Source organism: Onychomys torridus, chromosome 17, assembly GCF_903995425.1.
Source record: "Onychomys torridus chromosome 17, mOncTor1.1, whole genome shotgun sequence".
Taxonomy (NCBI): domain Eukaryota; kingdom Metazoa; phylum Chordata; class Mammalia; order Rodentia; family Cricetidae; genus Onychomys; species Onychomys torridus.
In genome coordinates this window covers 30,551,961-30,696,139 of record NC_050459.1, presented here as the reverse complement: position 1 = coordinate 30,696,139, position 144,179 = coordinate 30,551,961, and the positions used below count along the sequence as shown (strand labels likewise).

At 43.1% G+C, this 144,179-nt stretch overlaps 1 protein-coding gene across 6 annotated transcripts; it reads right to left on the bottom strand.

Moving 5' to 3' along the window:
* Positions 1 to 41,781: 41,781 nt before the first annotated feature.
* Trmt9b (tRNA methyltransferase 9B (putative)) lies at positions 41,782 to 102,538 on the bottom strand. Of its 6 annotated transcripts, XM_036166475.1 has the most exons (7): positions 102,279 to 102,538; positions 101,771 to 102,022; positions 71,432 to 71,634; positions 60,407 to 60,472; positions 59,823 to 59,977; positions 52,088 to 52,261; positions 41,782 to 46,016 (listed from the first exon to the last, which is right to left on the bottom strand). In XM_036166475.1, the coding sequence occupies exons 4-7, from the start codon at positions 60,412 to 60,414 to the stop codon at positions 45,001 to 45,003; spliced, it is 1,353 nt and encodes a 450-aa protein (XP_036022368.1). In that variant the 5' UTR covers positions 60,415 to 60,472; positions 71,432 to 71,634; positions 101,771 to 102,022; positions 102,279 to 102,538; the 3' UTR covers positions 41,782 to 45,000. The 6 variants fall into 6 exon arrangements, with proteins under 6 accessions (XP_036022368.1, XP_036022369.1, XP_036022372.1 ...); XM_036166476.1 differs by lacking the exon at positions 102,279 to 102,538 and having other exon boundaries at positions 101,597 to 102,089; XM_036166479.1 differs by lacking the exons at positions 60,407 to 60,472; positions 102,279 to 102,538 and adding an exon at positions 69,775 to 69,859 and having other exon boundaries at positions 101,771 to 102,089.
* Positions 102,539 to 144,179: the final 41,641 nt, after the last annotated feature.

The window sequence follows — 144,179 nt, the reverse complement described above, 5'->3', positions numbered from 1 at the left end:
TTGAACTTGTAGTCATATTAGGTGTGTTTTCAAGATCAAACAGATATATTTTAGATAGACAGGTCATCTTCAAACCCTTCAGAGATCTACAGAATATGGCATTTAAAATGTTTTAATAACTTAAGAATTTTTCTTTTTTGCTATGACTATGAGACATGACGGCTCCTGGCAGTACCAATCTACTTCAGAGAAAATATGGGCATTGAAGAAACTGCATATGGAGTTAACTTTCATTGTGGCAAAAGTTAGCCACTGGACAACAAAGTATCCTCTAATCAACTGCTGATAAACAGGACAGACAGGACATGAAACCAAGGACTACCAATTCTTGCCAAAACAAGTGTGGTTGTGGCTTTAACAAAAGGCATCTTCTGAAGCCAGGACAATATGGCACCATCCCTGAAGTGAGTGACCTTTGCAATCTGTAAAAGGTACCGTGCCCTTTTCTTCGAAGGCAGCTGAATAGGGAGTGGGCCAATGGCTTCTGATGTGCAATGGAACAGCAGATGAAACAGTTATTCTTGAAGAATAACTAAGCTCACCCCTCTCAATAGTAGACTGGCATTTAATAGAGGGATGTGGAGAAGAACAGGATGCTGAGATGAAGCCACATATACACAGCCAAGAAAAATGGACAGCTGAATTGAAGAAACATCAATAATTTCCAGAATTTAAAATCCTGAATCATGACATGACACTAATGGAATTCAGGTGTTTCTGGTACATGGACTGCTCTCACCAAATGTGAGGTCAAACTGTTGACCTTGTATACATCCTAGCTCACAAAAGAGTACGCTAAGCCTATAGGCTGAAGATGATGCCCCAACACTGGAGAAACCTCAGGTGACTGTCCAGGCAGCTGGCTGTTTCTGTCAACTCACATTTTTTTTTGGAAGCTGCTTGCATGCACTTCCTGTTTTTATTTTTTATTAGGTAGTATTATTTCCTCCTTGGGTCTCTGAGGGAGTTGAAGATCAGTTAGTTATAGTTATAATTATCATTGTTAAGGATTTCAGAAAAACTCACTAAGAGCTGTAAGTATATAAATTTGAAAGATGTTATAAGACAGTTGCGTTAGCAATATAAGTTAGGATAAAAAGTGAATCAGGTACATTTTGGACTTACCAAAATAGGATAGATAATGGAATTATTTTCTCTGAATTTGTCAAATGCAAATGGACTAGACATTGTTTAGGTATTTATTGTTTATATATATGGTACATATAATTATTGTACTTTGTATATAGTTTTTCTTATATTAGTTATAACTTTTTCTTTTTTTTCTTTTTATTAAAATAGAAAAGGGGAAATATAGTGATATTTTATTTGTATTGAAATGTGATTTTATTTATATGTTAATAAAGTTGCCTTGAGATCAGAGCAAGCCAGAGCAGAAACTGAGTGGTAGTGGTGCACGCCTTTAATCCCAGCACTTGGGAGGCAGAGCTAGGTAGATCTCTGTGTGTTCAAGGACACAGCCAGCATGGTAGACACACGCCTTTAATCTCAATAGCAACCATAGAAGACCTGGAGGTCTGTACAAACAGGCAGTGACGAGGAGGTCATGTGGCTGGGTTTACAACCAATGAGAAAACAGAACAGAAAATCTATAAAAAAGATAGGACACAGAGAGGTAGCTCTCTTGTGGAAAGGAAAGACAGCAGAAGCAGTGAAGGGTAAGGTTTTTCTGCTCTTGCTCTGACCTTGTGGTTTTTAACTCTGCAATTGGTTCTGTGTTTCTTATTCAACAAGCGGGTTACATCTACAGGCAATGGTATGTCTCTGCATAGTAGGCTCTCAATGGCATTAATACAACAAATGGGTGAACAAATAAATACCCTTCACCAGCCAGAAACATTTAATAAAGCACTTGATGTATATCAGCTCAGGTTTTCTCAAGTGTCTGTTGCTTGATGTTCAGATTTGAGTTTTGCCATTTCATTTCTCACTCCACCTCACCACTGATGCAGGCTACACACTCCCCGTTGACCCAGAAATTCAATTCCAGTGCTTTATTCCAAGGATATAATTGCACAGTTGGCAAAGATGTGGCTAATGGCAATGGTTATTTCTTTTGTTCATGTTGGTAGGTCTGTTAGAAGCATAAAATTCCCCCTCACAAAAGGCAATTGGTTCAAATAAGCAATAATCAAACACAACTTTATATAGCCACCAAAGTATTACTACAGAAATCTATTCATTGATATAAAGTGATGTCATTTGTTGTTGGTAGAAGAAGTAACAGAAAGACATACAATTTGTATTTAGTTGTGGTAAAGTACTTGACACTAATGTTACCTTTTTATAAAAAAAAAAGAAAAGAAAAAGATTATTTTTATGTGCATTGGTGTTTTGCCTGCATGTATGTCTGTGTGAGGATGTCAGAAGTCCTGGGACTGTATTGACTGTTTTGATCTGCCATGTGAGTGGGAATTGAACCTGGGTCCTCTAGAAGAGCAGCCAGTGCTCTTAACCCCTGAGCCATCTCTCCAGTCCCTAAAATTTATCTTTCTATTTAGTTACGATTGCCTTCTATTTTGCGTTGTTGAGACAGGCTCTTGCTGTGAAGCTCAGGATGGCCTTGGACTCACAAAACACCTGTGCCAGCCTTCTGAGATCTGGGATGACAGCTCTGCATCTCCACACTTGATAAGACTGACTCTCATAATCCATAACCCATCCTTAGTGTGGTGGAACAGTTTTGGAAAGATTAGAAGGTATTGTTAGGATTCTGCTGCTCCTCCAGCTGCATGACTACACATGCACAGTTCAGTAGCCAAACAAGGGGTCTTATGCCTTATGTCGTGAATGCACAGTGTGGTCACGCAATCTGCGCATGCATGGTGTAGCTCTCTAAGCCCACATGCACATGTGTAGAGAAATCCTTAAAAAGCTGGTCACAGACTCCTCCCTTCTCTCTTCTGTCCCCCCCCCCCCCAATAAAGCTCTGATACTGGGTTTTGTCATGCCTCATGACCTTCCTCGTAAGGTAACAAGCGCCATATTTAAAACCAACAGGTGTAGCCTTGTTGGAGTGGGTGTGGCCTTCTTGGAAGAGATGTGTCCCGAGTGGGGGAGGGTTGGGGGGTGGGCTTTGAGGTTTCAAAAGTCTACGCCAGTCCCAGTCTTGCTCTCTCTGCCTGTAACTAGCAGATCTAATGTACGTACGTTCTCAGCTCCTGCTCCAGCATCATGCCTGCCTGCTTGTTGCCAGGCTCTCCACCATGATGACCGTGGACTCACCCTCTGAAACTGTGGGCAAGCCCCCTGATTAAACGCTCTCTTCTGTAAGTTGCAGTGGTCATGGTGTCTCCTCACAGAAATAGAACGATGACTAAGATGCTTGGTGCACGGTTCAGTGGTACGACGTGTAGCCGCCATCTCCCATGTAGCCCGTCTCCCGAGTTCTTTTCTTCTTGCAGCACAGAATTTCCAGACCCACCAAATTCCTTTCACTCTTGCTCCAGCCCCTAACTACCACCATTCGTACATTGGTTTTCATAAGGGTTATTTGGTTAGGTATCTCACATGAGTGAAATCAAGCTGTTCTCACCATTTTGCGGCTGGCTTATTTCACTTACCAACTCATTTCGAGTTTCACTGCGGGTGTAACAAAGCCCACGGTCTTCTCCCTTCTTAAGAGGGAATAATATTCTAATGTGTGTGTATGTGAATGAGATTATGTGTACATTAAATTTTATGAATTTATTATGTTTAGCCACCATCCTTTGACGGACATTAGATAGTTGCTTTTTCATTTTTGTCAGCATGAATAATGCCTATGTGGACATGAGTATACTCACATCTCTTGAAGTCATTGTCTTCAGTCCCTTGCTTAGCTGGATAGTAATTCTATTTTTAAACTGTTTGTTTGTTTGCTTGCTTGCTTGTTTTTGTTTTCCAAGACAGGGTTTCTCTGTGTATCCTTGGCTTTCCTAGAACTCTCTCTGTGGATCAGGTTGGCTTCAAACTCAGAGACCACCTACCTCTGCCTCCCAAGTCCTGGGATTAAAGGTGTGTGCCACCACCACCTGGCTTAAATTTTTGGAGGACTATCTTGCTTAAAAAACGGCCTCCTGATTCTGCCCAATGACACCATAATATCATGTTTCTCTCAGGTCTTTGGCTTTCCCTTTTCAGTCTGCTTTGTGACTTGACACGCTGTTCTCCAGCCACCTTACTCTACTACCAGGGTTCTTTGTACCACAGTGACTTTTCTTGAATCTTTTCTCCTGTGAATTCATCCATTTCTACAGTTTTACCTCTCATCTGCAGGCTAATTATTCCCAGCTAGTGAGCACACCTGTTTGGAAAGCCTGTCTTACACTGTTTGTTCCCTGTTTGGTCTTCTCTCTTTGCCTTTCCCTTTCTGACCCGTCTCTCTGTCTTGGCACATCAGCTATTTCTGGGTTCCATCAATAGTCTCTCTGATTTCCAGGAAGATTTGTCCTGTGACGGTTTCAAACACGGTTTTGAAAGCTGGAGGTGTGCAAGGTTGGTAAACTTACAACTTCCTCTTGGTGGGTCCCTTCAGGTTGGCCGTATCACCCTTCTGAAAGCCACAGATCCCAAGAGATTGCCGTCCCTTTATCCCCTCCTTTCCTCTCTCCAACCCCCACTTCTTTCTCTTTCCTCCGATCTTTACCGCTGCCTGTAGACATGGCTCTGCACTGATACTGCCATCTAAGAACCAGTGTCGCCGAGCTTCTCTTACGCTCTGCTCACATTATTGTAAATAACCCATTTCTTAGACTTTCCCACGAGGACCCTGACCTAACGTCTCCCCTTTCGACACTCAGTCATCACAAACATTGCAGCCTAGCCTAGGACTTCAGGTTTGCCTAGCACCTTCCTCCTGCTTTTTTTTTTTTTTTTCATTTATTAATTGTTTTTGCAAATACACCGTGTGACCGGACCAGATGGGCCCAGGGTCAAGATGACTTCTCCGTCTTAATTGTCCTCACCCTCACTGTGCTTCACGTTATCTGACACTAAGTCTATAAATTGAGTTCTACAGAGATAAACACTTCTATTCCTTGGGCTCTTAGATTACATATTACTATCTCAAAACACCTTTCTCTCCAGGCTCATTCTAGCTGCTGCCCCAGTTTTGTTTGCCTCTTAGGGAAGGAGAACATTGACCGATCTCCCTCAGGAAGTATGCATTTTTACTTAACTGTTTTGTTCTTTGGGTGGAAAGAATGACTCTGGAAAGATTAGAGATAACGCGTGTGCCTTCTCAGGCTCTTCCAGTTTGGAGAGCAGCTTTTACCAGCTAATCCAACACAGCGGACTTAAGCTTCAGAGTCTCCGATCTGCATCTGTACTTTCTTTAAAACCTTTCAGGAAACAAGCCATAGAGACTTAATCCCCCCTCTGCGTTGGTAGAAATAGACGGCTTGACCTCACAGGTTTCATACAAGGCCGTTTATTTTTTAACAAAGCAATCTCACAAGGATACAAATTAATACTTCAGAGCTTTATTCCCAACAGATGACACCAAAAGAGGAAAGAAGAAAAACAAACAAAAAACTGTAACAACTTCTTTAATTCTCATTTTCTTGATCATTTCTAATTGGGATACTTCATAGCAGAGTATTATCATCTCCTTTTAGCGGGACCTACCTCACCCAGTATTTTCTTGACTTTGCTTTACATCAACTCTCTTTTGCGTCAGTACCAGAAAGGCTCACGTACTCATCCAAATGAGCAATATAATGCTCTTTCTTCCTACTGCTTACTGAGCCACACTGGAGTGTGATGTCCATTCTGCAGTACCAGAAGGTTGAGGTTAGGAGCTGCACCATCCCATTCTGCACCTTGTGGCCCTGGTTATGCTGCGTGTGTCATGGTGGAATCTTACCATGAGCCCAATTCGATTGTCTATAAAAAGGAAAGCTGTAATCCTAGACTATGCATTCATTTCCAATCCCCACATACAGAAGCAGATCTAGGAAGGTGGAATATAGATATGTAAATTGCCAATTTCACACTTTGGTTACTTGGTTCAGTCGGTTGCAAGTTTAGGAAAGAAAAGAAGCATACAAAAACCTAAAACGAAAGAATAAATGCTGCCTTTTGTATGAAATCTTCACCTTGGATGATAGAAAAAAAAGTAGAAGTAGACTCGTCTGCAAGAACTGAACAGAGTGTTTCCCTACTTTCTGCTGAAGGGGCTGTTTGAATGAAACACCCATCACTGGTGATGATGGACTCTGAGCTGAGGAACCATCACTAGGTGAAGGGTCTCTAAATTGGTTATATTTGCTTGAAAACTTAGGATGGGACCACACACAGGCAATCAATGTCTTGCACGCTGACATGTTTTAAGGATACAGGAGACCATATGGGAATGAGGGAAGGATATAAAGGACATGACTGATCCATTCCAGGAACATTAATAATGCTATGGCTAATCCATGAGGTTGGATGTCTCAGCTGGTCTTCAGTCTATGTCCCCCAAGAAGCAGTCTCTAATACCAGTGAAGGAATGTATTTGATATCAAGAGTGAGGGCAAGCAGGCAAAGAGCAAAAGCTTCCTTCTTCCATGTCCTGCTACCAGGCATGGCCCAGATTAAAATAACTTAGAGACAGTCCTGAATATAAAATTTCTACACAGACCAGGAACTGTGGCTGAGTACCTGGCTATCCTGGAATTGGCTACATAGACCAGACTGGTCTTGAATTCTCAGAGATCCTTCTCTCTCTGGCTCTGAAATGGTGGGATTAAAGGCATGTATCACTATGTCTGGCTTTTTTATATTTATTTATGGGGTGAGTGTGAGTGTTTGTTTGTAAGTCTATGTGTGTGAGTGTGTCTGCATGTGGTGATATTTTGTTTGTGTTCTAACAAATAAAGCTTGCCTGAAGATCAGAGTGTAGAGTTAAGCTACTAGTTAGTCATAAAGGCCAGGCAGAGGTGGCACACACCTTTAACCCCAGCACTCAGGAGGCAGAGGTAGCTGGATCTCTGTGAATTCAAGGCCACCCTGGGCTACACAAGACTGATCCACTCTAAAAGAGAAAACGGAGCCAGGCAGTGGTGGTACACACCTTTGATCCCAGCATTTTAGGATCTCATGCCTTTAATCCCAGCACTAGGGAGTGGAGATAGGAAGTGATATGACTGGGCAGAGAAAGGAATATAAGGAGGGAGGAGACAGGAACTCACTCTCTTTCAGGCTGAGGAGTTGGCGAGGTAAGAGGTGATGGCTATGGCTTGCTCCTTTGTCTCTCTGATCATTCAGCATTTACCCTGATATCTAGCTCCAGGTTTTTATTATTACGACCAATTAGGATTTGTGCTACATCCTATGTGCTTGCATGCACATGCATACAGCCCCTGTGTGGAGGACTTGGCGCTCTCTTTCCATAACATGGATTCTAAGTAATGAACTCAGGTTGTCAGGCTTGGTGGCAGGAAACTTTCCCCACCAAAGCCACCTCATAGGAGTGACAATTTTAAAGCTTCAGAAGCTAAAAATCAAACTTAATTCTTAGGCATGATGGCACACACCTATATATAACACTAGCACTTGAGCGGAGAGGCAGAAGGATTACAAATTAAAGGGCAACCTGGCCTGCCTTAAAACAAGAAGCAAAACAATGGAATTCGTATTTGCTGCCCCTATCCTCCTCACGGCCCTGTCTAAATAGGGAGAGACCTAAGCACGCGTCCCTCAAGTGACCCACAGCGCTGTCCCCACCGTGTTGTTGAGGGTTTGTCAGATCCGCTTAAGCATCCCAGGCACTCATGCTTTCTATTCTGGTTTAGCTGCGGAGGACTTCCGCTTCTGCTGAAGCGGCTGCTTAGATAAGCAGTACAAGTGCATGCTGGGAGTTCCTGAGCAAGCTCGCTGGATGCTTCCTTCTTTGGTTGTCCAAAGTCAAAGGAAACTGACCACAATGCACAGCCTCAGCCTTTTAATTTTTTTTAACCTAATGTTATCAGTGCTTGCTATCCTTTACTGAGGTCCTGGATGGACAGTTAGAAAACAGGGATTTTTTTTTTTTTTTTTTTTTTTTTTGTCTAAAAATAATTGGGCTGATATTACATAATCAAAGTCATACAAGGACTAGTATCTCACCCCCTTTGTTTCTCTGTGACTTTTGTAAATCTGGGGGGAAATGGGAAAATACTTGAACAGTGAGAGATGGAGCCCCCAGGCCTGCCTTGCGCTCATTCATGCCTGTGATTTTAACCAGATGGTGTTAAATGGGTCTTTCTGAGGCAGGCCTGTTTCCTTCTCCTACATCTATCCCTGTAAGGTCCACTAGGAATGGTGAGGCCCACGTTTAACATGGAAATTGTTCAAGCCAAGAAGCTGAGCAGACAGAGACAGAAGGCAAGTTTCACGTCTTTGCAGAGAGCCAAGGTGAACAGAAGGTTGGCACTGAAGTGGGGACCCAGTAAAGAACTGGATGAAAAGGCATTTCTGAAGAACGGCCTAGAGAACCTGGACACCTCTCCTACTGCCTTCTGGCTTCTTCACGGTGCCTGGTGTGGTGATATTGTATTCCCCAAAAATATATCATGCACCCTAATAAATTTATCTGGGGTCAGAGAATAGAACAGCCACTAGATAGACACAGAGGCCAGAAAATGGTGCCACACATGCTTTTAATCCTAGCATTCTGAAGGCAGAGATCTATCTGGATTGCTGTGAGTTCAAGGTCACACTGGAAACAGCTAGGCATGGTGACAAGAGTCTTTAATACCAGGAAGTGATGGCAGAAAGGAATATAAGGTGTGAAAACCAGGAATTAGCTGGTTAAGCTTTTAGGCTTTTGAGCAGCACAGTTCAGGTGAGAGGCATCCAGTCTGAGGAAACAGGATCACCTGAGGAATTGGCAAGGTGAGGAAGCTGTGGCTTGTTCTGCTTCTCTGATCTTCCAGCATTCACCCCAATACCTGGCTTCAGGTTTGATTTTATTAATAAGAACTTTTAAGGTTCGTGCTACAGCCTGGTGGTTTCCCAGCCTCCTGCTGACCCACCTCCAGAATGTTCCAGTCAGGACGAGTGTTCTTGCCTTGCCTACAGCACATATGTGTCGTGTTGTGCCAGGATAGGAGGTAAGAAGAACTACACTTCTCCCTTGTCTTTCTGGCCCTCCTCTTCATTAATACAATGTGTTGTCTTTTTGATCTGTTCCCCACTCAAAGAGAAATGCTGCTACAGCCTAGGAGACTTCTAAATAGAATATATATAGATACAGAGATAGATAGAGAGATATAGATAGATATAGGTATGTGATAGAAAAACATGACTGGGGCTGGCGACTTGGCTCTCTGGGTAAAGGTGCTTGGGACCAAGTCTGAGGACCCCGCCTTGTCTTCTCTTCAACTCCTCCTGCTCCCTCTCAAATTCATGACATTATTATTATTATTATTATTATTATTATTATTGATGTGTATACACACATATAATACATACATACAACCTGCTAAGCCCATTTGTAGGTGTTTAAAGATGACTGCTTGGTGACTTGTCCTTGGAGAGGTCTAATTCTCTCTCTCTTAGCAGCAGTTAATTGACTGTAGCCCTTCATCTAGTGCGGGGCCCTTGTGAGACTTCCCCCAGTCACACTGGCATGTCAACTTGATGGTGTTAGGCAGGTCTTGTTTAGACAGTCATGCTGTTGGGATTTCATGGGTGCAGCTCTCTGTCACACATAGAAAACAGTGTAGACTTTTAAAGGAGATTTTCTAGCAACCAGATGTAAGGTATTGTCCTCCCAGACAAGGCACTACCATCTTCATGAGATCTGTGGTACCTATTTGAGCGGGTCCATTGTGATCAGACAGGTTGTTGACATTCCCTAGGACAATGAGAGGGTGGGAAGCGTCATTGGGCCCTTGCAGGATATTACAGTCACTTCCCCCTGCCCTTTGTATGCAATTTATTTTGCGTATTGGACTTGGTTTCATGGTCTGAGGGAGGTGCTAGAGTACAGGGGCTGGGGGTGATGGGGGAGATGGCTTCGTTTATGCAGCTATTGGGGGCAGTCATCATCCATTGGGGTCCAGCCCTTCCTGTGTTCCTGCCTCAGGACCACCCACTGTCTTAGTTAGGATTTCTATCACTGTGAAAAGACATCATGACCACAGCAGCTCTTATAAGGAAAACATTTCATTGAGGGGGCTTGCTTAGAGTTTTAGAGGTTCAGTCCATTATCATCATGGTGGGGAGCATGGTGGCATGCAGGCAGATATGGTGCTAGAGTAGTAGCTGAGAGTCCTACATCTTGCAGGCAACAGGAAGTTGACTGAGACACTGGGTGGTATCCTGAGCATAGGAAACCTCAAAGACTGCAGTGACACAGTTCCTCCAACAAGACCATCCTCACTCCAACAAAGTCACATCTCCTAATAGTGCCACTTCCTATGAGATTATGAGGGCCAATTACATTCAAACTACCACACCCACACATCCGCTTAAGGATCTGGAAAGATCTTTAAGGCAGCCTAATTAACTCAGTTTCCCCATGGTGAACTATGGCAGAAACAAGCATCAGTTAAGAGGAAGGAGTAAACTCCTCCTAGGGAGAAAATACTCACAACACTTACTTGTACCTAAAAACAACCAAGTCGAGGAGCTCATATTGTGTGCCGACTCTGTGTTGATGGACAGACTCACTCTTGGGGATTTACTGTGTTAACACAAAGTATATTTTAAGAGCTGATGCCGGGTGGTGGTGTCGCACGCCTTTAATCCCAGCACTCGGGAGGCAGGCAGGCGGATCTTTGTGAGTTCGAGGCCAGCCTGGTCTACAGAGTGAGATCCAGGAAAGGCACAAAGCTACACAGAGAAACCCTGTGCCAAAAAACAAATAAAAAGAGTTGATTATATGGGGAGAGAAGGCTGAGGGATGGCTGGATGCGAGCATCAGGATAGCAGGGGACTTTTTACATTGGAAGCTGAATACACTTGATCTGTCTGAAGCACATTTTGCAGAAAGCTGCAAGCTCTCCGGCATGTACCTTCCAAAGACTTCCCTGGAGTGACTAAGGGAGCAATGACTCATGGGGGAGACCTAGTGAAAGCCACTGGGGTCATAGCATTTAGCTCCCCAGGAAGTATGTGAAGCCCACAAAATCACCATGGGGCTTCAGTGAGGAACGGAAGACGGAACCAAAGGAAAGAGACCACCGCAAAGGCAAGAGAAGGCTGAATGTAAGGACCATTCCTAAATGTAAGGACCACTCATCATGAAGAAAGAGACCAGCTTCAGTAGCAAATACCAACAGGGCTGTGGGTGTGCCTCCAGGTAGAGCATGTCCCTAGCAAGGGCAAGTTCATAGGTTTAATCCCTGGTGCCGAAGGGGGGAAAAAGCCTGGTATAGTGGCATCTGACTATAATAATCCCTGCACTCAGGAAGATGTGGAGTTGGAGGCCAGCCTGGGCTACATAGAGACCAAATATCAAACAAAATAAAACAACCAGAATGTAAAGGAAGAAACAAAAGCCATCAAAATAGCCTGGAAGATGGCATCTTACTGCAAAGGATACATTCTCTGCCAAAAAAATCATTTTGCTGAGGTAAAGAGGGGATTAAAAATAAGCCATAAATTATTTCTAAAGAATCTTTCCTTTTTTTTCTAAACAGGGTCTCAACGTGGCTTTGGTTGTCCTGGAACTCTTTGTGTAGATCTAGCTGGCCTCAAACTCAGACCCACCTACCTCTGCCTCTTGAGTGCTGGTATTAAAGGCATGGACTACCATGTCTAGCTAGAGAAAGTTTTTTGAGTAAGTGGCAGTGTGTGTGTGTGTGTGTGTGTGTGTGTGTGTGTGTGTGTGTGTGTTTCTGTTATTACTGACCTTTCTTATGTTTGTCAGGTTGGGTCTAGAGCTATGGGTTAGGTGAATCCTTGTCCATATGAAAAATATTAGTGTATCCTATTACAAGTGCCCCTGTCATAACTCTACACAGAAGGGATAGTCAGTGTCCAAATAGCATCATATGTTGCCGCCAGAGCAATGAGTACTTCCCACACATATAACCCCATCTCTACCTTTCTCTCTTTCTACCTCCAGCCTCAAGCAGAGCATGCAGCAGTTAGGAGCAGAGTTCAAAAAAGGTGGTGAGGGACATCTGGGGAGAATTTGATACCTAAAACCCATGTGAATAAGGGTGGACATGGATAGACCTGTGGCCCCAGCACTGATGAGGCAGAGGAGGCAAGCTGCTGCCTGAGGCTTGATGGTCAGCCAGCCTCACATACTTGGTGAGCTCCAGGTCAGCAGGAGACCTTGTCTCAAAATCAAGGTAAGCTTCACCTAAAAGAGATGCCTGAGCTTGTCCTGTGGCCTCCACAGTCGTGCGCTTGTACACTCATGAGTACCTGCCTGCATGTGCACATGCACACAAGGAAGAAAAGTGGAAAGCCTTTGTCAGTGAAAATGAATTCACAGGGCCAGTGAAATGGCTCATTACATAAGGGTGCTTGCTGCCAAGCACGATGACCTGATTTCAACCCCCAGGACACACATAGTTGTGGTGATATATTGTGTCCCCCAATATATTGTGCATCCTAATAAACTTATCTGGGGTCAGAGGACAGAATAGCCACTAGATAGACATAGAGGCCAGAAAATGGTGGCATACACACCTTTAATCCTATCACTTGGGAGGCAGAGATCCCTCCGGATCTCTGAGTTCAAAGCTACACTGGAAACAGCCAGGCATGGTGACTCACACTTTTAATCCCAGGAAGTGATGGCAGGAAGCAGAAAGGTATATAAGGCGAGAAAATCAGAAACTAGAGCTGGTTAAGCTTTTAGGCTTTTAGCAGCAGTTCAGCTGAGACCCATTCTGGATGAGGACACAGAGGCTGCCAGTTTGAGGAAACAGGATCAGCGGAGAAGTTGGCAAGACCATCTAGAATTTTATCTACACGCAGTAGAAAGAGAATGGACTCTACAAATTGTCCTTTGACCTCCACATGTACACTGTAACATGTGCATGCTTCCCTACACACAATAAAATAATGTAATTAAAAAATAACTTATTAATTCTCTGCTTTAGAGTATATGTTCAATTACTATCCTGTGTGACCGTTTGGGAATTACATGGCCAAACTACTATGCCCAATGCTTCCATTGACCCCTGAAGAGTGCTTGTTTCCATGAGGAAAACACTTGACAGTTAAATATTGTGTCAAATGAAGTACGGTTTGGTTTTTATGGATGGAACACTTTTTGAGGATGGAAGAGACTATTGTCCATTCACAAGAAAAGTGAGCTCGTCACCTTCACTATAAGGTCAGATGGTACCAGTGGACAAAGATAAAACTTGAACTTGGGAGAATATTAGAAGGCATGGGAGGCAACAGCTCACCTGTTCAATGTAGAGTTTGACTCCAAACACCCACACTGGGTGGCTAGCTCACAATGGCTCCAGGGGATCCAGTGCCCTCCTGTGACCTCTGTAGGCATGCGCACACACATATTATGTACACATACAATCTCTTTTAAAAGCTTTTTAAAAGCACAAAAAAACTTAGCCCACAAGCCGGGTGGTGGTGGCAGCAGCGGCGGCGCACACCTGTAATCCCAGCACTCCGGAGGCAGAGGCAGGCAGGTCTCTGTGAGTTTGAGGCCAGCCTGATCTACAGAGCTAGTCCAGGACAGGCTCCAAAGCTACAGAGAAACCCTGTCTTGAAAAACAAAACAAAACAAAACAAAAACAAACAAACAAACAAAAACTTAGCCCGCAAGAGTGACCCTGGCCACCCTGATGGGGATTCCTTTGAAAGATCACACAGCGTGACATGCCATTTCCTAGACATGATGCAGACATTGCAGTCTTGGAACCAGAGCATCAACCATTGCTGAGATGAGAGCCTCACATGATTGGGCCCCCTAGGGAGAACCCTGAGGCAGCACATGAGGAGTACTTGAGCAGCTCATAGGCCTGAGGTGACCATTAACCATTGCTGAGAGACCGATACCTATGCTGTAGGACATAGAAGGTTCTCAACCTTCCTAATGCTGCAGCCCTTCAATACAACCCCTCACGCTGTGGTGACCCCACAACTATAAAATTATTTTCATTGCTACCTCGTAACTGTAATTTCGTGACCATTATGTAATATAAATATCTGATATGCAACCCCCAAATGGGTCGCGACCCACAGGTTGAGAATCGCTGCTGTAGACACTCCTCTAATCCTATAAATAACCTCTCTTAAGCCCGTTAGTTCTCCAAGCTAGACTTGGATGGAATTGTTTATTTGTTCAGTCACTGGGACCTTATCTATGGTGAATAGACATTTATTCACCTCTCCCTAGGAAAAGTTAATGGGACATTTAGTAAAATATATTAAAGATTGGAAAGTGTATGTAGCTTGACGAACCACTGTTTTCTGAAGGTTATGAAGTCATGCATGGCGAGGATACTCTTGAAGCCAAGACAGATCAGTGGATTTCCGTTTGGTAGCCGAGTTTCAAAACTCTACTGGTAAGTTTGCAGATTCTGTGCTGAAATTAACATTTTTTTTTTTTTTTAAACAACTGCTACTTGTTGAGCCTGGGTATAGCATTTTAAAAAAGCATACTTATTTTAAGAAGCTATTTATTCGCAGAGGAGCTGAATTTTCTTCATATGCTTCTTCTGAAACAAGACATTACAACAGATGGAGTACCCAGAGCGGCTGTGAGAATCCAGCTACTTCCTGTTAAGCTGCTCACTGCAAAGATGTGTCAATTGCAAATAATATCACTCCTCATGCTGCAGTTTTGGTTCAGAATGCTATTTTTTTTACAAAGTTATTGATGTAACATGCAATGTGTCATTATTTTTCAGGAAAATATTTTTAATGTATGTGTCTATGTGAATGCCTGCTATGTGTGTGGGTATGCCCAAGGTGACCAAAAGAAAGCAGAAGATCCCATGGACCCGGAGCTACAGGAGGTTGTGAGCCATTCCTTCTGGGTGCTGGGAACTGAACGCTGGTCCCCTGGAAGAGCAGCAATGGCCTTAACCACAGAGCCATCTCTCCCGCCCCTACTGTTACTTTAAAAGGGATAAATAGGGGGCTGGAGAGATGGCTTAGTGGTTAAGAGCACCACCTGCTCCACCAGAGGACCCAGGTTCAATTCCCAGCAACCACATGGTAGCTCTGACACCCTCACACAGACACACATGCATACACCAATGCACATAAAATAAAGATAAGTTGTTTAAAAAAAAAAGAGGGAGGAAGGAAGGAAGGATGGAAGGAAGGAAGGAAGGAAGGAAGGAAGGAAGGAAGAAAAAAGAGAGGAAGAAGGAAAAAACCAAAAGTGTGCAGTGTGTATGGGGTTTGTACTTTCTGAGGGTTCAGGCACCCTCTGGGGTCTTGCAGTGGAGTCTATCTTCTGTGAATAAAAGGAGCTGGAACACTTTATCACTAATCTACCTTAAAAAGCTCTTTGAAATCTTTAGAAGTTTTTGTTGTCTTTGCTTGATGAAACAAGGTCTCAAATAACCTTGCTGACTTTCAACTTTTTATGAAGTATAAGATGACCTTGAATTCCTGATCCCCCTGCCTCTACTACACCTCCAGGTTATAGGTCTGATCTTTGTCATTTTCATTTTTAAGAATCCGGTGAGTTCTGAGATGGATGTGTGTGTGTGTCTCCCTTGGTCTTAAGAGACCTCCACACCGTCCCCAAGGCAAATGAGGCGCTTCGTTCTTTTTTTTCTTCTTTTCTTGAGGCCAAGCCCATAGCATTGAGACAAAAGAGAAAATTAAACTGGAAGAAATAACCAAGGGTTTATGGAGTCCCTTAGTGCCATGGGCCATCGACACTCACCCCCTTTCTGAAAAGGAAAGTATTCTGTGAGGCAATAGTTAATCCGTCCCATTTTGATGTAAGAGGCTCAAAACAGTTGGGCCCCTTGTCCTATCCCAAGGCTTATATTGTATGTAGGGTTGGCTATTAGGACAGGTTTATCACTTCTCCTCAGATCAAGACCAAAATGTATTGGATGATAATTAGAACCATTAAGAGCAGTTGAGATTAAATGTGGCTTTGACTGGAGTTATCTGAACAACTGCCTCAAGAGGCGGTTTCCCTGAACTGCAAGACAATGATGCCACAGTTACCAAACTTCTTGCCCAGTCAGCAGGCCCCCCTTTAAACATCTCAGGGTCAGTCCTCTTCTTTAATAAAAGATCGTTGACTTCTGTCTCTTTACCCGCCGTGTGATTTTGTCCTGACATTCTTTGTGGATCTGGGGCAGGTTGTTAAACATGGGCCAACAGCTGGAGTCAGGCTCCCTCTGTGAATGCCAGCCGGGCTCCTTTCCGGCTTACCGTTTGATATGTTATCTGGGGCAGCAGTGGCTGGGCACCGCCAACGTTTCGGATGGCTTCCTTCAATTTCCTGTATCGTTACAATGGTGGATGTGTGTGCCCACGAGCATGTGCGTGTGTGTGCAGAGGAGAGCGGAGGGCCAGGGGAGGCTTCTGCAATGCATTTCCTTAGACTCTGCTAAGGGTTTTTAGCTAGACATACGCATGATGGAAAAAGCAAAAGTTAGCCACAGTGAGGGTTCCTCACAAGGCTGTCACTAATCACTCCAAACTGGATTTCGTCAAGTTATTTCATCTTCGGGGCTGTTCTATTCCTGTATAAGGCTCCTTCCGGCTCAGAATCTCTGGCTTCTGTTCAAAGGTTCATTTTCTGCTCCCTACGGTTTGCTGTTCTGAAACACTTGGTTCCCCCCCTTTATGATCTGACACCGTGCATTCATGTGTTCTTAGCCTTCTTATTTCCTTTAGTTAATTCTGTATTATCCTCTTGCATTTCCGTGCTAGGAAACCGTCTCCTCCTTGAGCCTTTATTATCCAGGCCCCATTGTCTCTACACAAATATTACCCATGGCAGGCTTTATCTGCAAAGAGGGTCCACAATGTGTTTGCTTCCTGTTTTCTTCCTGGAGCTTCTAGAGTTTGGAGATTGGGTTTCGCCCTGACAAAGGTGGACCCAGAGTCGCTGAACTAGCAGTCCCTTCTCTAACTCTGTTTCGTTCTTATTAAATTCAATTCGTTTTAAATATGCACAGCGGCATATTTAATTCACCCGTGTCTGTCTCTGAGGACGGACATTTAAAATGGAGCCAGGGTAGGGAACTTGTTTTACAGTCTTGGGTTGTCCCATGCTGATGGCTTCCTCGGGTCCTCCATAAGCGGGTTTAGCGCCATCTAGCGGTGCGGCAGCTGAAGCTTTGCTGACTGATTGACGGGTCTTAAAAATTGGCTGGCTGAATCAGGCAAAAATACTGGAAGCCGTGCACCTCACCCACAGGGTCGAATTTGTTACTGAACACAACAGTTTTCGTAAGCTACAGCACCCCTGGACCACGAAAAGTGATGGTTTCTGACTGTTGTGTTTGAGGTAGGACTCATGTTTAATTTGTAAGTTTTCATTGTGATTTTTGTGTTTTTGTTTTTTTGTATAAGATGTCTGTTGGTAATTTATGCATCTTTGTAAGAGCAACTGTGTAAGCCAGTTGTTTACTTTTCTAATCAGCCTCTATTTTTCTTCTTCTTTTCGGTGTAAATATTTCCAAGAAACCTTCCAAAACTTTACAAAAACTTCTGCCTGAGAGTTTCTGATATCAGCTGTTCATCCTTTAGGAATGCATGGCTTTCCAAACTCCAGAAGTCAATGTTCACAGGCATAGACATGCTGGGTCATTGCCACATATTGGGTGTTATGATGTTTTTGATAGGGCTTTTGGTTTGGTGATATTTAAGTTTTTATTTAATATTTAAAAAAAAATTCTGGCTCACAAAACTCCACAAGTTAAATACCATAATAATTTACTCAGTGGCTGCAAATTGGAAAAGGAGATAATAGAGAAAATAAATGAGACATAGGCTAATGGCATTAAATTAGTCAGAGCACCATTAGCAGTGTGGAGTGCCCTTACGGTTGGTCACAATTCACCAACCAAAGTGGAAGGTATTCAAGCTACAGGGGAGGACATAACTGCCCATCTGTTGTGTGCTCAGAAGGCTGCTGACAAGTGTTAGAGATGTTTGTTATTATTATTATTACATTTTTGGTCTGGAGTGATAGCTTTGTTGGTAAATTGCCTGCCATCCAAAGATAAGGACCTGAGTTCAGTTCTCCAAGATGCACGGCATTAAAAGCCATGTGTGGTGGCCTGTACTTTAAAAGCCATTTGTGGTGTCCTGTGCATTAAAAGCCATGTGTGGTGGCCCATGCATTGAAAATCTTAGTGCCGGAGAAGCAGAAGCAGGAAGATCTCCAGGGGTCACTGGCCAGCCTAGACTGCTTGGCAAGCTTCAGGTCAATGACAGACCTTGTCTCAAAAAACACAGTGTACAGTGACTGAGGAATGACACCCGAGGTTATGTTTTGACCTCCACATATACACACCTGCACACAGGTACAGCTGCATACACATGTCACTTGTCCCAGAGAAACATGTACACACACGGAGAGAAAAAAAATTATGTCAGTCAGAGATCCACCCAGAAGTGATCTTAATTGAACAGAGTGGAGCTGGTTCTTTCTTACAACTGTACACCGTGGGCTCAGTTGTAAGAAGTGGGAGCCCCAGGATCATCCCTATATCCCAGTGCTAATGAAAAGATGGTTGGTGAAAGGGTGAGGGAAGGTCACCTGGACACAAGCCTACCATAGTGTCAGATTGTTTGGATTGGTTAGTTTATTTGATCCTTTCTTGTAGAAGCTGAGCCACCTTTCCACATTGTACCCCATGTTCATTAATTTTAAATGGGACAAGACTTTGAGGTCGTATAATGTGGAGGACACAGGCCCGAATAAGGTTAAATGGACTTTGTTGCTTGGGTGTAAGACTTCTGGGAACCTTTCTCTTGTTAGTGTGAGCATAGATGTATAAATGTATGCTTATGAGTGTATTGATTATATGTATATATGTGCATCATGTGTCTGCCTGATGCCCACAGTGGTCAGAGATGGTATCCGATCCCCCAGAACTGGAGTTATAGGTGATTCTGTGCTCCCATGTAGATGCTGGGAAGCAAACTTAGGTCCTCTACATGAGCAGTAAGTATTCTTAAATCTTTAGCTGTTTCTCCAGCCCCATGTACACTCTTTATTTAACATATAATTCACTGTACAAATACTGTGCATGTCTGTATGAAATAATTCAAAGATCCCATAGCTTGGGATAAAGCAAAACAATGTAACATTTCTCCAACCATGAGGAAGCAACCAGCCTCAGCTAGGGCACATTCAACAGAGTGTAGTGTGTGTTAAATTCCAGAACATTCTAGCAGCATCACCTTGCTTCTGTGGCTCAGCACAAAGTGGTTCTGATGTAGTGGAAATGCTCTCTAGGTGTCCCATAGTGATGGAAGTCCCATCCATACTCACATAGAGCACCAGCAAGGCCAGTAGCTGTCATTTCCTTAAGCTCTGGGGAGGGGGTTGTGCTCTAGAGGTGCCATATTCCTCTCAGCCTTCCATTCTAGTTACCCACTAGGTTCCTTAAGCTTAACACTCGCCAATGTGGGGGTTTGAAAGAACATGGTCCTCAAAGGGAGTGGCACTTGCTGGAGGAAGTGTGTCACTGTGGAGGCAGGCTTTGAGGTCTCATATATGCTCAAGATACTGACCAGTGTTTTAGTCTACTTCCTGTTGCCTGCAAGATGTGGAACTCTCAGCTACCTCTCTGGCACCATGTCAGCCTGCACACCACTGTGTCTCACCATAATGATAATGGATGGAATCTCTGCTACTGTAAGCCGCCACCTCCATTAAATGTTTTGCTTTATAAGAGTTGCTATGGTTATGGTGTTTCTTCACAGCAATAGAAACCCTAAGACAGACGTCATTGTTTCAGATTCGTGACTAACCCCATAATGACTTGATATCTACATGAATTTTGCTTTACCATAGAAATAAGTCATGATATTTTAGGGAAGTTTTAAAAGTCTGTTAAGAATTCCTAGACTGGCTGGGCACAGTAACTCTAGTGCTCAGGAAGCAAGGGGGGGCAATCCTGAGTTTCAGGTGAGCCTGGCTACATACTGAGTTCTAGGTTATCTTGTGGTACATAGCAAGATTCTGACATTCAAAAACAAAAGCAGGGGCTGTGGCTTGGTGGGAGAGTACTTGTCTACCATGTCCAAGGCCCTGGGATGGATCCCCAGAAACACACACACACACACACACACACACACACACACACACACACACACACCACACATCACACATCCCCACATACAACCCTCCACACACACCCCTAAGCTGCTAAATTCTGATTCACACAGTCTTGCTATTTTAACAACATATTTTCTGTGTATGGGATACTTCATTACCTTGACTGATCATCCACGAAGCCCTGTGGAGACAAATGCAATAGATGCATATAAACATTTTCAATTTATAGCCGAGAGGCTGGGATTGGCTAAGTACCCTTCATTTCCCTCACCACAACTTCAGGAATCTCTGAACACCTCCCAGTGGGGCCCTCAGTGACCTTCCACTCAGCACTGCATCAGATCCTGACTCAGCACTGCTGACCTTCCACTACTACCCTCTGGTTGCCGCTCATGGATGACACACTGGAACAAGCTCCCGGGTTGAATTCTGTCAAAAGTTCACAGTGTCCGGCATGAGCTCCATAGCCCAACCCTGCCAAAGTCTATGTTAAAAGACACAAAGTGAAAGAAGCTTCAGTAAACATTTTTGTACACTTTGACTTTTAATTACGGCCAACAGAAAAGTAGACTACAGGAAAAGATGGTAATGGAATTGGGTTAGAGTTAGAAGGTACCAGGTTTTCTTGGTTTTCTGTTTGATGAGTCACTGAGAGAGATGGACCATTTTCATTAGTTTGAAATTCCCTAAGTTGGCGTGAGGTGGTGGTGCATGCCTTTAATCCTAGCACTTGGGAGTCTGAGGACAGCCTGGTCTATAAAGTGAGTTCCGGGACAGCCAGGGCTACACAGAGAAACCCTGTCTTAAAACAAACCAAACCCAAACAAACCAAACCAAACCAAAAACTCCCAAAGCTGCAAGATGTGTGTGTGTGTGTGTGTGTGTGTGTGTGTGTGTGTGTGTAGGAGGTGTGTGTATATGTATGAATTGCAATAAAAGCTCATGAATACATTTAGTACCCATTTGAAGCTAAGAAAACCAAGGCCTAGGGAAAGCTAGAGATTTTTCCATGTTGATGGGTCCAGTTTGCTTTAGGTTCCTGTGATAAATGCTGTGATGATGAAAAGCCACTTTGGGAGCACAGCTTTATTTTAGTTGATAGGTTAGAATCCCTAACACAGGAAAGCTGCAGCGGGGACCCAAGGCAGGAGTGTGAAGCAGTAACCATGGAGCAACATTGTTACAGGAAGTCATCAGTAGTCCAAGGATGGCTGTCTCACAGTGGAGAGGGTGAGAACCCTGAGGTTGTTCAGTTCAGTCCACAAGGTTGGATTTCTTCAGTCCCAGTCTGGCACCAAAGGCTTGGAGGACTCCTGGAGAGCTGCTGGTCTTCTGTCTGTGTTGGAACCCTGAAGAAGTAGGTCCTAACAGCCATGAAGGAATGCCATAGCAAGAGGACAGACTTGCCAGGGAGAGGAAGGGCAAGGAGACACAAAGCAAAGGTTCCTCCTTCCATGTCCGTGCTGTGGGATGTCTTTCTGTACGCTGTGAATATATGGTGCTCTGACTGGTTGATAAATAAAATGCTGATTGGTCAGTAGCCAGACAGGAAGTATGGGGGGGGGGTGAGCAGACAAGGAGAATTCTGGGAAGAGGAAGAGCTGACTGAGTCAGGAGTCACTAGCCAGACAGAGAGGAAGCAAGATGACAAGGCAGAACTAAGGAAAGGTACCAAGCCACATGACTAAACATAAATAAGAATTATGGAGGGTTGGGGATTTAGCTCAGTGGTAGAGAGCTTGCCTAGCAAGCGCAAGGCCCTGGGTTCGATCCTCAGCTCAAAAAAAAAAAAAGAATTATAGGATAAATTAAGTAAGAGCTAGTCAGTAACAAGCCTGAGCTAATGGCTAAGCAGTTATAATTAATATAAGCTTCTGAGTGATTATTTTATAAGTAGGCTTCAGGACTATGGGAGCCTGGTGGGACCAGAGAAACCTTCCAACTATGTGTCCATTTATGTGGGCTGCCACCAAAAGGGACTGCCCATATTTAGAGTGTGTGTTCCTGCTTCAGAAAGAAAGTAAATCCCCCAGGAGTCTCCAACAACTTGCATTTTGTTTTAATTGACTCTAGAAGCAGTGAAGCTGACAAGATTAGCCACCGCATACACGTTGCTGGGAGTAGAAATTATGCTTCCCAAGCTCATGGGACATCAAATGACCTCTCCTACAAACCAGCAGTGCTGGATTTCAGTGGATTCTTTTATACAGTATGTTGATTAATCATTGTCTCCGAATCATGGTTAATCTGGTGGGATCAACAGCCATTGTTTCCCTTCTCAGGGTATGCCGGAATACTGTTGATAACTGAAGATCACAGCGTAAGGGACAGTACCAGCATCCACACCACTCATGGTTCTCTTCCATCCAGCTTCTAATCCTGGGTCACTACTGTACTCCCCTGGCTCCAAGATGACCCCCAATAGTCCAGACTTCTAGATTCACACTCTTATCTACTACCCCTAGATCTCATCAGTATTTTTCTGTGAGACAAACAGACCACAGTGGAGTTGACAAAACATCTCCTCTAAGACTAGGTCAAAAAAGACACCAGTTTCTACCGTGATTACTCTTGGCTGCCTTACCATGGAGGCAATTGACTGTAATGTTATGAAAACATAGGGACAATCTATGCAGAGATCTCTTTGGTGAGGCCCAAGTCTGCCAGTCATGGCAATGAATGATCTTTGGAGCAGATATTCCAGCCCCAATGAGAGTCCCAATGGCACTTTGCACTCCAGAAGTCAGATACACCCAGCAGAGCCCAGCTCTCCTGACCCACCAAAACTGAGATAATAAATGTGCTTTTCCTTAAATCATTGATTTATGGGTCAGCAACATGGCAATAGACAATTAGGCTGGAGAGATGACTTAATGGGTAGAGCCCTTGCTGTGCAAGTGTGAGGATCCAAGTTCACATCCCCAGAACCTATGCAAAGCAGGGCACATTATGTCTTATCTGGAATGCCAGTGTACCTATAGGTGGAAGTTGAAGACAGAGCTCAAAGGCTGGCTAGACTAGCCTGCAGAGCAATGAAGGGCAAAGAGGCTGTCTCAAAGCAAGATAGAGGGCAAGGACAGAGAGCTGAGATAATAGGTAAGTGATAGTCGACAGATAGACATTTCAGATGGCAGTGTCTCTAGTACACTGAACTCTGACAGAGAAGATCGCCTTGAGGCTGTGTCCTTGGGAACTATACCCAAGGAAACTCACTTGCATAGGGCCTGGCTTAGCATGACATCTGTGCTTGGATCTGAGGCCTACAAGCTTGAGGCTTTGGGAAGTGCTGGGAAGGATAGTGGAATTGTATATCTGGGAGGAACAGGAATACTTTGTGCCCAGAAGATGGGACCTGTAATGGTTTAATGCTGTGGTTCTCATCCTTTCTAATGCTGGGACCCTGTCATACAGTTCTTCGTGCTGTGGTGACCCCCAGCCATAAAATGATTTCATTGCTACTTTATAACTGTACTTTTGCTACTGTTATTAATCAGAATGTAAATATCTGATATACAGGATCTCTGATATGTGACACCCATGAAAGGGTCATTGGACACCCAAAGGAGTCACAACCCACAGGCTAACCACTGGTTTAAAATCATGTTCACAGATTATATGTTGGCGGATTCAAAAGACAGAACCCAACTCCTTTCCACCTGTGTGTGGCTGGTCTTCATGACTCCCATGGAACAGCTGTGACAGTGTGTGGCTTTAGAGACAAAGTCATGGAGTGATTGTGTCTCCAGTATACTCTGCCTCTTCGATGGTGGCTTTGTGCAGGCTGGGAGCCATCTCCGCGGGAAGCTCACATGGGATGGAGCTGAGGCTCCAGGCAACAGCCCTCCCATACCCTCAGTCAAGCCTTCAGGACCTTTGACTTCAGCTTACCTCTTTACCTCACCCTGGAGAGAAGGGCCAAAATGGAACCCCCAAGCTAAGACACTTTCACAATCCTAATCCTCAGAAATGGTTGCAAAAATAAATGATTATAGTTGTAAGTTGCTATGTTTGGGGTCAATTTTTTCAGATAGCAACAAATTAGTAATGTCACTTCACTAAAAATCCACTCTCAATATGGTCACATGTGGGTTTGTTTGCCTTTCTTAGTTCTTGCTCTTTAGTGTCCCACAGCCACCTAGAAAGTCCTTTTCCCTTTAATTATTAATCTTTTCATGGTATACATTTATTTATTCAATCACTATATCTATCAAAGGGAACTTTGGTATAAACAGAACATTAAAATGTTATTTATGTTATTTATTTATTTATTTTTTTTCAAGACAGGGTTTCTCTGTGTAACCCTGGTTGTCTTGGAACTCACTCTGTAGACCAGGCTGGCCTCAAACTCAGCAATGTGGCTGCCTCTGCCTCCCAAGTGCAGGGATCAAAGGTGTGTGCCACCATCACCTGGCTTCAAATGTTTTCTTATGTATGTACTTCCTGAACAGCCATTGTGTGATTCTTTGGGGGCATTCAGAGGACACAAATGTGACTGGGTATGTGCTACTTTTTTCCTCATGGGGTTTAACTTATTTAAGGGGTACAAAATAGTTAGGAAACACTAATATCTTATATATTAAAGTGAAAATGATTTATATCCACATAGTCTATCTCTATATTTTTACTCTCCTCTTTTAAACTTAACTTATCATCTGGAATCTCTCCTAAATTTTAAGAACATTTCATAAATGTGTTAGATGTGTATATAGCGGTATGTACACACATGCACACACATACAAGAGCATGCACTCACATATCCATGCACAAGTACAAATATCAAAATATACTCCTGGATTCACAATTAGCACACCCATATATGCATAATCAAACTGGGACGCAGGACTCTATCTAGCCCGCTGCCTAAGGAGCTGTTTCTCTGACTCACTTTATATGAATTCTGTCAGTATTTGGCTCTGGTTTCTTCCACTTAAACCATACTTGTGAGATTTACTCTTAATAGTAAATGTGGCAGCAAGCTGTCACCGCTCTGTTACATTAAACTATCTGAATGCTTTTCAGTTTACTTTTCTGTCTGACCTTTGGTGAATGTTTAAATTATGTCCACGTATGGGCTATGGTGAAAAGTGCTAAGAACACGCACGTGTGTACTTTCTGGTATGAGGACTCGTTCCTGCTCTACATTAGGAATGTAACTGTGTACTGCAAAAGAATGTTTTAGCATAGCTTTGTCCTTTCCTGTCTCTGCTGTCCTCTTACTTTGAAAGGCACCTTATGGGGGAGCTGTACATCACGACATCCTGCCCTTCCTATGCAGCCAGCAGCATGTAACACTGTAATTCTTCTTACTTGAGACATTCTTGGCTAGGACCTAATCTTTATAGTGGATGGATGGAAACAGTATCACACTAAGAGAGCCAAGCCAGTATTACGTATATTGCGCACTTAAATATTTATACATCATAAACATTGGTCGACCAACGACAAACAATGGCTATCTAAGCATACACAGGATGTATGAGATAGCCCTTGGCTTTCAGCTTAAGCCTTACATTCCACCCTCAAATGCTGCAGAGCCATCTGCTCAGGAAACCGGCTTCTCCTGGGAATCAGTGCCTTTAGGGAGTGGAGGGCATTGCTGGGGCAGGCGGGGGTAGGGGGGGGGGGGGGGGGGGGGCAGGGGTGCTGGATTCTTTTCTCCAGGCTGATGGGAAATGCCTTCCCTGGGGATCACTCTCTCAACACTTCCTGTTTCTTGGTTCTTCTTTTCAATGCTTTTCCTCTTGCCTCATGCCTCAGGCTCTGGCTTTTCTCCCTTGATCTCTGGGGTTCACAGGCTCTGTGGCTGCGGCTGTGGCTCGTACTTGGGGTTGAGCTATGGATGATGGAACAGTGCTGAGCACTGCAGAGAAGGAAAGGAATAGGAAACAACTTCCTCTCCGGCTCAGTGAGGCACAGCCATAAGACACATGTTCTTTCTTACCGTCAATATTTACAGCTTCTCTGATGCAGGCTACAAGGGGGCATCTTTCTGCATTTACATTGCCGGCTAGAATGTGCTTCTTCATAGTCTTATTTGCGTTTCATCAAGGCCTCCTGAACCGAGTGCAGGATGTGTCTGTCTGTGTCTGTGTGTGTAGGATGGAGCAGCAAGTGGGGAAGTGGCCACCACACAGATAAATAATTGCAGCATTGTGTGTTGGATATGCTTTACACTTCCTGGAAGGAATAAAGACATTCTAAACACACACTTGTACCCCCTCCCTTTGGCTAACAGGCTATTGAAACAATGGACCCCAAGAAATTGGAATTTCCCCAGGAATCTCACGCTGGGAGAAGGAAAAAGCTGTAGCCTGGTGCCAGCCAGAGGAGGAAATTGTCCGCTGGAAAGAGATTTCACACAGTGTTGACAGCCTAAAGGAGAAACTGAAGGCTAAATATCGACGGGTGAATGATGGCCAGGACCACACCTCAGCAGAGGCTGCTTAGTCTTGCACACTTCTTGCCAGTTGTTATCACCCACAAGGACGTCTTAGGGGAATGTCACTCAGCCTCTTTGTTCCTCTTCCCAATATGACCATATTGAATGAACACTCTTTCCCTGTTTTTCATCATTGCTTTGGCTCTTTAATTGGCCCATTGAAGATGAACAGCCTAGCCCCACGTGTTAGGCTCCCACCCTAATAACCTAATAACAATGACTGCTCACTGTTTACAAAATGTAGTAACTGAACAAAACTGAGCTTATTAAATTTGCTGTAGGAAGGGCGAACATCCCAATAATGTCTCAAAATAAAACAAAATAAAGCCTTCGGAAAGAAAGAGAAAGAACTTCTAGTATTTATATGCCACAGGGCCAGGACAAGTGGTTTTAAGGTGCATGTTGCAAGGTGGCTTTGGGTCCATATAGCATTTCACCAGGATAGCTTTTGGTGTGTTAGATGTAGTGAAATTAGGGTCCTGAAGCTGTTTTCCATGGACAAAGTCTGAGTCTTGATGTCTAAGCTCTTTGGCTCATGGTTGCTTTTGCCCTAGGGAGCCCAGCTATCCTGGAGCAGGCAGAGAGGCTATTTTTCCTCAGCCTGAGTTTTGTTCGAGGAAAACATGGGAAGTAATGTTTTCTGGTAGGCTAGACAGGGAGAAAAAGGAACCACACTGCAGTGGTGAAAAGAGGCTGGTGGAGTCATAGAGCTGGAGAACATTACTTATCAGCCAAAGTGTGGAAAATTAAGGCCCTCAAAAATGGCTGGGTCAGCATGGCAGGCTGAGCCAGCCACTAATTGTGTAATTGTGCTTTGCTGCACTTTAATGGAGCCTCCATGTCATTAGGCTCATAAAATTGGCTGCTTCCATCATGCACTGAAGCCACCCCATATCCCTAAACCTCATATAAGAACAAAAGGGTAAGTATGTTGGGTTGGGGTTTAAGGTTTCAGGAGTGGAGAAATATTCATCCATTCCTGGAATTCCCTGTTTCAGTCTAATTTATGAACAACTCTCCCTTCTGTTAAAATTTTTTCTCCTAAGAAGAGTTATCCAAAACCTGGAGAGATAGAGAAAGGCTATTTGGAAAAGCTCTTACTCGCTGTGGTGGTTTGAAAGAAAATGGCCCCCATAGGGCATGTGTGTCTTTGTTGGAGTAGGTGTGACTTTGTTGGAGGAAGTGTGTCACTGTGGAGGTGGGCTTCGAGGTTTCACTTATGCCTCAGTTCACTCCCTGTTGCCTGCACAAATTGTAGCACTCTCAGCTCCTCCAGCACCACGCCTTCCTGCACATTGACATGTCCCACCTTGATGATAATGAACTGAACCTCTGAACTGTAAGCCACCCCATTAAATGTTCGCCCTTGTAAGAGTCGCCATGGTCATGGTGTCTTTTCACAGCAATATATGTATATATATATAAACCTCAAGACACTCACCTTATAGGTGTGTACTGTGTCTCTGTAATAAGGCTTCCTCCTAATTCCTTAATGTGGCTTGTTTCTGAGTTCTTTCTCTGTGAGCAACACAAACCTGGAAACACTGCGTAGAGCAAGGACCAAAGAGTTTACTCATTCAAGCAGCAGGTCGTGTGGAAGTTGCCAGAATAAAAATGGAGTCACTGGTGTCAACAAGACAAAAAGTTATGCAGAAAGGGTTCTCATAAGTTTGATGGCTTCATAGTAATAACCCCAAATGGCTTCCCAGGACCACCATTTTGCATAAGGACCACTGAAACCTCATACAAAATGTTGCTTCTGTGGTAACAGCTGCCTAGTGAAGGTCAAGTCAACCTTAGGCTGGCATCATCTTTGTTTTTCAGTGCTTGCGGACAATGATTATGGTATCAAAATACACTATGAAATCTCCCCATTTTGTCTTTAAGAACTTCCTGTCCATCATCTTTCCATAAGCCTAACCATTCTATTCCCAAAAGAGCGTCATTTCTCTTTAGATGATCTCTATTATTTAGGTGAAGACGCTGGAGCTGAGTGATGTTGGAAGCCTGAATGTGAGGTCTTCAGAACGTTTCTCAGACCACAGTGTTGGAGCTTGGTGGTCTGTGCATGGGCAGATTTTGATTTTATGGGTGCTGGCTGGTTTTATGTCAACTTGACACAAGTTATACTCATTAGAGAGGAAGGGGCCTCAGTTGAGAAAATGCTGCCGTAAGATCCAGCTGTAAGGAATTTTCTTAATTAGTGATTGATGTGGGAGGGCCCAGCCCATTGTGGGTGGTGCCATCCTTGGACTGGTGGTCCTGGGTTCTATAAGAAAGCAGGCTGAGCAAGCCATGAGGAGCAAGCCAGTAAACAGCATCCATCCGTGGCCTCTGCATCAGCTTCCTGCTTCCAGATTCCTGCCCTGTTTGAGTTCCTGTTCGAACTTCCTCCACTGAAGAACTGCAATGTGGAAGTGTAAGCCAAATAAACCCTTTCCTCCCCAACTTGCTTTTGGTCATGGTGTTTCATCACAGCAATAGGAAACCCAGAGACACTATGCTTTCCAGGATGCTGGGTAAGGCTGATGCTTACTGGTCATGGACTACACTATGGGTAGTTGGGTCCTAGACAAACAGACAGTTGTGTACAACCTTCCAGTCATGAAATGATCGAGAGACACTCAGGCGATTGTGCGGATGCAGTGTCTGGTGTCTCTTGAGAAGTCTGTGCCGTGAGGTACAGGTAGGGAGAATTGCCAAAGTAGGGAGGCTTCGCAGGTACAGGAGGTAGGCCTTGGTTCTGCAAGCCGGCAACCCTTTGCAGGACTACATATTTAAAAGGTCTCAGATATGGAAGGCCTGCTCTGATGGATTCCAGGTGGACCCTGTTCACTGGTATGTATTAAAAACTCTGAGTCTTTTTGTTGCTGTTCCTGTATGTTTCTCTTTTTATTTCTTATTCTGTTGACTCCATGATCATGCCCATTTATGGAGTCCAGTGTTATATATGCATTAGGTAAGGATCAAAGCAGGGACATGTCCATCACCTTAAACAGCTAAGCAGTCGGCTGCTTGCACCAGCTCTGCCATGCATGCCACTGTAACTAGTGCCGAGGTCCATTTCACAAGGAAAGGAGAGCCTGGGAAAGGATTCTACGGCAGGTTTGTTTCCTCAGTGACTGGCAGCCCAGTGGAAGTGCAATGATAACACTGCGCAGGAGGCCAGAGTCGACAGAGGGCAGAGCTTTGGGGATTTCCTTACCGTGGAATGGTCCCGGGGAAAGACCTTGAAGCTGGGTCTCTGGTGACAGACAGTGCTAGGTTATCACACTGAACTTGAAGTGTTTTCGAGCAGTCTGTGGCCTGCAGGGTCCTTCAGTCTGTGGGCGTCTGGGAGTAGCCTACCTCTGGTAACCCTAGGTCAGGACCCCTAGGAACAACAAAGGTTTAGTACTGAGGATACTAACAAGCTCTCTGTGGCCCTGACCTTTCTCTAATCTACCCCTAACACTTTTATGGAGGTGGATGTCATATCAAAAAATCCCAGCACTTGGAAGGCAGAGCCAGGCAGATCTCTGTGAGTTTGAGGCCAGCCTGGGCTACCAAGTGAGTTCCAGGAAAGGCACAAAGCTACACAGAGAAACCCTGTCTTGAAAAACAAAAAAAAAAAAACAAAACAAAAATGCTTAAGCCGGGCAGTGGTGGCACATGCCTTTAATCCCAGCACTCGGGAGGCAGAGCCAGGTGGATCTCTGTGATTTCAAGGCCTGGGCTACAGAGTGAGTTCCAGGAAAGGAGCAAAGCTACACAGAGAAACCCTGTCTCGAAAAATCCCCCCCCCCAAAAAAATGCTTGTTTCAATTTGAAATTCAGAATTTGAAATTCAGAATTTGATCTGTGGATCCTAAACATGGTTGGTACTTCATTCAGTCTTTGGGTTTGAAATTTGGTTTTCCTTCAGTCAGCCAATACGAATATCTAAAATGTTTCTTTTCCTAACTAGAAAAGAGAAAGTCAAATGTGAACTAACCCCCGGGGATTCTTGTGAGTTCCCTCACATGTTTGGGGAGAACATAACCCATCTGACCATGAACCGGGGTCCTCCACAGCTCTTCTCTTTCTGGAGCTCTGAAAAGAGCAGACCAGGATTCATCCTATTTAATTATCCCACGACTGTGATCATTAATCCAGTTTTATAGGTGCAAAAATTGCACACATGAGGAAATCAAGGCTTGGAGGGTTGAAGCAACCTAGTTAAGACGGGAGTGTTGATAGCAGCAAGAGACAGGTGAAGAATGGAAGGATAAAGGAATTTTAAGATTCCTTATCCATGATGCGCCCAACCAGAAGCAGCTGGGACTTAAGACTCTTGTGGATTTGGGAATATTTACACATACATAACGAGGTCTCTTGGGGATGAGACCTAAGACTAAACACAAAAATCATTTACACTTCATATGTTTATACATTTATACAGTAACTGTATTCATGGAACTTACTTCATGCCCTGTAGCATCATGTCAGAGCTCTGAGTTTCAGATCTGTATTGAGTATTTTAGTTTTCGGATTTTAGGGTTCCTCATGAAACCTGGACTTCCAAGAAACAGCGTTTGTTTTCTTTGCTGCCTCCTAGTTGCAGATTATTGTATTCTCGAGATTCTCACGTCTTACTGTACTCTCGTCCAGCCTCAGGCATTGCTCTTGGAGACAGAGCTGGGAGGATCCATGCTCAGAGAGCTGGGAAGACGGACGCTCGGCTTGAAGTGAGTGTCCGTCCTCCCAGAGAAGGGCTTGAAACCAGAAAAGCAACTGCAGCCAAGGCTTGGTTTTTCCAAGTCCTCACCTCCTGTATTTTTCAGAATATTTCTCCATCCCTGCATTGGACTCCCCAGGGCTAGGCGAGGCAAGTGGCTACTGTCAGGAAGAGGGTAAGGGTGTGGACCCTGTTGAACTCACCCCCAGTGGCACCAAGTTGTCCTCAGTGAATGATCGGCAGGCAGCATAGGCATGAGAGGCCCCGGAGTAGCCAATGAAACAGAACCCCAGTTGCTGTCCCCACAAAGCCCTGGGTCTTGGGAAGACAGAGGATAACATATGCTAGAACAGTGGTTCTCAACCTTCCTAAGGCCGCCATCCTTTAATACAGTTCCTCATGTTGTGGTGACCCCCAACCAGAAAATTATTTTCTTCGCTGCTTCGGAACTGTAATTTTGCTATTGTTATGAATCGTAATGTAAACACCTGTGTTTCTTGATGGTCTGCAGTGACCCCTGTGAGAGGATTGTTCTACCCACAGGGGGTCTTGACACACAAGTTGAGAAGCGCCGCTCTAAAGCTTTCCTGCCAGTGATTTTTTTGTTTTTTTGGTAATGAGGACAAAACTGGCCACACCCCATAAAGGAGCTGTGAGGCAGGTTGCGTGTCTATTACCAAGCTGTTTGTGTAACCACCCTCACAGGGCTGGAACTTAACTCTTAAAATAATTACCACTGTAACGTCTCACTCTATAAATCAGTTATAAACACGGCTACTCCCAAATGATGCCTATAAAATGATCATTTCCCCCAAAGAATGTAAATATCTGTGTTCCTCCCATAGTCTTAGGCGATTCCTTATGAGAGGGCTGTTAGACCCTGAGAGGGTCGCAACCCACAGGTTGAGAACCGCTGTGCTAGAAAAAATAAACACGAGCAGAGGTGACGTAGAGGAAAACATAGCACTGACCCCTCAGTGCTATGTGGGAGTGTGGGGTTGTGTTAGTACAGTGAGGAGGAATGTCCATGGGCACAAATCCTTCTGGGCTACAGCTGGAAGGAGGTGGGGGGGATTGCTTATATTCCAGAGAAAACCATTCTTAGGGGAGAGAATAGAAAGTGCAGACGTCCTAAGGCCTAAAACATTTGAACAATAATGAGGATCCAGCGATACCAGGGCAGAGAAGCGGAGAGGAGTCCAGTTTGAGGGTTAGAGGAGTAGGGTTCTGAACTCGACGGCCCACTTTCTTAGGACAGGCAGCGAGGATAGCCATGATGGTCAGCGTCTCAAGATGGCCCAACCCTTCTTTGACGCTCCCCAGGTGGACAGATCTTTTCTGTGACCCACCGCATGTGTAAGCCACAGGAGCAGATTGTGGGAGAGTAGACCCTTAGCTGGTACTGGGGCGCCGTGGGGAGATACCTGGACACCTCCCAGTGTGATGAGTCTCATGGATTTGATCCAGCTGTCTCTCTCACCATTAACAGTTTTAAGTTATTCAAATCTTCACATTTCAAGGGTTGATGATTTTAAGTAGTTCATTATCACATCATTAGCTAGAGATCAGCCATTTATCTCCTTTGTACATATTAACTTTCCCAAAACATTTGCTTTCATTCCCTACCACAAGTACTGTTCTTTTTTTTTTTTTTTTTTTCCAAGACAGGGTTTCTCTGTGTAGCTTTGCACCTTTCCTGGGACTCAAACTCACAGAGATCCACCTGGCTCTGCCTCCTGAGTGCTGGGATTAAAGGCGTGCGCCACCACCGCCCCGCTGCAAGTACTATTCTTATCTACTCACTAAGTGGCATTCTATCACAGGACTCTGCGGTAGTCCGCATTGAAGACACATTAACCTGCTTCCATAGACTCGTGTTCTTTTAAAAAAATTATTATTTAGCCGGGTGGTGGTGGCGACGTCGGCGGCCTTTAATCCCAGCACTTGGGAGGCAGAGGCAGGAGGATCTCTGTGAGTTCGAGGCCAGCCTGGGCTAGCAAGTGAGTTCCAGGAAAGGCGCAAAGCTACATAGGGAAACCCTGTCTCGAAAAACAAAAAAAAAAAAAAAAAAAAAAAAATTATTTATCTTTATGTGTATTGATCTTTTACCTGTGTGTATGTCTGTGTGAGGGTGTCAGATCCCCTGGAACTAGAGTTAGACTGTTGTGAGCTGCCATGTGGGTGCTGGGTATTGAACCCAGATCCTCTGGAGGAGCAGTCAGTGCTCTTAGCCTCTGAGTCATGTCTCCAGCCCCGACTCTTTTTCTTTTAACAGTGGAGTTTACTTGAATTCCTATCTGGGCGTCTACTTACTCCTTACTCTTAGTGAATACGGATTCACCTTCTGAACAATCAGAGCTTCAAAGCAAGTTTTCAGTTCTCCAGCAGAGGGCAGCCTTTCTCCACATTTCACACCGCCGCTCCCATCACCTCCACTGCTTATTCTTGGTCTTGTCTGGTTTAAAATCATCTTAGTTGTTTCTGTTCTTTCTTCTCATTGGCTCTCTTCATAGGGTCCACTTTCTTTTATCCTCTTGAGTCTTATTTCTACTTCTAAATTTACCATCCCAGGTCCTGCTGGGTCTCCTCAGGCGGGCTGCCCTTGCCTCAACTCCTTCCTCCCTTTCCGCCTGACAGCTGCTCTCTTATCCAACAGAGTGTTTCTGAAGCACCTGTCTGGACCTCTTCAAAGCCTCTCCAGCAATGCAGAAAATAAATGTGTCCCGCAAGCAGGGGAAAGCCTGAATATGTGACCCCAGTGTTCACGATCATGGGAGTCAAGCTGCTACCTGTTTATCAGGGCTTCTTGTCACTCACAAAACAGCCTTCTTACGGGTTTTGTAATAATGACTCAGGACACAGCTGAGTGCCTTCACTGTCGTAGATGTGGCCTAGCCTTTGTGAGCCTCAGCTTTCATTTACACAAAGGTATCAGTGACACCTACTTTCAAGGTTGGTTTTAGAAATAGATGGTACTATAAACATGTCCGGTCTATAGAGCCTCCATAATAAATGGTATCATCATTGTCACCATCAACAAATGACTCCAAGCCTTCCAGATCCCCTTAATGCTGTGGGATAATGCTTTTGTACACTGGCTTAATAAAACGCTGATTGGCCAGTAGCCAGACTAGAAGTATGTGAGTCAAGTACACTAAAGGAATGCTGGGAAGAGGAAGGGCGGAGTTAGGAGTCACCAGCCAGACATGGAGGAGGCAAAATGACGGGCAGAACTGAGAAAAGATACCAAGCCAAGTGGCTAATGTAGATAAGAATTAATGGGTTATTTAAGTGTAAGAGCTAGTCAGTAACAAGCCTGAGCTAGTGGCCAAGCAGTTATATAAATAATATTAAACCTCTGTATGATTATTTTATAAAAGGCTGTGGGACTGTGGGTGGGAGATTTGTCCCAACCACGGGCCACGTGGGACACAGGAAATCTTCCGACTACACCTTAAGAATTGCCCAACCCCCTGCCTTCTGTATACTGACATTGTGTCCCTAAGGGCTAGCCTTTAATTCATTTCTTCTTCTTTTGTAAAATTTCACTTAAAATTATTTACCTTACTTACTTTGTAAGAATGCTTTGTCTGCACATATATATATGCACCACATGAGTGCCTGGTGCTTGGAGAGGGTGTGAGATCCACTGGAGCCAGGGTTAGAGGTGGTTGTCAGCCACTATATGGGTGCTTGGAAGAGAACTTGAGTCCTCTGTAAGAAAACTGTTCTTAACTGCTGAGCCATTTCTCCAGCCCCCAGGCTCATTTTTCCTTCTTTATGATTGCTTGACCCACCACCCTCAAGTGGGCCCTAGTACTATGACTACCTGGTACCATGAACAAGGCAGACAAGCCCCTGCCCAGGTGATAGGCATGCCTTGGGTGATAGAAGACTAAGAGAAGAAAATGTGTGTGGTGAGTTTCAAAAGGAAGTCAACCTGGCACTGGGAAGAATCAGAGAGCAGGATGGTATGTGGTTGGTGTGGTGATATATGGTATATCCTAATAAAGCTTGCCTGAGGATCAGAGGACAGAACCAACCACTAGATTAGACATAGAGGCCAGACAGTGGTAGCCCACACCCTTAATCCTATCATTTGAGAGGCAGAGATCTGTTTGGATCTCTGTGAGTTCAAGGCCACACTGGAAACAAAGCCAGGCAGTGGTGGCACACACCTTTAATCCCAGCACTTGAGATCTCACATCTTTGCTTGTGAAGGACACACACCTTTAATCCCAGGAAGTGATGGCTGGGTGGAGAAAGGTATATAAGGCATAAGGAAACAGGAAATAAAGCAGTTCAGCTGAGACTCTGTTCAGGTGAGGACTCAGAGGCTTTCAGTCTGAGGATTCATGGAAACAGGATCTGCTGAGGAGTTGGCAAGGAGAGGTTGGCTGTGTCTTGCTCTGCTTCTCTGATCTTTCAGCTTTCACAATATCTGGCTCTGTTTTTGTTTTTGTTTTTTTGAGACAGGGTTTCTCTGTAGCTTTGGAGGCTGTCCTGGAACTCGCTTTGTAGACTAGGCTGGCCTCTAACTCACAGAGATCCATCTGCCTCTGCCTCCTGAGTGCTGGGATTACAGGCGTGCGCCACAACCGCCCAGCTGTTTTTTTGTTTTTTGGTTTTTTTTTTTTTTTGTTTTTTTTTTTTAATTAAAAGACCATCTACGACTTCGAACAATAGGTTGGTATTAGATGCCACTCACAACTTACCTGAGAAAGTCACATGAAGGAAGCATGATCAAGTCAGACCAAGCAGGGAATAGGAGAAAATTCCAGAACAAGAGAAGCAACCGCATCTTTTCTATCCCACTAGGTTTTTATTTTTAAAGGTTTATTTTTTATTTATGTGTGTTGGTATGTTTGTGTGCCATGTGCATGCCTGGTGCCCACAAACACCAGAAGAGGGTGTTCTAGAACCCAAGTTACAGATGGTTTTGAGCCACCAAGTGGCTGCTGAAATCAAACTAAGGTCCCCTGGAGTTTCAATCAGTGCTTTTAACCTCCGAGTCATCTCTCCAGCCCCATATCCTGCTAGGGTTTAATTTACCAAGACCAAGAACTAAATTTTGCTCACATTAAGTCTTCAAAGGTTTCTAAAAAGTCCTTTGCCCACAGAATCTGTTTCTAAGTTGTTCAACAAAATGTAAAGAATGGTAGGTTTTAAATCACCATGTTCAATCAATAGGGAGCGGACTTCTGTCTACTCCATGCCTTCTGTACCTTCCTTGAAGCAGCTACATGTCTTTGGCCTAACATAGCAGTGAGAAAGAACTGTAACTTCTCCCTAGATCCCTTCCCTCTGAGGTTGAGGACTTAAGGATGGGTGGGGAAGGATCATTTTCCATCCAGCACCAGCACTCTGCCCATATGGAGCTGTGCAAGTCACTTTAATTCACTGCTTTAGTAAAAGGGCAGTTTGGAATCAGACTCGACACCTACCAACCGGTTTTCATTGTATTGTCTTGTTGTGGAGCTTGGGGTGCAAAACTACATTGCTTACAGTAATACCTCATTGGCATCTGGAGATTATAGCTTTGGGCAATGAGCACCTCCCATACATTGGGATGGGGACAGCCCCCTCACATGCAGCACAAAACCCATGTGGCCCACTGTCCCACTTATAGGCAGTGGTCCCTCTCACCTCATGCTCAGCCATTCTGTAGGAGACTCTACTCAGTTTCCCAAACACCTGTCCTTGATGAGATGCACTTCAACAAGAGGAGCCACCCCAGGGTCAGGTTCCTTCTGCTCATGGGACAGCATGTGGGGGTCTACTCATGTCCCAAAGGGTTCCCTGGTATTGACGTTCTTTAAACCTTCCTTTCCACTGATAAACCCTTCAAGGACTGGCATCTCAACTGAGTGGGGGCAGTTTAGGCCTCAAATACCCTGATTTTCCAGGAGTGGAGTGTGGGGAACCAAGTGGGAAAATTGAAAGTTTGCTTCCAATTTTAACTATCAAGAAAACTTTAAAACCAGAAGGTTTCTCTGGTTCCACCCAGCCCCTCAGTTTGCCTGGCCCCACAGTCCCACAGCTGCTTATAAAATAATCATTTAGAGGCTTAATATTATTTACAAACTGTATGGCATATGGTAGGCTTCTTGCTAGCTAGCTCTTTCATCTTAAATTAACCCATTTCTAATAATCTATGTTTTGCCACATGGCTGTGGCGTTACCAGTCTGCTGACATCTCTCTTTCCTCTCATTTCTTCTCTCTGTATATCTGCTTGGATTTCCTGCCTGCCTCTAAGCTGCCTTGCCATAGGCCAATGCCGCTTTACTTATAAACCAATCAGAGCAACACATATTCACAGCATCCAGAAAGACATCCCACAGCAGACACATGCCTGGTAAATAGATAGTTTTGAAGCTAACTTGATATTTAGTACTTCAGAAATTGAAGATGAACACAAAAAGGAAAAAGTGACAGTTTCTAAAGACCAGAATGACAGGCGTTTTTGACCTGGAAGCCGCCTACCAGATTCTCCTGCTGACACTGAGGGCCAAGCAACACTCTGATGATAGACCCTTCTGAGAGCACAGGCAAGGGGCAGGATGCTAAGGTACCATCTGCTACTGGATTGCATCTCCTAAGAGCTCTATGGAAGCCACAATGGTGCCAGATACAAATCCCTGTCATCACTCTCCTGTGACAGCCTGCAAATGGAGCAGGTCAAAGGTCAAGCATATAAAAAACACAGTCACTTTCGAATGGTCTAGTACATCTTTATTAGTCTTAAAATATGTCTTTTAAAAAGTAGATAGTATTCTTTTTCTTAACCCATTAAAGATACTGTATTATTAGAGAGTTAAGCCAGCTTCCAGACAATGGGAACAAGATTCAAGTACAAACGTCGAGTTTTGTTTAAGTGTAACAAGAATTGAATGAGTGAACTAAATGGTACCCGCCATGACAGACTCAAGAGAAAAAAAAAAAAAGCACAATTCTGCTTATCTAGCACTATTACTAAAGGGCACACAAACATATAAATAATCAAGTACATATCACAAGCATACAAATAAAACCATTTTTAATATTTGTTACAAAAAGAGCGTGGCCATTGTTAGTTAATGCAAATAAAATATCTTTACGAATCAAGATGCGGTTTTACCTCAATTTGTGCTCTAAAACTATTGCTAGTTTCCTCTGGGGGAACAAAGTCAAGATATCTCTGTATTGTAGGAAAAAAGGGCTTTACACTTCTGACACAGATACCTATGTCAACACCAGAGAAGGCACGGAAGCATCTAACAAGTGTCTTCACTGTTCCTGAAGCAACCACAAAAGCCAATTCAGGGAAATGAATTTCTATGGTAGCTGCTAAGTTAATGTTTTCTAAGTGCACAAGAGAACTTTTTCTTGGTCAGTAGTGACAGCCGTCGCTGGAGGTCTAGAAATATGCATATGCACATATATATTTACATACATAGTTAAGACCATCAGAGGAACCTGGCACATAGTCACATACACATTCAGAGTGTCTTGGATCTTCCACTTATATGTGAGTCTTAAATATTGTTAATGTTCTGGATAAACAAACAGGAGAATTTTGAATCTTTACCATACATCAACAGACCATCTAAGCAGAAGTTTCATGATTGGTGTGTAAGAAAAATATCTGTCTTTCACATAGTTTTCCTCCTGGGTGAACATAAGTACATGCATACTTGGTCTAGGAACTTTGATGTCTGGTTGCATATGCTACAGAGAAGTTGCTATGACTCACTTTCTTCCATGAGGAGGTAGTAGCCTTAGATAAACAAATAACTAATGTGGAGAAAATCGGTTGTTTTCATGTGGTTGAGAATAGTTACACTAGAATCAGCTTTATTTTTTTTCTTCAACTCAAGTTGAAAGGAAGACAAAGCATGTATTTGCCAACTGGGCACCCAATTGGATACCAGCTCTCACAAGTGACCCATCAGATTAGCCGGATAGATTACCTGGCAACATAAAGTGACCCACTGTCCATTTATAATCAATTGAAGGAGAACCTTCATAGAGGAGGGACACTCTGTGGGGTAACACAGCAATGAAGCATTTCTATTATTGTGGTCCGTTGTAGGTCTCGGGGTGAACAACATGCTGTACAGCTTAGGGATGGAGATGCAGCTCAGTGGATAGAGTGCTTGCTTAGTATGCATCAGGTCCTGCATTGGATCCCCTGGCCCACATAAACCACCTCAAGTATATAGCAAGGCCAAGGCCAGCCTAAGGTGCACGAGACCCTGTTTAAAAGAGAAGAAAACAAAACCACGGTACACTTCACAGGCTGCATTGTCTGTGTGGCTGCTCCCTTAGGTTTCTGTTTCTCTCTCCTGAAGAAGGCTGTTTGTGCTGGTTTCAGTCCTTGGCTGATGATAGCCCCTCTCCCCCCAAGACAGGGTCTTTCTGGAACTTGCTCTGTAGACCAGACCGGCCTCAATCTCAGAGATCTGCTTACCTCAGCCTCCCAAGCACTGGAATTAAAGGCCTGTGTCACCCACCATATCTGGCTGTGATGAGATCTCTTTTCAAACTCTTACTCCACGTTTGTGTATGACTGAGGCTGTGAGGATGGAGTTCATAGATTCAAAACAAGTTCTGGTTTCTGAGCCAAGACTGGGACCAGAGGACTTGAATAGTCAAGTGGGCCCCCTGGTCCCCTTGCATTCCAGTGGACCGCCCTGCACCAGCCAAATTAGTGCTAGCATTCCTGTATCCGTTTGATGGGATGAGCCTGTTTGTGTGTCTGTCTTTGAGGAAAGCTTAGAGTTACAGCATTTCAAGTCTGAATATATTGGATCCCTTCAAGGGATGGGATAATCACTTGTCATTAAGTAATTTTAATGAGATCATTGTTTAAAATAGCAGATCGCAGAACAGAAAACAGGTGCAGTTGTAGGAAATGAGTCTGAAAAGAAATCACATGGGTTGGCTTACTAGGGGGCTGCATGCCTTCCAAATGAGTTCATAGCTTATCCTACAGGATACATTCTTTTCAGAAACACACTTACAGAGCAATTGTGTTAGAGGGTGGCCATTGGTCTGGAGTCAGCTCAGTTAAATGAAGTCTGAGTGCTTAAGACAGGCATTCTTCATGTTAATTAATATGCATGTGTGATCCTTGCTGCAACCCTTACCCCAGAACAGGGGTTTGAATACTGTTTTACTAAACTAAAAATACAGTATGATCACAGGCATACAGCAAATACAAACAGTGTTCTAGTGGGACACTTGGATTTTAGGTCATTAAGTCTAATATTATGTCAACGCAAGACCCCAGATATGTCATGACTTCTCATCATTTGTATGTGGAGCACTGTACAACCCTGAACAAATGGAGTCAACAAAATCCCTGGGTTAGCCCTCAGTTCTTCACACATAGAGCAGAAAACTAGATACAGACTTTTTAGAAGGTTAGAGGCCCGTAGGAAAGTGATGAGAGTGTTCTGTGATTGAGGACTTTTTTCTAAGTAAAACTGAGATAGATTTATAATTGAGCAAGAGAAAACACAGGGCCAGCGAGAGGGCTCAGGAAGTATGGATGCTTGCCACCAACCATGAAGATCTTCGAGGAATGAACCAGCTCTTACAACTTGTCTCCTGACTCCATCATACCCACACACATGCACACAAAGACATAGACATGCAAGCACAAATGAATCCAAGTAAAAAACTGAAAAGAAAGGCCGGGCGGTGGTGGCACACGCCTTTAATCCCAGCACTCAGGAGGCAGAGGCAGGTGGATGTCTGTGAGTTCGAGGCTAGCCTGGGCTACAGAGTGAGTTCCAGGAAAGGTGCCAAAGCTACACAGAGAAACCTTGTCTCAAACCCCCCCCCCCCGCCCTCATACACAGAAAACAAACAAACAAACAAAACAAAACAAAACAAAGGGGGAGAGAGATGCATAGTCTTTTCTTAACCCGCTTAACGCCTTTGCACAGGGAACCATCATAGTTAACCCTGAACACTCTATTAGCTGCTTAGCAGGAAGCCTGGGACCCAGCAGGTGCACATGTGGGGAACTGTGGTTATAAACCCAGGCTGGAGCCAGAGTTTCTGGGATTGAATCTTAGCTCCACCTTTAACTAAACGTGTGATAGCTCTACTGTCCTTGTAGACTCTGAGGATTGAGCACACTTTTTTTTTCTGCCTTATTGTATCTGCAAAATGGGAACATAAGTGTATTTATCTGAGAGAGCTGTGGAGAGGATTACAAACAAAATAATAAACGTTGGCTACTATAGTTAGCTGCTGTCATTTCCCAATTTTTATGTTCAGAGAAAGGGAGGCTTGGCTTAATCTGTTTTTTTATAATCTAGTTGCAGAGTCAACAGCCACTCCACTTTCCTTCTCTCTCCCAAACTGGGTGTTCAGAGCCCAGTTTTTAAAAAAAGATTAATTTTTATGCTTTAATTCTGTCTGTCTGTCTGCTGGTCTGTCTCTTTCCGTGTGTGTGTGTGTGTGTGTGTGTGTGTGTGTGTGTGTGTGTGTGTGTGTGTGTGTGTTGTGAGTGTGACTGCAGGTGCCCTTGGAGTCCCGAAGAGGCATTTATGAGCTGCCCAACCTGGGTACTAGGAACCAATCTCAGGTCCTCTGCAGGAACAGCAAGCACCCTAAGTCACTAAGCCACACCTCCAGCCCCTCACACCTCATTTTAAGGCATTTCTCCCATACCAGGTACAACTAGAGTTCCATTTTCTGTTCTCCTGGGAGCCTACATATTTGAAAGACCCACCAATGTTCATTTGTCTGGTGGCAAGTAGTATACAAGTACATTCACATTCCTGATTTACATTTGGATACTTTCCCATCTGGCCTGCCTTCCATTTCTGCCAACTCCAGTGAAGGTCAGTTAAACACACAGGCATCTTTGGTATCTAGGATCAGGATGGAGAAGATGGGGAAAACTAGAAACAGGAATGAGTGATGGAGCATACGGGGACGTACAGTAAGAGGGAAGGACCAAATCCACCTGACAGTGTTGTGTACAGCTGGTCTGTAGTTACCACAGCACACCGGTCCAATTTTTTCACTCTGCCAATAAGCAAACGAAACAAAACCATACAACAAAAACCCTCCAAAACCTAATAACCCAGAGAAACTAACCCATCCCTTGGCTTCTGGGAAAATATCACCTTGATTGCATCTTCTGTCTATGTCAAGGCATTTGTCTGTTTACACCAAGTTCCCTTGCAAGCCAGTGAGGCACCACTAGTCTTACCTTTAAGGATTCTCTAAGAACTTCCCTGAACTTTCTCTTCCATGTCAGACAGGGGGACTCTGTGCTGACATCAGGGAGGAACTAGGAAAATATCATCTTGCCTATGAGCAGTGGAGAAGGTTTGCAGATCATGTCAGGCAGATCAGTGGAATCTACACACAAGCTGCTTAAGGCTGATGGACACACACTGTCTCCAGTTAGACTCATTTATGACTTGTGTTTCTCTCTGAGGATGGCCATGAAGATGAGTAAGCTTTTGCACGGTCAAGATATTTACATGAGTTTGCAATGGCTTTTTATCATCAAAAGGCAAAAATTGAATGTAATAGTGCTTTTCACAAGGAACCCCCTCCCCCCCCCCCCCCCAAGAGTGGTACCCACTCACTAGTTTTGCTGAATATACAATATAACATCTGGGTGCATAGAATTCTTGTGCTTTACAGACAAGATTGCTATTATTCATGTTTACAGCTCTGTCAACGTTGCATGAAAATCTCTCTCTCCCAATAACCATTCCAAAGGCCTTTTACTACAAAGTGGCGTGTATGTTTATTTTATGAGCTCGCTCAGACACATTAGCTGGCAAGCCACCCTGTCACGCCCTAATGCACTGAGTTCCATATAATGACCTTTAAGTGGCATGTTCCAACCAGAGAGAGGTGATGTCAAGCTCAGGTGTCTAGCAACAAAGACTAATGAGGGTAATGACATCAGACCTGGGGTGGGGAGGTGACCACAAGTGGTCACCAGTACTAGTTTGGAGTTACCGTTTCTCCCAGGAAGCCACCTGTCCATGCAGTTTAATGTTTTAATTTGAAAAAACGGAAGGCACACTCCCTTAAATTCTGCGTTCTACCTTAACCCCATGTCTATTGTCATTGTTGCCTGTACAAAACATGCATTGAAAAGTGCAAATCCCATGTACCACTTCCACATCATGGGTGAGGCCATCTGACTTTGGAGCATGAAGAGCCTCAGTGATTTCCCCAATACCGCTTTGAAACCATCTTTGAATTTTCTTCCAAAGTGGCTTTGTTCCGTTCAGTTCTAGCAAAATCCCTGAAGAGGGTAAACACCAAATAAATGTGATCCATTACAATTTTTGTTAATATTGTAGTGGAAAAAAAATAAAATGAAGATTGGATTTTAATCCAATATCCATTATTATATTGGTCCAGAAAGTATGATGACTATTGGATTTTCTGCTTATTAAAGGGTGATCTGGAACCGTATTCCTTGGCTAACTTATTTTTTGTTTCTCTCAAGTCTGGTCCCTACTTATGTCATAAACTGTTCCTTGGGGATCCATGACGTAGAATTAAACAGACCTGAGGTTAAATCTAAATAAAAGCAGCAATAGTGCCCAGTCTAATCACTGCTCTATAGAGTACCAGAAATTCAACCTGTAAGTAAGTTTTGATTCTGTCTAGATCATTGGTACAATAAATCTAATGTGGTCACCTTTAAGAGTAAATGCCTGGGCATGCAACAAACCCCAGTTATGTGTCCACCAAGGCTAAATACACAGGACTCTTCAAATCTCCCCTCACAGCCAAAGTAAAACTGGTCTAATTAGACTCTCAGATATCTCAGACAAGCACTTCCTAGTCAAAAACTCTTTGGTTAATTTTGGCACTATCTCAGTAGGATATTTATGCTTCTAATATCTTTGGGGGAAATGCCACCAGAAGACTGATAACATCTCCCACCCATGTAATGGTCTCTGCATACTAACAGTGTTCTTATTCTTTTTCCTCTATCTGTGTGTGCATGGATGCTGATTCTTGGGCATGCATGTCAGCTGCCTGCTCAAAGACAAAGCCACACCCTCTGCTAACAGTGCCTTTAAAAACCTTTGGAGCAACACAGAAGACGGTATTATTTACAATGATCATCCTGAAGGACGTTTGCATGTGATTTAGAAAGTCTGGGCAATACTTGTGTTTCTCTGCACCGTATGAACATCTCTGAAGGCTTGGAGTAGATAGATGCAAAGCCTGAAAACAAGACATCCCCACAGCAAGCCTCAACAAATGCAATCCAGCAGCCAAACAGGTGTCCTTGTTACCTTTCACGCAGATCTAAGTAATGCCCTGAGAACCAGCGTAGTTTATATATATTAAAAAACTCCTTCTAAAAGATATTTAACAGTAGAATATTTAAAAACCAAAAGATAATACTGACACTCAACATATACTTATTATAATATTTTCATCTCTGGGAGCAATAATACCAAGCCTGTACTGAAGTACATTTTCTATTGCTTCCTCAGATCCTTTTATTGATATTTCAGCAGACATTTCCTGTGGTGGATCCAGTAAGCTCCAGGTTCTGTGCTTACTCAACTGCTCAGAGGATCAGGTCAAAGTGTCCAAGAACTATCTCGTACCTGGATTTGAAAACAATGAAACAGGATGCTGATTCAGGTGCCCACATCAACCCCAGTGGACAGATAATGGGCCACCTGACCCAAGTGGTGTAGTTATTCCTCGCTCTCCCTTTTCTCTGCGATGATGCACCAGTTACCATGGTCATTGCCGGCACTCAGAACTTGCAGCTCAGACACACTCTCCTGCAGTAGTCCGGACAGCTCACCTTCCCGGAACACATGGTAGTAGCGCATGAAGGCCCTGGAATCCGGAGCATCCTGCTGCTCCTCTGTGTAGCTTGGGCCTTCTGGTTTGGAATCTGTAGGGTCGAATGCAGAAACTCTCCTTAATATTTTTCTGGCAGAAGGATCAATGACGTTGTCTGCAGCCACACTGTCTCTGGTGTCAGCCATGTCCAGAAAATCGCTGCCCTCCTTCCTCCTGCCCTCTCCTCCCCGGTATCCACTGAAGTTCTCTGAAGTGCCCGGTGCTTCCAGCCAGCCCAAGTGTCTTTGAAAAGATGTGTCTCCAAACACCTCATCTAAATTTGGTTCTTTTGTTGAAACCGTCTCCTGAGGATGTAAGTCTAAGCTGGGGTGTCTGGAAGGCTGACGGGACACAGTGCTATTGGCCCAGCCCTCCGTGATTTTCATGGGTCTGGTTCTTTGAGTTTGCTTCCTCAGGGTTGATTCATCCAAAGACCTGGAGAAAAACCAGGCGCGGAAAGATTTTCCAAAATTGTTATACAATCCATTCGCTTCCTCGCCTTCCTTCGAAACATCTTCACAGCAGGTTCTTGCCATTGCAGGCCCGTCGTCCATGCTGTGGGACCGCTTGGAATCGCACCTGCCCTGAAAACACACTGCGCAGCCGCACGCGGAGCCAGGGCCCTGGTGGCCTTGGCTCATGGGATGCCCACACGGATGCCCCCAGGACTGGTGGGATTCTGAGAGCCGCCGGGAGCAGAGAGCACGGTTCCATGGCACCAGCACATCCTGCTTCTCGAAGTGTCGATTCTTCTGTTCCATCGCCCAAACGTAAATCATCAGTTGGCCTCCAGGAGCTAAGACCCTGGCCATTTCCTTTATTGCTCGAATTCTTCTTTGTCTTGTAGAAAAATGATGTATGACTGAAAAAGAAAAATAGACCAGAAGAACACTTAGAGCTCACCGTGCATGCAGCACATGCACAAACACATAGTGATGTGTTTCCATAGAACAACGATGAAATTCTGACCTATCTCGATAAACTGGAGAAACAACAAGAGTCTGTATACTGAGTGGTTTCGTGTGTCAACTTGACACAAACTAGAAGTCATCAGAGGAAGGAGCCTCAACTAAGGAAATGCCTCCTTGAGATCCAGCTGTAAGGCATTTTCTCATTTAGTGATCAATAGGGGAGGGTACAGCCTGTGGTGGGCGGTGCCATCCCTGGGCTGCTGGTCCTGGGTTCTATAAGAGGGTGGGCTGAGCAAGCCAGGGGGAAGCAAGCCAGTAAGAAGCTCATCCCTCATGGCCTCTGCATCAGCTCCTGCTTCTGGGATCCTGCCCTGTTTGAGTTCCTATCCTGACTTCCCTCCGTGATGAACAGCAATGCTGAAGTGTAAGCCAAATAAACCCTTTCCTCCCCAACTTGCTCTTTGGTCATGGGATTTTGTTGAAGCAATAGAAACCCTAACTAAGACAGTCTGGCTTTCAGAGAGACACCGTTTTTTTTTTTTTTTTTTTTTTTTTTTTTTTTTGTTGTTGTTGTTTTGTTTTTTTGTTTTTGTTTTTGCTTGGACAAATTCTATAGATTTTAAGTTTCTTCAGTTCCAATAAGAAACCTAGAGAGATATCATGTGCAAGCCTGTAGAATTTGGTAACTGGACAAGCAAGTGTAACTGATGTGAGTTACTGAAATATGAAAAGGACATTTAGTGAGGCAGTGTTCTCTGGTGGAGTCTATGAGATAATTCATTGTTTTACTGAATAATTGATATTTCCATAGAAACAAAAGATGAGTAGCATTAATAATTGGTATTAGTAATATTAATAAAACAAATAAAATATAGTAAAGGGTTAAATATTATTTTCTAGCTAGATAATACAAGCTAAATACAAGTTCAAATGCTTATTCAGCTTTTCCTAAAGATAATATAATAATTGTGTATACTTAAAAAATCAATTTGTAAGTTATGGTTTTACTTTTAATCCCTGTAAAGTCAAAGGGGGATTCGAGCATTTTCTAAATAGAATCCACCTTTCACTTACATGTATATGTGACATTGTGGGTGCATATTATTATTAGTAATAATTATGTTGTGCTAGGCAAGTAAGGAACCTGGGAGACAACATGATAGGCAGACACCCTCCCACTGAGCTGCACCCCCAGTTTTATTAGGTATATCTTTACCAGAAAATACATAGAAAGGGCTAGTCTATCAGATCCTGGAGTGGTTTAATCACAGCACTGTGTAAAGAGGAAACATTCTGAGTCTTTGAAACAGGACTTGTTACACAGATCAAGGAGGAGACTGGTTCCAAGCAAAGCTGAGAGACTCCAGCTCTGATGTGGCAGCCCTGGCAGGGAGCAACTGAAACTGTCCCCTGGTGCTCACACCATTTAGCTGCTAGCGATGATTTTACCTGCCACAGAGATGCACTGACTATCTACAGGAAAAGTCTGCTATAGATATAAAAGCTTTCAGAGGGTGATCACTCAACAATGCTATTATTATTATTATTATTATTATTATTATTATTATTATTGTCTGTGTGGTTGGGTGTTTTGCCTGCCTGTGTGTACATACGCCACATTTGTGCAGTGGCCAGGAGGGGGCGTTGGATCATTTGGAACCGGAGTAAGGAACAGTTTTGAGCTGTTATACTGTGTTCCCTGAGACCACAGAACACAGCTTCTGGGGAGAGTGACTACTCACTGCATCGATCGTGTAAAGCCCAAAGAGGGGGCAGGGGAAACATTAAAACAGGACTGTTTCCATGCAATAAATATTTTTTTGTAATAGACTAATAGGTCTCCAGTGTTCCAGGATTCTACCAGGTTTCAAAGGGTGTTGTATTCTACACAAAACCAAGTTTTCAGTCATTTATTGATAAATACAGAATAATTTATTTTTTAATTATAATCTTATCCAGAAAAGTGACTCAATGTTTTATTTATATTTAACAGGTAGTAGGTAACAGCTTTTAAAACAAATGTTTTTAAATTTTTATTTGTGCATATGTATCTGTGAGCAAATGCCATGTGTATCCAGGTGCCTGTGGAGACTAAAGAGGGTGTTGGATCCTCTGGTGCTGGAGTAGGCAGTTGTGACCTGTCCCACCTGGGTTGTGAGAACTGAACCTGGGCCCTCTGCAAGAGTAGTCAGAGTTCTAAACAGCTGAGCTGTCTCTCCAGCCCCAAGCCAAATGTTTTGGAGGAAAAAAGAGGCTTAAGCAAGAAAATTTCTTCACACATGCCAAACGTGCTATGTACACACACACATACATGTTCTGTCAGAAAGCACTGTGAGTGTCACTATAGTAAGATCTGTCTGAAATGTCACTGCTGAGAAACTATGCTGAAATTTTAAAAATTAAAAGAATTTTTTTTTTGCTTGTGAGTCATAACCAGAGCTTAAAGGCAAAAATAGTATTCCGTATATACGCACTCCATATATATACACTCCGTATATGTGCTTAGAGCAGTTTTCCTGTGGAGAGGCTAAAACATAACTTGAATCCCAACTTTTGGATGACAGAACCAAATGGTGACAGCGGATTTCCGTTCACAGCCTGTCACGTCTTATATTTTATGACTTCCTGTTCTTTAACTGTGCCAGTGCGTAGGTCTCACTAAGCGCCCGGAGCTGATGGGTTTAGCAGAACGCAGTTTTTAAAACACTAGTATCGCTGACATTTGAAGCCAGATCATTCCTGTTGTGTGGGAGCCACCCACTAGGTGACAAGAACACACACATCCACCTGTCCCCTGTGAGTCCCCAAAAATGTCACCAGACGTCATTCAGTGTCCCTTTGAGGGTGGAGGCTGGGAGCAATAGAGCCACTGGTACAAAGTGGGTAGTTGATTTACACCAGTGTATGTTGCTAGATTCTTCTAGACTGTTTGCCGAACTGCTCTAAAGGCAGGGGGTGTCCCCCCACCCCCACCCGCAATTCTGCCAGGGAAGTGTGATGGGTGTGTAGCTAAGTCTGACAGTTAGTTGGCTCTCTGTTATTAAGAGACTCCAAAAAGTAAGGCACTAAGGGGGGGGGGGGTAGGGAGATACGTCCTTGCGTCATGGCGAGCAAGAAATGCCAAAATGTGCAATTCAAAATAGGGAATAAGTATTTATGGATGTAAGAGTCTTGAAATTTCCCAGAATGTTTTTCTAAATGTGAAATGTGACTGAAAAGCGACCTTATCACATGACCTCATAGCTGCAGTTCCTAAAAGCATGTTTGGTTTTTTCCATTTAAAGGGGGCATTTTTGTTTGGCTTGTTTATCTCAAGTCAACACCTCTCTGTGTCCTCCAGGTTGACCTCAAACTCGTGATTCTCCTGCCTCAGCCTGCGCAGGACTGGGATTATAGATATGTGCCATGGTGTCCATCGAGGGAGTATTTTCAATAAAAAAGGTAGTAACAGGGTGGGCTAGTACATTTCTGCTACTATAACAGGATGCTGAAGACTAGGTAAATTATAAACAACAGAAATTGATTTGGCTCATGGTTCCAGGGGATGGTCATTCCCAAAACCAATGGGTCAGCATAAGTGAGGGCCTTCTGGCTTCGTCCTGATATGGCTTAGGACACATATGACAAAGAGAACTGAGTGAGATGGGGAGGGGACATGAAGTGGGGTCAGGGGGTGGCAAATCCTGCCAAGCTCATTGTTATGCAGCTATTTCCTATGAATTGAAAACTTCCTCTTGGAGGGAGAGGCAGACTATGAGCCCCTCGCTAAGGTTGTACAGAGTAAGCCATTGCTGAGAGAGGGGTGACTCCAGATGTGGAGTTCCCTGCACAGTGTGAAGCTTTTCACGAGGTAGCACCCATGTTGCGTGGGCTTTTCAGTGATAAGTTCCTTTGAGTCATCAGTGTGTCTGTAAGTAATTCTTCGCCCATGCTCCTGTCGGAAACCTGCCTAAGTGCATTGACTGACCGTGGGATGCTCCTTTGATCTGTACTAGAGTCCTTATCTGGGGTTCACCTCCCCTAGGAAAATGGTATGCACATCTCTCCCCAGCCCTCTGGTTTAGAGGATTTTCTTGTGATAACTAACCCATATGCATCATCAGCTTTCATAGGTTCAGGAGTGCCATGGCAAATTCTAAGGTAAGCTTTGGAAGGGCCACACAGAGTGGCATGCTCCATTTTCTGCATGGGAAAGGCATAGCCTCTAAGCTGAGTACAAAGAAGAGTTCAAGGAGAAATGTGGAGCATTTCACAAAGGCAGGAAAGCTATCGGCACCCTCCCCTGCCCCACAGTAGCTGAGTGGTGCTGGGATAGGCGCCTTGTGGACCTGAGAAACCAACCTGAGCAGAAACAGAGCAAGATCTCCATCTCCTCCTGAATGCTATTTAATTTCCAGTTCTTTAGGAAGGGGACCAAATAAAAAGCTTTCCCCACTAAAGATTCAGAGCACAGCATGGTGTTGTTATGGTCAAAAAGAATCCTTTGTTATATCTGTGTGACTTCAACCAAGGCTATGTCCACAAGGAAGTCATGTTGGGAAGTCTCTAGGTTCAGATGTGGTCCTGCACTACGACAGAAGAGTCCAGCAAGCTTGATATTCAACTTCTACCACTGTCATATGGGGAATCAGAAAAAAAAAAAAAAAAAAAAAAAAAAAAGATGAAGGCAGCAGTCGTCTGCAAGCCTCCTAATGAACTGGCTTGGCTGGTTCTTTGATGTAAGAAATAATAGTCTATTGTTTTAAAACACAGGAATCCAGGATATTTTCTTATAGCAGCCTGCATAGACTAATGCTTACAACAAAGTGCACCTAATAGTTTCAAGAGCAGGAATAAGGCAGCGTAGGGGAGGTTCCCATGGCAACCGTCTTTTACTATTCCTGGCCATTTCCAGGGTTACAGGCACCCAGGCTTGAATTCTCACACTAAACAAAGATATGGTTCCCATCTGAGGATACCTAGCAATCACTCATCTAGTTCAGGAAAGTATAAATTGTATTATTCTGTATTTTTATTTTTAGCATGAATGGTAGTCAGCTTCTATAAGATCACTTTGCTTTGGTAAAGTTTGTTCCATTAACAGGTTAATTTAAAAAATGCAATCTGCTTTGCAAAATATTTTAGTACTATAAAGAACTTAGTAGAGAATCCTTTGTTTTTGTTTTTGTTTTGTTTTGTTTTTTGAGACAAGGTCTTATGATGTAGCATTGGATGTCCTAGGACTCACTATGTACACCAGGCTGGCCTCAAACTCACAGAGATCCACTTGCTTCTGTCTCCCAAATGCTGAGAATAAATGTGTATAGCACCACGCCTGGCTAGTGAATTCCTCTAATACAGGTCTTCCTACACATTCAAGGACAACGAACACAATGGACGTAAAGAGTACTGGATAAAGTGAGCTCATATATGTGTGCATGTTTCAGGCATGGATTTTGTTCTTGTTATTCTGTTTGCTCTGGTGCTGAGTTTACTGGGAAGATAGACTCATCAACAACGTCTAGAATTAGGAACATAAAGACACAATCAAACAGTGCAGTCTGGGTAAGACAGTGCCTGTCTTTTCCAGGAACTTTAGTAGTAGTGAGTGACACACCTGTCGGAGGTGGACGGTGGGTGTTCAATATATTAGTTCTAGAATTTTCTGTTAACAAAGGGCATTTTCAGCAACATGACACCTGAAAATCTACTCTATTTCAGGAGAATCGGGCCAGATCTCAATAAAGCAAAGCATATTTTCAATGAATAAGAGTTCTAACGTTCATGTACACAGTGAAAAAAAGTGTGGGGGGGGAACACATCATCAAAAACAATACAATAATAGCCCAAAGGTTTGAAATTATAACAACATATATGTCATAAATGTAGGCCAGAGTCAAATAAGCCATGCAGTAGAATATATATATTAAAATTAGGTAAAATGCATTGCCTAGACCCTCTACAAAGAATGGACATTGAGTCACATGATTGGCCTGACAGTGGTTTTTCATGGCAAAGTGTGATTGTGGCCTGGCTGCCTTACCTCCTATGGAGATGATAGCATCGAAGCCCTGGTCTCTAAAGGGGAGATTAAGGTTGTCACATACCATGACTTCACCCCCTCTATTCCGGGCAATCTCTACCAGAGGCCCACAGTAGTCACAGCCCAGGGTATGCACTTGGCTATTCACTTTAAGATACTTCCCAGTTCCACAACCTGTAAGAGAAAAAAAAAACCTGTGTTCCATGCTGTCCTTGCTGGAAAAATGCAAATTAATTTGTCCTATAACAGCTAAAGAAAGTTTATATTAAAACGACCAAGACACAACACTTCAGCGAATACTTATATAATTTCATACAGAAGATAGGAGAGTGAGAGTATGAAAAAAAAGAAATAATATGTATGGAATATTCATTTGTTTTGGTTTTTTGAGACAGGGTTTCTCTGTGTAGCTTTGGAGCCTGTCCTAGAACTTGCTCTGTAGACCAGGCTGGCCTTGAACTCACAGAGATCTAACTGCCTCTGCCTCCAGAGTGCTGGGATTGCAGGCATGCGCCACCACCGCCCAGCTGGAATATTTACTGAGGCAGTGCCCACAGGGCCTAATACATCAGCACAACCTAATCACATGAACTAGCCTGTCCCTGGGAAACAGACGCTCCAACATCCAGAAACTGAGTCCGACAGTGGGCAGTCAGTATCTTTACGTTGATGTAAACATTTCACTTAGTGTGTGCACGCTGCATCAAAGGTCTACTCCAATGACTTTTACCAATTTCTGACTGTGTTAAACAAACTACTGCTAATGACTTTTCAATGTCTAGAAATCGCAATTGTAGTTTTAAACATAAGAACTTGACTGAAAAAGAAAGTAGCATCTTTCCACACGCTCTCAGGTTAATGCTAGGTACAGGGCATTTCTGTTAGGTCAGTCTATAGTGCTAACAAAGAGTTTAAAAAAACAGGCCATTTTGGACATCCCTTTCCTAGCGGCAGAGGCCAAAGTACATAGTCCAAAGACTGAGGTCAATCAAATCTTATAGTATGATAGAGAATAACATGAATGACATATTATCTTGAAAAAATAAAAAACACCCCACTTTCTATTATCTAGAAACTGCTACCAAGTTCTTTTTAGAGATTGGGTCTCACTATATTGCCCAGACTGAATTCCTGGGTTCAAAGAGTTTTCCCACTTCTGCCTTCCAAGTAGTTGGCACACTAGACGCACGCTACTGCGCCTGGCTCCTGGCATGATCTTCAGTCTCAAACATGTAATCCAGGTCCATCCCAGAGGTGTTTGAAGACGTCAAGGGAGCTGCATTTTGTATCTACTGACATTTCTTACTTAGAGATTTTTCTGCAGCACAAAAATACCAATCAACATTCAGAATATTAAGTCTGGGGCATCTTTAATAACTCTTCCTTAGTACACTGTTTTCCAAATGACGAGACAAGAAAAACAAAGTGAAGGTTCCCTGGTGCCAGTTGTGGAGGGGAAGTGAAAAAAAAATGCTCTCCAGTGTTATTATTTCAATATAAATGGCTGCGATTAGATTCTCATTTTAGATCTCACAGCCATTGTTCCTAACACTTAGGAATAAAAGTAGCTGCTATTTGAGGGCAGTCACAGAGAAAAATAGAAATCACACTGCATTTCAAAGTTGAAGTCCTGTCTGTGTCAAAGATGACAGGCCCGTTTTTTATAAATATCTTGAAAATTCACTTCTCCCTTTATTGGCTTGCAAAATGCATTTAGAGGCAAGAAAGGGAAAATCTCTTAAAAGATTCTGTTAAGAACATTTATTGTCATAAATCACGTCAGATAGTGGGGGCTATTCAGAAAACCATTGGTAACAAAGAGGCTCAGGTCTTTTCTCTTGGTGACCAGCACTCTGGTACTCTCAACTCTTCCCATCTTCGTTTCGAACAGCATCACTTTGAACAGAACCTCCGAACACAAGGCAATTGCTCATTTCTAAGTGCACACCCTGAGATGCTGGTAAGGGAAGACTGTTCATATAACCAGGAAGTCAAGTCCATTACCAAACCAGGTCTCCCCAGGATCTTAGATGCAGCCTGGACATTCATGATACCATGGCAAACTCCACTCTAACAATTACACTCCCTTGCAAAATCTCCTTAATGATAACAGTGCCCAGGCCTGAAGAGAGATACCAGAGGGTATCTGTATGCTCACATTCTTCTCAGTTTTGTACTCTGTACCTCAAAGTGTCTACAGAGGATAACAGAGCAAGGCTCCAATTCATCAAAATCTTTTGGCTCAAGATGGGTGAATGTTTTCTGAAAACAACAAAAATGATTATTTTTTTCTAAAGTTTGTAGAAAAAAACGACCCACTTTTTGTACTTGGAGTTGAACCCAGGGCCTCACATTCTCTTATCAGAAACAACTACATTTAAAAAGTTAGTTCTTTGTTAACATCTCACCTAAAAGAGTTCTTTTTCTATGTTTTTCTTCTAAAAAAGACAAATAGTATGCACATTTTAAATTCATTTCTTGGGCCAGGGTTGAGGAGAATTGTCATTGGCCAAGCATAGTGCTAGCCATATGGGGATAGTGTTCTTAACTTTTATTGAATCTAATGCAAGAAAGGCCATTAAAGAATTTATTCTGGGGCTGGAGAGATGGCTCAGAGGTTAAAAGCACTGGCTGTTCTTCCAGAGGTCCTGAGTTCAATTCCCAGTAACCACATGGTGGCTCACAACCATCTATAATGAGATCTGGTGCCCTCTTCTGGCCTGCAGGCATATATGCAGGCAGAACACTGCATACATAATAAACAAACAAATAAATAAATAAATAAATAAATAAATATTTAAAAAAGAATTAATGCCAATGAAAGACAAGCATTGAAACTGGGAACCCTGATAGACAAAAGTCAGGAGGAGTCTTAATTATTTAAGAATTTATTTGTGTTATTATGTTCACAAAAATACCATTTTCAGTGCTCTTAGGGCAGGTATTTCTGGAGTTATTTATGAGCAGAATCTTGCTGAAAAAGAATCCAGCTCTGATCTCTCTCTTACTTTATGAACAGATCTGGGTGACAACATCAATCTACGCACTGCCCCCTATGCTGCATGCGATAGACATAAAATGGACCAGTTGATTCTGGGTAAACTGCCGTGACCACATGGGTCGCTTGCCGTACTTCCTGGATACGTCCCAGAGTTTCTGCTGTTGAACCACTGAAACTGGTCATTTATGCTATTCTCTGCATTTCCTTAATCTCTGTTCTTCAGGTTTCTTGCTTGGTATGGGAGCAGATACCTGTAATCTCAGCTGAGACAGGAGGATGGCCGCTTCAGACCATCTGGGCTATATAGTGAGATGTTCTCCCACCCCAACCCCTCTGCTGGATGTTGTAAACACAATTTGATGATGGTCTCTGCTGGATGTTGTAAACTGACTTAACGATGTTTTGCTATCTATCTGCCTCTTCTTTCTAGCTACTTGTTCTTGTACTTTTGCTTTCTCTAGACTTTATAGGCTCATCCATTTAAGCCATGAGTACAGCTATCATATATCACATGTCTGGACCATAGAAAACAAGGGATGAGAAGGCAGTTTTTCCTCTGTCTTCTTCCATGCTGAGGCAAACGTGACCATTTTCTTTCTTCTTGTGGTGTGTGTGTGTGTGTGTGTGTGTGTGTGTGTGTGTGTGTGTGAGAGAGAGAGAGAGAGAGAGAGAGAGAGAGAGAGAGAGAGAGAGAGAGAGAGGGGGGGGGGGGGGTGGGAGGAGATATGCTTTCTATATCCCAGCAACTTGATTTTAATTTTTATTAGGATATATCATACAAAGTGATGGTTGTCATTCAGATACACCATACACTTTGCCCATATTATCCTAACAATTGAATTAGCTATTCCCAGGAGGGAAAAACAACCAAAATAGAAGATGAGTCATGGCTTTCTAATTAAAAAGTTCTATTTATATTTACAGAGCCCAGTGCACTCAGTGATCTACAGAAAACAGCAGACTATGTATCAGAAAAAACAGACTACCTGAAAATTATAGCAATCTCAGTGCCTGTCTTGCTGATATGGCTTCTTTGGCATTCCTGTAAAAGCCTCATGCTTACAACCCCTAGCTGGGAGGCCTGGTTCTGGAGAAAGTGCCCATCTTTCAATTTTCTGCCTCATTACTAACAACTCTTCCCTCTCCGACCAGCCTTCCCATTTGTCAGCTAAATCCAGCACAGTGAAATAGAACTTTCCCGGTCAGAACAACATCATTTCTTCTTTAATTCAATTTTACTTTAAAATATACCCTTCCTTTTCTAATCAAAGCATTGCTGTTTACTGATTTGTTTAAATACAAAAATCACATATGATTCAAATAATCCAAATGGGCAAACACGTATTTCCTATTGATTTAGTGAGTGATTTGTACAGAGGGATTCAGAGACCACCATTCATCCTATAATTAATTTATGGCACCAAAAATACAGGGAAAAATTGTCTGTTAATGTGGTACCTGGATACTATGCAGGTTTTAATTCTGGGCAACATATTCATATAGGTGAATATGCAGTCTATTGAAAGAGACAAAGGACTGATGTGTAATTGTATACTCTACAACCATTTGTGGAATCAAGAAAGGGAAATCCAGCTGCATACATACCCAGAGGCACAAGTTTCTTATAGTCAAACAAAATAGTTCAAGATTGCAGAGTAAGCTGGCAGGAAGGGTCGCCTCTAGTGTGGATGACTTAGTGCCCAAAGACTGGATATGCTGGAATAGTTTCTTTCATTGGATATTCTTGGAACTGAACCCATGTATGTAGATTACTTCCCGAGTATTTTTAGAGCACACCTTAATTCTCCAACTTCATGCAATCATTTGTTCATAGCCTTTCGCCGTTTGTCTTTGGGCCTGTGGGTAGTTTTTTTCTTTTTTATCTTTTGGGTTTTTTTTTTCCTTTTGTCTAATTGAACTTCTGCATCACTTCACCAACACCTCACCATTTGCTTCATGTGTCCAGCCCATCCCTGCTCCAACCTCTGGTCATCACTTCTCTACACTCTGTTTCTGTCAAGTCAACGTTTTTCAGGTCTCACATCCCATTGAGATCATGTAGCCTCTGTCTTTCTTTGTCTGGCTTATTTCATTCAGCAGAACATATTCTGTGTTCACAGATGTCGCAAAGGATAGGATTTGAGGCTTTATACTAACTTTGAAAAATGTTCAGTAGAGTAAGAATTTTTTTTCTTCCATATTCTGGCTGTGGACAGGGTCACAGTGAGAGTCACATTAGCATATTCCTTTAGCATCCCAACAATTTGTTTTTGAATTGTCACTAGCACACATTCACTGTATGTGTGGTTTTCTATTAGAAGTATTGCAGATATATTACTTAGTTTGCTTTTTGATCATTAGACTTTATATAGTCACCTAGATTTTCATCTTAAAACTTTTTAAAATTTTATGGGATCAAAGTTATTAATACAGTCTTTGTGCATTACTGACAGATTCCATATTTGCTGATCATCTATCTGCTAAACTTTATTCATAGCCCTAAAATCGGCCTTTACACCATTGGCATCGTCATCCAGGCATGTACACTATTGGGCAACAAAAAAGTCTCAGTTGTTGCCATTCTCACATTGTTGTCAGTGAAAATCAAAGTGGAGTCATTGGTTCTGGACACTTAAAATGAGTTGCCAGGCCCTTCTGATCCATCCATATAGCAGGCTTATGACAGGCAAAGTTTTGAACTGAACTCTCTGGTTCCCACCCAGGTTCATGTTGACCTCATGACCTGGTGCCAAGTGCAATTTTCTGGGAGGAATCCTACCAGCTTTCTAAATGTCTGTGAAACCACACCTTCCTCTCTCCAACTGCCCAGAGACAAACTGTGGCTAATTCCTTTCTTGTAAACTCTTACGGCATCAGCCGCAAATCCTGGCCAACAGAGGTATAATTGGCAGCCTCCTCATACTTTTAGTTACACCAATGATGCTTTTGTAAGACCTAAGAGCACACCCTCACAGCTACCACAATTTGGTGTCTCCCACATTGTTATCCCAATGAAGCCCAAATAAATAAATTCTTCTCTGCTCTTGACTACCTAGTTTCTATGTGACTTTCTCACAATTTAGTTCATACCGAAGCGTTTGCACTCTGTGTGTGTTTTGGCTTTTTAAAAATGCATCCCTCCTTCCTGAAGCATTCTGTGTTCACTGATAGTTCACAGATAGCTACAGTGTCTCTGGGCAGAATACGTGAGACAATGCATTGTTCAAGCACGAGCATAATGCAATGCATTGAGTGAGAGTTTGATGTTAACAAATCAGAAATATACAGTGAACAAGACATCCTTAAACAGAAATACAAAGAAAGACAGTAAACTGACAAAAATGTGTGCTCAGTATGGATCTGAACCTTTACAGATGTTTTCTCAGGACAGTGAGTTGGTGTTCACCAATCCAGTGTTCACCATACATTTAGAACACACTACAAATAATGACAATCAATTCGTTTCTTTTATAACTTTTTTTTTCTTTTAAAGCATGGATGAAAGAAGTCTGAAGATGTAGAGAAGCCTTTTGTCTTAGGACTACTTTAAAAACAATTTCACTCTCCTTTAATAATTTCATTTTCTTACACTTAAACCTTTGCTTCATTTTTGAGTTTATTTTTAGGTAAGATGTAATAACAGCACCATCTTATTATACAGCTATCCCAAGCCTCCTGAGTGAATCATCCCTTTCCTCCTCACATGTATCAAAGTCTTACACTTTGCATGGACAGTGGACATTAGGAGCCCTGAACTCACTTCATACTCTGAAACCAGATACCTTTCCCCTTTTGGTACTGGGATTTGGACCCAGGGTTCTAAATATGGAGAGCATGCGTGCTACCCCTCAACTACATCCCCAAGCCCAAGACATTGTATTTATTTTTAAAAACTGACATGCTAGAGATCTTTTTTTTTTTTTTTCAGACTTGATTTCAGCATGGTACAAACCTCTTCCCAGACTCTAAACTGCTTATTCCCTCTGTCAAATTCTGTACACACAGCAGTTTGTCCCATCAATATTAAGGGAGATGCCAACCTAGGCTAAGAATGAGTAACTGTAGACCTATGATTCTTCTGGGCACAGCAAACTTGTGGTTCCTGGAGAGGAGAGTTAGTGGGAAGTAGAAATCCAACCACACCTTCAATCTTAGTCTTTAAGTTATGGTTTACCACTTCTCAATTCAGAAAGATGCTGAGCTGAAGCCCTCCAGATATATCAGTGTTTATGGAAGTGCTACCCAATTAAAGATATGCCTTAACAATTCAGTGCTATAAATAAGGGGAGGGACCCAGCAGAATAAAGAAAGGGTTTAAGACTTCATTCATGATCTCATGAGTCTGACTCTTTCATAGACATAGATAGAATGTCTCAAGATGAGCCAAGTATACAAAACATATGTTACAAATGTGGAAGTCTCTGCATTGGAAACCGCTAATGTCACATCATTACCATCCTTATTTATTCCATCTGTGATGGTTGATTTTGATGGAGGATGTGCATAAAAGCTAGAATGGATCACTGCTTTCTCTGAATATAGGTTGGGAGATGTTTCCTGCTTGATGACTTTGATGATAAGAACTTTTGTTATAAAGTGAATATGCTAGAGACTAGCATGCTGCTAACATAATGTTGCATTTCTTGTAAGAATGAAACTGAGATGTGAATGAAAAGGATAGGTACAACTGGGTATGCATCAGACTATGCATGGGAAAACAAAAGTATGGGTTACCAATGTCAGCAATGAGGCTGCCTGGCTTCTGGTCCTGCAGGAATTGGCGGACTCGTGGCCAAGCTTTGTTCTGCAGGTCACTGAAGTAGGGGGCTGTGCTCTCATACACATCATGCACATGCTGCTTCTCCAGCTGGGCAGCTGCAGGATCCATCCTAGGGCCAACACAAGGCAGGCAGGTAAGAGAATGAATCAGACATAGATAAAGGGGGAAGGGGAGCATAGGCTTCCTGACATTGGAAAGTACAACTGCAAAAGTTACGCTGGTCTTTGTGCTTTCATATAGCTGCAATGGAACCTTCACCAGAGCCTCAATATCATCACTATCTCATTAATAAGTGCATAGTGTTCATCTACCCACTTTCAGAAACCAATGGTCTGGGGACAGGTTAATCATAGTAAGTTTCTGCACAGGATCAATTCTTCATTTTGGAAGCATGGCCAACATTAGTACCAAATGGTTTCATTTCAATGAAATTCTATCTAATGCTAGGTAGATTTTTAAATTTTGTAACAGGAAGTTATCACTCCAAACAGGAAGCCATGTGAAGTTGGGGAGATGACTCACTTGATAAAGTACTTACATGGACATGGTTGGATCCTTGCGGCTTGCTAGTCCAGCAGCCTGTCCTGATTGGCAAGGATAGCACCTGAGGAATGACACCTGAGGATGACCTCTGGCTGAGAAACACACACACACACACACACACACACACACACACACACACACACAAACACAGTAGGGTGGGGACACTACATGAATTCTACCCTTTTAATGTCCTTAGATTCCAATAATTTCTCTAGGTTCTTTGATTCTTCTTTTTGAGTAAATAGCTCTTGACCTGAGCTGTTTCAACAGCCTGCAAACAGATTATCTGGCACTTCAATTTATTTATTTGTTTGTTTTGGTATAATAAGCACTTTAATCTACTTAGTTGAAATGCTCATCCCATCATGTTGCTTCCCAGCTTGGGCACCTTCAAAAGTCTCTATAGTGGCCCATTTAAGCTCATCTGGCTCAGGAGACCTTGCAAGTGCCATCCCTGATCTGGCCTCAACTCCCCCCCCCCCCCGCCTCAGATTTATTTATTTATTATATATACAGAAGAGGGCGCCAGATCTCATTACAGATGGTTGTGAGCCACCATGTGGTTGCTGGGAACTGAACTCAGGACCTCTGGAAGAGCAGTTGGTGCTCTTAACCTCAGAGCCATCTCTCCAGCCCTCAACTCCTCTCTTAAGGTTAATTTCTCTCTCTCTTAACCTGTGATAACCAACAGCCCAAAGCCTCCCAGATGTCACACATTCCAGGTCAAACTGGAGCGGAGCAGATCCTGAACCTATCCTAGCACAGCACAGGCATCCCCTCCTCCAGGAAGGATAAGGGCCAATGGGAGGGATGAGAAAAATACAAGAACAGCAGCAAGGTACTTGCTGCTGGGCACCTGCTCTTTTAATTCTACTGTGGTATGAAACTGAGGAATATCTAAGAGAAATGTGTAGGGGTTCAGAGAGTGGCTTTTGTCAAGCAATATGAAAATGTTTTCAATAACTTAGAAGACCATTTGGTCTGTGGGTGCCTCTTAGATTTCTTGTGTCTATTGTGTGCTCCATACAGGTCTGTAATAGTTGTTTGGACAGGCCTCCCTCACTACCTGGAAAGCAGAGGTTTGTCTCACTTAATTCTGAATCCTCAGCACTGGGGACACAGAAGGCCCTCACAACTGAGAAAAGTCCATAAAAGTGGCACTGGTCATGGTGGGGGAGGAATTGTCACCCTGGGGAATGTGGGGAGTGAGGGGACCCAATATCTGTAGTCATGCACATAGCAGTGTGACTAGAGAACATATCGCCCCTGGGTATAGATAGTCTGGGCCCACTGCCACCTCTACATTAGGAAATAAGAAGTACTTGGGTATCTGCCATGTTACTTCTTTGTAAAAAGTAATGCCACTTTTGTATTTTAAAAGTACCTTGTGGGCTGGAGAGATGGCTCAGTGGTTAAGAGCACTGGCTGCTCTTCCAGAGGACCCAGGTTCAATTCCCAGTGCCCATAGGGCAGCTCACAACTGTCTGTGACTCCAGTGCCAGGAGACAGAATGTCCTCTTCTGGCCTCTGCAGGCTCACATGCTGTGCACAGATGTACATGCAGACCAAATATAAACTCACAAAACAAACAAACAAATACATAATACATACATAATAGATAAATTCAAAGTACCCTGTAGGGCTAGGGCGATATTTCAGTGGGTCAAGCACTTACTGAGCAAGCCTGAGGACCTGGGATTGAATTCTAAGAAACCATGTGAAGCTACATAGTAGCACATGTCTGTTAGCTGGGACTCGAATGGCGAGATAGGGGTGAAGACAGGAGAATCCCTGGACGTTCATGGGCTGACCAACTAGCCTGAGCTACAGCATCAAGACAAACAAGGTAAAAGGCAAGGACTGATACCCAGGCTACCTTTGGACTGCCACATGTGTGCTGTGGCCCTTGTGAGTCTGCACTCTCACATCCATCCATGCACACATATACAGATACCTCTGGAGAGAATTTTGAATTATATGAGTATTCTGCTTCTCATATGCTCACCCACCAGTTTCAGTATGCTCTATGGATTCTTCCTTGGAACAGTGATCCCCGTAATTATCACCAAATGAAGACCTTATCCTTCTGCAGTTATGAGGCAGCCTTAGTCTCTGGAGATTTGCACAGAGTCCTTAGGAAGATTCAAGCAAACTCTTGCCACAGGGTAAATCTAAAGAAACTTGTCCCCAAGCTGATCCAGCTTCTTTCTAGATCATTGTCAATTGGGGTTGACAAAGTATTTATAATGGCTTTACCCTTCCATTATAGGGAGCCTTGAATGAGTGGAGTTCTTAGGGAATGTGTATAATTTGACATGGGCAGGTCCATGTCAAGGACCTAAGACCCAGAAGAAAATGGCAAAGCCTCCCCCCTGCTCCCAAGCCTGGATGAGGCTCAGAGGGAAATGGCAAAGCCTTCCTTGAGTCCATGTGTGGATGTTGACAGTGTGTACAGAAGATGTCCACCATAATTTGCTCCTCATGGGTATTTATAGCCTGAACACTGCTTCTCTACAAAGACTTCTACAGAGGTCAGCTAAACCTGCCTCCTCCACAAACACTTGTTAACCTGTAGGCAATAACCCTGCCTCCATGTTCAACCCCATATAGTAAACATACTGAGCTTCCAGGATGCTGTGGTTTCTCCATCCAAGAGCCCAGGGCCACCTGACCCCAGCTATTTCTGTCTGTGTGTCTGTCCACATTTTGTCATTCCTTACTACCCAACTCAGGTCCATCTCTGAGGCTATACAAGGACTCAGCTCTTCACACAGGAGGAATCTCAAAATAATTCATCGTTTTCCTCTGTTCATTGATTTCTTTGTTTACCTGTGCATGTATATTATGTGTGGTATGCGTGCTTGTACTTACATATGTTTGTGTGTGTGAACACACAGGTGTAGAAGCCAGAGGTTGACTCTGGGTGTCTTGTTTGATAGCTCCCCACTTATATTTTGAGGCAGGATCTCTCATAAGCCTAGAGCTTGCTGACCCAGCTAGTCTAGCTAGCCAGTTTGCTCCAGGGATCCCTCACCTTGACCTCCCAAGCACTGAATTACAGGCATACTCGCTCACGTGCACACTGGCATTTACATGGGCGCTGAGGGCCTGAACTCCTCCTATTCTGCTTGCCTGTGCAGCATGCACTTTACCCACTGAGCCCTCTCCCCAGCCCCTTTTAAGTCAAAATCTCCATCTCTGCAACTGGTCTGTTTGAATAACATACCCCTTTTAGGGAATCAACCAGGCCATCTATGTTGAAGAACCTTAGGACAAATGACACTAACAAGTACAATAAAGCAGTTGAAGTGGCCAATGACACAGATTGGATTTCTCCCAATGTGCATTTTAAAAACTGGCTTCAATTCCACCACAAGAACATGGCCCACAGAATCAACTAAGCAGGACAACTAAGCAGGAGAATGAACCAGGGACTCTGGTTGGGTATGGCCTATGTATGGGTCCCCAGCATATACATTATGGCTATTAGGTTGCTGTTCTTGTGGGAGTGGGGGCTATTTTTGACTCTTTTGCCTGCACTTGGGACCCCTTTCCTCCTACTGGGTTGCCTCATCCAGCCTGGATATGAGGGTCATGCCTAGTCTTATTGTAACTTGTTATGCCACGTTTGGTTGCTATCCCTGGGAGGCCTATTCTTTTTTTTTTCCCTAAGGGAAATGGAGGAGGAGGGGAGGGAGGGGAAACTGTGGTCAGGATGTAATGTATGAGAGAAGAAATTTTTTTAAATGGTGAAAGATGAAATACCAAAGTTAAAAAAAAAGGTTCCAATTTAAGTGAACATTGTCTAGTTCCAAATAGCATCCCTTGGAGACCTTTCTCTGAGCTCTCTCCCAAATTGCCTGGCTTCTACCAAAAACAAGTAACCTTGGAGACTGCTGTCTTTAGATGAGTGAGCAGGGTGAATCCATTTTGTTTTTATTGTACCACACGCAGGGTTTAAATGCTGTAGAGTCAATTATTGCTTGTGAACGTGACACTTTTGAAATTCTGTGGGTTTGAGTTTCCTGTATTAATTTCTATCAGAATTTTATGTACACTGAATGAGCAAGTTCCTCCTGGGTTTGGTAGCTGATTAACTCACAGGGCTAGCGAGGCAAACCAGCAGTGAATTCTAGGGGAAGCAAAGAACATGGAAATGTGCTTAGCCAAGCTTCCTGTCCTGTGTGACACCAAATTCCAGACCTGCAAAATATTCCAGATCAAAAGGGTCAGTAGCCAAAAATCTCCATGTTTGCTTCTCCCCTTTGAGACGTAAAGGCTCACTAGCATGCTATGGGCTTCAGAAAAGAATCACAATTTGTTTGTAAAATCATCCATTTTTCAAAACTATTGGACCTATGCTATTCTTCCTTTGTTTCTCAGCTTCCAAGAGAATAATGTTCTGCACAAAGTATTTGGGAGAAATGTTAGGCCAGGGATTTCCACTTCAAGAAAGTCCCTGAAACAAAAAAGTCTTTCTGGTGTAGCTAGAGTTTTCTTGGTCCTGCCTGGCCCATGGTCTGGACAAATCTCTCTCACCTGCCAGTCCTGCAGCTGCTCAGACCCAACCAAGTAAACACACAGAGACTTATATTACTTATAAACTGTATGGCCATGGCAGGCTTCTTGCTAACTGTTCTTATATCTTAAATCACCCATTTCTATTGATCTATGAGTCGCCATGTGGCTCATGGCTTACTGGTATCTTAACATCTTCTCATGGCGGCAGCTGGTAGCATCTCTCTGACCCAGCCTTCCACTTTCCAGAACGCTCTTTTCTGCTTGTCCCGCCTATACTTCCTGCCTGGCTACTGGCCAATCAGCATTTTATTTATACAAAGTGCTATTCACAGCATTCTGGAGTACCCCCTTTCACCCATGTTATTTCAGCGACCCTTGTGACTGCAGGTTCTGTAGAAGAAAGCAGAGTAGTGTTACCATCACTGGTAATCTCTGCTAGGCTGACTGGAGCCAGGGTGAAACCTAGTCTAACAGAGAACGAGATCCTAGGTGGAGCTGGCTCAGCCTTGAGAATTGGAGCCAAAGGACCAGGAGAATCCCAGGAGCACAGGTGGCTTCTGGATTTTGGGAGTCCAGTTTGAACCGCGTACATGTGAACAGAACAAGAGAAAACTGTTCTGCAAAATAAACGTACCTGTAGGGTTTACACAGCATGAGAGACTATGGTGTTTCATAGGGACCGGAGGTTAAAAAGCAGGAAGAAGGGACAGCCTACTCTGTGACCTAGTTCTAGCTTCTCTGTGGGGTCTGGACCGTTGCCTCAGGGCCACTTAATGCCAAGACAATTGTTACTTCACAGTATTGGCCCATCCTGAATTTCTTCAGTTTCCAACATGGAATTTCAAGTGCATTCTAGTTAGCCTTAAGATATTCTTCCATCCGGCCCCATTGTGTTTCCTGCAACTCATCTTCCCTAAGACAGGCAAATTGCTTCTTTTTATGCGATCTGAAGGGAAACCAGAGTATTAAATTGCTCCTTTTTAAATGACAGAACATTTAGAAATGATTGTTTTACTCTTCAAGAAAGGAGTGTTCAGGGATACTAGCAGCTAGTGTTAGTAGTTAAGCATCTATAAAACAACATCACCCCTGTAGAATCTAACAAAATCAAACATGAGCAATAATAACAAAATAACAAATATGATGGCAAAACCAAGCAAAATTCAATGGATGAATTAACTTCACAAGATACCTAACGCAACCAGCTGAAAAGGAATAAAAGTTGACTTTGGCTCACACTGCCATAGACACTTGGCCCAGTTACTGTGGGCTCATGAGTTGAGAACATCATGGCTGGGGACATATGGTTAAACAGAGCCATTCGCCACATGGTAGCCAGGAAGCCAAGGGAAAGAGGTCAAGGAAGGGGCTGGGATAAAGCATATGCTTCATGGGGACACCCCCACTGGCCAAACTTCTCCAACCAGGAACCACCTCCTAAGGTTTCCGCCTCCCTCTTTTGCCATGGGGAGCACCCAAGTACGTGACTTTCGGGGCAGTCTAGATGCAAATGATAGAAACATCAAGGGAAGTAGAGCTGGGCGGTGGTGGCGCACGCCTGTAATCCCAGCACTCGGGAGGCAGAGGCAGGCGGATCTCTGTGAGTTCGAGGCCAGCCTGGTCTACAGAGCTAGTCTAGGACAGCCTCCAAAGCTACAGAGAAACTCTGTCTCGAAAAACAAAACAAAACAAAACAAAAAAGTAGCTGACTCTGTGGGACGAAGGGGATGAAAGCCCAGAAGAGAGTCATAGATGTTTGTTGTTATCTCTTCCCTTGACCACAAACCCTGCCTGCCCTCCACAATGACCCACTTCCCAACCTTAGGTCTCAGAAGCTGTATAACCACAACACTGCTGCTTGCTATTTTTAATAATTCCCACTTTCTCACAAGCCCTGTCACATGTGACTCTTTCCCTTTCTAATTCCAGAAAAATCCCAATCTGAGCTGCCGGCCCCTGGCTTCCACCCATCACCCATGTCCTGCTTATGCTCCAGAGTTCCTTTCTGTGGCAAGCCACAAGAATATGATACAGGGAGTCCAGCTTAATAAGCTATACTTCGACCGACCAAGTTGTTTGCTATTTTTAGTTGTTTTTTTTATTATTTGTTATTACTTATTTATTTGTTGTTATTATTATAGTTGTTTGCTATTGTTGGTTTTGTTGTTGTTTGGTGGTTGCTTTGTGTGTGTGTGTGTGTGTGTGTGTGTGTGCGCGCGCGCACATGTGTAAGAGAGGGGAGGGAGAGAAGGAAAGAAGGAAGAAGGGGACACTCATGACAAGAAAGTAAGGGACTGTTAGGTAGATGTCTAGTTTATGTGTCCTCTAGGCCGAAACATGTTTGGAGAGCCAAAGTCCACGTGGTGCTCATTGGTGAGTCTGGAGAGAAGGGGAGGGAAGAGAATGCATAAGAAGCTATGTGCTGAAACTCCGGACTAATTCAGATTTTCTTCTAAATGCAGTGGGAAGTGGTTTGGAGTTGGTGAGGTGGGAGGGTAATAAGACAGCATTGCCTACTCTAAAACATCATTCTAGGTATATCTCACTTTATGTAGAGTAGCTACTGTTTTGATATGTCCAGTCCTTCTGAGAACGCGAGTCTTGCGCTGCTTGGGATGGACTTTTGATGTAGCTGTGCCCGTGGCCGCTGGGGTGAGCGGGTGAGACAGGCTCAGATGGGTCCTTCTGCAGGCATCTCAGCGTGGCGCTAAACAGGAAGTGGCTTTGCTTCTGACGTCAGAGTTGGAAAGATGAAAAGGTCAAGCTGTTGGCTCCATCTTTCCTGCCATATGGAAAAGACCCGTCTCCAGTAGAGGGAATGAGGTCAGGGAAGGCAAGCAGAGAGAGAGGAGAGGAGAGAGCAGGGGTAGCCAGACGTCCAATTCCAGTCTCTGAGTCTGTGTTCCTGCGGTCCCAGAAACTAACTGGAACCCTCCCAGGGCCGAGTGGAAGCCTCCTCAATTTAAGCTCTTTGAGTTTCTGATCTTATCAGCCGTCCTTAATCCATCGACTTCTGACACCAATGCTTTTCAGTTTGTGCTTTCTTTCATTTGCAGCCTGTATTCCTCAGAGCATGAAAGAGAGGAGAAGAAATACTGGGAAATGAATAGAGCAGGTACCTGGCTGGGGACCAGCCACAGGGATATTAGCAATTCCTGCTCCTTGCAGCAGGGTCCTCATTAAGAAATCATAAGTGTTTGGATTATCTCTGCTGCGGGTGTGATTAAACACTTCACCCTCTCCCGCCCGGCAGAGCCTTGTGACTGTCTGTGGGTGTCAATCATGATCAGAAAAGATGAGGATTACTTCTGAGCAGAGAATCTTTAAGCAGCATGCGAATTGCTGGATCTCTTCCCCATGTCTTTGCAAGGAAAATTTCACTAATTTTGCACATACGAAGGGATCTTCACGGGAGAGCCCATGATGTTTTTAGACAAAGAGCAATAAACATGTGGAGGAATGCAAAGGCCAATGGAACAATGGACCAGGGGAGTCATGTCCAGGGTTGTTACAGAGAGATATGTGAGGGGATGGGAGGGTGCTTGTGGAAGGTAAGGGTTCCTTCAAAATCTTTTGTTTACAAGTCAGGTGGTGGTGGTGGTGGTTAATCCCAGCACTTGGGAGGCAGAGGCAGGCAAATCTCTGTGAGTTGGAGGCCAGCCAGGGCTACAGAGTGAGTTCCAGGACAGGCTCTAAAGCTACACAGAGAAACCCTGTCTCGAAAAACCAAAAACAACAACAACAACAAAAAACCCAAAACAAAACTTTGTTTACACAGGTTTGTTAGAGAACCAGTCATAAGTCTGTGGTAACAGGGCTTCGGTCCAGCCTTGGTAGGCAGAGGACATCCCTTCCAGAACAACTTTGTGTGTTGCTGCATGTAGGAAAAAACAGTCAAATGGGCCTTTCTGAAGTTATAGTGACTTCAATGTGAAATAGACAACATATCAATTTGGCTTGCTTTGAGATGGTACAATCCTAACTCCTTCAGTCTCAAATCTCTCTCTCTCTCTCTCTCTCTCTCTCTCTCTCTCTCTCTTTCTCTGTGTGTGTGTGTGTGTGTGTGTGTATGTGTGTGTGTGTATGTGTGTGTGTATGTGTGTGTGTATGTATGTGTGTGTGTGTGTGTGTATGTGTGTGTGTGTGTGTGTGTGTGTGTGTGTGTGTGTGTGTGTGTTGGTCATGAGGATAGAATTCATGGTCTCACTTATACTAGGCACTCTCATCCATTTTCACTCATACTCACTTATACCCTATCACTGACCTACACAGCACATCCTAAAACATATTTAATAAGGAAATGAATAATGAAACTTGACAATTCAGTGATATTTTTTTTAATTTTTGAATTTTGAAATAGTCTTATCTAGGCATAGCTGACAGGCAATAGCCTGCTCATAATAAAAGAACCACTCTTAGTTAGGGTTTCTATTGCTGTGAAGAGACACCATGACCACGGCAACTCTTATAAAGGAAAACATTTAATTCAGGCTGGCTTACAGTTTCAGAGGTTTAATCCATTATCATCATGGCAGGAAGCATGGCTGTGTGCAGGCAGACATGGTGCTGGAGAAGGAGCTGGAGTTCTGTATCTGGATTGGCAGGCGGAAGGAAGAGATTGCCACACTGGACGTGGCTTGAGCATCTGAGACCTCAAAGCCTGGCTCCTAGTGAGTGACACACTTCCTCCAACAAGGCCACACCTCCTAATAGTGCCACTCCCTATGAGCCTATGGGAGGCATTTTTATTCAAACCACCACAGTACTAATCTGTTAAGTCTTGATATCTATAGCCATAGAGAAAACTACACAGTCAATTAAGATAATGGGCATACTCCTCACCCCAAAGCTCTCTGGTGTCCTTCTGTAGGTCAGTGCTCCCATCTGTCCCCACCATGGGTCATTTTTGTAATGTCAAACTTCTGGGCTGAGAAAAAAAGCCAACAACAACAGCCATAATTTCAAAGGCAAACTCTGGGTATATAAAACTTCCTGAAGGTTACTGGGTAAAAGTACTCAGAAGAGCTGAAAATGCTCCCAGGGACATGGTCTCCCTGCCAGGTCATCAAGGTGGCTGACACTGCCCTTGACCCACAGTGGTCTAAGGAACTCTGGGAAGGCTTAGTTTATCCCCAAGAACACTTCTTTCTCCAATCACAGCTTGGCATTTATGACAATCCTGGCTTGCTGGCTATAATTTATCATTTTCCATCTATGAATTACAAGAAAAAAAAAAGCAGAGTGGAACCTCTATTCTTGCCAAGGCTGGACCAGTTTTCCTACAGTATCTCTCAGCATAGCCACAGCTGGACCAAGCTCCAGCCTGTGCACCTGTCCAGACCATAGCACATGTAGGAGCCACATCATGGAGGGTTTTGACACTGAGTGAGGAATATAAGCTCTATCCCAGAGGCAAGAGACACTATTGAAGGATTTTCAATTTCCAACTATATATGTATCCAACTTAGTATAAACTTAGAATGTGGGCACTGGGACAGGAGATAATGTGATGCACATACACGATAAATACATAAAACATACATAATACATACACCAACCACATTGCCTCAGACAATGCTGAACACAGAGCATCACTGAATCATTACAGAGCAAATGAATAAATGGCTGTGTCTTTGGCTCTGCTAACCAGACAGCAGTACTTTTTACTCTAAGCAAGGAGGCCTGTGGTTGAAGCTGTAAATACTGTTCCTGAGGCCCAGAAAGCCCTCGGAGGAGAGCAGAGTGGAGACTCAGGTCCCTGGATACTGTCTTTGTGTGTACTATTCCTTGTCCATTGAGATAACACATTTTATTGACACCCCCTATGCATACAACTGCCACCTGTCTTAAACTAGCAATAAACACAAATATTATAAATCCCACAGAAGACTCGGTATCTAATAAAAAGGCAGCACCAAATTCTGCTTTAAATTTCCAAGATATTGGAAATATCTAGCTGTAATTCTGGATAAAAGCAAGTTGATCAGAACAATGACATGACTTACTTAGAATAGGTAGCCTTTACTGCACTGTCAAACATACGCTATTTCAAACTACAAAATCTACAATCCTTTGAAAATATGTTTATAGCAGGCCAGGCAGTGGTGGCACCCACCTTTCACTCCAGCACTTGGGAAAGCAGAAGCAGATAGATCTGTGAGTTCAAGGCCAGCCTGGTCTACAGAGCCAGTTCCAGGACAGCCAGGGCAGTTACACAGAGAAACACTGTCTTGAAAAACCAATGTGTGTGTGTGTGTGTGTGTGTGTATGTCTCCAAAAAGCACAACCAAATACCAAATATGTTTGTATTGTTTTTATTCACTCAGTACACTATTTTCAAATGTTCCCCCTCCCCAACTCAGTGCAAAAAATGAAGCTTCAATCTGCTTTCCAGCATATCATCATACACTTGAAACTAGAAGAACTGGCACTCATTAGGTTTAGTGCCCCAAAACCTCTCACAGTATTTGAAGTATAGCAAGTGCACAGAGCTACTAACCTGAATCATCTTGTGATCACAGAGGATTACTTCTTGTCTTGGTAAATCGCGGCAGGCAGTTTCCTTCCTCAGAGAGGGACAAGTGATTCTCACTCTCAGTAGGGAATATACACAAAAGGAGCCGGAGTGACGTCAGTGACTGCCATCCTTTGCCCTTCACAGGCCCCACCAGTCAGTGTGAGTCTCTGATGGGAATCCAGGCCCTACAAGGAAAAAGAAAAACAAACCACTTCACAAGATAAAAATATCAAACCTGCTACTGCCAGATTGACCTCTTGTTCCCAACCACTCAAGGAGATGGGAACTACAAAGAAAAACTAATAGGTGGAATGTGCCAGAATTATCATGGTGGATTGAAAGTCAGTTTTGAAGCTTCCTGTAAAACGGGAAGTGCTTTTACCCAAAATTTTAAGGAGGAGAGTCATCTGTAACCCAGTGGTTTAATTAAATACATGGTACTTGGTACTCCTGTTCTGCTAAAGGAATGTAGCAATAAAATGACTCCTAATGATCTTCTGCTGTGCTCATTGAGATCAGTGCTCTGATCATCAGAGATGCTTCCTCCTGCAGGAGATGGGAACTAACACAGAGACCCACACCTGGACAATACGCATAGAAAGTGAGACCTTGCAACACTCAGTTCTAAACGGGATGTCTTCATCAAATCCTCCCCTCAGGGCTCAGGGAACTCTGCAGAAGAGGTGAGCAAGATTGTAGGAGCCAATGGAGATGGAGGACACCATTGCTTTCCAGATACAACAGGACTGATGCGCATTCCAACTCACAGAGACCGTGGAACAGGTCAAAGCTGGATGGGTTCCCAGCACCAAGAGGTGGAAATGGACACCATCTCCCAGATACCTCCAAGTGGTAACTGGTCACAAAGGAAAAGTTAATTTTCTCAAGAAAGTCTTACCGGGAATACAAACCACACTTAAAGGCAGCCCCATGCCCAGCCATTGATGGCTGACATAAAAATTGATGGCTGACATAAAACCAACTCAATGGAACTTTTGGATGTTTTTGTCTCATCTTGTTCTGTCAGGCATTTTCTACCTTACTGGTTTTTTACTTGTACATTATGGTGTCTGATTTTGTGGGGTTTTTTTTTTTTTTGGTTTGTTTTTTTGAGACAGGGTTTCTCTGTAGCTATGGAGGCTGTCCGCGATCTCACTCTGCAGACCAGGCTGGCCTCGAACTCACAGAGATCCACCTGGCTCTGCCTCCCGAGTGCTGGGATTACAGCCGTGCGCCATCACCACCCGGCAAATGATTTTGTGTTTTTATAGTTTTGTTTGTGTATGTATGTGTGTGTGTGTGTGTGTGTGTGTGTGTGTGTGTATGAGTATGTATGTGTGTGTGTGTGTGTGTGTGTGTGCATGTACGTATTTCTCAGCATTTTTTAAAATTGTTTTGTTTTACTCTATTTTGTTTGTTTGTTTTGCTCTGTTTTGTTTTAATTGCCCATTTGCCTTCTAAAAGAAGAGAGAAAGAAGGCCTGGCGTTTGAAGTTTGGGGAGATTGGGTGGAATTGGGAGGAGGTAGCAGAGGAGTACAGTGATCAGAATGTATGAAAAAAATAGTTTTCAATAAAAATATATACTATTTGAGATAATATTACTAACCGCATTAGGTCCTTCTGGGTCATATTTGTTCACAGTTATCTGCTACTTCATCATTTTGACAAGCACCCTTAGTCAACCAGCATGGTTCATACTTATTTCTTTTATTTTAATAAGGTTCTCAGGAAATTCATCAAAGGCTTTCAACAACTAAGAAAGCAAAAGTGATCTGTACACCAAAAAGCTTAGTTACATAGAGATTATGGGTACAGAATGAGAGTCCAGGAGCAGCTTGGTGTTAAAGAAAGGGTCCACTCTGCAATACATGCTTCTGCCTTCATTACTTATCTATAAACGAGGCCACCAGACTTCAATCTCCATCAGCTGCCATTATCTGTGTTGGGCAGACCCTTGTCCTTGTTCTCCACACATAAAAGGCCACAACATATGCCCCTTGGTCCATGCAGCAATTGGCCGAGTGGGATGCATGTGGCTTCCCCCAACTTTCTATTGCTCTCTGTTCCACCCTATCCTCAGTCTCCATAAGGTACATTATAGCCACAGGGTCTCAAGTGCCATTTGAGCTCATTGAGAAGCTGACTCTGGAAGTGGGATCGGCTCCTCCATTTCAGACTGAAGCATCTGTCTTTAAAGTGTTCTCCAGGATCCATCATCAGGGTACAATCAGCCCCCACCCACAAGAGAACAGCAAAGGCCCTCAAGAGTAAAAGCAGTGCATGTTTGAGAACAGCTTGAAGGTAACTCATTACCCAAAGAGGTTAGCATTATTTCTCCTGTGACCTAAAAATGCCCACAGAGGGAATGAAGCTAGGCATTCAGCCACCGTGAGAAAGCTTGTTCAGGAACTCTAGCTGACTTCCTCAACCTCCCCAGTCAGTTTCTGTTGCATGTCTGTAGGACCCCAATTTGCCCTGAGTCCAGCTATTCTGGTTCTCTCTGCTGGACACTGGGAGCACTTGATCTGATGATGATTTTCTCTGTCTCTAATACTTCCTGTTCTTTTATTTTTGCTTGCTGTACACTTAATAAACTCACTCACTCAAAACTCAAAAGACAAAGAGTGTGTAGGCCATTCTCTAAACTGCATAGAACAGTCCCTATTTAAGGATCTCTGGTCTTTGGCAATGACATTGGAGCTCAAGAGATCTGATGGTCACATCATGCAGGTATCTGATCTGTTATAGTGAGCATCTAAAAAGGACTCCTTAGGAAGTACATGAGAGAGAGAAAGAGAGAAAGAGAGAGAGAGAGAGAGAGAGAGAGAGAGAGAGAGAGAGAGAGAGAGAGAGAGAGAAAGTGAGTTAGTTTGAGATTGCTCTGGTTAAGCACCTGTTTCCGAATTGGTTTACTTAGGAATAACATACATTTGGTTACTGAGACTGTAGGCTATGGCTAAAGTCTCCCTGTTGTGTGATTTGTTTGTGTTCTGACAAATAAAGCTTGCCTCGAGATCAGAGGGCAGAGCTAGCCACTAGTTAAACATAAAGGCCAGGCAGTGGTGGCACACACTTTTAATCCCAGCACTTGGGAGGAGCAAGCAGGAGGATCAGGAATTCAAGGCCACTGTGGGCTAGAGATTGAACTAGTCTAAAAGAGAAACAGAGCTGGGTGGTAGTGGTGCAATCCTTTGATCCCAGCACACTGGAAGCTCATGCCTTTAATCCGAGCACTAGGGAGGATCATGCTTTTGATTCCAGCACATGGGAGACTCACCCCTTTAATCCCAGCACTAGGGAAGTGGAGACAGGGTAGGGGAGTCAGGCTCTTGGGCCCATTCAGTCTGAGGTTTTGTAGAGACAGGATCTCCCCATTCAGTCTGAGGATTTGTAGAGACAGAATCACCCCTTGATCTGAGGATTCATAGAGGTAAGAAGTGACTGTGGCTGCTACTGTGCTTCTCTGATCTTTCAGCTTTCACCCTCCAAATCTGACTCTGGGTTTTTATTGTTAAGACTAATTAGCATGGAGCTTCAGCTCCCCACTTGGATGACCCTTCCTGGGCTGGGCACACATTCTTCCCCTCTAGCTTGATTGTATGTGTGTTTTTTCTTCAGGCATCAGTGGCAAAGCTGTTAGCTCTCTCCAAGGACTGCTGAGGTCTTCAATGTCTAACGAAGTAAGAGGAGTCAGTGGAAAGAGTGGGAAGAGGTGAGAAGGCACAGGTGAATGACCTGGGTTTTGTACATGCTCAATTCATACTCCCCAAGTACCTGTACATAATACCAACTCACTCAGTAGTCCTAAGTTAGGATACAAACCTGACTCTGTCTAAAGTATTTGAAACCTATTATCTCCTCCAGGGTATTACCAGGTAAAATTAAAACATGGTAGGTCTATCTTTAGAAGTCTGAATTCAGATGAGTCCTTGTTCTCCATCAGCCATTTCACATCAAAATGAATACACTATCTCTTCTTCCCCCAGTTTGTTGTGAGATGTTCTGTATGTCAAATGCGTTGCTCTGATTGGTTAATAAATAAAACACTGATTGGCTAGTAGCCAGGCAGGGAGTATAGGCAGGACAAGCAGAGAAGAGAATTTGGGGAAGTGGAAGGCTGAGTGAGGAGAGAGACCTGCCAGCCGCCGCCATGACAAAGGAGATGTAAGGTACCGTTAAGCCACAAGCCACGTGGCAACTTATAGATTAATATAAATGGGTTAATTTAAGATATAAGAAGTAGATAACAAAAAGCCTGCCATGGCCATACAGTTTATAAGTAATATAAGCATCTGAGTGATTATTTTATACGTGAGTTCTGGGACTGCGGGGTGGGGTGGGGTGAGGGGGGTGGGGAGTGGGGGTGGTGGGGTGAGGTGGTGGGGTGGAGGGGGACTTGGCGGGAGATAGAGAGAAAAACTCCAACTACACCAGTTAGTGGGGAGCCACTTTCTAACACAAACCCCTGAAATTTTGGGGGTGTAGCATGTGAGGGAGCTGTACTAGAAGGGGGCCTGTACTTTAAATCAAACAGCAAAGGTAGTTTTAGGGTTAAAGGATTTTCTTTACTGAGTTAAAATCTACACCATCATTTATTGAACAGAAACTAATGAAGTCTTTTCAAGTATTTTCTTTCTGGTACAGATAAAGCACCAAGGATAAAGATTAAACAGATCTTTCTCCCATTCAGAGGGAATGAAAGGGGAGGTGGAGGGTTCAGTCCTGGACAGGGGGTTCTTGTACTAACTGAAGGACAAGTAAAGCAACATGAAGCTTGGGGAAGTAGACTGGATTAGAGATCATGAAAAAAAACAAAACACCACCACCACCAACAACAACAAAAAACCCCAAACATTATCCTAGCACTTGGCAGTTAGGGCCATGGAAATAGTCAGTCAGAGAAGATCACAAAAAGTGAAAAGCAATGAAGTGGTAACACCAGGGCTGCTAACACTCAACCTCTACAAATGTCAGCTGGTCACTTCTACCAGAGTGGTAGTTCAATGTAATTAAAGAAACATAAGGGTGCACTCACTAAGCAAGAGTGGCCCTGGCCACCATGAGAAGAGAAGATGAAGGTGCGCGTAAGGATGCAGCTTCCCACCGTCTAGACTCCAATCCCATAGAGCTCAGCCAAGAGTAATGGCGAAGTACAAAAGGAGAGAGCAAGGTTAGACTGACTGATGGAAAGCAGATAGCAAGGATTGCTTCTGCAGTTTGTGGGGACACACATTCTGTGACTCTTAAATAATGAGACAAGATAAACAGTCTCATTGATATTCAGAACTCTACACCGAAATTCCCTAAGATCCACCAGAGAGATCACAGTGAACATGGAAAGGAAAGAACACAAGAGTTCCATCGGAATGCCTGGGAAGCTGGGCTGCAAAATACACAGCCTGGGAGAATATGGCCCCCTCTATGATTACAATGCCTGCCAGGCATCCCTGCAGAACCAAATAATATGATGAAGGAAAGGGAGCACTAGGAAATGCCTTTTGTTTTTTCCTTAAGGAAAACAGAGCCAACATGTCACCAAGAAAACTCCATTCTTTTCTTCAAAAATTTCAAGGATTCTTTGTCTAAATGGGCTTCCATTTTGTAGTGGAATATTATCCTCACCATCAAAATGAGCAGAACAATGTCCAGGTGGGGAATGTGAACATGTGAAGTTATGGGGGGATGACGTGGGGACACACACACACACACACACACACACACACACACACACACACACACACAACCAAGAGTTCCAACACAAGATCCTTTAACGGGTTGCTCCTCCACAGGGAATGGCTCGGTCTTTTTCATGGTAACTAGATTATAATTCATTCTGATTTCAAAGACTAGAAAATGCCAGAAAAGAACAAGAAAAATCAAACATGGGATTTAAGGGTAATAGAAATAGAGAGACCAGCTCCTCTGAGGCAATCCTTGCTGGTGTCAATTTGACAAAACCAGCTTACCGCCTGTGCAGAGATCAAAGGATCAGATCTCACAACAGCAGCCCACCAGGAGATGATTCTGATGTTCTCAACAGCAATATCAAATGAAATCATTCATCATTCGTCCACTCTGCTGTCAGGATGACCCGTCATGCAGGGCTGGGGAATAGGGAATTGTTCTACAAAGAGATTTTAAATGAAGATCACAGTGCCTAACTAGAAAAAAACAAATGCACAAATAATCTTAATTTTATAGAATGAAATTGAGGGGGGGGGATATGAAGCTGTGTTAGCATTTTTCACAAAGCATATTTCATAATACAATCAACTTCAAAGCAGGCACTCTGGGTTTCTTACTGAGTGCATCAAACTGATGATATACTTGGATCTCAGGAAGAGTCCTTGTGTATACAAAGTACAGAGAACCTGACTGCCAAGGCTCCAATTTTAGGGGTTCCTCCCCCAACTTGCGTCTCTTGTGTATCTCCGCGAGTCCTTCCCCTCAGCCCGAGGTTAGGCATTTCCCCAGCCCAAGAGTTTCTTTTCCTTGTGGATTTTACAGTCCAGGAAAATCTCCAGGGCATATTTGCTTAACCGCGAGAAGCTGATATTTCCCTGAGATCTAGGGCACGAGTTGGGGAGATCACATGGTTGACAGATAGATACAACGCTCACAGCTCAACATTGACTATCACCACAATTGCTCAGATGAAGGGAGAGCTTTACTCCCACAGAAGCTGGGAGACCCTAATTTCAGAAAGGAGCATCCTTTCCTTGTAAACCAAGTAAAGGTTGGCTTTATGAAAAGGTAGTTAAACCATTTTTCATGTTTCTATCTCACTGTGGGCGGACGACAACGTTTTCACGAACCAACCCTGCCATGAAGAACTGACTTTTGGGAAAGAGACAACTGCAATGGTGTCCTAAGCCCTCCGCCCCACCCCCACCCCGCTTTCATTGCTCTGTGCTTTAAGCTCACCCTGGTAGTCCTCTACTGTCAGCACTGGCAAAGTAAAATAAAATAAAATAAAATAAAATAAAATAAAATAAAATAAAATAAAATAAAATAAAATAAAATAAAATAAAATAAAATAAAATAAAATAAAATAAAAATTCCTGTACATTAGCATGCCACAGAAAGGCTGCCATACTCAGTCCAGTTTGGCCATGGACAGCTTCCCTCATGACTGCTATACACACCTGAACTCTGCCACTGCCCCTGGCACTAGATAGGCAGCTGCCCTTGGTTTCAGTTAGGTAAGAACCTTTTACCAGAATGTAAATCAGTGCATGGCTTCTTTTATGGAGAAAATCTTGCTTTTAAAAAGAAGAAGAAGAAAAATAAAGGGACTCATGTACATTTGAATCCAAGCTTCCAGTCTAAGAGTACTATGGCTTCCCTCCTTCACTTATGATCTTCTGAATGTCTTCAAGCTGTTTGTTCGGCGGTTCCCTCTCTGCTTGCAATTTCCTTCCTCCCCTGAATCACTGCAGACACGTAATTGAGGCTTGTCTGGTGCACATTCTCTACGGAGCTCTTTGGTCCTACTGTAAGCACCGTCTCTCACACCACTCTATTACACAGGCGCACTTTGCTACCTGTACTGAAGAAGGCATTCTTTGGTCCTATTGGCTGGCCAACACCAAGCTATAATTTTTCCCAACTGTATTTTCTCTTGGGACAAGCTCACAGTATGCAAAACTGGTGAGATTAGGGGCCATGCCTGTATCCATAATCCCTGAAGCAGGGAGATTTCCCCACTCCCTGTTTACTGGAGGGATGGTTGAGTGGGTTAAATGGCGGTCCTCTGGAAGATGTCCTAATCATAGGGACCTAGAAGAGCTAGTGTATTGGAAACATGAGTTTGCAGATATACTCAAGGGCTTCAAGATGAGATAATTATCCTGACACATCAGTGCCAGGCCTCCGTCCAGAGTCAAATACATGATGGAGGAGATGGAAGGAAAGGGAAAGTGGAAGGCTGTGATGGCAGGGAAGGTGCCACAGTCAGTGAATGTGGAGCCACTAGCAACGGTAGTTCAGGCGAGGATTTCTTCTGGAACCTTCCATGGTGCATGGGATGATATAGGATATTTGGACTTCAGAGCTCTGAAAGAGTAAACATCTATTGTTTTTGGCCGCCCAGTTTGTGGCTATATATTGCAGCAGCCCTAGGAATCAAACAGCATGACCTGGTCCTAGGACCTATGTTCAGCCACTCAAGATTCTTATACTTCTTGCATGGGTTCCAGAGACTGAACTTGAGTCATGTGGCTTGTGAGATCGGGGCTCTTATGGCCTGAAGCCACCTCCCCTGACTATTCTAACTCAATTTTAAAAACTATTCATTTGTTTTAATTTTCCTGTGTGAGTATTTTACCTTCATGTGTCTGTTGTAGCACATGTTATGAAGGGCCTGCAGAAGCCACAAGAGGGCGTCAGATTTGCTGGAACTTGAATTATGGATGGTTGTTAGTGTTCACGTAGTGCTGAGAACCCATGACCTCTGCTAGAACAGCAAATGCTTTAACTGCTGCACCATATCTCCAAGCCCCACTTTTAACTAATTCTTTTTGGTTGTTTTTGTTTTTTTCCAGACAGGGCTTCTCTGTGTAGCCTTGGCTATCTTGGAACCCGCTCTGTAGACCAGTCTGCCTCTGCCTCCTGAGTGCTGGGATTAAAGGCATGCACCACAACTGCCTCGCACTAATTTTTAAAGTATTGGCAGTTGTACTCCACTCAGTGAAATAGGAAGACCCTGAAAAGCATCATTAACAACCCAGAGAGTGAGGTGGAAGCTGCCAGTGTCTAAAAACTAACCTATTCACCACCGTGGTTGTAGGAATTGGGTGTCCACGCTGAATAAACCTTTAAGGGTCAGAGCTACTCTCCCTAGGGAACAGCGTGAAGGACTCAAGGAATTAAGGAGGTGGTAAGGCATTTGAATAGCTTAAGAAGGAGAAGATTAAACTCTAATGACTAAGGTGTTAGCTTGTGCTGTACGCTTGCTTTCCTTAACAACTGAAGTTACACAGGGTTCCAGAAGCTGAACAGTGGCTAGAACCTGGAAATTAATAAGGTACATGAACTCACACCTTGCTAAGTATTTATGTGAAGTTCCAAGATTCGGGGTCAAAACTGGACTCGAGACTTAGGGATGTGTCTCTTCCCTTGCCTGCATCAGGATGACCCTAACTGTGAAGGCTCTCTGCTTCCCACACCAGAGGAGGCTGCTTTCAAACGGGAGAGAAATCAGGCCATCCCGTGTTTCCTCCAATGCTCACTGCCCCCAGACCTGTGGTAATCTCCTGCATGCTTAGAAGGACGATATGAAGTCAAACCCAGAGGTGAACCCAGGATAATTACAGATGATGGATGGAGACCCCGCAACAGCCAGAAGCACCAGTTTGGAGAAGCATCTTGTTTTTCTCATCCACGGCTTCCAGAAGAAAGCAGCACTAGATAAGATCATGTGAATCACTTCCCTAAGCTATTTGCATTTTTTTCATATCTTCTTCCATCCCCCAGAGGGAAGGAGATGAACTCTGCTGTCCCATAGAGCAAGCCACAACCCTACACTGAATCTTCCTGACAACGAAGACGTTCCTCCTGCTTTCTTTCCTTTCTTCTCAATCACCAGTTTTTCTCCTGGCTACTAGATCCTTCCATTAGTATAAAACGTCTTTCAATAGCTCTAGAAAAGGAACTGTTCTTTCATGTGTGAACATAGATCACGGTCTAGTTACGGTCTCTTTCATGGCTGCCTCTGATGGCCACGTCCTTAAAATCAACTGCCCTGGCTTGAAGGCTTTCCTCTCCTCTGCTCTACCCACATCATGCTTATGATCACCAAACACCTGCCAATACCAGGTCTGCAGCCATCATCCAGCAAACTGGGTGGCAAGGAGAAAAATGGAAAGAAAATAAAAAGGTATAAAAGAGGTCAGAAGGGAGAGAAGGGGAAGAGAGAAGGGGAAGGGAGAGCCTGCTCACTGCTCTTTGTTCTTTGTCCCCTTTTAATCAAGAGAATCTATGTGTTCATTTGCTGGATGTACAGTGTCATCTAAAGCTTGCTTCCCTTCGCTCCAACTCCAAATCACTGCTGTCACTGTCCACTGAGCACTCAGTCACAAGCTACAACAACGACTCCTTCATTCTCACCAAAGCCTTCTCACTATTATAGAGGAGGGTTGGTTTGCCAAACTCTAATGTTGGACAGCCAGGACTTGGTGACTTTATGTCCCTGGAAGCGGAATCTGTGGGGATGGTTCTTTTGCTGCTGTTAATAGAGGCTGGGGTAGAGACACAGACATTCCACTAACTTTAACACAAGGAACCCCTCTCTTGGTGGTGATGGCTGCATATTTATGTAACTGTACATAATGCCACTGAAATATGTATTTAGAAATGGTTAAAATAGTAAGTTTTGTGGGTGTTTTGTTTTGTTTTTTGTTTTTGGAGACAGGGTTTCTCTGTGTAACAACTCTGGCTGTCCCAGAACTCACTTTGTAGACCAGACTGTCCTCAAACTCACAGAGATCTGCCTGCTTCTGCCTCTTGAGTGCTGGGATTACAGGCATGTGCCACCATATCTGGCTGTTTTTTTGGCTTTTTTAAAACCCCAATGAAAACAAAACTTTCAGTTACTTCTGCAAGTTCTGTTAGGTAGTGTAGCCACCTGCCTCCGTATGGGAGCCATGTCCACCTAACACACTTGGGACCATATCTATTATCAAATTAACAACTCCTCTCTCTAAACTTGCCCTGTATTCACTCCTTATTTGGAGGGTGGGGCTCTACAAACAACATTTCTTCTTTGCCACGTGACTTTGCCTACAGGGGACGTAGGAGAAGGGACCAGCTCCTTTCTGTTAGCTTCCTGTTCCTGCCAGCATTGCCCAGCAATGGTCCTTCCACACAGCGTCTGGTTCAGGAGCGATTGCTCAGTGTCTAGTTGTTTCCATTCACCCAGATCCAGGTCTTTTATACCCCTGGGAGACACCACACCAGGCAACCAAGACCCTTCCTAAGACATGCAGATCCAGGACACTAGCTCCACCCCCAAACCCCAATCTCAAGCATCAGCACCAGCTTCCAACACAGAAGTTTGGAAAGTGCTCAGAAATTTCTAGCAATATCCATTTTATGTTTCCCCCATTTATTTTCTTGTTTACTATTTTTAATGTGTGTGTGTGTGTGTGTGTGTGTGTGTGTGCGCGTGTGTGTGTGTTCCAGCTTGTCTGTGATGGTCAAAAGGATAACCTGTAAGAGTTAGAGCTCTACTTCCATTATGAGGGTTCTGGGAATTGAACTCAGGTTGTTAAGCTTGGCAGCAAGCACCTTCACCTGCTGAGCCATCTTGTGGCCCAGCCCTATTTCTTAATTTCTATCAGAGGGGCTTCTCCATATTTTTCTTGAGTATAGGACAAGCTGTCCATGAGATGCTCGATCAATTAATAAAATACTTTTAAGTCTCAACCATATGCTAGGTACTTTAATAATCATTATCTTAAGTCCAGAAAAGACACAAGTTTAAAATTTGAAACACTGATATATATTAAGCCTCATGAAAATTCACAGCATTTTGATATGCTGAAAAAAGATGCTACCCACAATCCCCTAGACATAAGTATACATAAGCAGTGCTAGATGGACTCAGTAGGTATTATGTACATGTTTGGGGACACACACACACACACACACACACACACACACACACACACACACAACTGTATATGTAATAATATAATATGTAACAGTATATATACAATAATAATAAGAAAAAGATCATGAATGGAGAGAACATAGGAGCTGGGGGAAGGGAGAGGCAGAATTGTTACAGATGTAAAAGTTTGTAGATGGAGCTCTCAAAATACAATTAAATGTGAGAATAAGGAATTGAAGAGACAATTCTGCAAGAGTCCTTCCTCTTTGGTATTCTCTCTCTCTCTCTCTCTCTCTCTCTCTCTCTCTCTCTCTCTCTCTCTCTCTCTCTCTCTCTCTCTCTCACACACACACACACACACACACACACACACACACACACTCTCTTCCACCTCCTTTTTTTTTTAAAGGCAGTGTTTCATGTGTCCCAAGCTAGCCTGGAACTTCCTAGACAGCTAAGGATGAACTTCCAGTCCTCCTTTATAAGTCTGAGCTAATACATACAGTAGTCTATGAGGTGCTGAGGGTCAAACCAGGGCTTCATGCATGATAGGCAAGCTCTGTCCCCACTGATCTACCTACTTCCCCAGTCCCTAAGCTCTGATTCTTGATGCCAGCCCAAGAGTACCACAAAGCTTTCCAATCCATCACATCCCACAGATCCAGAAGCTAGGAAGCAGTGACACACGGGATAGGGATAGTAAACAGTTAGCTAGTGCAAAGCTCAGAGGTTACGCCTATTTCTATTTCCAAAAGAAGCTGTACTTCTCTTTTTAAATTTTGCATTGCATTTTACTTAAGTGTTTTTGTATGCTTGGGTGTGTGTATGCGTGGGGGCACACTTACGCCACAGCATGCATGTAGAAGTCAGACGAGAACTTTGTGGACTTCTTTGATCGCCAGAGATCTTGGTAGTAGAGAGCCAACTCCAGAAAGTTGTCCTCTGACCTCTGTACGTATACGTACACACAGAAGTAACAAACACAAAATTTAAAACCTTTTAAAAAATACTGTATCTGTACTGAACATCTACATACTTTTTAAAATCCTTATTTCCTAAATAACATAGTAGATTTTTATATAGTATTTGTCTGGTATTAGGAAATACAGTTAATGTAAATGATTTTGGGAGGAGACTCATAGGTTATATAGATACTGTGTCACTCTCCATAAAGGGATCAAGTGTCTGCAGGACAACTTTAGGCACCCTGGAACCAACCCCGAGGTGTGCTGAGTGCAGACTATATATGCATCAGTCTTTTGTGACTTCTAACTTGGGTCCCACAGACCTGCTGCTGCTTATAATCTAGCCAGGCCAAGGCAGGGTGGTTAACGAACAGCATGGCTGCACATATATCCAGTGATTAACTGGCACTGTTAAACAGGAACCGCCTACTGAAAGAGAGGAATGTATACACTTGATGCTCTTGTGAACACTCACAGTGGTGCTTCCTGGGCTGTCTGCTCCAGTGGGAGCAGAAGGACATGAAGGGGGGAGTTCTCCTGGTCATCAGACAGCACCTGGAAACATGGTGGTGCTCAGAGGCCTCCTAACCTGACCGGATTTTATGAACAACATCCGGACCTCAAGTTAGAAAGCCAGAAATGGCTTAATTTTGTGCTTCTTTAGAAGTATCTAGTTCTTGGTGACAAATAAGTCAGGATTGTCAACGTGTCTGTCATTGGACAGCATTTGTTTGGAAGAGAAAAATCCATGTGGGGCATTCCATCTGAAGGGCAAGCCTACAGATTTCTAGACTAAAGGATCGGAATCAGGAAGGTCTGTGGACCTTGTGTCCCTCTGATATTATCCTTTATTAGAAGGACATAACTCAGGACAGTTCCTTACTTCTGCAGACTTCTGTAGAGTCCCTTGACATAGATGTTTTTTTTATAATAGGACTAGTGTTACATTCACTAAACAAATCGTGTATATTGACTTGTAAAAATATATTTCTTATTGTGTGTATGTGTGTGTGTTGTGCTGTGGTGCCCATGTGGAAGCCACGGGACAAGTTGTAGAGATTCAGCTTTTTTCTTCTATCATGTGGGACCTGGGGACTGAGCTCAGGTTGCACAGCTTGGCCAGCAAGCATCTTTATGGGCTAAGCCATCTAATCTACCCACCCACATATGGTCTTTTAAAAAGCAGTTGTGGTTTTAAGGATGCCTAGCCTGTCAATGGTGAAGTTAAACTTTGGCCAATGCTTCCAACCCACTTGCTGAGCTGGGTTCCAGTTCCCCTCGACACATTGATCATCACTTTATTAATCGATGTTCTGAAAACATTACACCACAGCCATCACTCATCTGCTGAGAATATACCATCTGGCGATTGGTGGATTAGTGGTTGTAATTATAGTAGCCAAGTGACTACTTTTAACAGAAAAAGAAAAAAAAATCCTGGAAAATCAGGAGGCGTTGCCGGTTTTAAGAGCTACTTTAATTAGAATGGATGCATTGCTTACACCGCTTTTGTGGGAAAAAGTAAAAAACAATCCAACTGCAGACATCCTAGGATGGTCCAATATTAACAGGAGCGAGATTCTTTTTATGTCATTTTTTTTAACACCAAAAGAATCTCACCACCCTGCTTTTAATGTCCCCGACCCTGCCTGTGGTCTAATAAGGTTGAGCCTTGTGTGGGAGCTGTACAGTGGAACAAGAGTTTGTGAACAGGGACTCGGGGTGGGCAGCTCGTGAATAGACCAGAGGTCCCAAGGCCAACACCCAGCTGTACCATTTATTCCCACTGTGGGACACATGACCCTAAACCTTCTGTGACTTTCTTTTTTTTGCTTTTCCTCCACACTTTATTATTAAACTGATCGAAGACATCACTGAAGATACTCAGAAAGAAAAAAATTCACTCCTCCACCTGATCTGCACACCAAAAGTGAACTGCCCTCTAGGCCTCCACACATTCTTGTCTCTGTTCTTGCAGTGGTTTGATTGAGAATGGTCCCCACAGGCTCATTGTTTGAGCACTTGGTTCCCCATTGGTGGAACTGTTTGGGAAGGCGTGGGAGGTGTGGCCTTGCTGAAGAAGGCTGTCACTCCCATGCCACTCCCAGTTAGGTCTCTGACTCGGAGTTGTAGCTCAGGTTGTGAGTTCTCAACTAGTGCTGTGGCTCCATGTCTGTCTGCCTGCTGCCAGGCTCCCTGCCATCATGGTCACAGCATGTCCTTGCCTTTGTAACTGTAAGGCCCAATAAACTCTTTTTCCATAAGCTGCCTTGTTCACAGAGTTTTATCACAGGAACAGAAAAGTAACTAAGATGGCTCTTGTAAGTCAGAAGGTGTTGGCGTGTACCATCCGCCCGCTGTATTAATTAATCTGGAGTACTTGCTAAATAAATACATGCTGAGTTTGATGTTTAGACCAGTTAAAGTGGAAACTGTCACAATATTTAATGAAGGCAAACAGCTGAAAGGGATCTGTTTCAGTACTGAGGTATTATTTACTTTAATGGCTTTCATAGACAATTTTTAATTTATGCTACATAGTTTTATTGTTTCTAAGCAGCTGATAAATATTTTATTTTTCAACTGGGGACAAATTATGTCAGGGAGTTATAGATTAGTGATGCTCTCTAGGGCCTTACCTGCTGTGAATATAGCCACCTAATAGTATCTACAAGAGTGATCCAAGAGCTTTCACCTTGTGGATTTCGAGAGCTGTACGATGCTTGAGTGTCATAGAAAATGACGTATTACATAGCATACATTCACATCTTCCTGCAAGCGGTACACTGTCTCTAGATCCCCTATATCTAATACAATGCAAATGTTCTGCAAATAATTTGTCAAATTTCATTTTTTAGGGAATAACAGTAAGAAAAAATATGTACATTTGCAGAGGGTTCTCTCCCGGATAGTTTTGGTTCCTTGTTGCTTGTATCTGTGGTTGCAGAACCATGGATAAAGGATGCTTTTTAATCCCTCCGCAGCCTGCCTTGCCATCTGCTGTGACGTCTCACCCTCTGAGTTGTCTCAAGTAGGCTCCTTCACTCTTTAATTTGCTACGTTTTATCTGCTTTGGGCTTAACATTGACCATATCTGTTGGAGTCCTAACTAAAACATGAACCAAAAGACTCACAGGTAACAGAGGATTCGACTTGGGATCGGTGAACTTGGTGGTACCTACCTTGACGGTCTGTAGGGTGTGTTGGCTCTGTCCTGTGATGAGGAGATGAAGATGCTGGGTAAGGCTGGCCACAGCTGTGACCCTGACACGTGACAGCCTTCTGCTCTCCAGCTGGGCTCCCTGCCCCAACCCCACACTCCGGGTTCTCTCTGGTGCATCGACATTGAGCCCTTTGTAACTGGGACTTACAGTTTGCTCCAGCAGCAGCAGCCCACATCTGCTCTGTATGGATGGAAACCTCTGTGGTGCCACGGGGGTGTGACTGTTTACATCATGCAGAGAGGTTTTCAATTCTAAGTAAGTGCCACAATTATGAAAGCCGCACACAAGGAGGACACAGGCCATTTGAAAGGATGCGCCCATTGCAGGCAGCTCGCATTGTATTTTACAAGAGCGTGTTTGACATTTTAAGCCTTCCTGTGACAGCAAATTGTACTTCTCCTAGCAGCGGGAGTTATTAAGTCGGTGCCCAGAATAAACCACGCTGTTTGGGAAAGTTTAATTTTTTTTTTTTTCTTTTCAGTTTCCATGCTGCAGTTTATGACTGGGTTGGTTTCTCTGGAGATAAGCCCAGGTCTAGTTGTAAGATGTTTATTATTTTAGATTTAAAGCCACAGATACCCTTTTTAACCTTCAAAGAAAGTCATTACAATCTGCTTGCTTTTCAAGCATATGAAACGGGGCAAGAGAGTTCTGGTTCTAAATTTAAAATAAGACAAAGCACTCACCCGAAAGCTCCTGAGGCAGGAGAGAAAGGTTTTTCACAAACGGACAGAAAACATCACATAGAACCTAAAACATAATCTCTTTTGTCCTATGCATAATTATTTATTGTCAAGAAAGTGGAATATATGCCATTGACTATAAGGTATACTCAGAGTACTAACTAGGTGAAATGCTGAAGCGTCTTTTCACAAGTAGAGAGACATAGTATTTTTGCAAATTCATTAAAAATAACAGAAAGAGCCTGGGATGACTTGGTACTCTTAAACTTCCATGGAAAGCTCCATGTTCTATGTTGACTATCAGATCTTTGATTTACTTAGTTTTTCAAGACAGGGTTTCTCTGTGCAGCCCTGGCTGTCCTGGAACTTATTCTGTAGACCAAGCTGGCCTTAAACTCACAGAGATCTACCTGCCTCTGCCTCCCGAGTGCTGGGATTAAAGGCGTTTGATCCCATCGCCTGGTTCTGATCTTTGTTTTATGGTCTCCTCAGGTTGTAGGAACTGAGATATTACACAGCTTCACCAGTAGAGAAACTGAGTCAAAAATAGGCCACTGAATGCAAAACTGATACTGATGGTGGGGTGAGGTTCGTGTGTGCCTGCCTGAGAATCCATCAGCACAGAAAATGTGTATCTAGTTCCTAAGGACTAAACATTGGATTCATGAATGCCTTTTTTCATATCCATGCTCCAGTTTATATAAACAGAAAGCAAGAATTATTCATGCACAGCTCTGACTAAGGTAAGTATGGCATCATGTATTCAGTAACTAATGTATCAGTGACAATTACTGACCTTTAATACAATTCATGTCAAGAAACAGCATACAGAACGTTCTCTATCTAAAAGAAATGTTCAATTACTTGTAGCATGAATCTTAGAAGTTCTTATTAGTAAAAATCAAACCCAAAGCCAGGTATTGGGGTGAATGCTGGAAGATCAGAGAAGCAGAACAAGCCATAGCTAACTCACCTCACCAGTTCCTCAGCTGATTATGTTTCCTCAGACTGGAAGCCTCTGTGTCCTCATCCAAATGGGTCTCAGCTGAACTGTGCTGCTCAAAAGCCTAAAAGCTTAACCAGCCAAAAGCTTCTAGTTTCTGGCCCTCAGGCCTTATTTATCTTTCTGCTTTCAGCCATCACTCCCTGGGATTAAAGGCTCACTTTCTGGGATTAAAGGCAAGTGTCACCACGCCTGGCTGTTTCCAATGTGGTCTTGAACTCACAGAAATCCAGAGGGATCTCTGCCTCTGGAATTCTAGGATTAAAGGTGTGAGTGCCACCACTTTCTGGCCTCTGTATCTAGTGGCGGTTCTGTGCCCTGACCCCAGATAAATTTATTAGGGTGCACAATATTTTGGGAAACATAATTCCACCACAATCTTCAATTTCCTATTTGAATGGATAAATCCTAAGACATAGAGCAACAGGAATTCAAAAAGCAAACTTTTAATCAAAGATTGGTTAAAAGCTCAGAAGAAGAAAAGAAACAGTCCACAGATGGCTCAGCAGTGAAGAGCCTGTATCGCTCTTGCAGAGGACCCCGGTTCGATTTTCAGCACTCACAACTGCCTGTAACTCCAGTTTCTGGGGATCCAACACCCTTTTTTTTGCCTCTGAGGGCACTGCACTTACATGCTACATCTACAGACAAGAGGGAACACACGCTATACATAAAAAAGGTTGCAACCTCACAAATAATTGTCCAGATGCTTCTTGCCTAGAGCAGAACTCATGGCAGAGTGTGAAGTCTTCTTCCGTTGTGCCCTCACTGGGATTTCCAGAGCCTTCTACATTTCAGGACTCATTCCCACTCTGACACAGTATGCTACACATAAACCCATCCACCCTGCGCCAGATGAAATCATCACCATGATGACTATAAAGACTTCTGTGTGCACACACTGCCAATACATTTCCCAAAGCCTGCATTTTAACAAGTAGAATAGACAGGCTATCAGAAGCAAGATCATAAATTACTTTGGCTGAGAAGAGAAAAAAAAACCTTTAGAAGTGGATAGCTCAACATTTTACTCACATATTCCTACACTTTCTGCATCTCTATGGGGATTTCTATGTAGCTTCTTCCTGGACTGGTGTAGGATACAACCCTTTTCCCCTGTCATGTAGAAGCCACAATCTTCCTTCTTAGCCAAGTAAGAGCTCGCCCACATTCCTACTCACTTGGCACAAAGCCTTAAAGCTTTCTACTTCGGAAAGCCTGCAGAGGAGCCAATTCAGGCCTGCAGTAGCATGCTGGAGGGGTGCTGTGATGGACAGTTTTGCAGCTCCAGGGCATGCATTTTGTCTGGACTCAGGCCTATCAGGAAATGGATTCTATAGACTCTCCCTCAAGTGTTTAACCAATATAAAACTGCCTGACAAAGAGGGATTGCTTTGCTTGGAAGCCTGTGAGCATTCTCCTCACCTGCTAAAAGCTCGGGTGAAATGTGTGCTCCTAAGGTGCCAAGTTGCTCAGGAGACTCCCGCCAAGCACAGGACAGGGGTACTACTCATGCCCTGACACAGAACTTTGGTCTTAGTGCTTGCCATATTGTCACGGAGACCCCTTGAATTAATGCCTCATGCACCTTGTACTCTCGCACCACCAGAATTTCTAATTGTAAAAAAAAATCTTATGAACCATTCAAACTAAAAGCTTGCATTGGCGCAACTGGTTACAGCTAATGGGTAGATGTTGAGTCATTATTGTTAACCAACATCCACAGTTGATTCTGGCCGGGTGGTGGTGGCACACGCCTTTAATCCCAGCACTTGGGAGGCAGAGCCAAGCGGATCTCTATGAGTTCGAGGCCAGCCTGGGCTACAGAGTAAGTTCCAGGACAGGCTACAAAGCTACACAGAGAAACCTTGTCTCCAAAAACAAAACAAAACAAAACAAAACAAAACAAAACAACAACAACAACAACAAACAAACCCATAAACCCACACTCAATTCTGGTATTTGCTCTTTGTATGACACAACTCTGAGTTTTGTCAGATGTATAATATTGTGTATCCACTATAGCAGTACCATGAAAATTTTACGGTCCTATTATTTCCTGAGAGCCTCCTACCTATTAATTTCTTCCCTGTACTCCCAAGCCCTGGGCGACCCTGGTCATTTATTTCACACTGTCTGTAGTTTTGCTTCTCTAGAATGTCAGTCAGTGGAGCCATAGTGTATTTATCCTTTTCAGACTAGCTTCTTTCACTTAGCAATACGCATCTGAGGCTCATCCATGTCTTCATATGGGTCTTTTCTTTTTAAATACATTGTGTGGACATGTCACAATTTGTCTATCCATTCAACTAAGAACATGTTAGTTGCTCCCAATTGTTGGCAATTATGAATAAAGCTGCCATGCAGGTTTTGATGAGCCTGCCCATTAATTTTCATCTTCCACCAATACAAGTATACTCAATGTGAATAAGCATGAGGCTGCTGTAAAAAAAAAAATCACTTTGGGTCCAAGATTTTACTTTATTACTTTATTTCATTTTATGTGTGTGGGTGTTTTGTCTGTATGTATGTCTGTGCACTGTGTGCATGCTTGGTGTCCACAGAGGCCAGGGGAGAGACAATCCTCTAGAACTGGTGTTACAGATGGTTGTGAGCTGCCATATGGGTATAGGGAATCAAACCTGGGTCCTCTGGAAAAGCAGCAAGTGCTCTTAACCACTGAGCCACCCTTCCAGGCCTTTTGGTTCATTGTTTTGAAACTGACAAGCCTTAGCTATTATTTCTGATTAGCCCACAACTTCCGCAGATGTGTTTTCTGAGGTTCATTTACTACAGATGGTCAAACGTTTATCACATTGCTTTAAGTCTGCTTTCAAAGATGCACACTTTTTTTTCCCTGGTGAATTTACACATAGCCAACAGTGAATAGGGCCATAAAGAGGGATAGCAATTCCTACCCAGCCTCAGTGGCAATTCCTCATTTGTTTCAGACATTCCAGTTTTACTTTCCAGGGCTGCCACTACACAGTGGAATGGAGTTACATACTGTTTCAAGAAGAGTTACCCCTCTGATGCTTGTACGCCAAGAGGGAAGAGCTTAGTTGAGCTCAGCCATGTCAGCGTTCCTGACAACAGCCTTCTTTTACCTCCTTCCACAGCTAAGGGTAGAAGACTTCTCTCTGTAATGAGAGATCACGTCCAGTTTCCTCTCCTTCCAGTTCTCATGGACAGTTGTTTCTTCTGTGTGTCCCCCTTCCCAGGAAATTCCTGGTCCCAGTTCCACACTTGCTCTTGGTCACATGGAACATTCTGGTATCCAACCTCACACTGTTCTGCTAGTTCTTTGTGCTGCTGCCTGAGTGAAAACTCATAGTCTAGATGGAACCTCTTTCCCCTAGCAGCGTCTAGGGTCTGTGCACGATGGTGGTAATGACAGGGAAAACCGCTTCCTTCCTTCCGTGGGATGAACGAAATGTGAGATGCCATACGATCTGGTTGTAGACAGGCCCGTAGGGCATTTTTTTGTTTTTAAATTAGTGATTGATGGGGGAGAGTCCAGTCCATTGTAGGTGGTGCCATGTCTGTGCTAGTGATCCTGAGTTCTATAAGAAAGCAGCCTGTGTAAGCCATGAGAAGCAAGCCAGTCAGCAGCACCTCTCCCTGGCTCCTGCATCAGCCCCTGCCTCCAGGTTCCTGCCTAGTTTGGGTTCTTGTCCTGATTTCCTTCAGTGATGGACTACAATGTGGAAGTGTAAGCTGAATAAATGCTTTCCTCCCCAACTTGCTTTTGGTTATGGTGTTTCATTACAGCAACAGTAACCCTAACTAAGACAATTATGCAGCCATTTAAACAGAGTAGATTCTGATACTACAACATGGATGAGAGGCATGGACAAAGGATGAACACATACATTATGGTAAGTGAAATACGCCAACCACAGTGGCGGAAATAAGTGTGTGACTTCACTTTTATAAGGTTCCTATGCTAGCTAAACTCACAACGACAAAAGGTACCAGGGATTGGAGGCTGGAAGATGGGGTGCTAACCAATGGTCCTGATGCTCCACTTTGAGAAGGTAAAAAGTTCTGGAGATGGGCCTGGCACACGCCTTTAATCCCAGCACTTGGGAGGCAGAGTCAGGAGGATCTCTGTGAGTTCGAGGCCAGCCTGGTCTACAGTGCGGGATCCAGGACAGGCACCAAAACTACACAGAGAAACCCTGTCTCGAAACCCTCTCCCCCAAAAAAAATATTTCTGGAGATCCACACAATGATGTCACTGTAACCAAGTAACACTGATTGTACCTTAAAATGGCTTAATAGTTAAGGCTACTTACACATTTTAAAAAAGTCAATGTTGTAGATATATGGTCATGTACACCTAAACTCATAATCTTGTGCCACCACAAATCTTGGTCACTCCAGATTTGATGACACAGTCTTCATTTAAGCTTCCTTCCCCATGACAGCCATTAATTGTGTCCCATTCACTCTCAGAGCTGTCCTGGCTTAGGCCATAAGTCACAGGGGCTATTTCTACATCTAGTTCTATGACATCTAGTTGCATAAACCATTGTACTGCCATTTTTTGTTGGCAAATGCCTATACCTTCATTTTCTTGACTTATTATGACTCTAGATTTGATGCTTAGTGAAACCTTACAGAGTCTGAGCATTTTAAACTGATTTTTATTACATCTGAACATATTTGAGTATCATAAGCAGCCTTCCTTTCTTAGGCAATTACTATTTTCAACACGAGAACTACCCAGTGTTGAATAGATTTGTGTGGTCCAAGTCCTGTAGATTAAAAGAAGTAGACGAAAGAAAGGCATGGGCTTGGAGAGGTAACTTTGAAGTCAAGAGTACTGGCTGCTTTTCCAGAGGACCCGAGTTCAATTCCAAGCACCCACACTGGGTAGTACAAACTACCTAATACTCCAGCTCTGGAGGATCTAACTCCCTCTTCTGACCTCTGAGGACACATCACACACGAGCCCACTCAACCTTTAACCCCACACAAGTAAAAGAATAAATACACAGCCCGGGCTTCTGTCCCTGTGTTTGCTCCTCAAATCTCTTTTTATTGTTGGGGAAAATATTCTCTGAAGTCAGAAATATTGTTTCCATTCATTCTGTCTTCTACCTCACCATGAACAAATACAATATCATCTCCGAGAGAAAGCCACTGCTCACCTTGAGCAAATACAATAGTATCTCTGTGAGAAAGCCACTGCGCTCCATCCTTCAGAGAAACACACCCCGTGTTAGTCACTTTTCTTGTCGTGACTCAAGCACCATGGGGAGAAGGTACAGTGGGGAAGGAGTGACGGGGAAGGCAGGGACACAGGAGCACGAGACATTTCATCTGTAGTCAGGAAGCCAAGAAAGACAAACTCTAGCGCTCAGCTCATGGTCTTCATGTATTCAGTTCAGAACCACAGCCCACTGGTGCCACCCACATTCAGGGTGGGCCATCTCTCTTCAGCTAAGCCTTTCAAGAAACACCTATATAGACATACCCTGAGGTGCGCGTCCATGGTGACTCGGGTCAGGTTGACCATTGAGATTAACCATCACACATGCTATCCTAATGCTATCATCTAGACCATAGATATGCATCTTAGCACTCAGCACCAGTTTTTGTACCAAAAAAAGTTCTTAAATCTGCTTCTTGAGTCAGTGAACAAATGCATAATTAAATGCTAGTCAAATTCTTTAAAAGACACACACACACACACACACACAAACCCCACACATGCTCTCACCACCCTTTCAGATCAGCACCTCAGTGACCTAACCAGGAAGAGTCACATTTGGATGGCTCTTATTATTTACATATAGATACACATTTACACTATATAATACTTAGCAAATAAAAGATGCTTTTGATTTTCTTTTATTACTTCTTACATTTTTATGACTTGAGTATTTGCATATATATGAGTATATAGGAGTATATGTTCATATATGTCTAAGTATATACTCATATAAGTCTATGAGGTATATGAATATATGTATACTATGTATGTGTCTGGTGCTCACGGAGGCCAGAAAAGGGCATTGGATGCTCTGGAACTAGAGTTACAAAAGATTGTGAGTTGTCCTGTGGGTTTTAGGAACTGAGACCTGGGGTCGGGTCTTCTGCATGAGTAGCAACTGCTCTTAACCGCTGAGTCACCTTTTCAGCCCTATTTTGACTATCAATCCACAACAGCAGTTTGGTAAACAATGCTATCTCCAAGTACACCCAATATGTTTGGACAAGGCGAGAATGTGTCACCTTTACAGCCCAGAGAAAGAGGAATACAGAGCTCTAATCCCAGTGTTTACTCAACTATGAATTAAAGAGGAGACCGAGGAGGAGGAGGGGGGAAGAGAAGCTGGAACCAGGGAGGTCATTTACATGTCACAACAGCATAGAAAGGTCAATACTTCCTACTCTCCTTTATACTTAATCAACTCATATTAGAGTCGAACAGTTACACACCAGAGACTATGAAATAAGTGGGTTTCATGGACAGCAGCATAATGACAGGTTGGGACAGAAGACCTGAGGGAAGGGTGATATAGGACAGAACACCATTTGATTTAGCGTTGTTCATTTTCGATGGTGAGAGGTAGAGTGGCCAAATTATTGGTGTCATCACTACTAAAGAATATAGTCATAGGACAGTATGATTTACCCAGGTAACATTTATTATTCTGCATTTAAATGTTTTCATCAGTTACCAGGGAAGACAATGAAACAGTGCTCCTCTTCTGAGACCAAGTTCAAGCCAAGAAAATGTATGGAACAGACTAACAAATTCACCACGCTCTTCCATTTGTTCAGGGCTTCTCTCCTTTCCCAAGTTGTAGGGGCAAAGTGAAGATTTAATTCACTGATCAAGACTACTCCTAGATGCCCCAATGCAAACTTTGAATGCCAACGGCTCATAATTTACTGACAGAAGAGAAGCGATTTGAAAAAGAAAAAAAAAAAAAAAGGAATCTGACAAATGCAGGGCATGAAAGAAGGGATCGGAGTAAATTCAAGCATCTTTTTATTTTGCTATCCAAGAAACAAAATTATTCATATCTTTCTCAGCTTTAAAAAGAACACTGTGAGTGCTGCAGGAAAAGAGTCAGCAAAAACACAATTTCATGGGTGACTCATCTAATGAATGGACCAGCCAGCCAGATACTATGATTTCTGAATGGATTCTGATCTTCCTTTGTTTTGTGGGTCATGGAATGGGTAGAGCTAGCTGAAGCTTTGGTGGGGAAGATCACTGTAAAAATCATTTTCTGGAACGTGAGAGATAGTTCAGTCTGAAGTGTCTGCTCGGTAAGCAGGAAGACTTGAGTTGGGATACCCAGAACTCATGTAAGAAGCTGGGGCTCATGGCTGGTGCCTGCAACCCCAGCATTGGTCAGGAGAGGCTGGCGATCGATTCTTCAAGCTCATGGACCAGCCAATGTAGCTGAATTGATGAGCTTCCGGTTCATAGAGAGATCCTGTCTCAAAATATGAAGGTGGAAAACCATCAAGGAAAGGTATCCAGAATCAACCCCTGCACACTCACACATCCACACTAACAAGTACATACACCAGACACCCAACATAAGAACACACAGTTACAGGTTAAAAAACTCGTTTTCCCAATATTTTATTTCAATTACTCATCCAAGCCAAAGAATATTTTATGTTTAGATGTATAGTGACAGGTGCAGTAAGGTTACTTAATGCTTTTTTTCCCTGGAAAGTTCAACTCTACACCTACAATATCCATCTGTTTGAAAGGGTCATGGGTTACCAACTACTTTCTTTTTTCTTTTCCTTTTTTTTTCTTACAAAATATAATACAAAGTCAGTCTTAGCCTACTTTGAATTAAGCATTCTTTCTCTTAGATACATGATGATCTGTTACTCAACTCTCATTCCTAACTTCTTCAAGTGTTCCATTCCATCATCTCTGAGGCTAGAAATCTATAGACTACATTTCCCAGAACCCTTTGGAGGGTGCATCGAGAGATGAGGTTCCTTCAGAGAGAATGGCTGGAGAAGGAAGCAGGTGTCTAGGGAGGTTGTTGGCTGGCCTGCTTCGGCTGTGGGTACGGTGTTCTCTCCCTTGGTTCCCGGGGTTGAGAATGCAGGACGTTCTCTGATCATTGGAACACAGGAAAATGACATGTTCGTGAAGTCAGCACCTCTGCTAATGACCAAGTCTCAGAATTCAGGCCGTGGTAATGAAGGCCACAGCCCTGGAGCCACCTCAGCCCAGCTGCTTGGCAGGAATCTCAAGGAGCTCACAAGCACTCTCTCCTCTTTCTTTCTTTCTTTTTTTTTTTCTTTTTGAGCTGTGGATCAAACCCAGGGCCTTGCGCTTGCTAGGTGAGCGCTCTACCACTGAGCTAAATCCCCAACCCCTCTCTCCTCTTTCTTAAGTAGCAACTTTTCACTCTAACTTTCTTGTGCACATTATGCCCCTTTCTGCCTCAAAGCAGCCTCGACAATTTTCTGGTTGTCACAAGAAAGGGACATTCAATACACCAACAGTAAGAAATGCTTTAGGAGAAAAAAGGGGAAAGGTTGTGCCCATCTGACACACAGTTGTGTGATAGGGAACAAGGGTACAAACCAGACCAGGACTACCTAAATGAAGGGATGGAGTTGAAGCCAAAGCATGATTATAAAAGCTGGGAAGTCGTCAAGGACACCCATGGAAAGACAGGGAAGACAAATACAAATACAAATAAAAATAATAGACCCATCTATATGCAGAAAACAGCCAACCACACGTCCTTCAAATGACCTTGAGGAGATCTACTCATCAGGGGAGAAGGTTTTCATGCCATTACCCTGCCTTTCCTCTGAGTGACCAGAGCCTTCCTCATGAGATTTCAAAATGAATCATGCCCTATAGCTCCTTAATGGAGCTGATGCCTGTGTGATTGACAGGAATATACATAACATGCATTTTAAACGAAACTCTGTTAGTCTTAAAAATTTAAAGGGAGATTAATCTGAACTTGGTTTAGGGTGGAGGATTAGGTCTGGGGGTACACTCAGGGCCTTGCACATGATACCTGTGCTTAACTATTGAGTTATTTTTCCAGCCCTACACTCTCTTAAAGTCAAACACCTAATGCAAGGCCCTGGCAAATGAATTATGATAAATACTGTTTATTTTAGATTGGCTTGAAAGTCGCAAATCTCCTTTTGTGGTTTGATAGTGTATGTAACCCAAATAAAGCAACCCCAAGGTGAGACATCCACATACAACGAGATTTCTACTAAGACTATACAAAAGAAAAAAAGTTTCTCCCAGGCCAGACCTAATGTTCCTGCCCCCCTTCACACAGATCCTGTTAGAGATGCCTGAGCTCTGGGTAGTTCTCCCAGCTCTTCTGGTTTGGGGCAGGTACCATTCAGTTTCCACTACATGTTCTTTCTTCACACAGCTTCTGATTCCCCATTTCTGCCTTCACCCACTTTCAGTTTCTACGCCTCATATTACACACGGGCTGCTGCCTCGTGAGTTCCGTTTGGTTGGTGGTTCTGTAGGCAGGAAGCTCGAAAGCAAACACTCACTTCCAGTCAACAGCGCAGAAAACCCTCTGTGGTGCTTTGAAGGAGAAGGGTCCCCAAAGGGAATGACACTATTAGGAGGCGTGGCCTTGTTGGAGGAAGTGTGTCACTGTGGGGACGGGCTTTGAGGTCTCTTTTGCTCAAGCCTCCCTCGGTGTGGGTTTCAGACCATTTCCTGTTGCCTACAAGATGTTGGATTCTCAGCTACTACATTAAGGTCACATCTGCCTGCATTTGACCACGGTCCCTGCCATGATGATAATGGACTGACTCTCTGAACTGTATGCGAATCATCACAAGGAAATGTTTTCCTTTGTAATAGGAAAATACTGGTTATGGTATCTTTTTATTTATTTTATTTTACTGGTTATGGTATCTTTTTATTTATTTTATTTTTATTTTTTTATTTTTTGGTTTTTCAAGACAGGGTTTCTCTGTGTAGTTTTGGTGCCTATCCTGAATCTTGCTCTGTAGACGAGGCTGGCCTCTAACTCACAGAGATCTGCCTGTGCTCTGCCTCCCGAGTACTGGGATGAAAGGCGTGCGCCACTACCACCTGGAGGTTATGGTGTCTTTTCACAGAAATAGAAACCCTAACTAAGACACCCTCTATACAACTTCAGGGGGTATCACTACATCCACACCCACACACCCAGTTCACTTCCTCTTCTATCCAGTCCCCCTGCCGTTGTGTGTGTGTGTGTGTGTGTGTGTGTGTGTGTGTGTGTATGTGTGTGTGTGTGTGTGTGTCTGCATGTATGTGTATATGCATTTGTGTGTGTGTATGTGTATACACAAGTGCCCACAGAGGAGATGTCCAATCCCTTGGAGCTGGAGTTGCAGGCATTTATGAGCTGCCTGATATGCGTACTGGGATCTGAACTCTTGGTTCTCTGAAAGAGCAGTAGGCGCTATGAGCTGTGGAACCATCTCTCCAGCACCTCTCTCCACTCCTTATAACCACTCATTGTGTACTAACAGTAGACAAAGCATTTTACGACCATTATTCCATCCACTCCCCACAACCACCTTCGGAGAAATCATTACGCCCACTTCACATATGAGGAAATGGCTTGGGCTGGGTTTCGCTTTAGGAGACCTAATTAAATTGCAAAATGCTTTCCTTAGGTGGCTGGAAGTTTCTTTGGTATAGAAGTTCCCTAAATGAATGCCATTCACCTCCTTTGAGCAGCTCTTATCAAATGTTCTTGTTTTTTTGTTTTGTTTTATTTTTTTGTTTCTCTGTAACTTTGGAGCCTGTCCTGGACTAGCTCTGTAGACCAGGCTGGTCTCAAACTCACAGAGATCCACCTGCCTCTGCCTCCCAAGTGCTGGGATTACAGGTGTGTGCCATCACTGCCTGGCTTTATCAAATGTTCTTAAGCAAAATCTCTCTCAGGTTACCTAGAGAAGTTGAGTCATAAAAGCAAAGGGGCACTCAACCGGCCACTTCAAATCACTATTCTTTCAGCCTTCCCAGGGACCAAAGTACGCCAGAGTTGAGCTCAGTTCAGCTTTGGTCCCTCCATGCTCTCCTCAGTTCCTCCAGTTTTCCTCACACTTTCATGCCACTGTTTTTCAGAACACATCCTCATTCATCTACAAGTGAAAACTGAAGGTCACTGACAGTCTAACTGCATCAATTTGCTATGCCAGGGGCTCATTTCAGTGACATCTGTTGTTCAAATCCTGCTTAAAAATTTGAGGCAGAACATCACCATCAACTCTTCTCTCAACATCAAGATGCTCTGTATTGCCAATGGTGTCTGGTTGTGGCGTCTTCAGAGCGAGGACACAACCTTCACAGTTAGATACATCAAGCTTTGGAGGCCAATTCTTTTTTTTTTTTTTTTTTTTGAGCTGAGGATCGAACCCAGGGCCTTGTGCTAGGCAAGTGCTCTACCACTGAGCTAAGTCCCTAACCCATGGAGGCCAATTCTTAAAGAAGCATAAACTCAGAATTAGGCCCTTCAGAATTACAGGCCCACTTAGTACTTCTTGTTTACAAGCCTTTCAAACATCAGTAACAAAAAACAACCCAAAACCTATACTAAACAGAGGTTTAAGGTTTGCTGGGAATCCTGTGCCACCTGGCCCCTACATTTAAAATCATGTTAAGTTCTTAACTATGCAGACCAAGCATTGTCAATGTCACCATCCTTTTGGTAAGTAAACAATTACTAAAATGCCTGAACTACCTTTATATCTTAGCTATACTAAGACACACACCAAAGGACAAACTATTTCGAAAGAGCATCATTACCCTAATCAGATCTTTCTAGAAGTAGCATTTCTTTTGAATGAGGAAAAGGGTCTGTAGAGACTTCCCTTTTAAAATGTGACCTTCTCTGGAATGGTTTCCTTAGTAATGAGATACCTTTCAACTTGCCACAGTCTTTTTTTTTAAATAAGCCGCAACAACCAGTCAGTCAGTGGCTCTTGGACAAGCTTGGCAGGCATGTCTTCCCAGTGATCTTCATCCCCAGAGACCCTCCCCCAGCGGACTCTAAGGCACCAGACACCAGATCTGTTTACACTGCCCTAGCGGCCAGGCAGAGATCTCTGAAAACCCTACAATTCTCTCTTTGCTAAAGCTCAATACAAATTAATCACCCATTTTCCAGGAAGTAGAAAGATAAGCTACCTTAACGGGCCATGTGAATAACAGTGCTTTTAGCTGGGAAACAAAGTGTTAAATGCCAATCCTCACCAGTCGTATTGGCAATAACCTAATCTTCCAACGACATGGATCTATTCTAGTCTTTTTTTTTCTGCACGAAGTTTCCTATGTGCATTTTAACGATTTCATACACAGCAACTAAGATAAAAAGAAAGGATTGGCTCGGAGTTGTTTAAAGCCTTGCCTTTTTCTGCATGTTATTTATCACAAAGAGCCCAAGTTAATGCCAAACGGCTCGCACAAAAGGCAAGTACTATTATACGAATCCCATCACCCTATTTTGACTCTCCTTCCAATAAACTGTATTTTCATCCTCGGCTTTGGAAACTTTCAGGCTGCAAGTTATCTCAGTTCCCGCCTCCTGCTGGGTAGAAAAATCATTTCCCAAGTCACGGCTTTTAAAGGGAAAGCTACACGTGCACCCAGAAACACAAAAACATCTTCACCTTTAAGCCTCTGAGCAAGCAGGTCCCCTTGAGCTCTGAGTGCCGAATTATCGCCCTGCGATGGGAAGCGTAACCCTGCAAGGCAGGCTGGTCTGCTTTGGTCACATCTCAAGTTTGCAGGGTAAACAGGTTCTCCGCGGTAACCAGGGTGGCCAAGGAAGACCAGGAACTCACCCAGGCTTGCAGATCCCCGGTGTGTGTGTGGGCAGCCCGCCACGACCCCAGTCCCTCCTAGAGGTGCAGAGGGGCCGCAACTGGGGCAGCAGAGACGCCGGCCGCCCTTGAGCAGTGCAGACTAAATGTCAGCGGCCGGGTCGGGGGGCGGTCTCTGCCCGGGATCCCGGCGGGAGGCTCGGCCGAGCGCTGGCTCGGAGCTCTTCAGCATCACAGCCGGGGCTGTCCAGAATGCAACTTCCACACGTCGGCCTTGAAGCGCGAGAGCGTGAAAATGAAAAGGAGAGGAGGGTTGGAGGGGGTGGGGATGGAGGGGGGGGGGAGAAGACGGGGTGCGCGGGCGCGCGCGCAGGGCGGGAGCGCGGCTCGGTAGAGAAGTTGGAGAGCAGCTCCGAGGCCGCGCACCGAGGCTGGCGTGGGGGATCTCCTGCCGAGCTGCACCGCTTGGGTGCCAGAGTGCCAGCAGCAGCGACTTCCCGCGGTCCCCGGCGCCCAGACCCGCCCTCACCTCTTCTTAGGCTGCGCCCGCAAGCTCGCGGCGGCGCCTCCGAGTCGGCTCGGTGCGGCGCGGGCGCGCGGCGGAGCCCAGGCAGTGTGGCCGAGCTGTCTGGTCCCCTGCAATCGCCGAGCCCAGACGTGCCAGGGGAGCGAGGCTGGGATCGGGATGACCTTCCTGTCCCTTGCCTCGCTCCTCTCCAGTCTCTGGTGGCTGGTCCGTTCCTAAGCCCGAGAGACGCAGGGCGGGTACACCTGGCTAGCCCCAAGCGCAGCTCCGTACCTGTGGTGACTGACACCTCACGTGACCCCAAGCGTTTCTCTTCCCTTTTGCTCCTGACCTCAACATACGCTATCTGGAATACCTGGGCATCCAGAAGCGGAGGGATCAAGCCCAGGCTGTCACAGCTGAGGTTCTGGATCTTTCATGAAAAAGGCATGGTCAATCTTTTCAGTGTTTTGCCAAAGTGAGTGGGTCAGAGGCAGCACGTGTCAACGTGCAGGCTGGAATTTAGAAGCGTTCGCCTAACGGACATAGATCACTATTTCTGCAGTAATAGTGTTAATTGCTTTCCGCGTCAGCTAATAACCTTCAAACCCCCATTAGTAAAACGACTCAGTTACTCGCAGGGGTCTGTCTACGTACTTAAAAAACAAAAACAAAAAACAAAACAAACAAACAAACAAACAAAAAACATATTCTCCAAATCGAAGCCCAGCCCGTTCAGTAATGTCTTTGGACAAGAATCTGATGTTGCTGAGTTGCTGTTTTGTTATGGATGTTTGTGTGGACTCAGCTACGGTGTGCCCAAAGTGTGCCTTTACAGTGCTGTTAGGAGGGCTGCTGGAAGAGCACTTAGCTTAATTCCGGAGCAGTGTTCCAGTACTCATGTCTACTGCGGGGACGCAGGGAAAACTTCTCTTTGGAAGTTTTTTTTTTTTCCTAATAAAAGCACAAGCCATACCTTCTGAATGCTTGCTTTGACAATTTTTTGTAAATTTAGTCATGTTTTCAACTCATCTTTTTAACACCGTTATTTATTTCATTTTGGTCTACATGTCTGAATGCTATGCCTTCGTGCATGTATGTGTACCGTGGGCATGCCTGGGGTCCTTAGAGGTGGGTAGAGGGCATTGGAACTAGAGTTAAAGGTTGACTTTCAACTGCTGTGTCAGTGCTGGGGATCTAAACCTGGATTCTCTACAAGAGCAATATAGTCTCCTAACCTCTGAGCCATCTCTCTAGATCTCTCAGATCTTTTTTTCTAGTAAAATGAAAAATTCCTTATAAAATATTTTTTTCTGAACGATTATGAAAACTATAGGCAGAATGTAGTAGCTAATTTTTTTTTCTTTTTTTCTTTTTTGGTTTTTTGAGACAGGGCTTCTCTGTGTGGCTTTGCGCCTTTCCTAGAACTCACTCTGTAGACCAGGCTGGCCTTGAACTCACAGAGATCCGCCTGCCTCTGCCTCCCGAGTGCTGGGAATAAAGGTGTGCACCACCACCGCCAGGCTATGCAGCTAATGTTTTAAGGAAATATAGAATAGACATATAATCAATAAACATTAAAATCAAAGTATTCCATAGTCCTCTTGTATGACATTCATTACCATCTTTCTATGTCTTAGGATGTACCTATACAAACCCTATACAGTGGATTGCAGTACTCCACAAGACCTGGGCCCTACAGTTTTAGGTCCAAGGAAAATCAAGAGTTATTTCCAGCTTATATGGTCTCAGCTCCTTCCCTCTGGTCTCTACAGTGCCAGCCATGTTCCAAAGAAATTCATGCAAGTGCTTTTTCTAGATCTGTTGGGTATTGCTTGATTTATTCCATTCTCCCTGCTTGCCACAGCCTCAAGTATTTAAAGTTCAATGCACACGTCTGAACTGAGTTCGAATAGATGTCTCTAAGCCTCGTGATAGTCTACAGAATGCTTTGGTGTCATGACTTCACTCAGGTTCAAGGGCTTACTCTACTCAAGACTCTCCTCTTAGCACTGGGTCATTTTACTAAGTTAGTGCTATTTATTTATATCAGTGGTATGACAGAATCCTTTATAAGTAACATTTACTTATTTATTGTTCAAAAAGTTCATGCATTTATACAATGTATGTTGATGATAGAGACTTTTGTTTTATATATATATATATATATATATATATATATATATATATATATATATATATATATATATATATATACTGTTTCCATCCCTTCAAAGTCATTCCACGGCTTTGAGTGATTCTTGTTGAAGCATAGGGAAGAGAAGGTGTGGAATGAAGAACAGGAGAAGTCAGTTTGAGATCATCAGGAGAAACGGGGAGACTCAGTTTCTGTAGAGAGAAAAAACGCTCACCTGAGAGAGATGGGCAAGGATTTATGACCTCACAGGGTTAAAGCATTTGCTGCACAAACCTGTCGGACTAGTCTGGGGAACAAAGAGCCCACAGCTGTTTATAATGCAAATCAGTACAGTTTAGAGGAGGGCGTGCCACCTGAGCCACCCAGGCATTTGGGGGACTTGCCTTATGATTCAGTCCTGTGCCCTTCACTTCTCCAGCCTCTTTGGTACCAGTTCTGGGGCTGCCGTCTTTGTCCAGAGAACTGGATACCCCACACCTATGAAGTCTGGGGGCTTCCTGGTGGTCTATACTACACTTCCCAGCATCTATCTGATAGGATTTTATGAGTCAAGGAGAGAACCACCCTGTTTCCTCTCTGTCTTCTTATACTGGATGAAAACCACTCTGCCAAATCTCAATAGTTCCCAGTCAGCTGTCCTCCATCCTCTGCTTTTCCATCTCTTTGATCGTTCCCAGTACCTCCTCATCTACCTCTCTCACTGCAGGAAAGACATTGTAAAGACGCCTCAAAAATCTCAGAAATCTCCAGGTCCACATGACTGATGTCTTGCTTGGCATCTCTGTCAGGGTGACTCATATTGGAAACAGTCCCTGTGCCCTCTGTGGACCTCACTTGACTTCTAGTAGCTGCTTTACTCTATGAATCCCTGTCCTCCAGGCACCTGGCGTGTGTCCCTAGACTCCTGTTTCTTGCAGCTACAATCTGCCAACTTTACCTTTGTAATACTTTTTAATCTACATTTTCCTTCCTTATTGTTTCTATGTGTAATATATATATATAAAACGAGAGCAAGAGCGAGAATGCATGAGCCTTTGCAGAGGCCAGAGGAGGTGTCAAGTGTGTGTCCTCTATCTCTCTCGACCAGTCCCGAGTGTTTGTTCTAACTGTAGACAAGGGTGTTTGTTTTGCCTTGCAGAAACTAGGTCACCCTGCAGCTAGCCTTTGTGTTTTTACCCACTTTCAGCCTCTGGGGACCTTGGGGGCACTTTTTACACATTCTATTTCTCAGAATGACATTCCTCCTCTATTACTACCCATTATTTGTGGGCATAAAACTTTGGGAGTCAGTTTATTCATTTATAATGTATTTTTATGGGAACAGTGAGTGGTCCACATTTTGGTTAATGTCCTGTTTTTTTCCAAGAGCTATTACATAATTCTCCCAAGAAGAGCTCTCTGATACAGAATTTTCTCCCATCTCCCGGGGTGTGTGTGTGTGTGTGTTTTAGCTAGGAATGGACAGGGCATTGTGACCTTGTCTGACACAATAGGAAAATAGAGACTATAAAAAAATAAACACCTCAAACAGAGAATGTGCTGCATAAACAATGAAATATTCACACAAGGAAAATACAAAGTCAGGATTCCAGAGACAATTGGGTGACTTGGAAATAGAACACACCGTTTAGTGAACAGTTTTTTTAATGCAATATTTGCAAATATCAAATATTAGCATGTATGTGTGGTGGTATTGTGTTCCCCGAAATATTGTGTGTTCCCCAAAATAAACTTATCTGGGGTCAGAGAACAGGACAGCCACAAATTTAAACATGAGTATAGGCAGTGGTAGCACATGCCTTTAATCCTAGCATTCCAGAGACAGAAATCCCTCTGGATCTCTGAGTTCAAGGCCACATTAGAAACAGCCAAGCCTGGTGACACACACCTTTAATCCCAGAAACCCAGCCTTTAACCCCAGGGAGTGATGGCAGAAAGAGAAAGATTATATAAGGTGTGAAGACCAGAACCTAGAAGCATTTGGCTGGTTAAGCATTTGGCTGGTTAAGCTTTTAGGCTTTGGAGCAGCACAGTTCAGCTGAGAGTCATTGGGATGAGGATTCAGAAGGAAACAAGACCAGCTGAGGCACTGGCGAGGTGAGGAAGCTGTGGCTTGTTCTGCTTCTCTGATCTTCCAGCGTTCACCCCAATAACTGGCCTCGGGTTTGATTTTTATTAATAAGAACCTTTAAGATTCATGCTACATGTATGTGCAAAGAGAAAAAACTAGACAAGCATGCCCAAATCCTGCTAGCTGTTTTCTCCATAGCTATACTTTTCATTCTTATGTCCATCTACATGTGTTTAAGGTGAAGGGGCCACACTGTTTGGGAGCATCTATAAAAAAAATATATTTACTTAGAAGCATTCAGGATGTCAACAAAACAGCTGTGCTTATTTTATTTTATTTTGCAATTACAGAATGGTATTCAGTTAACAGAACAACAACTATCTCTGTATAAACTACATCAGAGTCAACTGAAGAAAAAAAACACCCAAAAACAAAAAAACCCAAACAAACAAACAAAACTACCGTCCCTATATATGACTGATCTGTGCTGTGCACCAAGAACCTTCCTTAAATTTCCACTCCAGTTTACAACCCCCAGATTGTACCAGGCAAGGTTAGCGGCTATTGAGGATACCACCAGGACAGAGCTATCTAAAGACACATTTGGTAGTGTGTTAACCACACAAAAATAAACACTGTACAGTTTAAAAAATAATCGTACACAACCTTACATTTCAATGTTTTTCTTCAAAAGTAGTGAGTTGTGTGTGTGGGGGGTTAAATGCTTTATAGACAAGAAAACTGCTAGAACCAACTCATTCATCATCACCTTCCTCATCCTCTTCATCCTCCTCATCTTCCTTCTTTTTCTTGCTCTTTTCAGCCTTGACCACCACCTTTCTTTGCCGCATCGGGTTTTCCTTCAGCTCTGCAGGCAGCGATATCCTTTTTGTACTTTTCCTTCAGCTCGTCAGCCTTCTTTGCACAGGGCTAACTGTAGTCTTGCAGAAGTGTTGCTTACATCTCTCACAGTTTCTGCGCAACATCACTGACGGATAAGCCTGGGTGTTCTCCTTTGATTTTGGGGTGATACTCAGAACAGAACAAGAAGAAGGCTGAAGGAGGCCTCTTGAGTGCACTGGGGTCCCTGAACTTCTCTTTGATCTCCCCTTTGAGGGGGGATGTAGCTTTTCATTTCTCTTGCATAACAAGCCTTGTCAGCCTTTGCCATGTCTTCAGATTTCCCCTTTTCTTTAGCAGACATGGTCTTCCACCTTTCTGAGCACTTCTTCGAGAACTCTGAGAAGTTGACAGAAGCATCCGGGGCTGCTTCTTGTGTTCCTCCTGACAAGTTTGCACAAAGAATCCATAGGAGGATATTTAGCCTCTCGGCTTCTTAGGATCTCCTTTGCCCATATTTAGTTGATTTTCCTCTGAGAGGCACAGAGTCGCCCAGTGCCCTTCTGGCTCTCGCTTGCCCGGGCACTGTGTCTATGGAGTTCAATGTACTGCAATGGCCCACAGTTCTTTCTTGCAGAAGCTTGTGTTACTGCATCCCCACTCTCAGCGATCAAAGATGTTCAAAGTAGTGGCCACCCATTACCCTCTTGTTACTTTACCATAATTTTAAATTCTCAAGTGCAGCAATGCGAGAGATGTAATTGTTTTAAGTACAGTGGTCAGAATCACCACAGCATTCTTATTGCAAAGAGTTATTCACAGCTATGTTCAGGGTATTTGTTGGCCACACCTGCCCCATGTCGGACTGTAACCACTAGGTATGTTTATTAGATGTGCTTTGAATGTAAGACAGCACCCGTAGGCTTATGGGTTTGCAATGTACTAGTCACACAGTTTGGCAAGGTTGTGGAACCTTCTAAAGGAAGTGGGTCACTGGGGGCAGACCTTGAAGCTGTATAGCCTTATCCCACTTCCTCTTCATCCCTGTTTCTGGATTCTAGATGAAACCATGTAACCAGTCAGTTTCCTTCCTTACTCTGTACCACACCTTCCCTGCCTGCTGGCATGCCTTGCTTTCCATTGGTTCCATTCCACTGGAACCGTAAACCAAATAAGCCCTGTCTCTCTTAAGTTGCTTTTTAAAGTTATAATTAAAAATTTTGAGATAATATAATCACATTTCCCCCTTCCTTTACCTCTCTCCAAACCCTCCCATATACTCCCTCTTGATCTCTTTCAAATTCACATCTTTCTCTTTACTTGTTGATATACATTCCTAAATGCATAAATACAACCAGCTCCATCCATATCATGTTTATTGTATGTATATGTTTTTCAGGATGACCATCCTTAGTTGCCTTTTGGTCCTTCATCTAGGGTTGAGGTCTCATGAGCTTTCTATCCTCCACATTATCACATCTGTTGGTGTTGTCCTTGTTCAGGTCATGATTAGGCAACCATGTTGATGAGACTTTGTGGATGTAGCATCTCTGACATTTCTAGTAGATACAATCTCACAGCAAACTCGTCATTCTTCTGGCTCTTAACAATCTTTCTGCCTCTTTCTAGATGATCTCTAACTCTTGGGTGTATTGTTGTGCAGATGTTATCAGTTGGGACCACTCTTCCTTCACCATTCTGCATTTTGATTGGTTTGTGGTTTTCTATAATGGTCTTGGTCTGCCTCTTAAATTGCCCCCCCCCCCCGCCGGGATATTTTATCACAACAACAAGAAAATAACACACCAGGTAAGCTCAAATATTGACTCTTTGCCCAAGTGCCTTGATTACATATAGCTGTAGATGATAGAGAAATTGAATCTATGTGAAAGTCAGTTTTGGGGAGGGGGAAATGAGAAATAGATAAGCAGGATCACTCTGTGTGCTCATAATTCTGGAGAATGTGGAGTCCCCAAGAGACTTGATAATATAGGGGGGAAACAGAAGTCAGGTTTCAAGATGGTTGGTTTATATTTTCCCCTACTACTACTTTCTATAATTTTTGTTTAATTTTCTGTGTTATGGTTTGCGTGAGTGTACACACACACATGTATACACCATCTTATTTTTTTGAAATAGAATCTCTCACTGTGGTTGGGGTTCTTTAATTTGCTAGGTTGGCTGGCCAATAACCTTCGGGAATCTATTTGTCTTTGCCTCCTGAAAGGGGAGTATGGTCATGTGGACCACTGCTTCTGGCTTTTATGTGGGTCCTGGGGATCCAAACTCAAGTCCTCACTGTTTCATGGCCAACATTTTACATACTGAGCCATCTCCCCAACCCCAGTTTTGGGAAATAAGCTTTGAAACAGTTTAGAATAAATTAACATTTAAAGAGGAAGTCCTGGGATTGGAGAGATGGCTCAGCAGTTAAAAGTACTTGCTGCTCTTCCAGAGGACCTGCGGGGTTGGATCCCCAGCACCTACATGGTGGCTCACAAACACTTGTAACTCCAGTTCCAGGGGATCTGATGCCCCTTTCTGGTCTCTGCAGTTACTGCACAAACATGGTACACAGATACACATGCAGGCAAACCACTCATATACATAAAAAAAAATCTAAAATAAATTTCTTAAAAAAGAGTAAACCCTAATGCATGCTTCAAAAAGTTGGATTAGTGGAGAATAATTTCAGAAAACTGAGTTTAAAAAGAAACATATAGATGTATATTTCATATGTGTGTATATATATATATCACTCATGTATACATATATGTATGTGAAAGCAATTTATAATAATTATAGTTTATCTTTTGAGACTAAGCAAGACAAAAATGGTAAACTGCAGGCCTGTCCCAAAGTGTTCTAAGGACTAGCATCCTGTGACCCTGACCTCACTGTAGCTCACTTAACTGAGTACTTGTCTAGCAATCTCTAGCACTACATAAAACTGGGCATGTTGGCCACAGGGCCGTAATCCCAGTACTCAGGAGGTGAAGACAGAAGGGTCAGAAGTTCAAGGTCATCTCCAACTATATAGGGACTTCAAGGCCACCCTGAGGTATGAGAAGAGGTGTGTGTGTGTGTGGTGGTGGGGGTGGGGGGGGATAACAGAACAGGAGTAAATATTTTTCACCAGACAAGATTTCAGATGAAACAGACAGAGGTTGAAGTCAATGTCACAGGGCAGATAAGCATTTTTTAACATTGAAGGTGAAAACTCATAGATCCTTTTCCCAGACAAGATCAGGCACATTCAGGGTATGTACAGGCCATAGACTTGTACATCATTTTCAATTGCAGCTTTGCATGACAAAAGCTTTTCTCCATTTGTGATTCTGACTGCATACAGAAAAGCATAATGTAGCATGTGCAGCCTTCTCTCACAAGCTCAGTCCTGCCTGGTTATAAATCAAATCAGTGTACCCTAAAGTGAGCAACTTAGGCAAAATTTCAAGTACAGTTCTGCATCCAAACTGAATACACATTAAAAGAAAAAAACCTTTAACTACACTTGTGAGATGGAAATGTCCATGCACCCAGGAAGCACCTATGTTGAAAAAAAAAATGACCTTCTTTCTCCAAAATTTCAATTATACATGAGATTGTATACTAGAGTAAATGTGTAAATTCAACATACATTAAGTTTGAGCTTCAAAAAAACTTGGAATGGTTTGGTGTATATAATTGATTATCATTTTCAACCTTAGGTAAATAAAATTTTACATGAGAAATTATTTGGAAGTATTCCATGCATTGATTCTGGATCCAGGTGCATATTAGAGAAAAATGGGGTGGGCAAGGACTTGAAAAGATATTTGAGGTTCTTACTGTGAGAGACAAAAAAAACATCAAGGGACAGAAGACATGATTTGCTTCTCAAGAGATGAATTTTTAATGCTGTTGGCCAATTATGGGAAGACAGAGCAAAGTGCACTTTTCCTGGTTGGGAGGAGGGCTTCCTGTCCTTTTCCTGGTTGGGGGAGTCTTCCTGTCTTTAAAAAGAAGGGACATAAAAGAGCAGATGACCCTAATAAAGCCATTATGTGTGCACAGCAAATTTAGGAGTTGGAAGGGCTTTAGAAATCAAGTGCACAGAAGGGAAACAGATATTGTGCAAGACAATGAAATCAGCCACAACTGTGCCTCCTAAAGATGGGGCTGGTAAGAAACTGCTACCCTGCTCTCCTGGCCATGAAAATGTTTACTGCTTTTAAAGACCAACACTGGGATTTCATCATATTTCATTTTACCTCAAACTGGTTAAAACATTGATTTTTTAAAAATTATTATAATACTTATTTTTTGTATGTGTTAGATGGTGAGCAAAGTACAATTGTGCATTAACCTATGAAATACTCAGGAGAGCCTGAGGCAGCCTTTAAATCACTGATGTTATCCTTTTCAGGGTTTTGTTCTCTCTAATGGGGAAACTGAGATCACAGGAAATCATGTGATTTGCCCAAAGTCAAGAAATTATTGTCCTGTGACTGGAGTTATTTGTCCTTGACTCTAACACCAATTTTCTTTGTTTTTAATTGTTTAACATTTATTTTATGTGTATGGGTGTTTTGTTTGCATGCATGTCTTTGCACCATGTGTGTGCCTGATTTTCAAGAAAGTACAAGAAGATAGTGTTGGGTCCTCTGAGACTGGAGTTACAGACAGCTGTGAGCCACCATGTAGCTGTTGGCAATTGAACTAGGTCCTCTGGAAGAGCAGCCAGTGTCTATAACCACTGAGCCATCTCTCCAGCACCTGAATGCCAATATCTTCAGGGTAATAATGAGCCACCTTTGACATAAGAAATGTAAACGACTCCAACAAAATGTCAAACCTTCTTGAGATCATTATTTTTTACTCATCAGGAGATCAAATAACTCCCTTCAGAAGGCTTACTGAAGAAGTTGCCACTGGGGTTGTAGGAGTCGTTTGCGTGCTCAGAACAGATGCCAGCGCTGTTCACTTGAGGCTTCAGCCTTTTCTATACATCTCTGAGTTTTCAATGTTTGGCATATTTATCTCTTTGCTTGGAGAGGATTAGTTGAAGCTATGTATTTTGGTTGGTAGTTTGGAACACACTGTATCCTGCATTCTGTTGTTTTCCTCAGTCCTTAAGAGTCCTGGTCCTGTCAAATCTTTAACTGTTCCACTATGTTATTACAGCATCACTTGTACTTCTGAGTTAGTTATTTAGCATCTGCTTGCCACATAGATGGTGGTGAGTAGGATATACACAACAATATCGAAATGCCAAGGAGTCTTGTTCAGCCTTCCATGGCCCCACGTTGGAACACCAAAATATTGTTGGTTGTTTTTGATTTTGGCCGGGGGTGGGGGAGGTGGGGGGGGTGGGGGGGTGGGGGTGGGGGGGGTGGGAGTGCCGCACCACCTAGCTCCTAAATAAATACACAGAGAAGCTTATTTTTACTTATGAATGCCCAGCCTTAGCTTGGCTTGTTTCTTGCCAACTTTTCTTAAATTATCCTAACTACCTTTAGCCTAGCTTCCTCCTCTCCTTATTCTCTTCTCTTTCTTCTTTTCCTCCCAGATTTCTTCTTCTATTTATTCTCCCTGCCTTCTAGCCCTGCCTACCCTTTCTCCTGCCTTGCTATTGGCAGCTCTTAATTAGACCATCAGGTGTTTTAGACAGACACATTAACACAGCTTCATAGAGTTAAACAAATGCAGCATAAAAGAATGCAACACATCTTTGAGTCATTAAACAAATGTTCTACAGCATCAACAAATGTAACACATCTTAAAACAATATTCTACAACAAAGTAGTTAACTATTAAACAATAGCTCTGTGTGAATGAGCATTTATAGGTAATTTTCTGTTCATGATGGAAATAGCACGGATCACAAACCAGGTTCACTTCTCCCTTCTGCCCCTGGGGGGACATATGGCCCAATGTCCTTTGCAGTCAACTGGTACCTTAGCCATGTGACTTGTCTGGCTATTAGGATGTGAGCAGCAGTGGCACATGCTTCCCCCCGCCCCAGCCTTCTTTCTCCCTTTCTTCCCCATCTCCATCTCCTGAAAACAAAGAGAATAAGTAAAAAAGAAAGATTTCACAGACCCACAAGTTTCCATGTGGAAGACTCTACTGAATACTGTGAATCTTTTTTTTTTTTTTTAGATTATTGAATCTACTTTTATTTTTTTCATTTTCCTTTATTAAGAAATTTTCTATTCACTTTACATACTACCCACAGATCCTACCTCCTCCCCCTAGCCCTCTCTCTTAAGCCATCCCCCCCCCCCCCCCCCAATCAAGGTCTCCCATGGGGAGTCAGCAGAGCCCAGCACACTGAGCAGGTCCAAGCCCCTCCCCACTGCACCAAGGCTACACAAGGTGTCACACTACAGGCACTGGATTCCCAAAAGCCTGCCCATGCACTAGGGATGGATCCCGAGCCCCCTGCCTGGGTGTCCCCCAAACAGTTCAAGCCAAACAACCATCTTCCATATCCAGAGGGCCTCATTCAATCCCATGGGGGCTCCACAGCCACTAGTCTACAGTTCATGGGCTTCCACTAGGAACACTGTGAATCTTACCATCTTACCATGATGTTTCAGTTGCAATCTGCAAGGTGTTTGCTGTAACACCTAACATCCCACATGTTTGCCACATGTGAGTTCCAGGTATGTATTCAGCATTACGCACATTAATCTCTCCATTGCACACTCCTTCCTTTGTTCCTATTGTTCTCTTGTCCTGAAAGTCCCCATTTCCACATCTTTACCCACTAAGACCCAGGGATATGCCAGAGCACAAATGCTCCTTCTATGAAGCCTCATTTCTTATTATAGGCAAACCGATCCTGTTCCCCTCTGACCTGCCACAGAGCAATATTCTCTTTTTCCTATTTCCATAGCTGAGTCTTGGCCACCATTGTATCCCTAACACTTATTAGCTTGCAATAGTAATCATACAGTGAAGGAATGGGGTGCATTTATTTCTTCTGCAGGTTAGATAAATTCTTCGTGTGAGGGGTCATGTTACAGTCATCTTTATACTTCCTAGTGATGGCTACAGAAGAACCTGGTTTATGATAGGTATTCTAAAAAGTTGTGAATGTAAACTGTTGTTCATAATGATGGAGAGGTATGGTTTATTTACTTTTTTATTTAGGATAGCTATTTATCAGAGCCCTGTACATATTTAAAAACGATTGGAAATGTGTCATTGAATTGACCTACACATTCCTTCTGCTGAAGTTTTACACCTTCTCTGAGTCTCAGTTACCCCACCCCACCCCCCAACCTCTGGCCTCAGTGCTCTGAAGCAGGAAAAGGTTCAGTTGGCTTAAGCTATTTCTGTCGAATTGATGTATTTACAGAAGGGATGGTAATGATTCAGCTGCTGTAAATCAAGGCCACTGCATTATTTTAGGAAAGATGGGCTCTGGAGTCTTTTCCCTCATGATTTCTAAATTAGTCACAAATTCATGCTTGTATGTAGGTGGGGAAATGGGATATAATTGCTTTGGGGGAGAAATTAGGGAGTTGTCAATTGGTGGTGCCAATGCTCTTACAAACCATCACTAATCAGTAGTATAAAAAAGGAAAACAGAGCACAGCTGCTCTGTGATTACACAACCAAGAAATCTGAAGCATGTAAAAAGCTCCTATGGCAAAAGCGACATGCAGTTGCTTAATGAGAATATGGTTAATGCCTGAGAGCAAACACGATTTGATTTTGGAAAACACAACTATGCATTAAAATTGCTCACCCTCAAAGTGGGCAGTGCTGGTGCATGCCTTTAATCCCAGCACTCAGGAGGAAGAGATAAGTGGATCTCTGTGAGTTTGAGACCAGCCTGGTCTACAGAGTGAGTTCCAACACTGCCAAGGCTGCACAAAGAAACCCTGTCTTGAAAAACAAAGCAAAACAACAAAAAAGTTAAAAGAAAAAAAGCTCATCCTTAGCATGCATGGGGCATATATCTTTAATCCTAGTGTTTGGGAGGTGGAGTTAGGAAGATTAGGAGTCAGAGGTCAGGCTGTGAGACTCCATGTAAAGCAACAAAAATGAAAAATTAAACCAGCCAACCAAGCAAAAAAGAATATACACCCCTCTCCCCTGATTCTCATTGCAGATAATTTCAAATCACGTCCTAAATTATAAAAATATATTTGCGTCCAACATTACAAAGGTAGGAAGATAACACTTTCAACTTCCAGTGTACAATGAATACCTGGTATGTTCTTATAAATTTCAAACACTAAGGAAGAGACGGAAAATTGTAACTATTTACAATCCTTTTCTCACTCCACTGTTCTGTTTCTAGAAGAAAACGTGATTGGATTCTGTGCAATTGTAAAATATGTTTTTGCTCCTAGAAGCATGATGCAGAGACGTGCTCACATCAGCAGCTCATATTGCATACAGTACTCTACCACTTGTCATTTATTCAGCAATTATAGTCTGAAAACTTTCTATATCCGCTCCTCTGACACTCAACCTAGGGATTTACTACATTTTCTAAGGCTTATTTCTTTTTTATTTTATGTGTATTAGTGTGTGCCTGCATGTATGTCTGTGCACTACATGGGTGCAGTACCCACAGAGGCCAGAAGAGGGTCCTGAGTCTCCTGGAACTAGAGTTAGAGATGGATGTGAATTGCCATGTGGGTGCTGTGAATTGAACTCAGGTCTTCTGCCAGGACAGTGAACACTCTTAACCACTGAGCCATCTCTCCAATCTCTAGTACATTTTCTATAACCAGAGATTTGCATTACATTGGAAGTTTTATTATGAATTGCCATAGTTAAAAACCAATGTTTATGTCTAGCACATGAATGGTTGTTCTTTGGTTAGAAACTGAAAAATGAAATAGCTGTATTAAAGAATATTTATAATGATTTTTTTAACTGATGAATGTTCCTCAGTGATTGACATGGGTACTTTCTTGTCACCGTGATAAAATATCCTGACAAAAGAAACTTTGGGGAGAAAGGGTTTATTTTGGCTTACAGTTCTAGACACAATTGAACTAGGGAAGGTACAGCTAGAAGCAGCGAATGCATGATGGCAGGCGGCTGGCGGGTCACTTTGCATCTGCCCTCAGAAAGGGGCGAGTCAGCAGGAAGTGGAACCCAACTATAAATCTTCAAAGCTCATCTCCAGCAACCCACTCCCTCCAGCAAGGCTCAATTACCTAAAGGTTCCACAACCTTGCCAAACATTAATGCCAGCCAGAGACCAAGTTTTTAAGTATGCAATCCCTTGGGAGGCATTTCACATTTAAACCTCAACTGTGATCAATTAGACCACTGGTTCTCAAACTGCAGGTCATGAACCCTTTTACAGGGGTCGCCCAAGACCTTCAGAAAACAGATATTTCCATTACGATTTGTAACAATAGCAAAATTGCAGTTATGAAGTAGCAATGAAAATAATTTTATGGTTGGGGGTCACCAGAACATGAGGAACTATATTAAAGGGCCACAGCATTAGGAAGGATGAGAGCCACTGACCTAGACAAATTCTACCATTTCCTGAAGCATAAGAGTGTCCCACATTCAACTCTGAGCATCTTTACCATTGATTTTGCCAACTTTCTAGTAAGAAAATTTTCATTGTTCTTTTATTTGCTGTGGGAGACCAGCTTCCACTTTTTTTTCCCAGGGTACTCTTGAGAAGTGAAGAATAAGGGGTTTACATAGAAATATAGAGGGGAGAGAGAGACAGAAACACAGGACAGCCTCAGGAGGGCCTGGATCATTATCCACTGGCCCCTTTTGTCTCTGCTAAAGGGCTTTGTATAGGAATGCCAAGGGGTGGAGCAAAAGACACCCCCACCCCACCCCACCCCCCCCCCACCCCCAGCACAGCCAAGTGCAAACCCTTGCAATCACCTAGTAACCATGCACGTGGCCAAGCCATCTTCTAATGCAGCTCTGCTGGGTAAAGCAAACTCAGATCTCACTAGGCAACCTTTGTGGGCCTCCACAATTTGTATCTTCCCAGTTGTTAAGATGATGGGGTGATTTTTGCCACTTGTATTTCTCTTGTGGATTGCTTATTCTTCTTCTATTCAGTTCCTAACACTGGATCTACTTTCTTTTTCTCGTTGATTTGTAGGAAATTCTGGAAACCTGCTGTTTTTAATGTAACAGTATTTTATTTCATGTTATCTACCCTGTTTCACTTTTATGTGTCTTTTGCTATATTACTGCTCTCAGTTTTTAGGTCGTCAAGGCTATTAACCTTTTATATCATGGCTTGAGTGGTTTATAATTCCTCTTCCTATGTCTATAAATACACTTGCCTGGATATTCACAATAGTCAAATGATAGAATCAGCCTAGCTGTCCATCAACAGGTGAATGGATAAAGAGAAGTCTGTACATGTTGAATAGAGACAAATAAAAAAAATGCTTATTTTTGATTTGCAGTTGGCAGAATCTGAACACAGACTCATAGGTAGGGAAAGCCAACTCTTTGAGAAAAAAATTGGCCTTGCCCAAAAATGTAATCAGAAAAGAATGCCTTAATAGCTTTTACAGGTGTGTCTTTTTTTTTTCCTTCGCTACTACACTATACTTTACACAGCAGCAGTGGGGCTGAAGAGCCCCCTCAGTGGTGAAGAGCACTTAGCATGATTTTTGATCCACATAACAAGCCAGGCAACCCCACGGATGTCTGTAACTGCAGTGTTGAGGGGGATTGGAGACAGGAGGATAGCTGGGCTGCCAGCCTATCACCCCCTCCCCCAAAAAAAGACCTCTAGGAAAAAGCCAGACAGTGAAAGAGGAGGACCCCAACACAGCCCTCTGGACTCTATGTGTGTGCATATACCACACCACCAGCATATACGTAAATGCTGACACACAGATGAAGCAATGATCTCCCAGAGATGAATTAAAATGTCAAATCCAAAAGTTTGTCAGTAAAATTTGACAGCCCAGACTGCTGTCAATCTTTCAATCCTCCTGCCCCACTCTGGGTACAGGATTTCAAGAGCAAAACCACTCACTTAATAATATGATGCACAGGTTCTTTGGCACAAGGCTGCTCACTGAACTATGGTGATCTACACACCAGCATGATTGGTATTCAGACTCTGGACTCCACATTCAACAATGCCACTGATCTTATCAGGAAATACTTAGAGCATTGGAAAGCTGGCAAGTTCGTTATGGCAATTCCATAACAAATGCTTAAGTTTGTGCAAAAACAGGTTCTGCAAAAGCTTAAGTTTCACTTTTCATCACTTTTAAGAAGAATTTTACGATCAGCAATGAAAACTCACTCTGTCTGCTCCCTAGAGGCAACGGCCTCTCTTTCACCCATTTTGAAGAAAAATATCCCCAAAGCACACAACTTCGAATACCCAGAATTTTCTGTCACTTTTTTTCCCCAAGTAAGAAATGATGTCCTATGAGAAAAGCAGATGAATTACCAAAAACAAAATTACCCAAATTTGGAATGTACACATTGAATTGAAATGAATTTAAAAATTAATTGCCAAGCAAAGATGAATTACCAACTTATGACTTAATAGAGCCTTTTGGAGGTCAGACTTGAGGAATCAGGGAACCAAGCTACATTTACTCCATTGTTGGTACCCACATGTTTTAGCAGACATTTTGAATCACCTTGATGGACTGAGTTATTGTTGGTTGGTCTTTGGTCTTTTGCAGGGGGTGGGGGGCTGCCACCCAGATCCCCAATAAATCACACATGGAGGCTTATTCTTACTTATGAATGCCCGGCCTTAGCTTGACTTACTTTCTTGCCAGCTTTTCTTAACTTATTCCAACTACCTTTTGCCTGTGGACTTTTCCCATTCTCTAACTTCTGTAAATCTTACTCTGTGGCTTACTGTGTAGTTGGGTGGTTGGCTGGAGTCCTTCTCTTTCTCTGGCTCCTAGCTCTCCAATTCCTCTTCCCACATTTCTCCTTCTATTCATACTCTCTGCCTGCCAGCCCTGCCTATCCTTTCTCCTGCCTTGCTATTGGCCAGTTCTTCATTAGATCATCAGGTGTTTTAGGCAGGCACAGGAACACAGCTTCACAGAGTTAAACAAATGCAACATAAACAAAAGTAACACACCTTAAAATAATATTCTACTACACTGAGTGGCCAATTTATTGACAAATATGAATTGAACACTGTTGTTTTTTTTATCCCAAGTATAATGAAACCAAATTGTAAAACGTATTTCTTTAATAGGTGGTGTAGGCTATAAATATTTAAATAGATGAACAGCATTCCATATAGTATATGTGCTTTGAAGAAAAAGTAATACACAGATGGTACAGATGAGACCATCTGTAGGCAGGCAGGGAAGAGGAGGGGAGGGCAGGAAAGGGCACATTTCTCGAGATCTCTATCCCCCAAACTGAACAGCTACCTTCTCTAAGCTTCCCCAAGAAGGGGACGAGAGAGAACAAAACTAATATCTGAACGTTTGGAATAGGGAGATGATTCAAAGGGGCCAAAAGCAACAGCGGGCTAGGCAGTGTCAAAGTCTGTGGGGAGCGGAGGAAACCTGCGTAGTGACATGATGGGTGAAAGTGTGCTGTTGACCTGGGCACAGCCATGTCAAGGGCCCCCTGGCAACGGCTTCCTCAGGGGGCAGAGGTTGAGTGTTGAGACTGAAGAAAATGTCCACCACAGCCTCCCACCTCCTACCCCAGTTGTTTATAGCCTAAAGACTGTTCCCCTACAGGGCCTATGAAGAACCAGCTTGCCTCCATCTTAGGCCTAAAAGCTGTCTTACATTAAAGACAAACTAGGTTCCTTCCTGTTAATGATTAGACCTCTGTTTCCCAAACTGTAACCTCAACTACACATGGTCCTGTACTGCCTATTCCAAGAATGGCAACAATATCTTTGTTTCTAAAGTTGTTTATAACCATCTTGCAACCCTACCTTTGTTTTGAGAGGTTATATGTCTACCTTGTTACAATTACCTGTTATTTTGACTACCTTGTTTTGTCCACCTTGTAACCAAGTCTGTGTTTCAGGAGGGACTAACTTGTTATTTTTATGTCCTGCTCCTGTAACCCTGCCTATTTTGCCTGCCAAGTCCCCCACCTGGTAACCCCCTACCCCTGAGCTATGAAAACCTTGTCTTCCTCACATCCAATGCTAAACATCTCGAACCCCTTCTTAGGGGGAGGCAGCCTGTGTATATGAATAAAAAAAAGCTTGCTTTAATTAGTTTGGTCATGACAATTTAGGTCGGTGGCCTTTCTCTACCCATCTTTGGGATTAACAACTGCTTCTAAAACTAAGATTGGCTAAACCAGGCCTCTTAATCCATCTGTACACCACAAACCCTGTCTCTTTATGTAATAAACACACCTCCTTGTTCAGCTGTGGACAATAGCCCCATCTCCCAGTTTGACTTTATATAATAAACTCATTGAACTCCCAGGGTGCTGAAGGTTCTTCATCTGAGAGCTCGGATCACCCTAGCGGAGCTTTTTGTACATACATCCATCTCTCTGTACTTTCTCCACCACCGCTGGAGTCGGGTAGGTCAGCAAAAGCCCTCTGGCCAAAGTGCCAAGGAAAACAGGAGCAACTGGATAAAGAAGATGGGTTTATTACTGATTGCAGCCAAGGAGAACACAGCATGGAGAACCCTTCAATGAACTGTGTTAAGAAGGAACCCAATCCAAGATGGCTTTTATTGAGTGATTGTGAGGAAAGAGAAGAGCAGCTTTGTTGTGGACTAGCTGTGTTATCAACCAATGCAGGATCCCTTAGGATGTATTGACACACTTTCAAAGTGTCCTTTCCTAAGGCTGTACCTAAATCCTTTACGAGGAAGGAAGTTAAGTGAGCCCAGAAATATCACCGACTGTCCTCATTACCAAGCAAGCTAAGCATGCCAACCAAACTTTTGGGCTGTCTTTACTTCCCCAAGGCCTTAAGCTGAGCATGCTTAGTCATGTATATCTGAAATCAAGCATGCTCAGCAATGTGCCTATCATCCTACAGATATGCATAGATTGCTTGGGAAAAAAACAGACAAGAAACCATTTCTCCCTTTCCAGCTCTGGAAACAGCTCCTGTGTTACTGTTAGTAGTTCCTGCTGCTGACAATAATTCTTTCTCCTCTTGTTTATTTCTTGGATGTGTGAACTCATGAAGCTCAGTTGCAGCTGATGGAGGCTAGAAGGGATAATCCTATCACTGAGGGTCTTACACATCTTGCGTTCTTCCTGAAGTCTGAGACTCCAGATGCCTCACTTCTACAGAATTCCAAAAGTCAATCCTTTCAGAACTCTGGCCTTGACAGCTCCCCATGCGAACCAAGACAGCACCCCACCACACTTCCATAAGGGAGGGGCTAATCCAATATGAATTTTATATTGAAATAAGGTTTTGCTGGGAGCGAGTGGGTGGATTAAGACAGTTTACAGTGCAAATATTTGGCAAGTATGTTATGTTTTAAATGCTATAAACATTTTTAAAGAGATTTATTTACTTTTATGTGTTTGGGTGTGAGTTTTGAGAGTGTGTAAAGAAAATGTTCATTATAGCTCCTCACCCCACCTCAAATATTTATGACCTGAAGACTGTTGCCCATAGAGACTGCTCCTACCGAGATTAACTAAACTTGTTCCTTTCATCCAGCTGTACATCACAAACCCTGCTGCCTTGTTTATTTGTGTGCTATAACCCCACCTCATAGGTGGATTTTTCTGTGTCCCGGTAGTCACTTGAAAATAACCACAGAAGACTTAATATTAATAATCCATGCTCAGCCAATAGCTTAGGTTTGTCTCCAGCCAGCTCTTGCAACTTAATCTGTTTCTATTTATCTATGTGCTGCTCCGAGGCTTGTTTACTTCATCTATGAAATTCCCATGTTGCTTCTTCCCAGTCTGGCTGGAGACTCTTCAGACTCCGTCCTTCTCCTTCCCAGCATTCTCCCTGCCCATAAAATCCTGCCTAGCTATTGGCCAATCAGCTTTTTTTATTACTGTGTACCTCATGCATGTAGTACCCTAGGAGACCAGAAGAGGGAGTCAGATCCCCCTGCAATTGGAGTTAGAGACAGCGGTGGTCACGTGGGTGCTGATAATGGCACCCCATCCTCTGGAAGAGAAGTTAGTTCTTTTAACAGCTGAGCCATCTCTGATGGCTTCCCCCCTGCTTATTTCTTTCCCTCCGTTCTTGTTCTGAATGTCTCTGATTTCTCTAATTATCAATTCTTATGACTTAAGCTTTTATTTTATTTTAAACATTTAAAGATTTATTTAGTTTATTTTTATGTATATGAGTACTTTGTTCAAACGTATGTTTTTTCATCCCAATACTCTTTGCTCTCTTCCTACTCGGTCTGCTTGAGTCCATAAGGATTTACATGTGGGTTCCTATTTCTTATGCTGGTCACTGTTGAAGTTGAAGGAAAGGGAAAATGCCCATGGGTCAAACACAGGGTAAAAGAAAAGAAAAGAAAAGAAAAAAAAATATATATCTTCCTTTTCACAATCACTTTCTACCCAATAGCTAAAAGATTGAGGTATTTGAATTTAATGTTCTAGTGTAGATTCAATGTTCCAGGAGCCTTCCAACCTGACAGCAGTAAAACATTCAAGTGCATGGTTCCAGGAATTTCAGAGGGAAGCTTCTGTCAGGTGATTTCCAGCAAGGACATGCTGAGATGCATTTGTCTCCTCTGTCTGAGACTTTGGAATGGGAGCAGATGACTTGAGGGGCCGAGGCAGAGTCCTTATCACTCACCTTTTAATTATGACATGTGAACCACTTCCTTGCCAGCAGAGATGGAAGTTAACTATTGATTCTAGAGATTGGCAGTTCTTGGCAGGGCTTGGTGAAGGGCAACCAGACACGGGAATGCATTTACAAATTAACTTTGCTACTCTGTCTTCTCGCCGCTCCCTTCCATCAGGGGAAGATGACCTTAACATCCAAATGGGGTGGCATTTTAAAGCTACAGCTCCGCAGTATGGTTCCAAGCTGGAAGTTCCAAGCCACGTTTGACCACCATCCTGCCCATCTCTGTGCCCACCAGCAATTACCCATAATGCTTCTCCTTCCATGCATAGCCTATCTTTCTCCAGACGTTTGGGTTCCCAGACCTCTGGATGTGCAGCATAATGCCCTTCTACGGAGTAGAAAGAAGTCATCAGGCACTTGATAAAGGAAGTCAAAAGATCACTTTGCCGTCTATTATCAAGGAAAATCCGTGCACAACTATCACAAGACAAAGGGGGAACATGAAATCGATTCATCAGCCACTACTGCTGTCGCTCATTCCCTGTTCCAAAAGGCCCACCTGCATCCCTCGCCCTGCCTTTTCCTTTGGTCACGTCCATTTCCAACGAAAACCCCTTGTCTTGGACCAACATGCTACTTTCAGTAGTTTAGCTGACCAGTGAGAGAATTCTCATAACAGGTACTTTGTACCAGGCCTTTTCTTTTGGGCCGTCAACCAGCTCCCAATTCATGACACGGAGACTTCTTATTAGTTCTGAATGCTCAGCCTTATTGTAGCTCTTGTTTTAGTCTGTTTCTCTTTATCTAGATTTTGCCTCAGGGCTTTTTAATGTTTCTTTCTTTCCTAATATCTTACTTTTCTGCTGTCTCTGTGTCTCGCTTCTGGCCCCAGGCATGTCCCTCTCTTTCTCCCCTGTTCTCTCCTCTCACTCTTCTCTCTTCTTTTGAGCCTAGATTTCTCCTTCTACTTATCCTCTCTGCCTGCCAGCCTCACCTAGCCTTTCTCTGCCTACCTATTGACCGTTCAGCTCTTTATGAGACCAGTAAGGTCCCTAGGCAGGCAAGGTGAATAGCAACCCATCTTTACATCATTAACAAATGCAGCCTAAAAAATTTAGCACACCTTTACACAGTTAAAGTAATATTCCATAGCATAAACAAATGTAACAACACCTTTACACGGTTAAAGTAATATTCCACAGCAGAAAGAAATGTAACACATCTTTACATAGTTAAGATACTATTCCACAACAGGTGCTAAAAAAGGGAAGTGCTTGTCTTGCAAGCAGGAGGGCCTGAGTTGAATCCCCAGAACCTACGTGAAAATACCAGATCTGGTGGCATATGCCTGCAGTCCCAGTACCATGGAGGCAGAGACAGGAGGATTTCACTGGCCAGCCAGTCTAGCCTAAATGGTGTGTTTCAAGTTTAGTGGGAGGCCTTGCCTCAAAGGATGTGAATGACATTCTGGAGGGAGACACTTGACATTACATCTGGCTTCCACATGCACAGTACACACATGCACCTGTACATACATGTATATCTGCAATTATACAAACATGCACACACTTTTTAAAAAGAAGAAATTGAGTAATCTGCACACCTGAATGTTGGAGCCCTTGAAAAAATTTTTTTTAAATGCTTTGGAATGAGACCATGCATTTAGGCTTCAGTGTCTGATAAAGCAAATTCTGAGTCTTCCTAAAAGCATCAGCAGACCATATTCCTCTCTGTTCTCAGAAGAAAGCCATCTTCAGAGTATACCTTCCTACATGGTAAACAAGGCAGTCTACCTGGCTTCCTAGAGGGCAGTTTATCCAAATTAAAATGCTCCTCTGTGGCTCTGGGGCCCTCAGGTCTTGGATGAAGGGGTGTGGTTTGACTAGTCAACAAGGAAACTCTCAGCCCAATCCAAGTGTTTTATCACAAACTTAGACTCAGCAGGATCTAAACACCAGGATTTTTGGAATCTGGATAGTCCAGAGAAAAACAATGTAGCATATTACATTGCAATCCACACTCACTAAGAGCCTGAGTAAGTATCACATAGTTTTAATTATATTTATCTGTTATTATAATGCCAAGCAACTGCCTTGATTCAGGATTCGGTCATTTCCTTCCTCGCCATCTCCATCCTTTTCCACTTCCTTAGGAAGGAACAAGTAAAGAGCTGTCTTCGGTTGTTGCATTGGGAACCTTATTACATGCAGCTGGGTCACAGCCTTCTTGCTGTTCTGATGCAATTTTTTTTCATTAGCAAATGACATAGTGTCCCTGGTTGATTCCTCTGACTGAGGTTTCTATTAAGTTAATAGATGAGATGAAGTCAAGATAATTGAAAAGATTTGTAATCCCTTTGATGCAATCATTCCTTTGTAAATCTAATCACAGCAACAAGGCACAGGCTAAGGCATCTTTCTTCACTGAGAGGGAGGTTCTTTTACTAGGCATGACTCACCTTCTGGGGAGTGGGGAGGGGGGCCATCAGTGGGGTTTTCAGTATCAACTTCATTAAGAGCAGATCCATAAAAGCAGGTAGTTCCTGTAAGTGAACACTCAACATAGAGGACATTAGGGGACATCTTACCCTCGTTCTTCATAGTCTCTGGGAATGGATACGATGGTACAGAGGGGTAAAGAAAGTCCCTAACTGATGAATGAAAATAAATTAAAAAAAAAATCTAGTGATTGACTGGAACTCATCAGAAAGAATGCCTGTGTTTGAGGGGGATGAGAAGTTTGTTGCCTTGGTGCCGGTGAGGAAGGACCATAGAGAGCATGGCCTCCTCAATGCACACTCAAACTTCTACTTGACTTTTTTTTTTTCTTTTCTCCTTTTTATCAGTGAGAATGCAAACATTCTCAGGAAATGTTAGCTTCGCAGCTCTGGGAGTCTGTGTTCTCTCACGTGTCAGTGAGGTTTTCTCCAATCCTCTTGGTGTTTCCATGTAATAAGGTTTTGAATGCAGGAAGAGCTTGCAGGAGCTGGTCGACATGCATTCAATTGCTCATCTTTCATCTAGACATTAAATTCTTAGTCCAGGAAATCAATAAGCGGCTATGTTATTTTAAGTTCTGAAATTAACGGCCAGAATCCCTGAGAGCTGGAAGCTGGCAGACGCGAGTGATTTAGGGGATGGATACACTCAGCTGCCAATCCTCCAGCTTTCAATCTGAGAAGATACTAAGTGGTTGGGAGGGGTTGGGTTTCTTTTTGTTTTGTCTTGCTTTGCTCTCTGCTCCATCTTCTACAATGTACAAGTGTCACTTTAAAGGAAACAAAAGACCCATTTTATAATATCTTTGAAAGGTCATTCTTATCAATGATACATTAAATAAATTATAGTACAGCTGCACTCTGAAATATTGTACAGCCATGGAGAGGGCAGAGCGTGGGAGCCCCACCTGTCCTGATAAGGAAGGAGGTCTAAGAGGTGAAACTGATGACAGAGAGTTCCAGGACAACGTAAATAGTATTTACCCATTTGTGTAGAGAACAAAGCATCTAGGTTGGCAGGGTGGCCAGGCTTGCTGAAATAGTCCTCGTTTGTATATTTGCCCAGTTATAATTATGACCAGTGCCCACTTTCCCTTTCTAAGATCTCTGATTTGGGAAAACATTCCACAGTGCTCTGACTCTGTCTATATGTGTCTATGTTGGGTATATGTAGGAAATGATGTGTGGGGACCACTGCAAGCTGTGTGCTGAGCAAAGGCAGAATGGAAGGTTCCCCTTGTTTACCACATGTGTTTCTGAATTTAATTTAACAAGGAGTTGTATTAGTGTGCCTAGGAAGGGATTCACAAATTATTCAGGAAAATTCCCCTTGTAAAAGTCCAAATAGTATAAACAAAATAAAGCCCCTTTATTATCCCTCCTATCTGTTTTCTGTTGCTAAAAGCACAACACTGTAGACTGGGAATGTTATAATGAATTGAGGTTTCGGGGCTGGAGAGATGGCTCAGCAGTTAAGAGCACTGGCTGCTCTTCCAGAGGACCAAAGTTCAATTCCCAGCCCCCACATGGCAGCTCACAACTGTCTGCAAATCCAGTTCCAGAGCACCTTCACACAGATATACAAGCAGGCACATAAATTAAAAAGAAAAAAAAATTGAGGTTTCTTTCAGCTCGCAGTTCTGACATAAGATCAAGAGGCTATACCTTCAATGCATAAGGCCTAGGCCATCACACAGCAAGAGACAGGGATGAGTGTGTGTATCCCTGCAGCCTCCTCATAAACCTGACAGTATTTGCTTCAGAGGACTCTCACCTAACAGCCTTATCTAATCCCCTCCCCGAGACCCTGCCTCCAGCAGTAGGTAGAGATCACCTGTGACCATCTTACTGCCCCAAGATGTGGATAAGCTTAGAGAAAGGTGGTAAAGCACATCCAGACCATAGGACCCCAGCGACAGCTTCTCATGTCTCATGCATGAGTATTCAGTTCCTAAAGCAAATCAGATGAAGTTGTACTCTAAACTGAACTTGATGTCCTAAAGGACAATGTGTGCCTGTATGTGTGTTGACTTCCCTTTCAACTGTTGCAAAGCATCCTACAGTGATGCGGGACAGAATTATCTCCCCCAAATTCTTACGTTGAGGTGCCAATTCCTAGTATCTCAGAAAGCAACTACTGGGATAAGATCTTTATGTTTATTTACTATTGCCTTTGCATGTGTATGTGCTACATGTATGTGTGTATACTAATACTTGCGTGTGAGTGTGTGTGTGTGTGTGTGTGTGTGTGTGTGTGTGCCACTGAGTCTTTCTCCATTACTTTCCACTTTACTTACTGAGGTAGGCTGTCAGCCATAGCTCACAGATTTTGGTTTGTGCTGAGAACTCCTTGCCTCTGGCTCTCAAGAGCTGACCTTACAAGTTGCCACCATGCCTGCCTGACTTTTATGTGGGTTTTGGGGATCCAAACGGTCATGCTTGGGTGGCAAGCACTTTATCCACTGAACCATCTCTTGACTGGAAATAAGGCTTTTCAAGAGATAACTAAGCTTAGCTGAGGTCTGAGGATGAGGCTAATCTGATATGACTGGCGTCCTGATGAGGCAGAACAGAGAGGAAAGACCACGGTGAGCACACAGGAGGAAGACAACCATCAGCAAGCCATAGAGGAGGACTCAGAAGAGACCCACCCTGCTAATACTTGCAGCCCAGACTTCTCATTTGCAGAAGTGGAGAACCGCAGCTCCTGTTTAGGCACCTCAGCCTGTGGTACTGGAAGACCTTGAAAACCAATGCACAAAATAATGGGACATGGTGACTTACCAAACTGTTTCATTGCTCCCCCTACTTTGGCTATGGTAAATTAGGCTGAAACAGGATTTCTTGTGGACTACTGTTCCGTGGACTCAGAGTTTCTCTTTGTGCATGTATGTGAGATAGCTCCATTTGGAATCAAGAAGTAAAATGACGGAGGTAAATGAGAGTACACCTCTAAAAAAAAGTCCTGAAAAAAGAAGACCCAAGAATTTCTACAGTTTTATCCCCATGAATACCACGAGAGTGAACTTGTTATTCTACTTTCTCAATGGCGTGGAAATGATTAACTTGTAAAGATCTGTTTTATTTTAAATTTTGTGTTTATATATGCATGGGTATGCACATGGGAGTGCAGGTGCCCGCTGGGGACGGAGGTGTCAGATCCCTTAGAGCTGGAGTGAAAGGAGGTTGTGAGCGATCCTAGATGGGTGCTGGGGACCAAGTTCAGGTCCTTTAAAGAGCAGCTGGTACTATCACCTGCTGAGCTATCTTTACATCTTCACAGCCCGTATTAAGATTGTTTTAGACTTCCAAATTTGCTGGCAAGAAATTTGAGACTTCACCTTGGTCTTCTGATGTGTGTGTGTGTGTGTGTGTGTGTGTGTGTGTGTGTGTGTGTGTACATACTCAGGGTAGTGTGTGAAGGTGCTTGCCACCAAGCTTGATGACCTGAGTTCAATCCCTAGGACCCACATGGTGGAAGATGAAAATTGACGCCCAAAAGTTATCCTCTGTTTCCCCGCCTCCAACACCATGGTGTGCATGCATCTGAAGACGGACAGATGGACAGACAAACAGACACATGTCCATATCCACACAAAGAAAATAAACAAATTATGTGCATACCTATATAGTCATTTCTCGTTTCTAGGGAATTAGAAAGAGAAGTAACTTTCTCAACCTACCATCTTTCTCTAATTTTTCTGTAAAGAACAATTCATTGTGTATCATTCTGTCACAGATGGATGCATGGATGGATGCATGCATGCATGCATGGATTGATAGATATATGTATAAATGGATAGCTAGATAGAGGGATGGATGGATGAATGGATAAATTGATGGATGGATTGACTGATAGATGTATATATAAAATGGATAGCTAGATAGAGGGATAAATGGATGGGCAGATGGATGGATAGATAGATAGATATTGATTCCATACCACACCAGTGATCTACTTGATGAATAGCTGCCCCAAAGCAATGGGAAACAGGGAACCAAAGGCCAAGTGGCTCACAGAACAAGCACCTGACTGTGCTCAGTGTGAGACCAGTGTTTTAGAATGCATTGCTCTTGCTGCAATATGTCCTTGACTGCACGCCAACTGCTTCATCTGGTGCTCAAGGGAAGAAGCAGTGGTCGGTTCCCACATCAGAGAGGTTCTGCTTTGCAGCCAGGGCACTCTTCGGTGTAGCCCCCTCCCACAGACTCTCCAATGGTCCTTTCGGCCACAGAACATTTTACCTTTATTTGTTAACATTAGGGCCCGATCTTCATCTACAGGGTGAGGACTGTAACCCATACGAATGTGAACTTATCAATTTTTAAAAGTAATAAATATTTCAGAACAGCATCTAGCTGGGAACATCAGAGGGGAAAAATGCTGTTTTAAAGGTAGAATTTGTAGAGAAGGACACAGAACAGTGTAACCTCAACTCAGGAGCAAGTCCATCAGGACTTGCTATCTGGCCTGGAAACCACATTACAGTCTTTGATACTACATTTATTGGAAGTGTATCACACATTTTAGCACCGATTCAAAGTATTGGATATTTATTTTCAGTTTTGTGTCTAGATCACTGCCAGCAACTTACTATTGATTTTTGCCATCTGCCATTTCACCGTGCCTCTCAGACTTCTTTTAGCTACAACATTGGAAAAACAAATGGACTTATGCAAGTCAAAATAAAAATATGAGCCAGGGCAGAAGAAAGGGTGCTTGGTGGTACTGTGCGAGAGTGTGCTCTACCCTCTGTGATTTAGAACTCCTGGAGTCCTTGCAGCTAAAAGGAACTCTTAGGGCTTCTACTGTAGTCAATACACATGTGGCTGAAAAACAGAGATCTAGAAATCAGGTCAATGGGCTCAAGGTCATGCAAGTAGACATTCAAGCACCTGAGATGCGTGTGAATGTGCATCAGTTTGTGTGTATGCGTGTTTGTGTATGTGTGAGTGTGTGTATGTGTGTGCACATATGTATGTATGTGTGTGCATGAGTGTGCCCATGTCTTTTATGTTTACGTTCATGTGCTTGCACACGTGTATGTGTGTGTTGTTCAATGTATTGTGTACCCCAACTCTCAATGGCAAAGTACTGGTCTATCACATTGTCACCACCAGGAAGAGGACAGAGCTCCACCCACCCTTGCTTTGCAATGAATCTTTAATCAGCACCATTTGACCACATGTTTATGTGGTTCTTAGAGGCTTCCTATTAAGTTCCTCTATCTCTAAGGATGTTTGGGGGAGGTCCCCTGATGATACTAACTTAAAACTGACCACAGTAGTCTCTTGCCCCGACAGCAAATAATTTTAGCTTGTTATGATTTTTGATGTATTTGTTTGCTCATGATCCCTCAGTCATATATGGTTCTTGTTCTCTTATTCACTTAAGAGAAAATACACCTCACTGTTATAATTCTCTATATTTCTTCACAGATTCACTCATCAAAGCATTTTTTTTTTTTTTTTTGAGACAGGGTTTCTCTGTGTAGTCTTGGTGCCTGTCCTGGATCTCATTCTGTAGCCCAGGCTGGCCTCAAACTCACAGAGATCCGCCTGGCTCTGCCTCCCAAGTACTGGGATTAAAGATATGTGCCACTACCACCTGGCTTTCATCTAAGCATTTTTGTAGCTATCCATCTTGCCTCGTTGTGGTGACCTCCACAGCCTCTTAACACACTTCTTTCCACACCTCTACTCACCAGGACCATCTCCAAAGCATTCTATGAACAATAGCGCCAAGTCTGGCATGTTTGGAATGCTATTTTGTCACATTCTAAACGATTTTTTTCCATGAAGAAAATACACAATTTATTATGGTAGTCAGAGCTGTAAGAGGGACCCTCCGAATTCTGCCCTTGGTTATTTAAACACCACTAATTGAGGTGGAGCTGGGGAGGGATTTCATGTGTGCAATTAAAGTTCCAGATTGATTGACTATTTGAATACTCATCTCTTTTCTGTATTTCCCTCCTGCTGTCCATATTCTGTGGACCTCTACCTTCACAGGGACCACGGAACACTTTCACTCCAAATACATTGCCTCCTCACTGCCTGCTCCTCGTGAAGCCAGCATGTGTCACAGGGTCCACTAAGACACAGTCCCTTCTGTATTCTTGTTCTTTTTTTAAAATTTATTTAGACTTATTTATTATGTATCCAGTGTTCTGTCTGCCTGCCAGAAGAGGGCACCAGAGCTCATTACAGATGGTTGTGAGCCACCTTGTGGTTGCTGGGAATTGAACTCAGGACTTCTGGAAGAGCAGCCAGTGCTCTTAACCTCTGAGCCATCTCTCCAGCCTTTTTTTGTTTTTGTTTTGTTTTGTTTTTTTGAGACAGGGTTTCTCCATATAACTTTGCATCTTTCCTGGAACTTACTCTGTAGCCCAGGTTGGCCTCGAACTCACAGAGATCCACCTGGCTCTGCCTCCCAAGTGCTGGGATTAAAGGTGCACCACCACCGCCGGGCCCTGTCTGTATTCTTATGATTCAGATATAGTATGTCCCCCACAGATGCATGTGTTTGCATTATTGGTCCTTGGCTGGTAGCACTATTTTAGGAGGTTTTTGGAACCTCTAGAAGGTGGAACATACAAGAAGTATGTCACTGCAAGGAATGATCATTCCTGTCTGAGCACTAGGAGCCCCAGCCTTATGCCCCGTCACTATGAACTCCACATGTCTTCTCTGAAGAGGGGGGTCTGTCCTCTCTCAAGCCTTGAGCCCAAATAGACCCGTCCTCTCTTAAGCAGTTCCTGTCAGGCGCTGTCATCATAGAGGGATAAAGGTAACAAACTCACGCATACTCAGTAGATTCTGAGCTGCGCTACCAATTCCCCATCAGTCAACAGGACAGGGACCCTGAGGAGCAGACAGTCCTCTTCCTCATCTGCTTTTCCTTTTTGTGAGCTTATTTTAAACTATCTAATGTAGCTCTTGGTAGTGCTTACCTACCCTTCAATGGGCCTGTTTCCCTGGCAGTCACACTGCCCTATGGTCTGCCCATTAGTGTCTAGAGCAGTGGTTCTCAACCTTCCTAATGCTGCAACCCTTTGATAGAGTTCCTCATGTTGTCGTGGCCCCCAACCATAAAATTATTTTCATTGCCACTTCATAACTGTAATTTTGGCACTGTTATGAATTGTAATGTGAATATCTGATATGCAGGATAGCTGATATGCAACTCCTGTGAAAAAGTCATTCAATCCCTGAGGGATCATGCATGACCTGTGGATTGAAGGCCCCTGATCTAGAGGGGAGGGAAACATCCAATTTTACATCTTGGTCCATACAGGACCCTGCACATTCTCTTTATCATGGTGACTTAGTAGGCTCTGTGTAAATGAAGGAGAGCCAACTGATTTACTTAACTTCTTGTGAAGCTATTATTGCTTGGAATTTCAGGGTTCAATTGCTCACATAAGCAGGGCCAAGTGGACTGGAGCTTAGGCCAAGCTATACATTTCAAGCTTGCAAACAGATCACGAGAACTCACTGGTTCCAATGTGGAAGTAAAATCAGAAGATTAGTTTAGAGGAAATCATTCAAGAAACTGTCTCTTGTTCAAATGAGATTCTGTTGTTAGACTTTCAATGCTAAACAAATGCTGTAGACACCCAGCATGATAATTAAAGCAATCGGAAGGAAATGCATTCCCCACACACAGATATAAATTCATCCAAGAACTAGGTTGTTCCCTTTCCAGTGTTCTTTCCAAACTCTGTAATTACAGAGATTGCTAGCTCAAGGAATAGGAGCCTAAACATCTGCTTCCTAAAACGGAGCCGAGAGCTCCACACAGACAGGCTGAAAGCAAAGATGAAGCTGCTGGACTTAAGCACCTCCTCCCACATCCCACAGTTGACCAGACGATGCTCCATGTTGAATGCTTAGTACTAAAGACTCAGCTAGCTAGTGGGAGCAACGGAGAACCGCTTTGACAGTCCTTTGGTGGCCACTCCCCCTTTTTTTTGTTCTTTTCTTAGACATAGTCCTGTTATTCTCTGCTTCTTTGTGACTAGTTATTAGTAGTCTCAAGCCTATGCCCTCGTCTTACTTGAATACTTTGAGGATGGCATCAAAGGCAGAGGGACAGGTTGGGGTGCACCTTGGTCTCCAAATCCTTCTTCTTTCACTGTCCCCCCTCTCTCTGATACTTGATATATATCACTTATGACTGTGCTAATGAAAGTAAGAAAGATTTGAAAAGTCTTTCAGTTTCTTTGTATTTTATTTTATTGTTGTTGAGGGATTGGGTTATTATTATTTTTTTAAATGTAGATCGATATACAAAGTAATGAGTTCCATTATGGTATTTCCTTCTTTTTTACACTTATTTATTATTTTACTTGTTTTTTCAAGACAGAGTTTCTCTGTGTAACAGCCCCTTAAACCATGGTTTGTTTTTGAGTACACCCTTACCCTCCCTAACCCTCCCTGACCCCTCCCTAATCACAAGGTAGGTGACCACTTGACACTTTTTAAGGTTTTTTATTTTTATTTTTTGTATTTCCTTATTGCTCCAGTCTCTCCCTTCAGTAAAACTGCTCGCAATTTTACTCCTTAAGAGGGCCCAAGAGATGGATTCAGGGCTGCTCTCTTTAACCCAGCTTAGGAGGCAGTCATTGGCCAGCTCTTGGGTGTACCCCAATAAAAAAATCAAGCTTGCTTCAAATTTGGCTTAAATTGTGGTAGTGAGTGTTTTTATTCTCACCATTGGGATTAACAACCTTGCTCCTGATTGTAGAGAAAATGCTTTAATGGGCATGTGCCATGTTTCTGTGACAAAATACCCAACAGAAAGCAACTTAAGGAAAGCAGGGTTTCTTTGGGCTTACAGTTTGAGTGCACAATCCATCACGGTGGGGAGTCAGTCGTGATGGCAGGACCTTGAGGCAACTGCTTCCATTACGCCTGCAGCTAAAGCACAGAGAGAGATGAATGTGTATGCTCAGTTACCCCAGGGAATGATGTCCCCCACATTTAGGGTGCTTTTTCCCAACTCAATCAGGCCATTCTAGACAACCGTTCACAACATGCATGAAGCTTCTTTCCATGGTAATTCTAGATTCTGTCCAATTGATTAACCATGCAAATATAATGGATTTCTTCCTAGGTCTCCAATGCTCTACATTCTTCTCATGGAATGTATCATTTCCTGGGTTATTATCATTGTGACTGTCTTTTTATCTCCTCTATGTATGGAATTATTTAAAGCATCTTCTAGAGTGCTAGCGTGGCGGTGGGGAATTGCCTCAGTTTGTGGGTATTTGCAATGGGCCTATTTCTTTGCTGGTTTTAAGGCAGCCTTGCTGGTTGGTTGTAGCACAGTTGGTTGTCAGCTAGAGTCTTTCAGGGCTGGAAGTACTTCATCCCCTGTTTTCCTGGCACTGAGAGCTGGTGGTGAGGGATTTGATGTGATGCTCATGTGTGTATCTCTGCAAGCTGGTGTTGCGTCTCCTTAGAGCTTTGAATATTTTTTCTTTGCTTTATATTTTTGACACTGTTCTTCTACTATGTGGTGGGAAGCTTCTCTGATGGCTATGCCATTTAGAGGTTCTAGGTTCTAAATGTTTTTTTTTTTTTTTTTTTTTTGTGTGTGTGTGTGTGTGTGTGTGTGTTTGGATATGTATTGCTTTCTCTAGATTTGGGTATTTTTTCTGTCAGAATTTCATTTATTTATTTGTTTGTGTGTGTATGTGTGATATGTGTGCACAAGGCTTTGTGCATGTGACTATGTGTGTGGTATGTATGTATATCTATGTATGTGGTGTTTGTGTGTGTGTGTGTGTGTGTGAGAGAGAGAGAGAGAGAGAGAGAGAGAGAGAGAGAGAGAGAGACAGAGAGAGAGAGAGAGACAGAGACAGAGACAGAGACAGAGAGGGAGAGAAAGAAAGAGAGAGAGAGAAAGAGAGAGTTCATAGGCCAGAGCATGAGTATGGAGGTCAGAGACAAGTCAGAGGAATTGGTTGTCTCTTCCACCTCTTCTAAGGACAGCACTTAGAAGCCAGGCATCTCCAGACCTCTGCTTGTTTTTAGTCCTCTTTCAGGCCATTGATCATTTTAGTAGAGTATTTTTAAAATCTTCATCTGACATTTTAACCCTGTTTGGTACACTTGAGTTCAGTAGTGAACTTATGCTGACGTTTTTTGGGGGAGTCATACTGTCCTGAGTTTTCATGTGTTTCTGTGCTGTGATTTGTCTATATGCACCTTTGGGTGTCTCTTGTGTTTGTCTGCTTTGGTTTGGGTTGGTGCAGGGCAGAGTCTTCTTTTGAATGTCTTACTATTGAAGGTTCGATTCTCTGTTGTTTTTTTAAATGAATTCTGCTTCCTGTCTCCTGGCCAGGGAGGTCAGTTAAACTGTGTTAGCACACTGGTCTCTGTCATCCGTCTTCCACACCAGATCTTCCAGGTAGCCGTTTACTGTGGCTTTGTCAAAGCTCTTCTTTCTGTCTTGGAATATAGAGACTTTCCCCACATCATTCTCACTCTCTTCTTCCGACTCTCTCATACTCGGTGGCAGTCTCTAGTCCACCATCCTACCCAGCAGACCTCAGAATTCCATGCTGAAGTCCAATTTCCCTCTGTGGTTTGTCTTCCATCAGTGACTCGGGCACTCCGAAGTCTTTTAGATGTACGACTCCAGTTCTCTTTGGTCTTTGGAGTCTTCTCCAGAATAGAAACACACAAATGGAAACCACTTCAGGAAACTTTGCCCCAGCATGGGAAAATGCACTAGCTGTTTCTTCCATTTCTAGTAATACTTTCCTTTTGACCTCCCATGGCTGTTAAGTCTCATTGCAGAATCTTGGAAGAGCCCGGTATGTAAAAGGTTAATGTGGTAATTGCTGAGTTCAGTGTGAAGACATCTGAGCACTAAAAATGTTCTCCATAGTTGGTGTGTCTTATCTGCAAAAGTCTGGACAGGTTCTTGGTGAATATTAGAGGAAGATTCTCTCCAGCATCCAGCAGGAGCAGCAGCAACCATTTCAGGCTCTTGAAATTTGAAAGTCACCATTCAAATACGTATGGCCCTCCTCAAGAGTTTTAATCTTACCCAACTTGAGTATTAGCTGAAACAGAAGAGTAAATGGCAGATTTCAGGGAGAGCAGTTAAGTAAAGGTAAGATGAGGGTGATAAAGGCAAATACATGCCTTTCACAGCCCTGCTCTGGGGTTAAGAATGTGATGGTGCTGTACTGCCTGTCCTGGATGGTCTGCTGAGATCATTTTCTTCTTGACATGTCAGTAGGTTTGATTATATTCATGGAATCCCAGGAATACTCAGGATGTAAGAGGGTTGATAACAGCAAGTCGAGAGCATCAGTCTCTTTTTCTGACTTTCAGTCTATGCAGAAAGGATATAAATTGACCAATAAACAAGATTTAATTTTAGCTCTGATATTATTTTTTCTTATTGTCTACATTTTAGAATCAGATACAAAGAGGAGAATTTTAATTTTTTCTTGGAAAATTGTTAGCAGGATGTAATTGGTTTTTAAAAGTCGATTCATCATCATGAAACAAGACAACAGAGGCTATATATTCTCAAATTGCCCTTGGAAAGACCGCTTAAACTCCTGTTCTTCAAAAGACTACTTTCGCCACTTTTTATTACCACTAAGTTGATAGACCAAGCCATCCTTGTTCTAAAATAAGTGGACGTTCCAAATCAGAGGTGACAATGTTAAAAGGATGTGCTGACTCGTGGAGACAGAGATGTTCCATCACAACAGCCTGGCTTTCAGAGAGCCATCGTCCTTGCCAGCTTCAGGAGACTAATAGTCTCACCCAGACAAGACAGAGAAAAGCTGCTGATTATTTCTACACTAACAGAGCACTGTAGAAAAAAAAAACAGACCCATGTAGTTATGATTTAATTTTTCTGCTTGGAACCAAAAGAATTAAAAAGCTTCCTTTGGCTATCTCTTTCAAGCCCGATCTTAAAGCTCATACTTATTGTCCCAATGAGAAGAAAGACAATTTGCCAACAAGAAAGAATACACCAGGGTAAATCCTGTGGTGATTGAAAGTTTGTATCCCCAAACTTTCTAATACTGATATAGAACCCTACCCCTCAACTTGGTGCTCTTTGGAGGTAGAGCTCTTAAGAGGTAATTAAGAGATAATTAGATCATGGGGATGGAGTCCTTGGGAACTGACATCATGATTTCTCCAGCAGAGGCCATAGCACCATATTTTTCCTCCATTGGGTGATCCAGTAAGAAGGCAGGTGTCTGAGACATCAGAGCCTGACTGTGCTAGAACTTGATCTTGCATTTCCAGATCCACGTTTGAGCTGTGAGATATCTATGCTTCTTGTTTAACTCACCCAGTGGCTAGAGTTAAAGGAGAATGAATGAAAAGAAAGGCCTGTGCCCATTGTTGTGGCTCATAGGTATTCCAGTTAGATTTTCTTCTTGTTGTTCACTTAACATAAACTTGAGTCACCTGGGAAGATGGAACCTCAGTTGAGGACTTGACATGATCAGATTGGCATGTGGGCATGTCTATGGGGGCATTTTCTTGAATAATGATTTATATGGGGGGGGGTCCAGCTCACTGTGGGCTGTGGCACCTGTGGGCAAATGGTCTTGCTTGTAGAAGAAAGCAAATCACAGGAGGAAGGCAGTAAATGTCTCTGTTTCAGTTTCTGTCTCAAACTTCTGCCATTGAGTGCCTGCCTTCCCTTCCCCGCAATGATGGACTGTGGGCAGGCTGTGCACAAGCTAATAAAGCTTTGTCTCCCAAGTTGATTTTAGCATGTTGCCATAGTAAGAGGGAAGCAGACTAGGACAGTGGGTATGGAGGTGTGGAGGAGCACACCCTCATGTAAGTGTCTCCCTCTGTCAATGAGTGCAGTGAATATATCTACCATTGCCACAATGAAATGTCCCAGAACATAACTAGCTTTAACTGTTTCTTTGCTTAGGGAGTTCAGTAGAGAACCCCTTATCTGCCATTGGAGATTGCCCAATATTTCTATTTTGAAGTAGGACATTCTTTGTGAATACTCTCTTCAGAAAAAATTAAACATACATGTTATTAAATGCTTTATTAAGTGTAACACTAGGATTGGCCTTTGTATTAGTCGGGGTTCTCTAGAGTAACAGAATTTATAGGATTAATCTCTCTATATATAGAGAGAAAGGGGATTTATTAGAATGATCTATGGTCCATCTCATCTAATAATGGCTGCCTATGAATGGAAGGTCCAAGCATCCAGTAGTTGTTCAGTTGACGAGACAAGGCTGGATGCCTCAGATGGTCTTCTGTATACTCTAGAATCCTGAAGAACTGAGCTCTGATGCCAGTGAAGGAATGGACTTGCTGGTAAGGCAAGAGCAAGCAGGCCAAGAGCAAAAATGTCCTCCTTCTGTGTCCTTATACAGGCTTCCTGCAGAAGGTGTGGATCAGTTTGGAGGCAGGTCTCCCCAACTCAAAAGAGCTGTATCAAAAATGTGTTTCTCCACTTAAAAGATCCAGATTAGAAGTGGATCTTCCCACTTCAAGTTAAGCAAGAATCCCTCACAGGTGTGCCCATTTGGGGGTTTTAGTTAATTCCAGATGTAGTCAAGTTGACAACCATGAATAGCCATCATAGCCTCATTTATACCATCCAAACACAGCCCATCTCGGTGATTCCAAGTCTTCTGAGATACTGTGAAGAGGTGGGCTAAACCAGGAGTCTGGTTATGCAAGATCATTTGTCTACACTGGTCATTAATCCTCTGCCCAAACAGGAAAAACATCATGGAAAGCTTCTTTAGAAAACTCAGTCCACCAGGAAGCATGTGCCTTTTATGAGTGAAAGTGGACCCACACTGTACATCTCTCTTCTTTCAAAACAATGGTTCTCAATCTGTGTGTTGTGACTCCTTTGGAGTCCCAGATCAGATATCCCTCATACCAGACATTTACATCACAATTTATAACAGTAGCAAAACTACAGTTACAAAGTAGCAACAAAAATAATGTTATGGTTGGGGGTCACCACAACATGAGGAACTTCATTATAGGGTTGCAGAGTTAGGAAGGCTGAGAACCACTGTACTAGACTATATTTCAGGAATAGTCCTTGACATTAACATGGCTTGCTATCACTATATTTTAAATGGATGCTTCCTATTTTATAGAATGGATATCATAATTTATTCAAGCATTCTTTTGCTACAGACAAGCAGGCTATTTTCAGGTTTGTTAATTTTTCTCTGAATAACTGTGCATATGCTTGAAATGATATGCCTGCACATAAATTCTCATGTAGTCATGCTTTTGTTTCCCAGTAAGACTGGCAGGTCAGTGGTTGCATTGTGAATGTGAACAGACATAATAGACCGTGACAGATTTCTATTCCAAAATGTAGCAGTTGAAGCTGCTATCAGCAATGTACCAATATTAGACATTTTACCTCATTCTGATCAACATTGAGTGTTACAATGTTTTAATTTTTATAAATCTGACAATTGGCAGTTCATTGTCTTTCTAGTTTGTGTTTCTCTGACTACTAAAAGAGTGAATGTCTCAGGCAAAAAGCTCCTTCATTGGATTTTATAAGAACAAAAGAAACCACATCTCTGTTAGTATCTTTTTTTTTTTTTTTTTGGAGCTGAGGATCAAACCCAGGGCCTTTTGCTTGCTAGGCAAGTGCTCTACCACTGAGCTAAATCCCCAACCCTATGAGGCTTCATTAGTCTGCCTTGGGGAAGTAGATGTGTTCATTATACATGCACATAGATATTTGCTGTATGTCCCATGTGTCTGCATGGGACAACTCCTGTTTCCTGGAATAAGGTGAAATGAACCTCTTTTTCAAAATTCATTTAACTTAGTCTATGAGAGAGAAAATTCATAAAAATTCTGTTCGTTATTATCTCAGCTATCAGCTTCTTCCTTCTGAATGTTGCTATGGTTTATTTTCTTTGGGAATTAATATTATAGTGAATGTGTCTATGTAATGATTATCATTTGGCTGGAAGTGTATTGATAGTCATTTTGTCCTGCCAAGGAGGCCAGACCATACTCATGATCTTTGGGTTTTAGTGTTGTGTAATCTGTCCTGCTAAGCAGGGTAAAGTGGAGGACAAGAAAATTAGCACTTGATTTATCCAAATCAGTTGGAGGGTAAATAAACTAGTCTGGCTAATGATTCTTTCTGATACAGATACAGAGGCATTAAGGACTAAGGAGTTTCTGAAAAGGAACTGGTAGCCCTTTCGATTTCTGGAATTAGGGGTCAAGATCTGTGCATAGATGGTAATGCTGTAGTGTGTTGGTCAGAGATCTTTAGAGTGTTAATACTCACTAGGATCTGTCTGTCTATCTGACATGAGATTTATTTTCAGGAGCTGGTTTAAATGGTAGCAGGCTATCAGATAGGAAATTCAGATAAGAGTCAGGGTTCAGTCTGGCATCTGAAGCCTGGATCTCAGGCAGAATGTCTATGTTACAATCCAGACCAAATTCTTTCCCTGGGAAAACCCAGTCTTTGCTATTAAGGCTTTCAATTAAGTGAATGAGATCTACTTACACTACAAAGAATGTCTCTTTCATTTAAAAAGAACTTATTATAATTGTTGATCCCATCCACAAACCACCTTTTATTTTATATTATTTTTTTCTGATACAGGTTTTCTCTGTGTATCCCTGGCTGTCCTGGAACTCACTCTGTATACCAGGCTGGCCTCAAACTCAGAGATCCACCTGCCTCTGCCTCTGCCTCTCAAGTACTAGGATTAAAGGTATATGCCACCAGGGGCCAGCTCACAAAACACCTTTATAGTATAACCCTTTATAGTAACAGCTAGAATGATGTTGGACCAAACTACTGAACACCATATTCAAAGTAGATACATAAAATTAGCTGTCACAGCATTCTATGTTTTATTTGTTTTTATATAAGTTCAAATGATAACAACCACTACATGTTTCTCTATAGAATAAGCAACTTAAGTGGAGCCTTGTTACGGTTATGCTCTAATTCTCAAAGGATCTCTAATGGCCTGCTGATTTTGAGCACCATCACCCCATGAATATCAAATGAGGATTCCATGGCCACAACCTGCTTTCAGAAAGGGGTAGGAAAATAGACAATGTGTGTGTTGCAGGGGTGTCTCTAAATCCCCAACCTGATTTTCTTTCATTATCCATTTCACTTAATAACTTGACTTCTTTTCCCATTTTGAAGAAAAAAATGTTATGTTAAGAGAGCTCAATCAAAATATAATAAACCATTTAAAATTTCTTTTCTTATATTTTATTTGTTTATTTGTTTGTTTGTTTATTTACCATCTATCTATCTATCTATCTATCTATCTCTATATATATATTCATTTATCTGTGCATGTGTGTTTCCCATGGTTCTAACTTAGGTTGTCAAGCTTGGTGGTAGACATCATTACCTGCTGAGCCATTTCCCTAGTCTAAAGTCCAACTTTCAGTGCAGGAGGAATCGTAACTCAAATGAACTTGCAACATTTGGGGGTAGACATGGACAAATATCTACTCACCCCATATTGAGCCCTGACAACAGAACAAATAATCTCTATCAAAATCTAACTTAGTAAACCAGTAGGTTTATTGGATTACTTACAGGAATATGGGCAAGAGATTATTTACACAAGCATGGGGCAGTCTAAGGCAGCATCACCCCAAACTCCCCTCTAGCACAATAACTCATGAAAGTTGCATCCCTGTGGTTCTCCATGTGACTTTTAGGCAGATTAACAGGTTGGAGACTCTCCTTTTCCTAGTATTTTTTTTTATTGCTTATGTAGGCTTGGGAAGGGACCTTGTGAATCTTGTTCATTTCAGGAACTTCCTGAAACTTGAGCTGTTTATTTCCTGTATCTCAAGAGCTTCCATCCTCCCTCCTGGAAGGAATGTTTCAATTTAAAGGAAAGGGCTTCACCTTTTTCTACCCCTTTTTCAGGCTCTTACATTCTTTCAATTCCCTCATCCATAATGGTTCTTGGAGCCTTGGAGCAGATCTATAGATATCCATCTACGGCTAAGAATTGAACCACAATACTCTTGGAACAGTCACTTGGCTTCAGGAGCTTTAGCAGCGGTTATGAGTCTTTGTGGTACACCATGCCTTGCAAAAAGGAAGTTTTTATCCATGACTGATTGTGACTGACAGCAGCAGTAATCTATGGGCATTAGCATTCATGTTTAGAAGGCACTATGACAAGCCTATCACATCCATTCAACAAAATAACAGCAACGATGTCTCCATTGAAAGCTATGACTTCCTCAGCCACACTTTTGTGCCCTGGTTTACAGTTTCTGATATTAATTCCTCTTGTGGAGTGGGCCTAAATCTAACTAGAATGCTGTTCATTGTGCCCACAACAGTACTGCCACGATTGCTTTACCAGGCAGACGCTATCTGGCATTTTAGTACTATAACACAAAAATATCAGAGTAGGACTTTTGTTGACAAGTCTCCCTCAGCAGCTCACATAGCACTCTGAGACGCTTGGAAAGCCAGCCAGTAAGAAGCAACCAAAGTGTGTGGACATGGTGTCTTTAGTAAAAGGGTCGTATCATCTAGCTTTGGCATGTAAGCAACAGCAATGGTAGTAGTCTTTGTGGTTTGTGGGCTTCAGAGGTCTCCCTGACCAACCTCATAAGGAAGTAACCTACCCTTGGCACTGAGATTTTTATTTAACAACCTCATGGCCTTTGAAAAGGTCCTTTTTCAACCATGCCGGGTGCCTCCTGTACCTCTTTAAATTGTGGTTTTAACACACTGTTCTCTTTTTCAATTAAACTAGCTTGAAGAGAACAGTCAAGTGAAGGGAATACCCCTGGATGGTTATCACCATCACAGGTCTACACATCACTGTTAATGAAATGATTACCCTGTCACTTCTCTGGGAATGCCTGTACACGACACTGAATTGTGGGAAACCCTTTCTGATGGCTTCACCTGTCGCTTACTTGCACGACAATTCCTGTCTATGGCAGTGTCCACACAGAGGAGGGCATATTTGTATGCCTTGCCAACAAGTGTAAGTCCATATAGTCTGTTTTCTAGTCATTTACAGGACAAACTGACACATATGTATGTTTCATTTAAACACCCACCTGCTGAGCCAGGGATCACGTGTCAAGTGACTGAAGAGCATGTTGGATATCAAAATATTTTACAGGAATGTCAGTGGCATTGGCTGTTTTACATCTCATGTTGGTTCCCTGTGACCAGACTTTACTTGAACCCAGTAAGCAGTCTCTGAGGGCAGATGGCCTGTACTTTGATAAGGACTTCTGACTCTTGGATTTCAGGAGGACTCAGTGGGCTGTGGGCTTCTACAAGGGGATTGCTAGAAGTTCTTATCCTTTCTGAACTCTGGTATGCAATTCCTTTTGTATCTGTTGCCCTGCCACCCCCCAGTAGCCAATCCAGTGCTTGCCAGGTCTCTCCTCTGACATACTGGGCACCCATGAAGTGAAGTCTCTAAATGTAGCATAATTGTCAGGAGAGATGGTCACAAGTCCAGTCTCATGAACCTTTACTGTTCATGTTGCTTTCAACTTGAGTTTGGCTACTTTTTAATTTTTTTCCCCTCTAGCTACATAGTACTTATATTTGTTGCACTTTCCTGTTTGGTTCCCCTGTTCATATTGTTTGT

Excerpts from the sequence above, each read along its gene's own strand:
- Trmt9b (XM_036166475.1), bottom strand. Across the intron at positions 52,262-59,822 it reads CAGCCTCATTGCTGACATTG|GTTGTGGAACTGGGAAGTAT; the intron begins GTAACCCATACT and ends TTTCTCTTACAG. Across the intron at positions 46,017-52,087 it reads TGCTATCATCTCCATAGGAG|TCATACATCATTTTTCTACA; the intron begins GTAAGGCAGCCA and ends TTTCTTTTTCAG.